Raw genomic sequence first — 142,031 nt, forward strand, 5'->3', positions numbered from 1 at the left:
AGTTGTTCGGTCGAGCTCCATCCGCGAGCTCCTCATCACACAAAGCTCAAGTTCCTCAACTTGGGACTCATGATGTTAGGTCCGTGTGCGAATCACCAGCAACAGTAGCAGCGAATCACCAATAGCGGCAGCAGGTGCAGCAAGCAGCACCACCACCAGCTGTGGTGGCGGTGGCTAGCCACAACCAGGGTTGCTGCCTTGTTGGGGCCAGCCTTGTCAAGTCTAGAGGTGCCACTGCACTGGTGTCTAGAGGACCGCGTGGGGTCGCAACGCCCACACCAGGGCGGGGAGGGGCCGCTGGGACCGGTAGTGGCGCAACCGACCGGAAGGAGGAAGGAGGTCGGGCTAAGGTGAACCGAGAGAATGACGAAGGCGAAGCATGTGGTGAGAGTGCGAGCGGTGACGAGAACAATAGGAAGAGGCTGGCTCGGTCCTTGACAGGATTGAATCACTAATTTAGTCGTTCAATGTGCGTCAGGCTCCAACCCCACTTTTAGCTAGCTCAAGCTAGATTTCAACCTCTTTATAGGCAACCAAACAAATTAAAATTGGCTCTAAAAAGTCAAAGCCAGAATTGACCACCCAATCAAACACAGTCATGAACTTCATTGTTTACTTGATGACCAATAAGCGTATGGCTAAGGTGCACAACATCGGCTAGAAAAAAATGTCCTTATGTAATTTCTGCTGGCGTGATTTACCTTTTTGAGCTTGCTTGCTTTGAGTTTATCTGCCGAAACTACCAACCATTTAGCGGTATATTTATCTCATAATAAATTAGCGAACACTAATATCAACCGTAACTTTTGAGGCCTTGTTTACTTCCAAAAAAATTGCAAAATAGGAATAGTAGTTGTATTTGACAAATATTACTCCCTCCGTCCCTGAAAGAATCAATTTTTAGAGTTGTCTTAAGTCAAACTTTTTAAACTTTGACCAAATTTCTAAAAAAAATGCTAAGATTTATAGTATCAAATTAGTATTATTAGATTCATCATAAAATATATTTTTATATAATGTATATTTTATATTATAGATGTTGTTACTATTTTCTATAAAGTTAGTCAAACTTTAAAAAGTTTGACTGGTACGGATCCTAGGAATTGATTCTTTCAGGGACGGAGGGAGTATTCAATTATAGACTAACTAGGCTCAAAAGATTCGTCTCGTCAATTCCGACCAAACTGTGCAATTAGTTTTTATTTTCATCTATATTTAATACTCTATGCATACGTCTAAACATTTGATATGACGTGGAATCTGAAAAATTTTGTAAAATTTTTGGAGAACTAAACAAGGCCTGAGATAAGCAAACAGAGTCTTTATTAAACAGGAAAGAAGATTTTGTCTAAATTGGGGTTTGACATGACTTAGTACAAAAATCTTTAAAAAATAAAAAAAACTCTACGTAACTCTCAAATTATCTAGGGTGGACTACTTTACCTCCGAACTATAAAACCGGATATTCTACCCCCTGGACTTTCAAAACCGGTCAAATAACCCGCTCGAGTGGTTTTGGAGGGTGGTTTTGTCTTTTTATTTATTTATTTCCACCGAATCTTTAAAAAATCATAATAAATCATAGAGAAATCATAAAATGAAATTTTCAATTTTGTTGGATTTCTTATGAGTAGATCTACAACTAAGTTATATGTGATCCAATGGATACGAAACTTTTACCATAGTTTAAGCATACAATAATGAGTCCACCATAAAATTTTTACCACAATTAAACGAGTTACATATACGAATTATTCAAATTATTTATAGAAAAACATAGATTTCAAGCTACAACAAAAACTTTGTACTAAAGTATACCATATTATATATTCACTGTGTAGATCTACTCATCAAGAGTCCAACAAAATTGATTTTTTCATTATATGGTTTTTCTATGATTTATTATGATTTTTCAAAAATCTAGCAAAAAAAAAAGAAAGACAAAACCACCCTCCAAAACCACTCGAGGGGGTTATTTGACCGGTTTTGAAAGTTTAGGGGGTAGAATAGTTCAAGAGGTGAAGTAGTCCACCCTAAATAGTTTAGGGGTTACGTAAACTTTTTCCTAAAAATACTACTAAGGCCTAGTTTAGTTTGTGAAATTTTTTAGGTTTGGTTCCTGTATCACTTTCGTTTGTATTGGTTAATTATTGTCTAACTATAGATTAACTAGGCTTAGAAGATTTGTCTCGCAAATTATAGACAAACTGTATAATTAATTATTTTTTATCTATATTTAATATTCTATGCAGGTGTCCAAAGATTCATAAGGCCTTGTTCAGTTCACAAAATTTTTTGGCTTTGGCTACTGTAGCACTTTCGTTTGTATGTGATAATTATTGTCCAATTATGGAGTAACTAGGCTTAAAAGATTCGTCTCGTAAATTACAAGCAAATTGTGCAATAAGTTTTTGTTTTCGTCTACATTTAATGCTCCGTGCATACGTATAAAGATTCGATGATGTAATGAGAAATCTTGAAAAATTTTGGTAACTAAACAAGACCCTAAGATAGAGAATATTGATTTTTTAGAAAGTAAACAAGGGCTAATTAATGTACATCAGGAGCATCAGCTTTACCACAAATAACGAAGGCGTCAGCAAAAAAAAATGGAGTGGATGGAATGACAGTCATGTATTAGGTCGTTGCACCTAAAATCTAAAAACTTCTTCATGATTTTTTATCACATAGTTTTTACGACACATGCATAGAGTATTAAATATAGATAAAAAAATTAATTTTATAATTTATCTGTAGTTTGCGAAACGGATCTTTTGAGTATAGTTAGTCTATGTTTAGACAGTAATTATCAAATATAAATAAAAGTGCTACAATGTTCAAATTCAAAAAGTTTTTAGATCTGAACAAGGCACAAGGCCTTAGTAAAGTAGTAGTAATGGTTTTATATGCAAAAGATAACGCATATATTTTTACTGGCACAAAAAGAATAGAGTGGATGGAAAGACGGTCATGCAGAGGGTGTATAGTTCACCTTTTATTTAAAAAAAGAAAAAGTCTAAATAGCCCCCTCAACTATACGCGGTGGACTACTTCACCCTCTGAACTATAAAACCGAATTTTCTACTCCCTGATCTTTCCAAAACTGGTTAAATAACCTCGCAAGGGTTTTAGACCGTAGTTTTACTATAGTGATAATGGTTTTGTCTTTTAAAAAAAAATATTTTCGTTGAATCTTTGAAAAATCATAATAAATTACAAAATAAAAAATCTAGTCTTTTTAGGCTCCACATGAGTAGATCTAATATGATATATTTTACTACAATTTTTTTGTTGTAACTTTAGAGCTATGAATTATTCCAATTAATTAAGCATAGATCTAAAGCTGCAGTGAAAACTTATACTAAAGTATACCATATTATATGTTTACTATGCATATCTAGGAGTCCAATAATTTATTTTATAATTTTTAAATATTTAGCAAAAATAAATAAAAAAGAAAAAAACAAAACCACCATTAAAACCGGCTGAGGGGGCTTATCTGACTGGTTTTGGAAAGGTTAGGGGTCTAGAAAATCTGATTTTATAGTTGAGAGGGTGAAGTAGTTCACTATGTATAGTCGAGGGGGTTATATAGACTATTTTCCCCCAAAAAATTGGGTTTTGATTCATCATTTTGCAAAATAGAACTAAACATTATGCATTTTTTTAGGAAAAAAATGGTTATTCTCCATTTTGGATTTTGACCTCAAGTGGCTTTTACGAGAGCAATAAATTCTACATTTTGGATGAAACTAAATATGACCCTGAAAATTTCAGCTTTTTACGTTCCATTATTCCAAAGTAGTTGGTATTTTATATTTTATATTTTTATTTTAACTAAACACCCCCATAGATTTTCATTGGCACAAATGTTTGCATCCCCTTAGGGCCTGTTTAGATTGGAGATGGAAATTTTTTAGATGTCACATCGAATGTGTCGGAAGGATGTCGGGAAGAGTTTTTATAAACTAATAAAAAAACAAATTACATAGCTCGTCTGAAAACTGTAAGACAAATCTATTAAGCATAATTAATCTGTCATTAGCACATGTGGGTTACTATAACACTTAAGGCTAATCATGGACTAACTAAGCTTAAAAGATTCGTCTCGCGATTTGTCGGTGTTTTTCCCCCGGGGGGGGGTCACACCAACGAGTAAATTTGTATGCGTGCTCCCCTTTCCGGATGGTGATGCAAGAAGACACAGAGATTTATCCTGGTTCGGGCAAGAGAAGGCCCTACGTCCAGCGGGGGGAGAGAGTTTGTATTATCTTGCACCTAAGTGCTTGTACAGGGGTGAATACAAGCGTGGTATGAAGTGTGTAGCTCTACTATGTGTGTGTGTTCTTGTGTTGTGATCTCTCTCCCTTCTATTCCTGAGTCTCTCCTTTTATAGCTCCAAGGAGAGACACAGGGTACATGCGTAGATGTTAGAGTAGGGATCGATAGCCACATGGAGCGCTGACCTACTCGAGGCTTCCGTACGGCATGGCCTCGAGCCGTCCCATCTTGATAGCCTGGTGATGATTACGCGTGCTCCTGCGTGCTGCCCTGCCTGCCGCCTTGTGCTGGTTCTGAGGTCGCATGCTCGTATGGTATGGTGGCGGATCCGGCGGGGCAGCTGTGGTGTTGTCAGTCGACGCCCAACTTGTCTCTGGGAAGGGACCTTGTTCGGTCGAGGGTCGGGCGCCGCGTAATATGCTGATATCTGGAGCGCTGACCTTGGGTGTCCCGAGGGGGTCCCGATTAGACGTTCCATCCTTGTTTCCTGCGTCCTGACACGCCCTGGGTCGTTCGGTGGGAAGACTGCAAAAAGAACGATGGGACAGAAGCTTGTTCCCTATCACGCCTTCCCAAACTGTGTAATTACTTTATTTTTCATCTACATTTAATGTTTCATGCATGTGTCCAAATATTCGATGGGATGGATGAAAAATTTTTAGGTTGGGAACTAAGGCCTTGTTTAGTTCCTCAAAAAATTTGCAAAATTTTTTAGATTCTCCGTTGTATCGAATCTTTAGACGTATGTATGGAGTATTAAATATAGATGAAAATAAAAACTAATTGCACAGTTTGGTCGGAATTGATAAGACGAATCTTTTGAGCGTAGTTAGTCCATAATTAGACAATATTTGTCAAATACAAACGAAAGTGCTACTATTCTTATTTTACAAAATTTTTTGAAGTAAGGCCTTATTTAGTTTCGAAAAGTGAAAAGTTTTCAGTACTGTAGCACTTTTGTTTGTTTGTGACAAATATTATCCAATTATGGACTAATTAGGATCAAAAGATTCGTCTCGTGATTTTCATGCATGTGCCATAAAATTCGATGTGACGGAAAATCTTGAAAATTTTTTGATTTTGAGGGTGAACCAAACAAGCTTAGCGCACTGACTGTTGGGCCTGACCGAGACCGACGCTCCGACGCCAAGGCCTTGTTTGGTTCAAAAAGTTTTGCAAAATTTTTCAGATTCTCTGTCACATCGAATCTTTAAACATATGTATAAAGTATTAAATACAGACAAAAATAAAAACTAATTACACAGTTTGGTCGAAATTGACGAAACGAATCTTTTAAGCCTAGTTAGTCTATGATTGGATAATATTTGTCAAATACAAACGAAAAAACTACAATATCAATTTTGCAAAATATTTTGGAACTAAACGAGACCCAAAACCAACCGCCAGCGCGCCGAAACGCACAGTTCCCTCCGGCTCCTCCCGGCTACACACGTCAGCAATCCGCGTCAATACCCATCTCTGCCGTTCTGCGATGGCACCAACGCATCGCGCCCCTCCACGCCACCGATCCGCGGCACCGACCCCTCCGCCAATCAGAGACCGCTGCTCCATTCCATAAATAAAACCGCACCCCACGCCTCTCCTCGCAGCAATCGAAATTCCCCGTCCTCAAATCGACCTAGCTAGCGAATCCCTCCGTCCCCGCAGCCTCACCCCCACAGCATCGATGGCGCCCAAGGCGGAGAAGAAGCCGGCGGCGAAGAAGCCCGCGGAGGAGGAGCCCGCGGCCGAGAAGGCCCCGGCGGGGAAGAAGCCCAAGGCGGAGAAGCGCCTCCCCGCGGGCAAGTCTGCCGGCAAGGAGGGCGGCGACAAGAAGGGCAAGAAGAAGGCCAAGAAGTCGGTGGAGACCTACAAGATCTACATCTTCAAGGTGCTCAAGCAGGTGCACCCCGACATCGGCATCTCCTCCAAGGCCATGTCCATCATGAACTCCTTCATCAACGACATCTTCGAGAAGCTCGCCGGCGAGGCCGCCAAGCTCGCCCGCTACAACAAGAAGCCCACCATCACCTCCAGGGAGATCCAGACGTCGGTGCGCCTCGTCCTCCCAGGCGAGCTCGCCAAGCACGCCGTGTCCGAGGGCACCAAGGCCGTTACCAAGTTCACCTCATCTTAGATTGGATGGTGTAGGTAGATGTGGCTCGGTTCGGTTTATGTGATATTGCTACCTGTAGTAGTAGCTGGTGGGGGTTCGAAATGGTTGGATGTTGATCTATGTGTAGATGGATTGTGGTAAGAATTATGGTGGTGCTTTTGGAACCCTGTTTCATGATCCAGAATAGTCACAGTGCTTGTTCTATTTTTGATTTGTCAGGATGGATGCTCTTAATGTGTAGTTATCATGTTGCTGACAGTGAACTGATGATTCCATGTGCAAAGCTTTATGTCAAGTCTGGAGCAAGCGTGTTGTGCATTTGATGGTTGCTAGCTAAAGTATCTCAGTGTGTTGAGGTGGGAAATGTTATCCAAGTGTCGTAAAGTTGGATATCATATTAAGGTTTGTTGACACATTTGCCAGGAGGGAATGAACATGCACAGGCAATTTAGGCGTCATTTCCTCTCTGGAAGCTTGATAGTGTAGGAAGTTGTGATCTATGGACAATGTCATGGCAATTGCTGTTCTGCTAATCTGAGTTCTGAGCTTCTGAGCTTCAAATTCTGATATCAATGGTAAATCTACTTGATATTTAGAATATTTCTGTTGTCATTGAGGAACATGTAGAAAAGATATGCTGTTTTTTTGGGTTGCAAGTTGGCTAGCACTAGAACCCATGTATAGGCTGGGCATCCCTACTTGTTTGGCTCCTGTTATCTCAGGTTCATATTCGAGCAGCATGTTTGTTGGTCATTCTTCTGAATCCCAGCTGCATGGAGCCTTCCATTTCTTGCAAGCTATCCTTAAAAAAAACAAGATAGCTGGTAAGTTATCATCCTGTCCAAGTCCAACCTTCAGCATTGATGTTCATTGTTATTCATTTTGCAGAGATGTCTTTCCAGCCACTGATGTTCTTCTATCAGCTAAATTCCAGGAGTACTATTTTTTGTGTTATTCATCGTGACTGTGTCATGCACTGACTAATGCTTCATCTGGGGTGTTAGGCCATGTTTAGTTCGGGTTGGAAAAAATTTCGTGACACTGTAGCATTTTCGTTTGTTTGTGGTAAATATTGTCCAACTACAGACTAACTAGGCTCAAAAGATTTGTCTCGTAAATTTCGACCAAACTGTGCAATTAGTTTTTATTTTCATCTATATTTAATACTTCATGTATGTGTCTAAAGATTCGATGTCACAGGGAATCTTGAAAAATTTTGAGTGTTGGGGTGGAAGTAAACAAGGCCTTACTTGGAGTTGGAGCATGATGAGCAAGCCCAATGACATGATCCAAATATTTCTAAATTATTATTGGTGCAATCCTTGGATTATGCGCTTATCCATATTGCCATATTGTTGGTTTTGAACTCTGGATGTTACCTGTTTTGATATTGTTGATAAAATTTCTGTGGTTACTTTGTTTTTTGGTTAAGCTTTTAAGTGGTTGATTGGAACTTGTGGTCATTAGTTAGAAATATAGTGTGCCTGTTATGTTGAAGCATGGTGAAATGTGTTTACTTCTGGAACTGTGTAAGTTCTGGAGTAAGAGTAATTATGGTTCCTACGGCTTACATTTATATAGTTACTACTTGCAACGGAATGATTTTATCTGGACCTCAAATATATCTTCTGATTTTTTTTGGCCATCGCACTGCTTTGTGGAATTGAAGCTGAAATTGAAGCTTTCAAGGATAGAGAGAGTACGATGTACTTACTGTTCGCTAAATCGTTTTTGTGGCCAATGTTGATTTGTTACAAGAGAAAAACGTTGTTCTGTGCCTAGAAAAGTATGGTTGATTCTGGCTAATAAGTTCAAATGTTATTTTAGTAAATGCTGAGAATGTATATTGCAGTAATATTATTAGTATATTACACATTTACACTAGACAGTTACTGGCTGTTTTCTTTTATATAAAAGTTGCATAATGGTTGTATAATAAAGTACTATTCCCTTCGTTCTAATTGATAAGATATTTTATTTTTAAGATTTATATTATTTTTATTATGCATCTAAATATAGTTTATATCTAATTGCATAGCAAAAGCCAAAACAGTTAAGCAAAAAAAACTATATATAATTTTTGAAATGGAGGAGGTGTATTCTGTAGGAGTATCACATTAGACAGTTGGACCAGGCCGAAACCAACTGCTAAGAGAAAGGCCGACCGGCCCACCCCACTCTGCGCGCTGAAAGCCAGTTCCCTCCGTCTCCTCCCGCCCTATGCTCTGACCACCTCAACTATCCGCGCCAAAACCCATCTCCACCGTCCATTTGCGACAGGATCAACACATCGCAGCCATCCACGTCAGCCATCCGCGGCACCGGCCCTTCCACCAATCACCACCAGCTGCTCCGTCCCGTTAAATTCGCCGCACCCCTCTCCTCTTTCTCCATCGAAATCGACCGAGCGAAAGCGAATCCCTCCCCGCCGCAGCCTCACATCGCACGCCACCGCGAAACCCCAGCAGCCGCATCCATCCATGGCGCCCAAGGCGGAGAAGAAGCCGGCGGCGAAGAAGCCCGCGGAGGAGGAGCCCGCGGCCGAGAAGGCGCCGGCGGGGAAGAAGCCCAAGGCGGAGAAGCGCCTCCCGGCGGGCAAGTCGGCCGGCAAGGAGGGGGGCGACAAGAAGGGCAAGAAGAAGGCTAAGAAGTCGGTGGAGACCTACAAGATCTACATCTTCAAGGTGCTGAAGCAGGTCCACCCCGACACCGGCATCTCCTCCAAGGCCATGTCCATCATGAATTCCTTCATCAACGATATCTTCGAGAAGCTCGCCGGCGAAGCCGCCAAGCTCGCGCGCTACAACAAAAAGCCCACCATCACCTCCAGGGAGATCCAGACCTCCGTCCGCCTCGTCCTCCCCGGCGAGCTCGCCAAGCACGCCGTCTCCGAGGGCACCAAGGCCGTTACCAAGTTCACCTCATCTTAGGTTGGTGGCAGTAGCTACTGGGTGGCGTTGGTAGATGTCGCCCAGTTTATCTAGTACTGATAGTGGTAGCAGTAGTGGTTGGATGTTGGAGCTGGGAATGGATTGATGGTCTGGGTGCAGTTGGGTTTTGGTAAGAATTGTGGTGAACTTTTGGTGCTTTTGGAATTACTGTTTATGATCTTCATTAGTCGCGGTGGTTGTTCTACATTCGATTTCTGGCAGGATGCGATGCTATTACCCTGTAACTATCATATTGCTGGCAATGAAATGATAATTGTATGTGAACAACTATATACCAAACTGTGACAAGTGTGTTACCGTTTGCTAGTTTCTAGTTGAAATACTTGTCTGCCAGTGTGTTGAAATGTGATTCTGTAGGGCTACAAAATTTGAACTTTGTGTTTATACGATCTCAATCTTGGTACATGTTTACCTAGATGCAGTAGATTTTAATCATCACTTGTGCGGTAGTATATGGAGTTATGGACTCTGGTATGGACATTGCTGTTCTGCACTTCTGCTATTTTGGTGCTTCAAATTTTGAAATCACTGGTAAAATTTAATTGGTATTTTACAATTTTCTGATGATGTTTGAGAGAAACATAACTGTAGTAAAGATATGCTAACTGAATACCTTGATTACCTTGTTCTATCACAGGATCATGTTCCACCAACCTATTTGTTGTGTACTCTTCTGAATATCAGCTTCATGGAATCATGGATGTGAAGCTAACAGCATCTTTGTTAGACACTCTTCTGAATGTCAGCTTCATGGACATGAATTCTCTTTTTGTTTCAATCTTCTGTTGCTCACAAACTACCCGTACAAAACAAAACAGATGGCAAGATATTCATCCTGTTCAACTGTCAGCATTGATGTCCACTGTTTGTTTCAAATCTGTGCAGAGATGTATTGTCTTCCTTTGATGTGCCTTCACTGGAATAATGGTCCCTATTCTACTTTGTTTCTGATTGCATTGTGCCTTCACTGCCTTGCATGAAACTTATCATTGTTTTGTGAAAAGATACTGCCTGGCTGGACTGTTTATGAATTAATGCACTTTGAAGTGTGAAATTTGTTTAGTGCTATGGACTGTGCAATTTTTGGAGTAATTATGGTTTCTACCGTTTGCTGGTCTTTTACCATGTCTTACATTTGTATAGTGCAATCCAGTGTGATTGGTTTGTTCTTTGATGTCAATTGATGATTACTATGCAAAGAGCTAGTAGTCTATTATGCGTCAGATCTCTGGAAAAGAAGTGTTGTGTCTTGCTACTGGCATTGCTAGGTTAACTCTTTCCTGCGGTGCTTATAAATGTGAAATTTCTGCAGTAGTAGTTCCTTTGTCATGCTGGTACATGTAATCAACTATACTTGCATCCTCACCATTCAAACTTTGAAGGTGCATCCGCAGACCATGCCCTACCTTTTCCCAAGAAAACTTGATTGAGACAGCAAGAAACTTTTCCTCTTGATAATGCTTGGTACAAGACTTTCTGATACTTTTCCTCAATTACTCCAGGGTTTTTTTTGGCACTTCCGCCTTTCTGTGATGTTCTTGCAGATCAGTGGAATAGAGGCAAAAAAAAAATAAAAAAATACTGCACTACTGCTTCTAGCCTTGTGAGAGAGATTTGACTACGACTGTGGGACATGAAGCCAAGTGAAGCTGAGGTATCCACCACATAAACTGCAATTCCCAGCAGTCATACATAATTTAAATTTCTAGAAACACCTCATTTTTGTACTTTGCTGTGTGGTTCATGGTGACGCCCAGTGAAGCAGAGGTATTCCACCAGCTCGTTTGTTTGTTGTTTTATGGAGTATCTGCTGCATGCTTCAGTTCATCGGATCTGGGTTAGTTTGGGCTTTTGTGGTACGAGAAATTTTCAGCTTTCATAGGGTTGCTCATATCTTATTGACAATTCTCTACAAAAGAGTCATAGTGAGGACCAGTAAAATCCTGTATTTCATGTGTTTGACACATTTACTAAATGTCATTTTATACTTGCATATATCCGATGCAAACAAATGCAAAATGATAGGACATACATGATACATCTTAGTGGTCCTCTACAAATAAGAGGCATAGTGACAACAGATAAATTCTGGATTTTAGCTGTTCAGCTTAGATTTTTTACTGTCCAACTTCAACATGTTTACTGAGTGCTTGACATCCGCTGTATTGCTGTAAATGAATGCCTACTTTTAAGAAGAAAAAATGTGATAAAGCTAAATCTCCATAGACATCTAAAGTTACTTTAAGAAAAAAGGGTGGTGTAGCTAAAGCTTCATATACATCTTCAGTTATTTCAGCTGCCGTTAAGTGCTCAACTGGAGGCATCATGCACTGCAGAGTTATTTTTATTCCATGCTCCACCATGAGAAATCTTGCAAAACTGAGGCGTGAATCTCTGATATCATGCATCTCAGTGCCTGCACCTTGTATTGTTATCCCTTCTCTTGGTTGTTTATTTGAGTATGATGTTCTGAGAGTAATGACAGAGAACATACAATTCTCATTGGTCGGACTGGTGGACGTGGTTGGTGTATTTGGAAGCATAGAAATGGTTGTATTTGAGGGATGTCAGCCCAATATTAGTTACATCATTCAGGATATTACGGATGAGGCTAAGTTGTGGTGTATGGTGGACCCCAAAGGGCTGTAGCTTATGGCCATGACTAGTGGTTGTTTTTTGGACATTTCTTACTAGGGCCTTGTTTAGTTCACCCTGAAAACCAAAAAGTTTTCAAGATTTCCCGTCACATCAAATCTTGTGGCACATGCATGAAACATTAAATATAGACGAAAACAAAAACTAATTATACAGTTTAGCTGTAAATCACGAGACGAATCTTTTGATCCTAGTTAGTCCATGATTGGATAATATTTGTCACAAACAAACGAAAGTGCTACAGTACCGAAAACTTTTCACTTTTCGGAACTAGACAAGGCCTAGTTTGTTTTTGGTGATTTCTGCTGTAGTGGTCATGCCCTTTTAAGGGGTTGTATGAGCCACCTAGACTCCCTTTTCTTCTTAATAAAATGATACACAGCTTCTCTACATGTTAAAAAAAAAATACTCCTCTTCAGTGTTCACCTTCTAACTGACAATTTAGTTGCATTCATCTCTACATTTGCATCCATCACTGTTAATACTTTCTCTAGGGTACTTCCATCACTGTTAATACTTTGAAAACCAAAAGGAACAGAGGCCAGCCTTCTTTCTCTTGGAAAAACCTCTTCTGTGAAGAGACCAAACTTCAGGCTTTTAGAATGAGAAATGATAAACGTGTAGCTTTTCTCTTCTGTTTAGATCTCTCTTAGGCCTTCCTGTTTTTTGGCTTGTGGTTCCCTTCCTGCCGTGGCTACCTCAGCCCTCCGGCTGGTTGGTTTGTTGTTATTTCTCCATCTTTTGTACAGGTTTCTGTTTATATTTAATAAAATCCTACAGTGGGGGCTTCCCCTGCTGTATTTCCCGTGGCATACTGTTGGTTTGAGCTCTTAATATTGCCTGCTTGATTATCCATGAAAATTCGGTGGAGACTTTACTTCTTTTGTTCAAGGTGGTTATTCTGAACCCTTAACCGTTGAAATATATGTCGAAACTTAGTCATCTTTATATTTTCCTTCACAATTTATTTGAGGGATGTTCGGTAAGTGTAAGCCTGCTGCGGGCCTTCAAACATGGAATATGTTATTAATAAGGTAAAATCAACATAACTTTTCGTTGTCAATCTTACGGAAAGAACAACGAATCTGAGCATATTATGGCTTTATTTATTTCAGGTACATCTATAGCATATCCTGTCTACCTCCATCCTTGACCCCTGCGCCTGCAAATGACTGTAAATCCATTGTTTGATGCCAAGCTAGCAGCAAAAAATGTGGTATGTATCTCTGATGGCGTGCATCTCTGCTGCTGCATCGCTCATCACTGTTCGATTCCCTGGACGAAGCTGTGAGCAGGATATGGCAAGCCTGAAGACAGAAACCAAGCAATCCTTAATTCTGCTCCTTATAATACTATCCGTTGACTCTACATGCAGCCAGATTGTTGAATCAACAATATCTAAGATTCTTTCGCTGAGCGCATGCTCGGCATAATTATGCAAATCTACTGTGTCTCCGAACATGTCATCTGTGGGGCTCCTTCCAGTAAACATCTCAAGCAATAATATACCGAGACTATACACATCACCAATAGTTGAGACAGTAGAGCCTTCAGCATACTCTACAAAATCAGCAAATGTATTTGATTAGTGACCATCAATTTCATCTGCTGTGTGGAGCATCTTACAAGGAAACAACAAAGGATATTTCTGTTACCTGGAGCAACATAACCAACTGAGCCTCTTATTCCAATCGTGCTATTTGAATTTTGCAGGATTTTACTTGCATTTTCTGGAAGAATTCGTGATATGCCGAAGTCTCCAACTCGAGCACTCATGTCTTCTGCAAGAAGGATGTTGCTTGGCTTGAGATCGCAATGAGCAATTGGTGGCTGACATTGATTATGAAGATAGTTCAAAGCATCCATGATATCTACAGCAATGTCTAGCCTTTGTACTAGGCTTAGAGTATTTGTCATAGTAAGAATATCAGAATTTGGATGAAGCCAACCTTCTAAGCTACCATTTGGCATGAACTCAAAAACTAATGCCTTAAACTCTTGACCTTGGTGATTCATGCTTGAGCAGCACGTGATGATTTTAATGAGACAACGGTGACGCACCATTCTCAATGCTTCACATTCAGCCACAAAACTTTTAGCGGATCCAGATTGTTGAAGGTTAAAAACTTTCACTGCGGTAACAGTTTCCTCAGGCTGCAAAGTGCATTTGTAGACCGCCCCAAAGCTTCCTTTACCAAGCAAATTGGCTTCTGAAAATCCATTCGTCCCATTTGCTAATGCATGGTAAGAAACTCTTCCATACTGTTCCTCAACTATTGGTGGTAAGGGTTGGTTACGATTTCGTTTAAGTTTGTTCTTAATAAACTGAAGGAGTCCAATAAAGAAAGCTAAGATCAATAGTGCACCAGTTGTTGCTAGAGCTATTTTAAGATGCTTCAACTGCCCTTTTCTGTTCTTTTTCATGGGACTTGTCTGGCATGGAGCTAAATGAAGTTGAGGTAATCCACCACAAAGCTCACTGTTCCCAATGATTGAAAAGTTAGTCGAATATCGGAAGATACCCTCCTTTGGCACTTCTCCTTGCAGATTGTTGAAGGAAAGATCTAATTCTGATAATGCTGTCAAATTCTGTAGGAGTGAAGGGATTGGCCCTGACAAGTTGTTGTGTGCCAGATACAACACTTGAAGATCTTGGATAGTTCCAATGTTACTTGGGATAGCACCAGTTAATTTATTCATGGACAGACTGAGTGCAGTTAGACCTTTTAAGTTACTCAGAGTTTGAGGTATGCTCCCATCGAATGAGTTATTATCCAATCCAAGATATTGCAGCACAGTGCATTCCCCAATACTCTCAGGTATCTCGCCAGACAATTGGTTCCCAGACAGAACTAGTTGGTTAAGGTTCCCCAAACTACTCATTTCAGAAGGAAGATGTCCCGATAATGAATTGTATGATAAGTTTAAATAAACAAGGGATGGCAGTTTGAAAATCTCATTGGAAATTGAACCATTGAGGAAGTTCTTTGATAAATCAAGCGTCCATAGATTCTCTATGTTCCCTATGCTTGCTGGAATTGGCCCCCCAAAGTTGCAATGATGTGCATCAAAGACAATTAACCTTGTGAGATTTCCAATAGATAAAGGAATGATGCCTGACAAGTCAGTGTTGAACAAATCTATCACACTCAAGTTTCCCAGCCTGCTAATGCTCTCTGGAATAACCCCTGATATGAAAGTACTTGACATACCAAGGACTTGTAGGTTGAGCAGACTGCTGATGGCTGATGGTATGCTTCCTGAGATCCCAGATCCATCAAAGCGGAGCATTTGTAGGCTAGATAGATTCGCTATTGAACTTGGCAGCTGCCCAGTTAAACCGGCGTTGAGGCCGATTTCAAATTGCGTGAGCTGGGTGCAGTTTGAGAGGGATGTGATGAATTCCCAGCCCTCCTTGCCATCTGCCTGTAGCAGGTTTCTGTACAACGATAGGCTTTGTAGAGCTACCAATCTTCCAATTGCACTAGGCACATATCCACGGAGCCAATTTTCTGAGAGGTCAAGCATCTGCAGTGTAGTGAGGTTGAAGAGTGAAACAGGGATGGACCCGGTGAAGTGGTTAGCATAAAACTCAAGCTCCAGCATGCTGTGAAACTTGCTGCCTATGACATCAGGAATTCTGCCATGGAGCATGTTATCATTGATCTGAAACCTTTCGAGTGAAGACAGGTTGTACAAGGAGTGTGGGGGTTCGCCAGAGAGGTGGTTGTTGTTGAGGTCGAGGTGCCGGAGGGCCTGGATGCCGCCGAGGCCAGGCGGGATGGTGCCGTGGAGCTGGTTGAACGCAAGAGACAGGATGCTAAGCGACGACAGGTTGGCCAGTGACGCCGGGATGGTGCCGGTGAGGCTGTTGTTCCATACACTGAGCACCATGAGATTCACCAATTTCTCACCGAACTCGCGGGGCACGCTCCCGGTGAGCTGGTTGAAGCGGAGGCGCATGAGCACCAGGCTGGTACAGGAGCTCAGGTTGGCGGGGACCTTGCCTGAGAAGGCGTTGTAGCTCAGGTCGAGTTCTTGGAGGCGGCGGAGGCGGCCGAGGCTGTCGGGGATGCCACCGCTGAATGCGTTGGAGCTGAGGTTGAGCGTCGTGAGGAACGACAGGTTCCCAACGGCAGGCGAGAGTGCTCCACTCAGCCCGTGCAGGGGCAAGCTCAGCGCCACCACTCGGCGGTGCCTGGTCCCGCACGTCACCCCCTCCCAGCTGCAGAATCCGCCGGCGCTGCTACTGTTCCACGACGCAAGCGCGTCGCCATTGCTGCCGCCGCCGCCAGCGATCGCCGCGGACTTAAAGGCCATCAGCGCGGCCTCGTCGTCGGCTCCGGCTCCTACAACGGCGGCCACCACGAGCGTCAGCAGGAGCAGCAGGCTCAGCGTGCGTGGTGCCATGCCTGTTGCCTCTGCACTCTCCAGCGGGCGCGGGCAGTGCGAGGAACAAAACAACGGGGTCAGTGATGATTGGTCTTCTGGCATGTGCATGCTGCAGCCACCTTGTTTAGTTCTGAAATTTCTTTGGATTTTGGTGCTATAGCATTTTCGTTTTTATTTGACAAACATTGTTCGATCATAGACTAACTGGGCTCAAAAGATTCATCTCGTGATTTACAGGCAAACTGTGCAATTATTTTTTGTTTTCATCTATATTTAATACTTTATGCATATATCACAAGATTGAATGTGATAGAAAATTTTGAAAAGTTTTTGGTTTTTAGGACGCCGTGACGTGCGTGGTTGCCGGTGGTATGCAGGACACACTTCAAAAAAAAAAAACCTAAAAATTTTCTAGATTTTCCGTCACATCGAATCTTTAGACACGTGTATGAAATATTAAATATAGACAAAAACAAAAACTAATTACACAGTTTGGTCGGAATTGACGAGACGAATCTTTTGAACTTAGTTAGTTTATGGTTAGACAATAATTACTACAAACAAACGAAAGTGTTACAGTGTCGCGAAATTTTTTGCTTCGTGGACTAAACAAGACCTTGGAGTCAACGAAATGCTGAATGCGCGCCGTGTGGAAAATGGCACTCCCACGGAGACTGAAAACCTGTTCGCTTGGGCTGAATTCGTCACCCATTGCATAGTATTTTTTTTACAACAAATCAGCGATTATTTAGATTAATGTTTGGATTCACAGTCGAGACAACACTGCATGAAGGCCTAAAATACTGTCTAAAGTTTATCCAATCTCAGAAAAAATCATTAGTTCATTTAATATAAGTGTGCTAAAAGGATATATAATTTAGTAGTCAACTAAACTTTAACCATGAGATTCAAATAGTGCCTTACGTACTTCCTTTTGCCCACATTGAACTGTCAACCACGTTCACACAAACAAAAAGTCAATGCTTTGTCCACTCCACAAAGACCTGCAGTCGTCATTGGTTAGCGGTTCAATATTTCTCCATCCAAAGCAGTACTGAAAGACTCAGCTTGTGGAAATTCTGTAGAAGAAAAAAAGAACCGTACGTGTGGCAATTTCTTGTGGTTTGCCATCCATTTTTTTATTTTAATACTGTAGCACTTTTGTTTGTATTTGATAATTATTGTTTAACCATAGGTTAACTAGACTCAAAAGATTCGTCTCGTCAATTACAGTCAACTATGCAATTAATTATTTTTTATCTTTATTTAACGTTCCATGTATGTATCCAAGATTCGATGTGACGAGAAATTTTGATTTTTTTTAAGATTTTGAGATGAACTAAATAAGGCCTGAATGCTCGTGGGGAAAACCTTTTGAAATTTATACGAGCGGGGCCGTGGCGGCTTTCATGCCTTGTTTAGTTCGTTGGTTGAAGTTTTTTTTTACTATAGCATTTTCGTTTGTATTTGATAATTATTATTCAATTATTGACTAATTAGGATTAAAAATTCATCTCGCAAATTACATATAAACTATGCAATTAGTTATTTTTTATCTATATTTAATGCTCCATGCATATGCCGTAAGATTCAATGTGATAGAGAATCTAAAAAAAATAGATTTTGGATGTAACTAAACAAGGTCTCAAACAAGTCATGGAAATCTTTTATCTTTGCCGAAAAAAGGGAAAGTGAGAGGACTCATGAAGTCAGGTGCACCGAGCGCAGTGAGGTTGGAGACTGAGGAGGTGTTTGGTTGGGGGCTGTTAAAATTTAACAGTTGTAGTATTTTTATTTTATTTGACAATTAGTATCTAATTATAGACTAATTAAGCTGAAAAGATTTGTCTCGCAATTTAGTTTCATAAATAGTTTACATTTCGTACTTTATGTATGTGTTTAAATATTCGATGTGACAGACGGTAAACTTTACCCACCGTGAATTAGGAATGGGTCGAGTGAAGCGGTTCCCAGCAAGGCTAAGGGCTTGTTTGGCACAGCTCAACTTCACTAGTAAAGCTATTTTTTTAGAAAATAGCTTCATGAGTGACTTTCTAGATGAAGCTGAGCTGTTTTGGAAAAAAATGTTTGGCAAAATAGCTTCACCAACTACTTCATGCATAGTTGAGAGAGAGAAATGAGAGAGAAGCTGCAATAAGCTACTTTTTTTCGTCCCTATATCTTTGTGAGAGTAGGGAAAAAACAGCTTCACCCATGAAGCTGTTTTGAAAATAAGTGTTTAGCAAAAAAAAACAGCTCACAACAGCTCATGAAGCTGTTGTGAGCTGTACCAAACAGCCCCTAAGTACGAGCATGTTGGGGGAACCAGCTGCCAATCTCGTCAGGAATACCTCCATTGAAGACAAGTTAGGTAGTGAGGGAACCTGCCACTGTTGAAGGCGAGTGCAAGGGATGGTAACCTCTAGCTGGTTGAACGTGAGGGAAATGACAACGATGACAAGTTGGCCAACGACGCAGGAACGACGCCTGTGAAGTTGTTCCTCTGCAGGTCGAGCAACCTAAGGGCTGGTTCGTTTTGTCCTCGTTCCTTCTGAATTTATTCTAGGAGATCAAATATAATACAAATTATCATAAGATTCTAAGTTCGAATTAATCCTGGCGTTCATTCTCGGTGAAATGAACAGGCCCTAAGTCGCTTCAGCTTATTATCGAGCTCAAGAGGCACAAGCCTGTGGAGCAGCTGAGGGCCATGGTAGTCAGGTCTCAGGTTGGTGTAGGAACTCAGGTTGATGGGGAGCTCACCGTAGAAATAAGAATGGAAATGAAAAAAAAAATAAGAAAAGAAATTATCTATTTAGTTCATTAATTTACGCTAGAGAAGAACCGCGAGTATCCATTTGAAAGGTCATCCTCATCCTTATGTAGAAAGCATTGTGGCTCAGGTGTCAGGTCGAGGACCTGAAGACGACCCAAATGGCCAAGGCTCGCGGGGATCTCCCCGCTGAACCGATTGTAGCTCAGGTTGAGAATCCTGAGGGAGGATAAGTTGCTGACACCAATAAGCCCGTGGGAGGCCAGTGCTTGCTCCCGCACATCACTCCCTCCCAGTGGCAGAATGCGGCGCCACCGCCAGTGGTGCTACGGTTCCATGAAGCAAGAACATCGCCGTAGCTGCCACGGACAGCAGCAGCCTTGAAGGCTAGAAGTGCAGCCTCGTCGTCAGCTACAGCCGCACAGGTCGAGATGGATGCGGAGGCAGGTAGCAGCAGCAGCGTTGTCACGATTCGCATCGCCATAGTGTTTGGACCTAACTGGGTAAAGTTCATGCTTTGCTCCATTATGAGGATTTAGATAAGCTTCTACGGAACAGGGGGATCGTGCGTTTTCTGAGTTGGTCAGTCTTCGAGTCTCCTTTGCTTGCAGACCCAATCTGCAAACGAAGGTATGGCCGTATGGGTGTTGGGACGAGAGGCACGCGCTGCCCGCTGCTGACTGTCTGACTGATGTGGCCTACCGCGCCTCCCCAAGTCTCGTCGTCTCATCACTCATCAGTGTACATAAAGTTGTTGTTTAGTCAAAGAGTGGATGTTATATTCATTCAAAACTATGCAAAGTTTTTTTAAAAAGGCGACAAGAGCTTTACCATATTTTTATTAGACGAGAAGAAAAAAAAAGCAAAATAGATTTACAACAATGTACATGGCAATTCGACTTAGAACTACTAGGCACACATGCCAAAAATCACTGAAAAAAAGAAAGAAACAAAAGAAAAAAAAGTAACTGGAAAACTATGCAAAGTCACTCGTCGTGTTTGGCTTCAAATATAAAGGTAATTTTTTTAACAAGCACCTACTATCGCGTAGTTTTTTTTACTAACTTGGATCATATTTTTTTCTTTAGTTTTCTTGAGCTCTGCAAGCTAGCCCTTGCTGATTCTTGAGCTTTAGGCCTTGTTCAGTTGCCAAATTTTTTTGGTTTTGATCACTGTAGCATTTTCGTTTGTATTTGACAATTGTTGTCTAACTATAGACTAATTAGACTCAAAAGATTCATCTCGCAAATTACAGATAAACTGTACAATTAATTATTTTTTATATTTATATTTAATACTTTATGCATATGTCTAAAGATTCAATGTACTGAAGAATCTAGAAATTTTTTGGAACTAAACAAGGCCTTACTTCTCGATTTTCATCAAGTGACTTAAGTGGAGAAGCGAGGGGAACAGTGGGAAATAGTGGGGAGTGGATTTCTTTTAGCTCCCAGCTTGTAGTAGAGAAGTGGTTCTCATCAAAATCGAGTTGTATTGTAAGCTGGGATCAGAGCTCTAACAAACTAGCCCTAAAGATATGAGGTACATATACTTATACATATAAATGTATGATCAAGTATACTCTTTAGGTAATACCCAAGTTTTTTGGTATACTCTTTAGTATAGATGTACATATACTTATACATATAAATGTATGATCAAGTATTTTGTGATATTTTCGCTATTTTAGCCCACGGCGGCCCATAAAACAAACTCCCAATCCCTTCCACCTCGCAAGCTGGCCCATGAGACCGATTAGGCCTCTCTAGCTCTCCACATCTTCCACTCAAAAAAAAAAAAAAAATCTCCACATCTTCGCCGTTACTCATCCCCTCTGATTCCGCACCTAGGCAGCAGCATCCCGCTCCCCGCTCTCGCTTCCCGATTCCTAAATCTCGAGCCCTAGCTGCAGACTGCCAGCGACAAATAACAAATTTGCAATTTCTAGTCACAAAGAATTAGGCCTTGTTTAGTTAACCCAAAAATCAAAAAAATTTCAAGATTCCTGTCATATCAAATCTTGTGGCACATGTACGAGCATTAAATATAAATATAAATAAAAACTAATTACACAGTTTGACTGTAAATCGCAAGACGAATCTTTTAACCCTAGGTAGTCTATGATTAGACAATATTTGCTACGAACAAACGAAAGTGCTACAGTAGCGAAATCCAAAAAAAAAATCACATCTAAACAAGGCAAGGTAAAGCAATAGTGTAGTATTTTGTAAGTTCTCTTTATTACTTACTAGTTTATATTTGCTAAAACTTTGTAAATAATAAAGAGAACTTACAAATACTCTTTATTATTACTTCCTCCATTTCAAATTGTAAGACATTTTATAAATAGTTTTGCTAAAACTATGTATTTAGAAAAAGGCTAAAAACATCTTCTAATTTAATGCCTTGTTTGGATGTAGTCGGATTTACATCAATTCATATGTATTGAGGTGGATTGGAGTGAAACTTGAACTAAATTCCACCGCAACCCACACCAACACCAACACACATGAATTGAAGTGAATCCGATAACATCCAAACAAGGCCTAAAATGGAGTGAGTAACATTTGGCACCAGAGCTGTTTAGCCATGCCGCGCGGGGAACGAACAAACGCAGCTCATGCATGTGCTCTGGTCTCAAACTCAAATAAACCACGTGCGGCTATAGCCGGCCGGCCGGCGCTCAAATCAAATGTGCATGCGCACACCACTGGCATTCTAGCTACATTGTCCCAAATTAGATCCGCTACGTATGTACTAGTAACAATAGGCTGGTGGCCTTGGATTTCTCCATGCATGAGTAGTAACAGCTAGCGCTTGTTTCCCACCCAATTTTAGCCTTCGTCCTGCAGGACTCACGTATAGCATGGTGTCCGATCCGTCGTCGTCGTCGTCGTCTGCCTTTATAAGCCGTGTCCCGTGTCGCTGGTTGATCCTCAGCCGTGCATGTTCCGGCTCCAGGCCGACGAGATAGGATAGCCGATATATCGAGGAGGCGACGTCGACAAGGACGTACGACCGCGAATTGACGAAGCTCCTACGTGCGTGCTCAGCTCCACCGCGTTGACGTAGGCACGTACTAGGAAATGGCGGCGCCGGCGGCGAGGCGGGTGGTCCTGGAGGCGCTCCGGTCGGCCTCCCGCGACGCCTTCCAGGTGGCCTTCTCCTTCGCGGCGAGGCCGCCCGTGTCCACCATGCTCAAGCCGGCCATCACCAAGCCCCTCCACCACCACGACAACAACTAATTAACTCATCCATCTGATCCACGGCGGCAATTAAGCATGGCACGCCGGCCGCGCCGCCACGTACGCATCCATATATATGCGTGACGACGACGACATGCCGGCCGTACGTGTGCTGTTGTGAGTTGTGTGACATAGGCTCTCGGTAAGGTCCCTACCTCCAAATTAAAAAAAAAAAATGTACATACGTTTCGTCGCTACTACTCTAGTAAGCAACGCAACAAAAATGTCAGGCTCTCGCTGATGTAAGATTGAGGGTGAGTGCTTGACCATACGCCACCAATGTAAATCGTTTACGACGAGTATACAGAACATGTTGTAACGTAATGTAATGTAAGGGCCCGGCCGGGCCCGGTTGCCTTGTCAGCAGAGCTCGCAATCTATAGCAATGGAGCTTTCAGTTTCAGCCTCGCAGGCCTAATAAGCCAACTTTTAATATTGACTTTGGAGGTCGCCCATCGGGTGAGAAATCGTCTCGATTTAATTGACACTCCAGCGAACGACGACGCGGTTGACGAAGCATCAAATCCAATCGCATGATCTAGCTAGCTACCACACCGCACTCGATCACGAAACTCTCGTTCGGTGGCTTTGGCTTGCCTTGCCTTCGCCCACCACCACCACCAAGCGCGTGGGCCGCTGTTTCCGCGAAACAATGCCGCCCGCTAGCTCCCACCGGACACGGACACGGACACATCCACGCGCGCGCGGCTGCGGCTGCGGCTGTAGCTGTAGCACTAGCACACCCGTCGACGTCCCCTATGCATGTTGGCTCTTCTGGCTAGTGCCCGCCGCGGAAGCGGAACATCTACACGGCACCATCCCGGCGTCCGGCGGCCATCTGGTCAAACCTGCCCAAAGGCAGGCACAAGTGCGTCGCCCACGCTCCCCCACCGTGGGATGCCGTCCGGGCTGGCGCAGTCATTGCCGCGCCGTGGGACGCCGAAAAAGTCCAAGCAGCCATCCCGCGCAGCCCCTACCGTCTCATGCCCTCATGTGACCGCGACCCGCCCCCACACACCACACCACACCACACCACACCACACCGCACGCCTTCTTCAGTTCTTCTCCTCCCTCGCCCTTCCCTCCTCGCCGTCTCGTCGTCGACACACTCAATTCCTTCCAACTCCCTCCACCCAGGCCACCACCCACGCGGCACTACCGACTCCGACTCCGACCTCCACACCCCACACCACCGAACCACCTCCACCCAAGGACGATGATGAGGCCGGCGGGGGACGAGTACGAGTACCGGTACCAGCAGCAAGGCGGCCCCGGCGGCGGCTTCGTCATCGGCGGCGCGCCGCACGGCTTCATCATGGCGGTGGTGGTGGGGCTAGTGGTGGGAGGCCCGCTGTTCCTCGGCGACGGCGGGGAGGCGATCACGTCCGCGATCGCGGACCTGCTGGGACCCACGGGCCTCCTCCTGCTCCCCGTCGCGCTCATCCTCGTCATCCGCGTCCTCTCCACCGACCGCGGCCCCGCCGCCGCGCTCGCCGACGCCTTCGGCGCCCTCGGCGGGTCCCCGGACTCCGTGCACCGCGTCGGCGGGTCCCCCGTCGGCGTCGCGCTCGCGCTCGCGCTCATCGCCGTGCTCCTCTACTACCGCTCCGCGCTCCTCGGCGGCGGCGACGGCGGCGACGACGAGTAGCTAGCTAGCGGCTAGCTGGTCGGTAGGTCGTTGACGCCGGCCGGAGGCTGTGGCCGCCAGTGTACATGCTATGCTTCGTCGTTGCGATCTGTGTGAAGTGTAAACTGTGCTGGATCGTGCTGCTGTCTTTCCTCGTTTGGATTTGGAAACGCCAGGCCCCTGCGCTACCTACCGTGTGTGCGTGTGTGTTTCCATAGTTTGGCCGGATTTTTATTTATTTATTTTTTTGTTAATAACACACAAGACAAGATACATACACAACAGCACATGCATGTTTGTGAAACTGGTTTGGAATCCCGGAACTTGAAGAACACCGGGCTATCCGATCTATCTACCCATGTCCATGTTACATTCTGCACACTGCTGCCTCGTTGCGAATTTAAAATTTGAGCTGGATCGCTCTGTGGTCTGTGCTCTGGTTTGGAAATGCGAAGCTTCTGCGGCACCAGCTGAGACGCAGAGTAGGTGGGTCCGTGGGTGACCGGTGACCATATTTGATTTGTTTAAAGTGCTACTCCTACAAGCACAGCATAGCCCATCATGTCGTCATGTGTGTGTGTGTGTGTGAAGACGTTGATGGGCGGTCTGGCGGATAACACAGTCCCAATCCCAACAAAGTCCAGCAATCAGTAAACTGAGGCCTTGTTTAGTTCATAAAAATTTTCAAGATTTCCCATCATATTGAATTTTTGGTCGTATACATGAAACATTAAATATATAAGAAAATAAAAATTAATTACACAGTTTACCTGTAATTTGTAAGATGAATCTTTTGAGCCTAGTTACTCTGTGATTGCACAATGTTTGTCAAATAAAAACGAAAATGCTACAGTAACCAAAAACCAAAATTTTTACGAACTAAACAAGGCAAGGCATGAGACATTTCAAGATAATATGTGTTTTTTTTCCGTTTCATTTCAACATATTTTCCTTCAGAACGTGATGTGCAGGTTCTGAGATTCGCCGTGCAAAGCAAAGCTACTAATCAGGTTGTCGGCGTCTAGACTCGTGGTCTAGGCACCAACAAGTATAAGTCTGCGTGACTACTTAAATTTGGATGGTGATGCAAGTGAGACACAGAGAGTTTATACTGGTTCGGGCCAAGAATGCCCTACGTCCAGTGTGGCTGTAGATTCTGTATAACCTTGCACCCAATGGTGCTTGTAGTAGGGGGTACAAGCCGGTTGCGAGAGAGGGCTAAGTCCCAGGTCTCGGCTTAGTGGTGGACAGAGTGGTGATCGCTACTCTGTGAAAGAGTGTTGTGTGCGTGTGAACCTTCTGAACCCCTTCCCTCTAGCTATGAGTCTTGGCTCCCCTTTTATAGCCTCAAGGGGAGACAAAGATTTACATGAGTTGATTTCCCTGGGTGGAATGGTGAAACCACAGTCCCGACCCTGTTGGCGCTGGTCCATCTCGTCATTGAGGGATGGTTGACGGCATGGCTGTTCCTGTAGAGGGTTACAGAGCCCTCTAGAGGGTTACCGAGCCCTGTAGGGGTCGCGGGGGTCGGATCGCCAGCACTGCTTCACATCTCGTCAATAGTGGGAAAAGACCCCAAATAGTGGTGCTGATTTACCTCTCCCATTCCCTTTCTACTGTGCGGCAGTACGCCGCAGTGAAAGAGGTAAGGGCACATAGTGAAAAAGGTGATGCTGCAGTGCCCAGGGTGGTTGGAATAGTTGTCGCCTTGCCCTGCTGCGGTATGGAAGTCATCGCGTCTGTCATGTCGTAGGTACGGGCGCCGTGCGGTGGAAGTCTTGCTGCCCAGGCGGAGTGGGGTCCGGTGCCCGAGCCTGGACGGGGTCGGGCGAGTCGGAACTTGCGTCCGAGGCCCTGAGGGGTCGGGCGAGTCGGAACTTGCGTCCGAGACCCTGAGGGGTCGGGCGAGTCGGAACTTGCGTCCGAGGCCCTGAGGGGTCGGGCGAGTCGGAACTTGCGTCCGAGGCCCTGAGGGTTGTGGTTAGTATGTTTTTTTGCGTTTTTTATTGCTCTGATTTGGGTATCCCTTATTATGGTACCCAACACAGGTAGTTTCTTTGCCATCCAACTTCATAATTACTTTGGGCACTCACAATGCAGACTCTATCATGGAGTCTAAAGTTATTTATTACCTCGAACAATGTGGACTTGGAGTCTAAATAAGACTTGGAGTCTTATTTTTTCTACCTCTTTTTTCAATAAATATGCTGTCACATCAGCAAAATATCATAAATAATATATAATTAATTGTCTTGGACTCTGTAATAGAGTCTTGCATTGGGAGTGCCTTTCAAAGACCTAAAGGCTCCAAGCGGATGATGTCCTTTCAAGCGCTATAAGAGCATCTACATTGAGAAAAAGGTGATCCCCTTTTCCTATAACTATAGTGATAAAAGGGGTTCAAAGTAAAATAAAAATAGCTCTAGTGAATCCCATTTTCTACTTCTTATTTTTTGACAATTGAGAAAATTAACCCCTCAATTCCCAAATCTACAGAGGATCAATTTTGAACATCTCATTCTTACATATACTATACCTTCCGAATGGAGTTGCTAAGATAAAGCCGTTTCCATGCTTCCTTGGGGAATATTGAGATTTTGTATGTACTCCTACTATATGATAAAGTGTATGTACAGGTGTATTTTTATTTTGATTGCATAGTTCTAGCTGAGGTTTATTTTGATTGCATAGTTCTAGCTGAGGTTTTTTAGCTGAGGTGCTTACACACACCTCGTAAGGGGGTATTTAGTTAGAGTTGTTAATTAAAGTTTAATAGGTACTATAACATTTTTATTTTATTTGACAATTATTGTCCAATCATGGACTAAGTATGCTCAAAAGATTTGTCTCGCAAATCTAGCCATGTTTTTAATTTTGTAAATAATTTACATTTAGTACTTCATGCATGTGTCCAAACATTCGATATAACGGACGGTAACCGCCCTCAACCAAACAGGCTCTAACATGTATATGTACCAGAGATCAATCAATACAGAAAATGTTGTTCTCTCTTCCGTGCGCTGGCTAGGGCGAGCCACAGTTACCTCCTCATGTCGAGAAGAGAGTCGTGCTGTTTTATACGAGATGGGGTAACGGGCTGCTCTCACTCTCTGGCTACCAGTAACTATGCCAAGCTAGGCCGCCATGCCATGCCGAGGGAGTCCACAGAGTGGAGTGGCCCAGCGCGGGAAGGAATGGGAGGCGCCGAGTCAGGCCCATACCTTGGCCGGGTCAAAACAACGTGCCCCGGGCTGTTTCGCCATTTTTATTATTTTATATATAAATGGAATCAGTACTTCAATCTATAGCATGATACTGTACATCTCTTTTGGAGCTCTGGTTTTCTATGATAGCAGAAAGGTATGGTCGATTGGGGCCAACTTGGAAAAATCGTGAACCATTGGTTCTCAAATTGTGAGCCTAACCATTGCAATTGTTTGTGAGAGAGTTGGTGTCACAACTTACAAGGAGATCGGAAAACATGACAATTGACACTCTCCAGGAAATTTATAAGACAGCACAAACACACACATATATTAGATGACTAAACATTGCCGGACACATATGCTGACATGCAGATGAAACCGTCCATCCAGAGCAGAGATGTGTCAAAAACGAACAACACAGGACACGCTGCAACATATACACACACAGTACTACTGTACTAGTACTACCACTAGCAATATCTCGATCATCAGTAGTGCAAGCTAGGTGCAAGCAGAGGCTGGCATTTTTTCTTCTTGTTCTTCTTCTTCTTCGATCTCATTTGGATGATTTGGGCTGCTTGACGATCATGACGGAGCAGTGCGCGTGGTGCGCGCAGTAGTCGCTGACGCTCCCGAGCAGCGCCCTCTTGATGGCGCCGTAGCCATGGCTGCCCACCACCAGCAGGTCCGCGCGGTGCTTCTCCGCGGCGCCGCACAGCACGGCCCGGGGCTCCCCTTCCACCACCTCGATGAGCGCGTGCACCGAGTTGGCGACGCACACGCGGCGCGCCCTGTCCACCACGGCCTCCGCCATCTTGCGCAGGTCGGCGTCCACGTACCTGATCGCCTCGCCGGCTCCTGTTCGGTCGGTCGAGAGAAACGATGGATGGATGGGATGAGGAAGCTTAATTTTGACGATCGACGTACGGAGGGCGAAAGGGTATCGGTAGTATCTTACCAGGGCCGCCGAAGCTGACGACGGAGGACGGCGAGGGCTTGGCGTGGACGATGACGAGGTCGGCGGCGCCGCCCGCCATGCCGCCGGCGCCCGTCACGTGCCGCACCGTCCACTCCAGCGCGTAGTAGCTGTGGTCGCTGTCGTCCACCGCGACCACCACCACAGTCTTCTTCTTCGGCTGCTGCTGCTGCTGCGGCGGCTGCTCCCCTGAAGCCAGGCCCAAACCCGCCGCCGCGGCTGGAGCTGCAGTCTCCGTCTTAGCCTCCGCCGCCATGGAAGCAAATAAGGCCTTGTTTACTTCCCAGAAAATTTTGCAAATTTTTTCACATTCTCCGTCACATCGAATCTTTAGACGCATATATGGAGTATCAAATATAGACGAAAATAAAAACTAATTGCACAGTTTGGTCGAAATTGACGAGACGAATCTTTTGAGCCTAGTTAGTGCATGATTGGAAAATATTTGTCAAATACAAACGAAAATACTACAGTACCTGTTTTGCAAAAATTTTTGGAACTAAACAAGGCCTAAGCTGACTGTGCTTGTGGTGTGGCGCAATCGATTGATGAGACTCTCTGCGTGGATTGGATCGATTGGAGACTTGGACTGGACGCTTTGGATCGAGCAGTGCAAGTAGAACGCGGGGTGAGCTAGCAGAGCAGCCGCCGGTAGTTTATAGTACTGGAGAATGAGCGTGTGTGTGTGTGAGGCGAGAGGCGATAAAGTGAGAGGACAAGAGCACGAGAAGCAAGCGCGCCGCGCGCGAAACGAAACCGGAGGCGGGCGGAGTTGCGGCTCACTTGGCCTGCCTCGCGCCGTCGCCGTCGCCCTCGCAGCAGCCACGGTTTTCGGGGGTGGTTTCGCGCAGGCAGCAAACCAGCCTTGTGCGCTGCTGGTATGCAGGCAGGATAAGGATGTCCACCCGACCCGCCAGCCCACTGGACTGCACACGGCACACCACACCAAGTGTGTCAAGTGTGACAAGCGGGAGGCCGGAGGATGAAAGGGCAAAACCGCTGCTAGCGCTAGGCCGCTCGACACGTCTCTCGTGTAGTTTGTTAGCCGAATCTGCCGTGCGTGCGTGCGTACGTGAACGGCCCCAAAAAGGTGCAGTGGCCGTCGCGTGTCAGGGGACGGTACCGCGCAGGAGTGCACACGGCAGGCAGCCAGCCCGCGCTTTTTCTCTGACGCTAGTGTGCCTGACACGAGTGTGTTCTCAATGATGATATAGTGGCAAATACGTAAATTACATGCCGTGGTGGGGCTGGGGATTTTCGAGGGCCACCGGAAAGGCCACAGTGACATGGGCCCAAGAAGTTGGCCCGCGCCCCTCTCTCTCACTCTCTCATGGGCTGGGTGGTCCCGAAGCTTGTTCCGGGCCGAAACTCAGACTGCCTCGGCCTTTAGCCCAGAACGCCAGTTATAGATCTCCCTTTCCTACTTTTTTTTTCCTTTTATTTTTATTTTGAGCAGCTTAATTCGCATTTGACCCGTGTTTGTTTTTTTTTTACTATTCCATTGCTCTAGTCAATCAGTTTTCATCCGAAAATAAAATAATTTATAATTTCGGATAGAGGGAGTAGATTAGTATGACAATCCGACGTGCATCAACGACGACATGCGATAAAACGTCCATGTCTACATATGGGACCCATGACAGTGTGACCAATGCATCTCCTTCTCAAGTCGTGATCCCATAGATTCATCTCTCTTTAATACACAACCGGTTTGATTGATTACTAAACTAGTTTAAGCAATCCTTCCACTAGTACCCGGTTCTCAACTCTCCTTTAATCATCAGGACGACTAAATGTCTCTATTTTTAGTCCTAGTTATAGAAAGCGGGACTAAAGTTGTTTATTGGATGAAGTTGTCAACCCCCTTTTAGTCACTGGGACTACTCCCGGTTGTGGGAACTGAGACTAAAAGTTATTTATTGGGTGAAAAGAATTGCTAACCTTTATCATCAAGCGCATATAGAACTGTGAGCCTATTCGATTTGGATCAAGAGCGTCGATCCAGCTCTCGTACAAATAACATTCATGTAGTAATATTGATCCAATCGTCCAGAAATTTGGATCCATTGTAAACAAAGACACCTAATAATTAAGAAAATAGTGGATATAAAAATACAATGGCCGCTCATGGAAGGAACAAAGTGCAAAAGAACAAGATTTGTTGATTATAATATGATGAAGAAAAACAACAAAGCATCTTCTGCTACCAAATTAACCCAATCAACGGTAGTGTCAAGTAATTGTGCAACATCGATCTAGGAGTACACTATCCTATAACGTGTTGCACACACAATTATAGCTCATATTTTTTATGACCACCACCGCAAACGTAGTAGTACAATAATTGAACCTAAAGTGGTGATGAATTGATGAAGAGGAGTAAATGGGAAATGATGCAGTGTCGGCGTGTCCAAAGCAACGGCGATTTAGATGGCACGAAACAGTAATAATAAATCGGTTCTCAACGGTGAAATGAAATGCTAACCCATACGGGGGCCCGCAAGCGGCAGGGCCCATCAGCCTTTGCTGCTGCCAGCCAACAGCGTGCGGTGGGCCGCCCCGCCGGCCCTTGCCATGTGAGGAACGGAAAGGGAACCTGGCCCACCTGCCCTTTCTATCCATTCGAGTCCATCTTCTCATCCAAGCCAGTGGCAGTCTTCGCAATTCCTCCATAATTGGAGGGCACTGTCAGGCCTTATTTAGTTTCCAATTTTTTTAAAAAAAATTCTCGTCACACTGAATATCTAGACGCATACATATAATATTAAACATAGATAAAAAGAATAACTAAATCCTAAGTTTACCTGCTTTTATGAGATGAATCTTTTAAACTTAATTAGTATATAATTAGATAATAATTACCAAATACAAACGAAAGTGCTACAGTAGTCAAAACCACTTTTTTGTTTTTTTAGACTCAGGAAAAAAATTCTCAACTAAACAAAGCCTCTGCTCTCCCAAACCATCTTTGTCATTTTCTTCAGAGCAGCACCAGGAGCTATAAATGGAATTTCAAATGGAACATAAAAAGGCCACCCACACCATGCATTTCATCATCGCAAGCAACACTCGATATGATGTACAGCATACATATACTATAAATGGGAATTTCAATTTCAAAAGCACATCAAAAATTCGAAACAGCTGTACCTGACAAGTGAGATTTGAATTCGTAGCTTGGCGCGCTAATAATGCAGTCAATAATTACTTTTGAAACGGCGTGCGTGCATGGTCGCTGAGTGGATTGGTTGGAGTCTTGCATATGCATTTCATCACTCGTAGCCGTCGCGACTCGGCCGGCGGTGGCGTTTCCGTCTACGCAAATCCTACTCCGGAATCGTAGTCTACTCTACTATAAATCTATAATCGTCGTCATCGTCATCCATCCACCCCCATCGATCCAAACCGCTGTAGCATCCCAACGAAAAAAAATCAAAGAAAAACAGGTAGGTGCCGATTCAGATGGAGAGAGAGAGAGAGATCGATCGGACAGGAGCCCGTCTCTCCAGCTACGGCATTGATTAGTGCGAAGCTGACTGCGCAAACAATAAACCACCCAACTGTTTTATCTCTGTTCTTTCTTTTCTTTATTATTAATTATGATTGAACACCTAGAAAAAAGATAAGAAAAAAAGATATTCCTTCATTCTCATTTATAAGAAACAATTTGGGATGACACGGTTTTTCAAGTTACACTTTGACTATTTATGTATTTTTATATTATATTCTTTGTCCTTATATTTTATGATAATTAGGATAGTGCACTTAATTATAAATCTAATAGCAGTTTGTATTGTAGGAATTAAAGTCAAATTATCGGTCTAAGATTTTGAAGTTTGAATATTGATATACATGTGCGACTTAGACCAGTCTTAATGGAGTTTCATCGTAGTTTAATTTATATTTAATAGATTGTAAAATTTGCATTTATTATGAATTTGAAACATATTTTTGAGAAGTCAAACAATCTCAAGTTTAACTAAATGTTAAAAGTATTCTAACATTTATGATGCATAATAAGTATCGTTAGATAAATTATGAAGATATTATTATAATAAACATATTTTAAAAACATCTACAAAAGCATTTGCTTTGTCCAAATTAACATTAATCTTTGAGTTATTATAGGTCAACGAGGAAAAATATTGTGGAAAATATTAGGTATGGAGAAAATCCTATTGATATCGTATTAGTTGCATTGGCCCTTAGGGGATATCTATAGGTACATATGGGTGGATGGGGGGGGGTATTTGATAAAAAATCTAATCTAATCTATAGTTCTATTCATTGTAGCTAAATAGTGTTTGCAGCTATGGCTATGGCTGCAGACACTGTTCGGGGGACTGTAGCTATAGTCAGAATTGGTTATTGCAGACGCTATTTAGTTGCAGTCAAACATGCCTAACTAAACAGCGGCTGCAACAACCATTTCTCTATTGCATCTACAATATCTGGCTGAGGAGGTCTGCAGCCATAGCCACAGTTGCATACACCATTTAGGGATGTGGCTATGGCTATCTTATTTAGACAAGCTTTCGAGCCATCGGATGTGGTGTCGGCCAGGGAGAATTTAAATATTTAATACCCTAGGGTTGTGAAAATGGAAGGTAGGTTTGAATGACGCTAGTCTATGGCTTTTAATGTCATATGGAAAATATTATATGTGGATAGAAAATCCCATTGATATATTATTAAATTGCATTGGCTATTAGTAGACATTTACATATATATGAAGAAGAGACCTAGAGTGCAAGCAAAATTTACTAGCTCTAATCCTATTCTATCTCTAGGATTGTATGGTTGTCTTTAGAGTTTGTACACATCTTCAATTATTTTTAACCATATGTATCTTTATTTTCAACAAATACAGGTAATAACATAAATATAAATATAAATGACATTTTTCTACCCAAGACAAACATTAGCATTAGAACGGGAAATGTTGCATCCATATTCTCATAGAACCATCCTGGTGGCCTGCAATATATATATTCTTTCTAGTGCACCATTTTTTTTGCAAACCATGCTGGCTGTGTCGCCATGCCAAAACTAGTAGCCATAGCCAAAGTCGATGGCTGTAATAATAAAGGCGGGCCCACAGAAAAAGTTGCTCAAAAGCGTTAATCTTCCTCGCTCTAGCCGACGGCTATTTAACGGAAAGCCTTCGCGGCTTGGCGCTACCACCCTGCACTTTCACCTCCTCCCTCCATCGCACCCACCGCCGCGTCGCCCGTGATACTCCGCGGGCCGCGGCCGAGCGCGCGCCGGCAGGATGAGCTCCACGGCGGCCGACGTCCACCCGGCGCTGCCGCCGATCAAGACCACGCCGCCGGCGCCGGCGCCGGAGCCCGCCGCCTGCTCCTCGGCGGCATCGTCGTCGACGGCAACGGCGCCGGACGCCGAGTCGGTGGCGACCTTGCCGTCGGCGGCGGAGAATCAGCAGCAGCAGCAGCACCAGGGGGAGGCGGAGTTGGAGGCCCAGGAGACGGAGCCCACGACGCCGACGTCAGAGGGGAGCCAGCTGCGGGCGCCGGCCGAGTGCCCGCCGGCGCCGCGGAAGCCGGCGTGGGCGCCTCCGTCGTCAACGCCCGCCAAGCGCAAGTTCCCGTCTTCCGCCGCGCCGTCGGCGCGCCGGGCCTTCTTCCCTGTCGCGCGCGACCTCACCACCGTGTTCCGCGCCCTGCCGCCGCCCAAGAAGCGGATCCGCGCGGGCTGACCGGCTGGCGGGACCGATCCGCGCCGCCGTGGCTCAGCTGGCCGCCAACTCTGTTGTCCCTGGCGTGCAGGACAGGAGGAGGGCAGCGGCCGCGACCTCACCGGCGTCGACTCGTGCGGGGCGGTCGGCGGCGGCGGCGGCGGCTCATGGATCGATCTGGGTGTCCGCCATTGGCCGCGACGACGCCTTAATAGGTGCGCGGTCATGGCATGGTACAGAGCTCTCTCGTACAATTATAAGTTGTTGGTTTATTAAAATTTTCCTCTGTTTTTTTTGGGGGGGAAATTGTAGAATTGAGAAAATGGTGTTATTTATATTATAGGGGGGATGTATTGGAAAAATGAAAGCTTGTAAAGAGATTTGTTTCAAAAAGAAAGCTTGTAAAGAGAATTCCCAGAGATTTGTTCATTATATTTGTTGAACTATATAGTCACCTAAAGAAAAAAGATCATGGGCTTAGCGCTCGTACTGTACTTGTGTGTTGCTTTATGGTGGCATTGGTTCCTGTGTCAGTTGCAGTAGAAAAGTTGGTCGGTCGGTAGAACAAACAGAACTGATGAGAGAGAGAACAATCCGTGCAGACATGAAGATCTGCCTGCCAATTTTAACTGATTCGATCTGGCTGTCGAAGCTTCACAGCCCAGATGTGTATTACTGTGACGCTTGATGGGGATCAAATCTGGAGAATTAGTTGAGCTTGTTATGGCTTGTGACCTTGTGGATGTGGATGCGTCCATGGCACCGGAGTAGCAGGAAGGTGTAAGAGATAGAGACGTGGGTAGAGATTAGATGCCGAATCTGCTAGCCATTCAACAATATTTTTCTTTTATAATAAATCAGCCAACAATATTTTCTGTCATAACCAACCAAACGACGTTCCATGGCTCTCCTTGTTTGTAGCTAGCTAGACAGTTACTCAACAGTCATGTACATATATATATATAAGCGTAAGCCTCTGAGCAATACAACTTGAGTTGTCCAGATTCTCTTGCCTTTCGCTTACACTAGTTTTGTCCCCAGCAGTAGCACTAGTGACTGGTGTGGTGAGAGGAGATAGATGGGTCGCAGAGAACCTTCTATTCGTGAGAGCAGCAACAATCTTGGGTAATGGCCAACAGGCCAAGACAGGAGGGTATGGTAGTTTCTTTTTTCACGCCTGGATGGATCATCAAGATCGTGGATCATTGTGCCTCCTCTGTCCAGGCCAGTCCTTATTTATCTCTCTGAATTTCCTGTGGTATACCACATGCCTGCCTGCTGATCACGGTACATTCCTCCTCCTGCTATACTTGCCTAGCTGGTAATAATAAAGATCAAAGATCACAACTTGTTCAGTTGGCAATGGGCAAGCAGAGATCACTTCCACCGTGGCCAAGCGGAGAGAGAGAGGCGGCCGCTTGTCCGCAGTGCAAGCAGCCTCGCGTTCACATGCAGCCATGTTCGCGGAGCTTTTGGTTGTTGTGACCCATTCACCCATGGCGACTGGTGATGATCCAGGGACGGAGGCTGGTTGGAGTGGCGGGCTGGAAGCTACGCGGCAGGCATACATGTTGGGTACGGTGACTGTTTCCTTCTCGGCCCCCCCTTTTTATTTTGAGTTTGTGAAAATTTTTAGCCTTGATTACTGTAACACTTTCATTTATATTTGATAATTACTATTCAATTATGGACTACTTGGACTCAAAATATTCGTCTTGTAAATTAAAGATAGGTTGTGTAATTAATTATTTTTTATTTATATTTAATGCTTTATGTAATGCATGTGTTCGAAGATTTGATGTGACGGAAAATTTTGAAATTTTTTTGGGTTTTAGGTGGAACTAACCAAGGCCTCGGTCTCTTCTCCCTTTCCCTCGCTTCACTTCTTCACATGGGTTGTGGCACCTACGGTTGGAGGCTTGCTGCTCTTGGCCTCTCTGCCTCAAGGAATCGGTCTCTAGTTGATTTTTTAGGAAAGCCATCATGAGAGAGAGCATCTTGTTGCCTCTCCTATGCGGGCGGCGCAGTTGGTCCGGTGTAAGATGCGCGTCCGGTGCGCGGCCATGTGCACCAAGCGGAGGCTTGGAGGCAACGCCACGCGTCGCCACAGTGAGAGAGAGAAACTTCAGTAGTAGAAGAGCATTTGTTTCACCGGAATCTAGTTATACTGTTGTATGAATATTACTTATTTTGTTATAACTTGTTTTATCAATAAAAATACTTTAACAGTAATTTATTTTGTTTTACTATTTGTATAAAACAATTGAATAAGATGAACGGTTAAATAAGAAATCTAAAAAATCAAAAACAATATTTTTAATGGGAGAGCGAATACCTTTACCTATCAAAAGTGCCCTGGTAACCTCCTATGACTAAGGCCTTGTTTAGTTCCGAAAAAATTTCGGATTTCGACAATGTAGCACTTTCATTTGTTTGTGATAAATAATATTTAATTATAGACTAACTAGGATCAAAAGATTCGTTTCGTGATTTACACCTAAACTGTGTAATTAGTTTTTGTTTTCGTCTATATTTAATGCTTCATGCAAGTGCTACAAGATTCGATGTAACAGAGAATCTTGAATTTTTTTGATTTTCGAGGTGTAGTTCCAAAAACTTTTTGGTTTTCGGAACTGTAGCACTTTCGTTTGTTTGTGACAAACATTGTCCAATCATAAAGTAACTAGGCTTAAAAGATTCATCTTGTGATTTACAGTTAAACTGTGTAATTAGTTTTTATTTTTATCTATATTTAGTGTCTCATGCATGTGCCGCAAGATTCGATGTGACAGGAATCTTGAAAAGTTTTTGGTTTTTGGGTGAACTAGGCCTTGTTTAGATACACCCAAAAACCCAAAACTTTACAAGATTCTCCATCACATCGAATCTTGCGACACATGCATGGAGTATTAAATATAGATAAAAATAAAAACTAATTACACAGTTTGTATATAAATCACGAGACGAATCTTTTAAGCCTACTTACTCCATAATTAGAAAATGTTTGTCAAATAAAAACAAAAGTGCTACAGTGTCAAAATTCAAAAATTTTTTGCATCTGAAGTATGTCTGCACTCTGGCGTGGCAGGCAGGGGCAGGGGGAGTCGATCAATGCCAGAGTTCCCCAAGTCAAAAGGGTACTGTAGTAGCCAAGCCCGGACGTTGGACGACGCACGTTACGCCATGCATTGCGCATGCAACCTGGGCCTTGTTTACGTACATCCGAAAATCCAAAACTTTACAAGATTCCCTGTCACATCGAATCTTACGGCACATACATAAAGTATTAAATATAGATAAAAAAGGATAACTAATTGCACAGTTTACTTGTAAATCACGAGATGAATCTTTTAAGCCTAGTTACTTCATAATTAGACAATGTTTGTAAAATAAAAACGAAAATACTACAGTGTCAAAATCCCAAAGCTTTTTGCATCTAAACAAGGCCAGTAGGATTCTTGTTGTTGGGGCTTGGGCAACGACATTTCCGTCGCCATTCACTCGATTTTGCCCCCTCACACGGACACACGCACGGACGGCATAAAAACGTACAACTGCTCTCTCTCCGTTCCGTTCCGTTCCGTTCCTTACGCACGGCATCACACACACGGCTCTGCTGCAAAGCTGTAGCGCGTGGGCAGTGCCAGTGCGTACAATTTTCCCGGTGGACTGCTTCTGCTGTCTGCTGTCTGCTCCGACTCCGATGGTGTGGTCTGTCATCCGTGTGCCTCCAAAACATTCTCGACGCGTCTGAGTCTGAGAGACGCGAATCTTCCCCTGCCGCTGCTGTGCCTGGCAACTGCGACAGCGCATGTTACTGCCTGGAGGAATGACCGCGCGGGGTGGCATATTTGCAGCACTATAGCCTGCGACGTACGGCCAAAAACCCAAAACTTTATAAAATTCTTCATCACATCGAATCTTACGGCACATGCATTAAATAGATAAAAAGATAACTAATTGCACAGTTTATTTGTAAATCACGAGACAAATCTTTTAAGCCTAGTTGCTCCATGATTGGATAATGTTTATCAAATAAAAACGAAAGTACTACATTATCAAATTCAAAAAGTTTTTGGATCTAAACAAGGCCTTAGCTCACTCCCAATGCTAGAATATTTTTTATCCAATCACATTCATTCTCTCCTCATTTTTAACCAATCATATCACTTCGTGTCTTACATTTTGTGTAGACATGGTTTCTAACTTAGACCCAGTTTCTATGATTTTTGCTCTCTCTCTCCAATAACTCTCTTGCTACATCAGCAAAATACTTAGGTGACACTGCAATTAATATCTATAGAAACCACCGTAGTTTCTGCATTGAAAGTGCTCTTAAAACTAACTGTTACTACAGTAGTATTATACTACTACTATACTGTAATTGCCTCACAGTAACTACTTATTATTAATCAAGGCTCTAATCACACAGGTCAGCAACAGGTATACATAGGAGTAATAAAGAACACAGCCACCAAAAGGTACGGTGCATTGCAATGCTTACCTTGTACTATGCTACTACTTCCATGCACATGCACTCTGAACTTGTAGGATAACAATTTCATCAACTACTCGGTTAGAGTCCGTTCACTTGTCTTATAAACTGTATCTTTTATCAAATAGTGATATTTTTTCTCATAATAAATTAGCAAACAATATTTTAAACTATGACTTTTGAGATCAGCAAATGCTTCTCGATCTCGATTTGCACCCACCCCCGCCGGTAGCTGAATCCTTTTCATTATTCTATTGCACTATGCATCATGGTCTCATGGAGTTGCATTTCACCATGCATGGGATTGACGATCTGACTTTGCACCGGGTAGTTATATTCTAGTACTAATAACCAACAACGGCTACTACTTTCTCCTCGTTGTACGTACTAGTTTCTTTGGAGTAATAAGTAAAGAATAATAAACCTAAATCACTCTCTGGGATCCGAGACGTACAGGTACATGCCTTTCACCTTATTACCCTTTGCTTTGCATCCAATATAATATAATGCAGCTAGCTATTAGCACTCCATTAATTAACAAGGGATCAACAACCGCACAAGAAAAACTGGTTAGCAAGGTTGACACACTGTGGTCTGTGGATCTCGGTTGCGCGCGGCCGTGCCCAACCGCCAGCACCAGCCAGCTGAGCTGAGCTGAGTGCAGCGTCCCTTCCCTTGCAATGCATGCAAGACGGGCTGGTGGTTGGCCAATGCAAGGTATCTTTGAACGTTCTCCTCGGTGGTAGCTGCTGTGTAGTGTGGTACGCACCCGATCCATCTCCGGCAAAGGGGGAAAAAAAGAAAAAGTGTGCGGCGACGTCGTACGTACGTACCCGCAAAAATTTTCAAAATTTTCCGTCACATCGAATCTTTGGTCGCATGCATGGAGCATTAAATATAAAACAAAAATAAAAACTAACTGCACAGTTTACCTGTAATTTGTGAGATGAATCTTTTGAGCCTAGTTACTCTGTAATTGGACAATATTTATCAAATAAAAACGAAATGCTACAGTAGCCAAAAACAAAAATTTTTGCCAACTAAACAAGGCTTGCCTTGCCTGTACACGTAAAACGTAACGCGCGGCTCATGCATGCTCTGCTTGCGCCGCCGGCCGCCCACCGTGCGTAGGACAACAGGGCATTGCTCTGTGTGTACCGACCGATCGAGTACTGGCAACACACAGTTTTACTGATCGATCGAGCACACATTGTTGCCTGTGCAGAATTAGTTGCGCGTAAAATATATATTGTCCGGCTTTATGTCGTATACGAAATTTCAGTTATTGACAAGCGATCGAGTACTAACTTCCTTTTAGTGGCGCGCACCAGCACCACATTGTGGAGTATGTTTTGCATTGTGGTTGCATCTTCTGTTACTGATAATATATACAGATACAGCAGTACATTTTCGTACATGGTACGTGAAGGTGCAAAGTGGCAACGACGGAGATCGGCCACATTCCACGACAGACGACCATGCATATATCCATCGGATCCTGCGTGCATGCATCTGCCTTTTGTTTTCCCAAGTCGCGTCGAATCGAGCTGACATGAGTAGATTAGATTAGATGGATGAGATCCACATCTCAAGGGACCGATCGAGTTGTCCGTCCTGCAAATTGGATGGATCATGTCACACTCACACACCAACTTGCGGGCCACTGCTCGGTGGGACACACTCCATGCGTTTCTTTACCACGCAAGACACCGGAGAGATGCAGGTCAGGCAGCAGGCAAGCATCTGTGGTATACGTACTCTTTTGTCTTCCATTTCTCGAAGGGATGAAGCCTGACATATATACTACGTACTGACTGTGATAAAAAGCTTCTTCAGGCCGGTTGCAAAGTGAAGCACCACATCAGTCTACTACTGGCCTTTTAGTACCACTCTACGCTGTATACAGTTACTGCTCTATATATAGTAGCTAGTCCAATTACGACGACTGATCACTCATGCTTAAGAGTAATGCATCATCATGGAAAAGAGAAGAGGGAGGTCATGAAATGAAAAAAAGAAAAACGCGGAGTAGGTAACTGGTGTTCTCATCAAGTGTGTGTGCTTCAGCGAATGCCTTTTTTCTTGTTGTCCTCTCGTCTTGCAACTGAAGCAACACTGATGAGTAGTGGCACAAGTCCAAATCTTGATTCTGAAGCAAAGTCCGTGCATGTTCCCTCCGCCTGTCCGCCGTCTCCGACTTCGATCCATCACTCTCTCGGTTTTTTTTTTTTCTTTTTGGTTCTACTAGCCTTTCGGGGGCACACACATAACGGTGCCCTGCGCTGCTGCATGGGATCCAATGCCAGCCGAGGCAGTCACCATCATCACTACGCTCCCTTCGAGGATGATCTGTCTGCGCCTGAGCTGGAGTGAAGCTCCTCCTCATGCCTTGTTTAGATCAATTTTTTTTTTTGGATTCTGACATGTAGCACTTTCGTTTTTATTTGACAAACATTGTCCAATTATAGAGCAACTAGGATTAAAAGATTCGTCTCACGATTTATAAACAAACTGCGCAATTAGTTTTTGTTTTCATTTATATTTAATGCTCTATGCATATGCCGTAAGATTCGATGTAACAAAAAATCTTAAAAAGTTTTTGATTTTTGAGGTGAACGGCCTCAGCCAAAAAGCCTCTGCATCTGAAAAAGGTAGTGTGAGGCGAGAGCATTGCTTTTGTTCTGCATCTCAGCCAACTTCTTCTCCATCCTGCCCTCCAAATCCAAATTAAAGAATGGAGTGGAATGGATGCACCATCATCATGATGATATGCGGGGGCAAATTGAGTACTGTAAATAAAATCTCCATCTCAGTTCACGTACGTCAACCCGGATATATACTGTACTACAGTGCTAGCTCGCGTTGGTTCTGCAATGTCCTAGGCAAATAAATCATCCACGGCGGTGGATCCAATGCATTGGTAATGGGCATTATATACTAGTATCTATGGACTTGTCTGGCACGAGTGGCCTTATCATTATTATCGTTACGAAACAAACAAATAAGCAAGCAAACAACTGCATACTCGAATGATCCACCTGATCTTACTTGCATGCTTATCCATCCATATCCATATCCTCCAGCGCTAGTCCAGTCCAGGACTCTCCTCTGTGGAGCTGATCGAGTGTGTAGGTGTAGCCAAGCCCAAGCCTAGCTAGATCTGGACTGGACCCCTGCGCCGGATCGGCACGGCGGATGGACGAACGGATGGATCGGCCGGACCTCGACGTATGATCGGAGCTCATTCATTCTGTCGGCATAAGAAATGACGAGTTTGTTCGTTTGTCTGAAAAGTTATGATTCGGACGAGCCTTTGCTTGCTCCACCATTGCTGATTATTCCTTTGTCCTGTCTGTCTGCCTGCGCCCGCCGCGACGCTTGTGCCTGGCCTGCCTGCCAGTCTGATGTGATCTATCGGATCCAGCGCCCAGCGCCCAGCGGCGGTGGCGCGAGGTGACAGGCAGGCTGACTTGCTTTGGCCGGCGTGGGCGCGGCATCCGTTCCCGTCGTTCTGCCGGTGATACCAGGGGCCTTGTTTAACTTCCCAAAAAATTTTGTAAAATTTTTCAGATTTCCCGTCACATCGAATCTTTAGATGCATGCATAGAGTATTAAATATAAATGAAAATAAAAACTAATTTCATAGTTTGGTCGAAATTGACGAGACGAATCTTTTGAGCCTAGTTAGTCCATGATTGGACAATTTTTGTCAAATACAAACGAAAGTGCTACAGTGTTGATTTTGCAAAAAATTTTGGAACTAAACAAGGCCCAGGCTGAAAGCGCTAGTATAGTGGTCACCAAACCAAATGTGACCATAACATCATTTACATGTATGGAAAGCTATAGTAACTACTTGTACAACAAATACGAGTTCAGTAAGTACTAGAGTAGAGTATCACTCCAAACACGTAAACTCCACTGAACTTAGGCCTTGTTTGATTGCTCCTGTTTTTTTTTAACAACTAATTACATTAAATGTTTGAACATATACATGTAGTACTAAATATAAACTATTTACGAAACTAAAAACACAGCTAAATGAGAGAGTATTAGGATTTCAATAATACTGAGATTACCATCATTAGACACAATCAGTGATTACATATAGGCCATTAGGGGAGCTGCTAGGGGCAGGCCCATGGGCCGTACGTTTACTATAATTTGCGAGACGAATCTTAATTAGTCTATAATTAAATAATAATTATTAAATAAAACAAAAATATTATAATACATATTAAACTTTAACACGTGTAACTAAATACCTCTTATCCTGTCCGGCCACTTACCGCTGGTCTTGTAGGAGCTGACCTTAGGCTTTGTCAGCTAGCACTCAGGGTGCAGTTACGAACCACTATCCAAAATTAAAGACAGATCTTCGATTTCTCTAAGGCCTTGTTTAGTTCACCCCGAAATCTAAAAAGTTTTCAAGATTCTTCGTCACATCGAATCTTGCAGCACATATATGAAGCATTAAATATAGATAAAAACAAAAACTAATTACACAGTTTGTCTGTAAATCGTGAGACGAATCTTTTGATCCTAGTTAGTTCATGATTGGACAATATTTATCAAATAAAAACGAAAGTGCTACGGTTGCGAAATTCGAAATTTTTTCGGAATTAAACAAGGCTTAGTTAGGATACAGGTATATACCGGCCTGCTAGACTCTGACAGCCATGACTCCATGAGAGCTCCGCTTTTGACAAACATAACATAATCCAAATTCACAAGTCAACGAGCAGAGGAATGTAGAGCCTGAGTGGGCGGCCATCGAGTGCATGCAGCTAGCTCAGCAGCCGTAATCTATGCCAAGCCAAGGTAGTCCGACCAAACTTGCAGACTTTTTGAGAACCAGATCAGAAACACACAGCCACGCACGCGACCCATCTGAAAATGGCACCGATTAATTATTGGCTGTGGCGCTGTGCGGCTAGATAGTCAGCCAGAAATTGAACCAGATTTGGACGTACTTTGACACAAAACAAGGCTATCTATGCGCTGCGTCACGACACTGGACGTGACGTGCCGCGAAACTGCCCAGTTTTCTACGCTCGAGGCTCGGCGTTCACCGTTCGAACTTTCTCTGTTGCCTCGTTCGGTGATATACAAAGCTGAAAGCGCTAGTATAGTGGTCACCAGACCAAATGTGACCATACCATCATTTTTGCAATGGCAAGTGTGAAGCACTTGTACAACAAAATAGGAGTACGTACTAGAGTATCACTCCTCTATGTAAACTACACTACAAGTTACCTTAGGGTCCATCTTTGTGGATTGTAGGAGCTGACCTTTGGCAGCTCTTAGTTTGCAGCTAGAAAACACTACTGTCCAAAAGACAGACCCAAAAGTTTGATTTCTCTAAGATATTAGGCCTTGTTTAGATGCAAAAAGTTTTGGAATTTTGGTACTGTAGCATTTTCGTTTTTATTTGACAAACATTATCTAATTATGGAGTAACTAGGTTTAAAAGATTCGTCTCGTGATTTACATATAAACTGTGCAATTAGTTATTCTTTTTATTTATATTTAATACTTCATGCATGTGCCGCAAGATTCGATGTGACAGAGAATCTTGTAAAGTTTTAAGTTTTTGGGTGTATCTAAACAAGGCCTTAGTATACGTACGTTAGTTAGGATATAGGTATACCAGCACTCTTCTCTGACACTGACAGCCATGACTCCTCCTTGAGAACCTGCTTTTGACATATTTTGCAAAATCGACACTGTAGCTTTTTCGTTTGTATTTGACAAATATTGTCTAATTATGGACTAACTAGGCTCAAAAGATTCATCTTGTCAATTTCGACCAAACTGTGCAATTAGTTTTTATTTTTGTCTATATTTAATACTTCATGCATGTGTCTAAAGATTCGATGTGACAGGGAATATGAAAAATTTTGCAAAATTTTTTTGGGAACTAAACAAGGCCATACTGTAATCCAAATTCACAAGTCAACGAGCAGAGGAAATGCAGTGCCGGAGTGGGCATCAAGAGCATGCAGCTGTTGTAATTCATCTGAAATGGCATCAAGAGCATGCAGCCAAGGCAGTCCGACCAAACTTGCAGACTTTTAAGAAACCGAAAACACAGCCACGCAATTTCATCTGAAATGGCACCATTATTAATTGTTTGGTGCGGATAGTTCTACAACTTGGCCGTTCGCCGTTCGAAGTTGAATTTGGAAAGGATTAATATAAGGCAACAATGCAACCGTCAGAGTTGCAAAACGCTGAAGAAAGTCTGCATAATGCTGGTAGGATAACAATTAAGCTGCGGTGCGGTGGTAGCTAGCTTGGTAGATAATATGCCGACACTCGACGTCAAAATGCACCCCCCTCCCCCGGTGGCTAATGCTAGCTGCAGCGTCCTGAAAACACTCTGAATGATTGTACGCATTCAGATTTTTGAACCTTGGGTTTCAGAAATTTCTCTTGGTCACCACCGAAATTATCGAAATCCCTTCAAATTTTGAACCCTGGATACTCACAACTTTTTTTTTTTTTTGTGAATGCCAAATGGGCCGGTCATCCTAATGAACCTGGGCCTTACATCCATAAGGCCCACAGCCGTCATCCGGCGTCTCCTTCCTAACGGCTGCCCGTTGCCGGACGCCCTCAGATACCTGCCGCAACCACCTTCCCCTGCCACTGCCTGCTGCCCCGCCTGCCGCCGCGGCGCCGCCTCTCGAGCTCCACAAGACCACCACCCACGTCATCGAGATGATTGCGCAGGATTCTGCCTGCCTCGCCTCCAACACCTCCCGCTAGAGCGAGATCCAAACCGGCGCGGCCTCCGCTCGTCTCGTCCTAATCAGGGAAGCTCGTCACCTCCGAGAGTCCGAGGGTACCAGGGCTGCCGACTAATTCACCTCCCCTTGGGCTCGTACTATTACAGCAATTGCTAGAGTCAGTAGTTTGGATTGAGCATTTGTTTTTTTGTCCACTGATTATTACTAAGCGATGATACGTATGATTAGTTTCTGGAACAAATGGGTTCTGCAAATTTCAATGGGTTCTTTGCATTAGTTGATTCTGCAAATTTCAATGGGTTCTTTTAGTTATCTGTTGATTCTTGTTCTGATCTGCCTGGAGAGAACAATTAATTTTTTCATGCAGTTTCCCTGCTTTGGCAACGTGACAAGTAAGTCTGGGCACCATTTGCGTTCTGAATCTTCAGAATGTGTATGAAGCTGTTTTACAGTGCCATTGAGTATTTTAGGCACTGGCTATACTGCTCTTGTGAAAATACAAATATATATTTTGTATAACTTGCGTGGCATTTTATGATTTCCGACATTATCCTACTGCCATGTTTGTTCGTTGCTAATCTGAACGTCTGCTGCATAGAGGTTTCCCTGACAATGTGCATGGGGTGCCACTAGAGCATGGCTACCAATAATGAAGACGATATGATGTTTTCTGAATATCCTGATTGTTATATAAACGTAGTCAGTTTGAGCTGTAGCCTGCTTCTTTATTGATTAAATTTCAGTGGAAACTTCATTGTTCTTTTATTCTGTGTGATTATTCTGAACCTGTGTTCGTTTGAAATGCATGCCTAATTTTTCAAGCCAAGCATTTTTAATATTTTCATCTATGATTGATATGAGGATGTGCTTTAATGAACAGGCAGAGCACCAGCCATTTTCCTCAAGATAATGTGAGGATGTGGAGTAAGCATATATTGATGATATGCCCACTTCTGTAGAAGTTCAAGCATTTCATACAAGCATTTCATATCTTAAGAAGGTATATTTGCATGGCTATTTACTTTCCCTTTTACACTGTTATGATAAACATATAGATCCAAAAGACTGACTTCAATCCTGACTTCATATATGCCTTTAGTTGTTTTAGTTGACAACCTATCCTGAATTTCTAATCTACCTTCTGCTGTGATCATTGCTCTAGCAAATGTCTGCAATTGGTGCTTTCTAAAGGTAACAGGAAACATGATCTATGAATCTTTGATGTCGTGCATCTCTACTGGTTACTGCTACATCTCTTTGAGCATGATATGAGAAGGTTGAAAACAGAAATTCGTAGAAAGAAATAAAATCCTTGGTTCTACTCTTCACAATGATATTCTTTGGTTCCACATATAGCCAAAATATTCTTGAGACAGCATTGTTGAAGGTTCTGTCACCAAGTGGATCCATTGGGCTTCATGTAAACATATTAAACAATAGCACGGGATTCAGTGGTTATGATCTTAGAACACCCCCCTCATACTCTACAAAATGTCCAGAGATAACTCATTTAGAGTTCCACTATACATTGAGCAAACTACAGGTGAAAAGGTTTCTATTATTTCATTTATGTACCGATTGCTGTATTTCACATAACCATCCATTTGCATTAAATCTGATGCAGATTTTTAAGGACAGAATAATAGAATTGAAGCATCATAGAAACCTTCAATCATTTTATTTAAGTTATCACCTGCAAACATATTGCCCATTTTCAGCTCTACTTATTCACCGCTGTTTGAAAATTACTGCAAAATCGTTCCTGCTCCATCTTCCACCACAAGAGGTCTGGCAAACTTGCGGTATGAATCTCTGATAGCATGCATCTCATTGACCGCATCGTGTATCAGTGTCCTCTCTCTAGGATGTTTTCTCGAGCAGGATACCCCAAGAGCAATGACATGAACCAAACATTTCTCAATCATGTTTCTTGTATTGCTGTCATAGGTGCCAGTGTGGAGCCACATTGTCTTATCGGCTATGTCCCAGATGTTATCTGGAAGAGCATCCTCTGAAAACTTATGTAGATCCATTGAACATCTAAACATATCATCTGTTGGGCTCCTCCCTGTGAAAACCTCGAGCAGCAATATGCCAAGGCTATAAACATCACCAAAAGTTGTGATGGAAGAACCTTCACCATACTCTATTATTATTCAAAAAAAAGGAAGTATTGGTTAGCATGCCATATTTATAGAAGGATTTGGAATAAAGAAATTTTTTTTGAAAACATAGAATTTACCAGGAGCAACATAGCCAATGGAGCCTCTTATGCCAATTGTGCTACTTGAATTTTGCAGAATTATACTTTCACTTTCTGAAATGATTCTAGATATGCCAAAATCTCCAACTCGGGCGCTCATGTCTTCTGCAAGAAGGATGTTGCTTGGTTTGAGATCACAGTGGATGATTGGTGGCTGGCAGTGATTATGAAGATAGTCCAATGCATCCACGATATCAACAACGATATCTAGCCTTTGTGCGAGGCTGAGAGTATTGTTCAAAGTGGGCATGCCAGATTCTATATGGAGCCAACGATTCAAGCTACCATTAGGCATGAACTCAAAAACCAATGCCTTGAAATCCTGACCTTGTTCATTGATGCTTGAGCAGCATGTGATGATCTTCATGAGGCAGCGGTGACGCACCCTTCTCAGTGCCTCACATTCAACTACAAAACTTTTAATAGAGGCTGATTGTTGAAGGTCAAAAACCTTTACAGCTACAACAGTCCCCTCAGCTTGAAAAACACATTTATAGACTGTCCCAAAGCTCCCTTTACCAAGCAAATTGGCTTCGGAGAATCCATTGGTTCCGTTTGATAATGCATGGTAAGAAACTCTTTCATACTGTTCCTCAACCATTCGTGGTTTGAATGCACCCTTCTGCTTTCTTCTTTGCTTCCTGTAGATCAAGAGTGCAATGACAATAGCTAATAGTAATAGTGCAAAGGTTGTTGCTAGTGCTATTCTAAGATACTTAGACTTCCCTCTTCTGTTCTTTTTCACAGAATCTGTCTTGCATGGAACTAAATGAAGCTGGGGTATTCCTCCACAAAGCTTGTTATTTCCGGTGATCGACAGGTTAGCAAAATTTCCGAAAATACCTTCTTTTGGTACTTCCCCTTGCAGATTGTTGAAGGATAAATCCAACATCCACAATGATGTTAAATTCTGTAGAACTGCAGGGATTGGTCCTGATAAATTGTTGTGCGCCAGATACAATTGTTCCAGGCCACTGATACTTCCAATGGCATCTGAAATATTACCGGACAACTCATTCACTGACAGGTTGAGTGTAGTTAGAGCCTTGTTTAGATATTGAGTTATGCTTCCGTTAAATAAGTTACTGTCCAACCTAAGTTCTTGCAGAACTGGGCACTTCCTAATGCTTTCTGGTATCTCGCCAGACAACTGGTTTCCAGATAGAAATAGTTGGTTAAGATTCTGCAAGCTACCAACCTGGGGGGGAAGAGGCCCTGATAGTGAATTGTATGACAAGTCTATGTGATAGCTGAAAGAAAGTTGAAAAATCTCTCTTGGAATTGAACCGTTCAGGTGGTTCTTTGACAAATTAAGGGCAAGTAAATTCTCCAACTTCCCAATGCTTGGTGGAATTGGCCCCTCTAGATTGCTACTATCGGCTTCCAGGACTGCTAACTTTGAGAGATTTCCAATAGATGAAGGTATTTGGCCGGACAAGTTACTATTGTACAGATAAATATTAGTCAAGTTTCCTAGCTTGCCGATGCTATCTGGAATTACTCCAGATATGGAGGTATCATCAGCAACAAGGAATTCAAGGCCCACTAGATTGCCGATGGCCGAGGGGATGCTTCCCCGAATCCCAGTATCGGCAAATTCGAGGACTCGTAGGGTTGTTGAGAGATTCACTAGTGAGCTTGGTAGGTGCCCAGTGAAAGCGGCGTTGCCGCCGATAAGTAATCGCCGGAGTTGGCTGCAGTTTGACAAAGATGCAATAAATTCCCATCCCTCCCCATCGTCAGCTTCTAGGCTGTTGTCGCCCAAGAATAGCTTTTGCAGAGCTGGTAGTCTCCCAATCGTGTGAGGCACATGTCCTTTAAGCATATTCTCTCCGAGGTCGAGTTCCTGGAGCGATGTGAGGTTGGAGAGTGAAGCAGGGATGATCCCGGTGAACTGGTTTGTATATAGAGAGAGGAATCGCATGGCGTGGAACCTGTTGCCAATATCAGTAGGAATGCTACCACTGAGCATGTTCGATTGAATCTGCAAGAATTCCAGGGAAGACAAATTGTAAAGGGATATCGGGGGCATGCTGGAGAGGCTGTTGTAGCGAAGATCAAGATACCAGAGGTCCTTTAGGACGCCAATGCTATTCGGTATAATACCCTCGAGCTGGTTGGACCCGAGATCCAAAATACTCAGTGATGTCAAATTGGCCAACGACGCTGGAAATGGAATCCTTCCAGTAAAGCTGCTGTTATGCAGGCTGAGCACCTTGAGCTGCTTCAGGTTGTGGCCGAGCTCATGGGGCACGTTGCCACTGAGATTGTTAAAATCAAATATCATCTCCGTAAGATTAGTGCAAGAGCTCAAGTTACCGGGGAGTGTGCCAGAGAAGGCATTGCGTCTCAAGTCAAGGGTATGGAGATGGCGTAGACGATCAAGGCTCGCGGGGATGTTCCCGCTGAACCCATTCCAGCTCAGGTTGAGAGTCCTCAAGGATGATAGGTTGCCGATGGCAGGCGAGAGGACTCCAGTGAACCCTCGGGATGGTAGGCTGAGTGCCACTACTCGTCGGTGCTTGCCTCGGCACCTCACCCCCTCCCAGCTGCAGTACCCACCGGTGGCGGCACTGCGGTTCCACGAAGCAAGCGGGTCATTGTACCCGCTGCTGCTGATTGCCGCTGCCTTGAAAGCCAGCAGCGTGGCCTCCTCGTCACCTTCTATGGCACTCAGTGTGGAGACGGTGATGACGGTGACCAAGGAGGATAGCAGCAGCAGCGGCAAGCTCGGCGAGCGCAGCGCCATGCCACCCATGTTGGATGTTTTTTAGGTATCTATGTGCTGTGATCGGCCAGACAGCACTAGTAGTTGTTTACTAAGTAGACACTGCTGTCGGGGGTGCAATTTATACTTCAACGTCTCTAATGACGCATCAGTTACACTGAATGATCGTTGCCGGTTCCCCCCCCCCCCCCTCCCCAGAGCCCTTGTACAAGCAAGATACTAAGGGCTCTGCAATCTAATATTTTAATATGATAATTAAAAATTAGACCAAGTCCTATGTCCTTATTTTTTATTTCCTATAACTGATAACTGAACTTTAGTAATCACTTACCGTAGTGCTGATGGAGTCCCGTGATCATGATAGACAAGATAGAGTTAAGGGAAGATAGGAAACGTCGGTCGTGGCGTAGACACGTCGTCACTGTGACCACGAAGAAAGTCGCGTTTGGCGATTGAGAAACGAAGGGTTACGACTAGGGCTCATGCTAGAATATGATACATTGATTTTTGCCTCACTTAGATCAGAATCTAGTGTACGCACACAGACACACACAACAAGCAAAGGGCCATATGCCCATATGACTATATGGTCTAAATACCTGTACTATATAGGGGTATACTCATGGGCCCCAGCTCCATAAACCCTCTGCCGTCGCACTGCCTGCACCCCCTTATGCGAGGGGCCTGCCTCCATTGCCCAATTAAGTGCGTTCCTCAGCTGTGCTGGTGCTTGATGGTAATTGGTAAGGCACCACCGCACCACACCTTTACATGGCTGCTAATCACCATGATCATGACGCTGGCCTAAATAATGTCAACAATATAATTGCACGCAACACTGATTACGCGCCCCACTCGTGACGACTGAAAGACTTGACTTCTTTTAGGCCTCATTTAGTTACATGGACTAAAGTTTAGTTTTTATCGTATTAAATGTTTGGACATATACACGAAGTATTAAATATAGACTATTTACGAAACTAAAAACACATATTGAGACTAATTTACGAGATGAATTTTTCAAATCTAATTAGTTCATAGTTAATGATAAATTAATCCATGTTTGCTACAGTAGAAATTAGGCTTATTAATTTGTCTGGCAAATTAATGATAGAATCTATAATTTATTTTTTATTAGTATCTAAACACCTCATGAGCCATCTTATATGATATCCAATATGACACCTATTAAACTTTAATCTCTACATCTAAACATCCTAATATGTGTATATACCGGCCTTTAATGGTCCAAAAAGTCCTTAGAAATGTACCGACCTACTCTTTTTATTCTTTTTTGCGAGGATTTCCATCGACCTACTCTTTTTGTTCTTTCTGCGAGGATTTTCTCACTTTCCTTTAGTATCGTGGCGCAAACATCATTATTCTTGTCCATGTAATGGAGCACGACCAGATCACGTCCCACACACCTACTGACGATGTGCGAAGACCACGTAGTTGACTGTTGACTCATGAGCGTATATATCGTTGTCGCCACTGTTAGGACACCAGCATCAAATTCATTCTCACTTACTAAAGTGACACATCAGGAAAAATATATATAATGACATGACATAGAAATTATAAGAAGAGAGAAGATGAGTTTCATCGGGACGAAACCAGCGCGCATTGTTACTAATGCATAGGAAGCTAAATGAAACTCCCACTTGGATCGTTTTGTTTCACTACCACACGTAAGTGAAACTTTACCGAGAGCATTTCATTTCATAACACCTTTAAAGCTGGAATTATATATTGTGGATTTTATCTTATTTAATCATCCATATCCACTTTTGGAAACGGTGTAAAGAAATTAGCACTAGGAGTAGCCTTAGTGCTCACTTTAACATGTCCGCGTAGGAGAGAGGGAGCGGGGGAGAATATCATATCCCTGCATCTGGCAACTCTAGCAGAAAAAAATTCTGTGCATATGCCTTCCTACATATATGCCACAGATAGTTGCCATGTATGCGGCCTGGTGAAATGAAATGCTCTCGGTAAAGTTTACAGTGATACACTATTACTATGGTGACTCTCCAATGGCTAACCCTCAACTAATACTGTGTATCACCATAGCTTATAGTCTAGTGGCCGAAAAAAACTCTTGCAGAGCACCAGATCAATTTTGATCCCTCACTGGCTCAATCCGGTGAGCCAGTCTCCTCTATGTTAAGCAAACCCTAGCTGAACCTCAATCGCGTGTATAGTCTGGTGGTTCAGGACCCGGGCACCAAATTAATCTGGTGCTACTAAAATACCTCCATCCTCTTCCATTTCAACCAAGTTTGAGAATGACTTTGTTTCCAATTGATCAGTGGGCTTACTCTGAGCTATACCTAGTGCTAAGTTTGATAAGTGTGTACCACAACTACGCATTAGACTCACCTAAGTCAAGCTATTCACTTTTATAGTAATGTCAAAGGGAAAATAAAGTCATAAACTACTCTAAATGTCTCTCAATACCAAATGACACTTATAACTAGTTTTTGTCCTTAACCTTGTTGATCATCCTTTGAAAACCGAACGAAGTTCGTCAATAGGGTCATGAAACCTTTGATTGCCCATTACTCAATCACTATTATGAACTAAACTTATAATGCCTCTACAAAACACATGTTAGTCACAATAATTGTGTTGCCATTATCGCCAGAACCGAATTAGGGGCCTAGATGTTCCAGTGATAGCGGAGTACTAAAATATTTAATTGTGGGCCCTACACTAATTTAAGAAATGAAAGTTATAGATTGTTCTACACAAGTGATCTACAATATTTTTTTATATCCTAGAGAGTAAATTGACTTTGTTATTGTGGGTGCCCTTACCACCAACTGAAGTGTCTTCCCTCTTTTTCTCTAGAAACATGTGTATTCTTTGTCAACATTTAGAAACTTAATACCATATAATCATAGAGTTTGTATTCCATATCCATTTCAAAATTATAGTTTGCTCTAGCTTTGTTCTAATCAGTTATCTTAAATTTTAACTAAGTTTGTCGGAAGATATATCAACATCTGAAACATCAAATTACTCTGATTATTAAGATTCCCATAAATATGTCTTGATAAAGTATGTACTTAAACTTTTCTATAAATATTAATATTTTTTATAAAAAACTTTTTCAAACAAAGAAATTTGATTTAGGACAAGCCAAAATGAATTTCTCAATGTGGAAAAGAGGTAGTAACGGATTTGCAAACTTTATATTTATGTAAATACTTTGTATGAAGGAATACAATATTTTTTACTATCATATTATAAACTTTGTATCAAGGCCGCTATACCCTGTTGTTGACTTGATCGCCTCCATCGTCGTCTCAACAAGGCCGCCGTCCCCTAAACCCTCTTCTAGAATAGATCCCCTAATCATGAAGCCCTAAAGCCGGCGAGCTCCCGAGCCATAGGGACATGTCGTCCGCGCTCAGCGACGAGTCACCCAGGGCATGATATTGGTTGTTGTTTTTGGCCAACCTAGCTCGTATTTGAGAGCCAGGCTCTCTCCAGCCAGTCTATGTGGTTTCCTGCTGCAGATGGACCTGGCCGGTTAGAGAACATGTTTGGTTGCCCAGCCAAGTGAGACAAACACCAAAGCGCAAAGTGAAAAGTTGGATGCTGGCCGGTTAGAGAACATGTTTGGTTGCCCAGCCAAGTGAGACAAACACCAAAGCGCAAAGTGAAAAGTTGGATGCCGAGACAGACAGAGTGTGTTTGGTAGGCTGGCTATCTCCGAACCAGGCCTGATGGGGCTCAAATGGGCCCTGTTTGGTCGCCAGTTTTCTCTCCTAAACCAGGGCACCAAAGACCTCCGTACATGGGATAGCCGGGCTCTCCCAGAAAACGATGGAGGTGGCGTCCGTTTTTCGGGGGCCTGGCTTGGGCCAGCCTCCCCGCATGCCGCGCAGGTGGGCTCAATTGTCTATCGTCCCCAGCGTCGTCCTCCACCTCGCCGTGCTTCATGCCGCCAGCCTCACTGGACGGGCCACCATCGACCACCGTTGCTAGCTCACTTACTTCCATGGCTTCGAGCGCAGATTCGCTGAGCACATCTTCATTGAGTACGCTCTACTTCCATGGCCAGATTCATTCTAGGGAAGGGGATCCACTTCTTTGAAGGAGGATACCCTGCTCTGCCACCTCCAGATCTTCTTCCTACCTCTATGGCTCCATGCTCGTGACTCTGCTGTGGCTGCTTCTTCTTGTAGCTGCATCCACGCAATCCCATTAAACGCCAACGATGAAGACCGATCTAGTTGAAGGTGAGTAGCTTCTTTTTGGTTCTTCACAAGAAATTAACTAAAGGCTTTCAGACTTGCTTGCATGTCTCCTCATTAGTCATTCCCTTGTGTATGTGATGCACAAAGGACATGTAGTTCATCTCTGTTTTTACTCTGTTTTACCTTCTCATGCTCTGCACTGCCGTGGTGCCACCCTGCTATGTCGTGCCCGTTATGGTGCCGCCCTACTTTGCAGTGTTCGCCGTGCTGCTGCTCACCCAGGACACCTACCACACGTTTGATGAAATATGCATGGTGCCGCCCTGCTCTGCTGTGCTCGCCATGCTCACCCCTAGTCGTGGAAGATGACCGGCCGAGGTGCCCACCACATGTTTGAGAAAATGTCTCAAAGGCGTGAAAACTCATCATAACCAGGCTAAGTAGCACACTCACAGGCCCGGTCCTGTCAATTTATGGGCCTGGAGCGAGGCCAGAAAGATGGGTCTTTTCATTACAATTATAATAACATATGCATAAAAATTCTATCCATACTACAAAAATCTATCCATATATGTTCCCCCTCCCCAGCAGCTCCAACAATTTTGCAAATAGGTTTGACATTCTTGTTTTTTGCTTTAACTCTTAAAATCTCATATTCAACAGTTTGGCAATTGAGCTTAGCATTTATAGCAAGTTAGCAAATTCTCCTCCTTTCTTGGCATTTATGCGCGCCTGGAATAGGCTTGGCATACTGCATGTGTGTGCTTTTATAGCAAGCAGACAACCTGATGCTTCTTCGTTGATCTCTAGAACCAACATAATTTTTTTTTACCAAGTCAAAATTACCAAACATTTGGAGGTGTTGTTTTTGTTCCCTCCCTATAACATTTTGGGAGTTGGCAAATAACAACATTTGCCAAACAAAATTTGCAAAACTGTTGGAGTTACTAATGCGTTTTTTTCTTGGCAACATGAGGACATCGGAAAATTAGAAGTTAGTAAGTACTAGATTGAATTCAACGTTATTAAAACAAAAATGGGTGTTAGGAAATTACAATTTTTTTTGTGGCAAAAGTTACCAAGTTGAGAATAGGCAAATTAAACATTATTGATTAAACAATCAGCAAATTAAACGAGACGGCTCAAACAGTTGTAGTGTCGTACTCCCTTAGCTGGGAATGGAGTTACCGAGCTAGCGAAGTAGCCATGCACAACCGATTGGTGACGGCCACACGCGACGCACGAGAACGACATTGGACGCGAGGCGCAGCGATGAAGACACCAAGGAGAGTAGCCGTGTGCATCCTACCTTGTTTAGTTCCAAAATTTTTTACAAAATAGGTACTGTAGCACTTTCGTTTGTTTGTGACAAATATTGTCCAATTATGTACTAACTAGGCTCAAAAGATTCATCTCATCAATTCCGACCAAACTATGCAATTAGTTTTTATTTTCGTCTATATTTAATACTCCATGCATGCGTCTAAAGATTCGATGTGACGGGAAATCTGAAAAATTTTGCAAAATTTTTTGGGAACTAAACAAGGCCTGAGATTGGGCCCCTTGGCCTCGAGGGCCCAGTGCCCAAGCACAGCTCGAACCCTCCAGGGCCGGGCCTGCACACTCAACCAAACAAACAGATCTTGTCTTACTAGAGACAGATTTAGACTAACCTAACTTAATTTTGCTAGTCAGACTTAACCCGAGAGCTGCATCACGCGGGCTGGCTGAGAAGAAATGGAGCTTCACCGCATTTCTGGAGAGCCTGGCTGCGGGCGCTCTTTTGCATGAGCTGAGCCTGAGCCTGAGCCTGGCCCGTAGCTCTATCCAGGAAACCAATCACCTCGTAGCTGCAGCAGACGGGCCTAGTAGGCGGCACCACTAGTCACGCCCCTAGTGGAGTTTGCATCCAATTAGGCCTTGTTTAGTTCTAATTTTTTTTTTAAGATTCTCTATCATATCAAATCTTTATACGCATGCATGAAGTATTAAATATAGACGAAAATAAAAACTAATTGCACAGTTTATCTGTAATTTGCAAAATGAATTTTTTGAGTCTAGTTACTCCGTAATTGGATAATAATTGTCATATAAAAATAAAAGTGCTACAAACCAAAAATTTTCGCGAAGCCTTAGAATGAATAATAATGGAGTAGCTGCAGGCGAGCCGCTCGTTTTGGTACGTTGCTACTTGCCACAGTTCTCTGGCGACCTGGAGTCTCACGTAGCTAGGCCTGTTTGCTTGCTTGGGCCAGAGCAGACAGCAGCTCGGCACGAGGAGTTGTGAATACCAAATGGGCCGGCCTTCCTAATGAACCTGGGCCTTTCATCCATGAGGCCCTCACCCGTCATCCGGGCGTCTTGTTACCACTTACCAGGCGCCCTCAGCACCCTGCCGCTGCCACCTTCGCCCACCACCGCCCCCCGCCGCCTCTTGAGCTCCACAAGACCATCACCGACGTCAACGAGATGATTGCGCAGGATGCCGCCCGCCTCGCCTCGCCTCCATCACATCCCGCAAGAGCGAGATCCAGACCGGCCTCCGCTTTGTCTCGTCCTAATCAGGGAAGCTTGTCACCTCCCCTTATTGGCCTCGTACTAGTACAGTAATTGCTACTGTCGTTACTTGTGGCTTGGTAGCGGTAGTAGAAGCAGCTCCAATGAAATGGGAGGGAGGGGTACGCGCACGCTGATGGTTTATGTGTGTTTCGGTTGCGGCAGGGATCGTCAGTGCCCCCCCCCCCCCTTCTGGTTTTGGAGCAATGTCTCTTTGTCGATATAGGATACTAGAGGTCTCTGTACGCTTACATTATCTTGTATGATTGGATTGCGCATTGTTGCCAATTGATTATTACTACACGAGGATACGTATGATCAATTTCCGAAACAGAATGTTTTTTTAAGAAAGGACGGCAAAAGCTTTGCCGTGGATTTTATTAGACGATAAAAAGAAAAACAAAGCCTGTACAGAGAAAAAACAACCTGAAGATTTACCAGGTGAAAAGACTACCCCTCCACAACTACAAAGAAACCAGAAACAACTCCCTGAAAAAAACAAAGAAATAACAGCGGTACACAGTCGCTGCTAGAACTCCTAATCCGATTGAAACCACGGTCAATCCGATTGAGTCCTCTGGTCTTGTGATACCATCGTAAACCATACTGTGTGATATCATCCTTACATAAGGAAGCCACTTGTATTGGTTGTAGACTGTGCTGTTGGAAGTTCCACCAGAAGTAGATTAGGATCCGAAACAGAATGTTGTAATAGCTATTTGCTAATTGCATTGCTTGGTTGGAACTCTGAATTTTCTTGCAGTTATACACTACTTTGGTTTTTGGGAATGCGAAGCTCGTCCTGTCTCTTTGCATCGGAGGCGGTTTTTTGCCCTTAAGGCCACATGCTCTCACTCTCTCACCCATTGGATTCGCTTTGAGAAGTGTGAAAACACATATCTCAAAGCAGTTTCGCATTGAGATGTGTGCTTGCACACTTCTCAAAGCGAATCCAATGGGTAGGAGAGTGAGGGCACATGCCCTCAAGGGCAAAATAAACTTTACCGATTCTGCACTTATTATAGTTACTCTGCCAACCTTATCACTGTCTCTGCATTTGTTGATTCTGCAAATTGCAACGGGTTCTTTATTTTTCTGTTGATTCTTGTGCTGATCTGCCTGGAGAGGGCAATTGCTTATTTGTTGCAGTCGCACGGCTTTCGCAATGCGAGAAGTAAGTCTGGGCATCATTTGCGTTCTGAATCTTCAGAATGTGTATGAAGCTGTTTTACAGTGCCATTCAGTATTTTACTGTGCCACAAATTTTGACATCTGCTGTATAACTTGCTTGTCATTTTATAATTTCCAACATTATCCTACTGCCATGTTTGTTCGTTGCTGGTCTGAATGTCTGCTGCATGGAGGTTTCCCGTACAATGTCCGTAGGGTGCCACTAGCGCATGGCTATCAATAATAAAGAAATTATGATGTTTTCTGAATTTCTAGATTTTGCGTGCACCCTAATTGCCATATAAACATAGTCAGTTTGAGCTGTGGGCCTGTGGCCTGCTTCTTTATTGATTAAATTTCAGTAGCTCGAGACGCTTCAGCTTGTCACCGATCTCAGAGGGCACGTTGCCGCGGAGCCTGTTGAACCTGATGAGCATGATCGTTAGGCTGGTGCAAGAGCTCAAGTTGGCCGGGAGCAAGCCAGAGAAAGGCATTGTGGCTCAAGTCGAGGGTATGGAGGTGGTGCAGACGACCGAGGCTTGCTGGAATGTCCCCGCTGAATTCATTGGAGCTCAGGTTAAGAGTCCTCAAGGATGATAGGTTACCAATGGCAGGCGAGAGGACGCCGGTGAGCCGATACGACGAGAGGCTCAACGCCACCACACGGCGGCGTGTGCCCCGCCGGCACCTCACCCCCTCCCAGCTGCAGTACCCACCGGTGGTGCTGCTGCTACGGTTCCACGAAGCAAGCGGATCGCCGCCGTACCCGCCGCCGCTGGTCGCCGCGGCCTTGAAGGCCAGCAGCGCGGCCTCCTCGTCCTCGCCTTCTGCAGCCACCAGCGTCGAGACCGGCATCAACATGGAGGCGAAGAGCAGCAGCAAGCACACCGAGGACATAGCCGTGCATAATGCTTTGGTACACATTTGGGGGGGGGGGGGTAGATATTGATCGGTGGATGCAGAGGACGATGCAGATGAAGAGGGGCAAGCCGCTGGGAGGAGCCGTAGCACAGACCAGAGGAACTTCCAGGCTAGGCAGAGGCGGTGACAAAGTTGTGGTGGAAAAGCCACCGGGAGAGGGCGATGCAGAGGACGCAAAGACGTCGAAATCAACAGGCCTCTCTCCGTAGACAAACTTGTTCACAAAACGTTGCCCATCCCCAGATGGGGTGGGCGGCTCCACGGGAACCACAGAGGAGCAAGAGGGGATCATGAAAGCCGGCTCGAAGGCAGTGGTGGGAGGGAAAGCAGGTGAAGACAGAGGTGCCGACAACAGAGGCAGAGGAGGCGCCGGGATGGCAGAGTCGGCAGGTGGAGAGGTGGCGGCAAGGAGAGAGCCAGCGCGGTGCACAGAGGGGGAATGCAGTGAGCGCGGTGAGAGCTAGCGGCGTGTGCAGGCACGGAAGAGGCGGCTGAGCGGCATCTTGCACTCCGGACTGCGGTGTCCGTAACCACGACAACGTCGACATCGGACGGGGTCACGACAGTCTTGCACGAGATGGTCGGGGGTGAGACAGCGAAAGCAACCCTTGGAGGGCGACAGAGGTTTAAGAATTTTGCACACGGGTGTAGCGGGCGCAGGCAAGGTAAGAGCGGCTTGAAGAAAAGAGCGTGCCGGTAGTTGGGCAGTGAAGGCGTCCTGCCTCGAAACGACAGGCACGCCTGCCGCAGACCGGGAGACAAGACGGGGCGCCGCGCGGCGTGCAGGCGGTAGGCCAGCAGAGGAGGGATATGGAAGCTCGGGAACATTCAAAAGATACGAAGGCACAGTTCCCAGCCGAATCCCTCGCAGTCCAGAGCACGCCAGGGTGGGGGGGGGGGGGGGCAGAGTAAGGGTTAACCGAAGTAAAAGCGTTAGGTGGAAGGGTACTCGCAGCAGCAACACCCACGACGTCCGAGCGAAGGGGAAGACGCCAGGCGACCGCATGCGCCGCCGCAAAGGAATGGTGAACGAAGCTCAACGGAGTTGAGGCGTAGGACTCCGTGGATTACCAGAAAGTTGGCGATGTTCTGACTCGCGACAAAGAACTTGAACACACCGTCGGCGGCACGGAACACTCTAAGGCGACCCGGACAAGGGAGCAACAAGCGATGCAACGCGTTCTGAACGAAAAAGCCATTAAAACGAGTTTCGCGGGAAGGGGGAGTTACCCATACCGGCGCCACGGCCGGCGAAGGAGCGAGCAGGTTTGGGACCACCATATCGTGGTAATCAGCAAGCAGCAGGTTCTGAAAGTCGATGTGGGAGGCGGCAGGCAGCACGGCGGCGCGGCGCTGACGAGCGGCGGCACCGGGAGCACCAGGTCGTCGAGGAACGAGCAGCTCCGGTTGACCAGGGGCGACGAGGGTAGGAGGCAGGGGAGGCTGGGAAGGTGGGGGTGGCAGGGATGACTGAGGGGACAAAGGTGGAGGTGGCGGTGCGGCGCCGCCACCCCCTCCAGCGTCGCCCTCGCTCTCGCTCTCGTGAGGGACGAGAAGCTCTCATCTGCGTGCACCCTGATTGCCATATAACATAGTCAGTTTGAGCTGTAGCCTGATTCTTTATTGATTAAATTTCAGTGGAAACTTCATCGTTCTTTTGTTTTGGGTGATTATTCTGAACCTGTATTCGTTTGAAATGCATGACTAATTTTACAAGCCAAGTATTTTTCATATTTTGATCCATGACTAATATGAGGATGCACTTTAATGAACAGGCAGAGCACCCAACCATTTTCCTCAAAATAATGTGAGGATATGGAGTAAGTGTATATGGATGATATGCCCACTTCTGTAGAAGTTCAAGCATTTATATCTTATAAGAAGGTAAATTTGCATGGCATTTTACTTTTATATTTACACTATTATAGATCCAAAAGAGAGAGACTTCAAACCAGACTGCATATATACGGCTTCAGTTGTTTTAGTCAACAACATATCCAAAATTTCTAGTCTACCTTTAGGGATTATTGCTCTAGCAAATGTCTGCAACTGGTGTTTTCTCAAGGTAATAGGAACCGCAAGGTATGAATGTTTGATGTCGTTCATCTCTTTGAGCAGGTTATGGCAAGCCTGAAAACAGAAATTCGTAGAAAGAAATAAATTTATTGGTTCTACTCTTCAGTCTTCACAATGATATTCTTTGACTCCACATGTAGCCATAATATTGTTGAAACAGCATTGTTGAAGGTTCTTTCACCAAATGGAACCATTGAGCTTCATGTAAACATACCAAGCAATATCACGTGATCCAGTAGTTGAGATCTCAGAACAGCCCCCCATTGTCTAGAAAATTTCCAAAGATAGAGTTAACCGATTTAGAGTTCAACTACACCATTGAGAAAACTACAGGAGAAAAAGTTTCTATTATCTGATTTATGTACTGATTGTCGTATTTCACATAACAATCCATTTGCATAAAATCTGATGTAAATGCAGATTTTTAAAGACAGGATAATAGATTGAAGCCACCTTCAATTATTTTATTTAGGTTATCACCTGCAAACATATTGCCCATTTTCAGCTCTACTTATTCACTGTTGTTTGAAAATTACTGTGAAAGCGTTCCTGCTTCATCTTCCACCACAAGAGCTCTAGCAAATTTGAGGAATGAATCTCTGATAGCATGCATCTCATTGACCGCATCTTGTATCAGTGTCCTCTCCCTAGGTTGTTTTCGTGAGCAGGATAACCCAAGAGAAATGACATGGACCAAACATTTCTCAATTATGTTTCTTGTATTGCTGTCATAGGTGCCGGTGTGCAGCCACATTGTCGTATCAGCTATCTCCCAGATTTTATCTGGAAGAGCATCCTCAGAAAACTTATGTAGATCCATTGAACCTCTAAACATATCATCTGTTGGGCTCTTCCCTGTGAAAATCTCAAGCAGCAATATGCCAAGGCTATAAACATCACCAAAAGTTGTGACTGAAGAACCTTCACCGTACTCTATTATTATGCAAAAGAAAAATGAAGCGGTTATGCCATATTTATAGAAGGATTTAGAATAAAGAAAAAAAATCGAAAACATAGAATTTACCAGGAGCAACATAGCCAATGGACCCTCTTATGCCAATTGTGGTACTAGAATTTTGCGGAATTATACTTTCGCTTGCTGAAATGATTCTAGATATGCCAAAATCTCCAACTCGGGCGCTCATGTCTTCTGCAAGAAGGATGTTGCTTGGTTTGAGATCGCAGTGGATGATTGGTGGCTGGCAGTGATTATGAAGATAATCCAGAGCATCCATGATATCGACAGCGATATCGAGCCTTTGTCCAAGGCTGAGAGTATTCTCCAAAGTGGGCATGCCAGATTCTATATGGAGCCAACGATTCAAGCCACCATTTGGCATGAACTCAAAAACCAATGCCTTGAAATCCCGACCTTGTTCATTGATGCTTGAGCAGCATGTGATGATCTTCATGAGGCAGCGGTGGCGCACCCTTCTCAGTGCCTCACATTCAGCTACAAAACTTTTATTAGAACCCGGTTGTTCAAGGTTAAAAACCTTTACAGCTACAACAGTTCCCTCAGCTTGAAAAGCACATTTGTAGACTGTCCCAAAGCTGCCCTTACCAAGCAAATTGGCTTCTGAGAATCCATTTGTTCCATTTGATAATGCATGAAAAGAAACCCTTTCATACTGTTCCTCATCCATTGGTGGTCCAAATGCGCCCTTCTGCCTTCGTGTTTGCTTCCTGTAGATCAAGCGAACGAGTGCAACAACAACAGCTAATAATAAGAGTGCAAAGGTTGTTGCTAGTGCTATTCTAAGATACTTCAGTTTCCGTCTTCTCTTCTTTTTCGCAGAATCTGTCTTGCATGGAACTAAATTAAGCTGAGGTATTCCTCCACAAAGCTGGTTATTTCCAGTGATCGACAGGTTAGCAAAATTTCTGAAAATCCCTTCTTTTGGCACTTCCCCTTGCAGATTGTTGAAGGACAAATCCAACTTGAACAATGATGTCAAATTCTGTAGAACTGTAGGGATTGGTCCTGACAAATTGTTGTGCGCCAGACACAATTGTTCCAGGCCGCTGATACTTCCTAAGGCACCGGGAATAGTACCAGACAACCTATTCATTGACAGGTTGAGTGTAGTTAGACCCTTGTTGAGGTATTGAGGTATGCTTCCGTTAAAGAAGTTATTGCCCAACCAAAGGTCTTGCAGCACAACGCAGTTCCCAATACTTTCAGGTATCTCGCCAGACAACTGGTTTCCAGATAGAAATAGTTGGTTAAGGTTCTGTAAGCTACCGATCTGGGAGGGAAGAGGTCCTGATAGTGAATTGGATGACAAGTCTAAGTAAATCAAAGAAAGTTGAAAAATCTCTCTTGGAATTGAACCGTTCAGGTGGTTCATTGCGAAATCAAGGGCTTGTAAACTCTTCAACTTCCCAATGCTTGTTGGAATTGGCCCCTCTAGATTGGCACTATGGGCATAAACGAAAGCTAACTTTGAGAGATTTCCAATAGATGAAGGTATTTGACCGGACAAGTTACTATTGTACAGAGAAACCCCACTCAAGTTTCCTAGCTTGCCGATGCTATCTGGAATTACTCCGGATATGGAGGCATCATTAGCACCAAGGAATTCAAGGCCCACCAGATTGCCGATGGTCGAGGGGATGCTTCCCCAAATCCCAGTAGCGCCAAAGTGGAGGAGCTGCAGGTTTGTAGAGAGATTCACTATTGAGCTTGGTAGCAGTCCAGTCAAATCGGCGTTGTTGTTGATTTGTAATTGTTGGAGCTGGCTGCAGTTTGACAAAGAAGTGATAAATTCCCACCCCTCCCAGTCGTTAGCTTGTAGCATGTTTTTGTACAAGTATAGCTTTTGCAGAGCCCGTAGTCTCCCAATCGTGCGAGGCACATATCCACTAAGCATATTGTCCGCGAGGTGGAGTTCCTGAAGTGATGTGAGGTTGGAGAGTGAAGTAGGGATGGTCCCAGTGAACCGGTTTGTAAAAAGACCAAGTCCTCGCATGCTGGGGAACATGTTGCCAATATCGGTGGGAATGCTACCGCTGAGCATGTTGGACTGAATCTGCAAAATTTCCAAGGAAGACAAATTGTAAAGGGATATAGGGGTCTCGCCAGAGAGGTTGTTGAAGGCAAGCGCAAGACCCCTAAGGTCCTTGAGGACTCCAAGGCCCTTGGGGATAGTACCCTCGAGCAGGTTGAACGCGAGATCAAGAAGACTCAATGATGTCAAGTTGGCCAGCGACGCTGGAATCCTTCCAGTGAAGCTGTTGTTCTGCAGGCTGAGCTCCTTGAGGTGCTTGAGCTTGTCACCGAGCTCAGAGGGTATGTTCCCGCTGAGGTTGTTAAAATCAAGGACCAACGTTATTAGACTGGTGCAAGAGCTCAAGTTGGTGGGGAGTGAGCCAGAGAAGGCATTGCGACTCAAGTCGAGGGTATGGAGATGGCGTAGACGACCGAGGCTCCCGGGGATGTTCCCACTGAATCCATTAGAGTCCAGGTCCAGAACCCTCAAAGATGATAGGTTACCAATGGCAGGCGAGAGGACGCCGGTGAGCCCATGGGACGGGAGGCTCAACGCCACCACTCGGGGGCGTGTGCCCCGGCACCTCACCCCCTCCCAGCTGCAGTACCCACCGCCACCGGTGGTGCTGCGGTTCCACGAAGCTAGCGGGTCGTCGCCGTAACCGCCGCCGCTGGTCGCCGCGGCCTTGAAGGCCAGCAGCGCGGCCTCCTCGTCCTCGCCTTCTGCAGCCACCAGCGTCGAGACCAGCATCAACATGGAGGCGGAGAGCAGCAGCAGGGACACCCACGACATTGCCGCGCATAATGCTTTGGTACACATTTTTTGGGGTGTGTGTGGGGGGGGGGGGGGGGGATAGATACTGATCGGTGGATGTACGTGTGTGTGTGTGTGTGCAAGCACATGCAGCCTGCTGATGCCGTATTTTATAATTAATTAATAGTAACAGCGGCTTCATCATTGCCGGCGGCGCCATGACATGTAGTACGTGTGTGGTTGCGCGCTACGTCATCGTTCGTGGTTGACTCCAAGTCAATACCGAGTTGATCAACACTTGCTACGTCATCGTTCGTCGTTGACTCCAAGTCAATACTGAGTTGATCAACACTTGCTACGTCATCGTTCGTCGTTGACTCCAAGTCAATACCGAGTTGTTCAACACCTGCCAAGCGCGGAGCCATGGCTCTGTACGTGGCCTCCGTGCCATAGGTGTCAAGCTCCAGGGCCCAGGCCTGGGATTTTTTTCCTTTTTAGAATCGTTCTGTTTTCAGTCTACCCGCTCTCGTGCTAGCTGCAGCCATTCACTATCGAATACCGTTGACCGCAGTCGTCCTCGGTGGCACCTGCTTGCGTGGAAATTTCTTGCCTGATACTGATTGGTGACCATACAACTTTCTTTTTGTTAATTTACTATTCTTTCCGTCCCAAATTATAAGATGTTTGACTTTTTAACCCTAAATTTGACCACTCATCTTATTTAAAATATTTTGTACAAACATAGTTAAATTTAAGTCATTTTTGTAGAACGTTTATTAATAAACCAAGCCACGACAAAAGAAGTGATATTTTGCACAAATTTTTGAATAAGACAAATGGTCAAATTTGGTGTAAAAAAAGTCAAACATCTTATAATTTGAGATGGATTGAGTACTATATACTGACATCTTGTATGGTGTTTGTTGATTGATGATCACGTGTTCATGGGCTAAAATTTAGCGCTCCACAATGAGAACCACCAACCACCATGTAGACAGAGCTCCCTTTGTAGAATTATTGCGAAAGATAAAAACCAGTATCACTCCATTTCAAATTGCAGGTCATTATAGTTTCTTAGATACACAGTTTCTATGTGTATTTATTTATTATTATACATTATTATTTTTGGATATTTAACAAAAACTATGAGTGTCCCTTCCCCTTTGGCGCTCCCTCAACGGGTGACTCGGGTGGGCGATCCACCGGCGCGGCCAAGGGACTCTCCTCCTGGCTCTTCTCTAGCTGTTGTCGCTGCCCCTCCAACTCGCGATGGCGGCGGCCCACACCAGCCTCAAAAATAAGGGCAGCCATCGCAACCTCTCCTCCCACACCCTTCCCTCCTATTCGTCTTTGTTTCGGGCCATACATTGTTAGCGTTTGACTTTGTTTTTCTTAGACATTGCTGAGTTCATGCTCTCAGTCTCAGATTCTCAGCACTTGCCTCCCCTTACTGCAGTCAATGGCTAGCAGTTCAATCTTCCTACAGTATGTCATTTTCTTACTTTTGATATCTGAATGTTCGTGGGAAGTACATTTCCAAGAGTACCCCATATCCCTTCCATATCTATGTTTTATTGGGAAAAAGAGAAAACTCATCTCCAAGAGTACCCCCATATTCCTTCCCTATCCATTGGCAATTGACAAATAGATTAGCATCGTGCGTAAAAATACACGTAGCCTTTGTCATGCGCTTCGATCTTCCTGGCACCCTCTTCAATAGGTAGAAGGGTGTGGGAAAACCAACTAGATGTTTTCTGAATTTCTACATCTTGTACTGCTCTGACCCTGATTGCCATATACACATACTAGTAAGTTTGAGCTGGTCTGCTTGGTTGAATTTCTATGAAAAAAATTAGTTATTATTTTGTTCCAGATGGGTAGATGGTTATTCTGAACCAGTTGTCTTGTCAAATGTATATGTTGAAATTTTCAAGCCAGCCATTTATCATATTTTGATACATGATTGAAATGAGGATGTGGAGTAAAGTTAAAGAATAATGATATATATCCACTGCTGTTGAGGTCCAAACATTTATTGATATCTTAAGAAGGTCAATTTGTACTAGCGGTAAGTTAAGAAAATCACCGTTGTAAATATATTTGTACAAGATAAATGGGCCCCATGGGTCATTTAGTTTGGATTTTAGCATTTGATGATCATCATGGACTAGCATAATTTGCTAGTGTTTTTGGATATAGTTCAAAGGTGTAAAAGTGGATTTGGACTTAGGCAATGATGTGATCCGGATGATCAACACCTCAAAGCAAGACACCCAAAACCTACAAGACATGGAAGAGTCCAAGGTACAAGATGGAGCCAAGCTGGGCGTCAAGATCACAAAGAAACGAGTTGAAGAAAGGGTTTCGAGAGCATCGTACTGAGGCGTCAGCCCATACGCTAGTCCAAACCCTAGCCAAGGCGTTTGCGGCAGCATCAACTGAGCGAGGAGAAGGCATCAGACTAAACATTGCAATTGTTTAATGTAGTAGGGGCGTCGAACCAAGCTATAGTACAAGCATCGAACCAAAGTGCCAACATCTAATGGCAAGCAGAGCGGTTCCAGAGAGGAGAAAAGGGCGCCAGACTAAGCGCTACTCAGGGTGCACCCAAATGGTCGACAACGACTAATTCTGACATGCTCCACCACTATACATCACGCTTCACTACTGTCCTCCGTGATTTCAATGTGTATCACTGCTCGTCCTTGATCGCCCGACCACCAAGTCCTCGCACACCTATCTTGACTTGGTCAACCGCTATCTCGACTTTGGTCATCGCTGTCAACACCATCTTCATGTGTACACTTGCTTGTTGACGTCGCCAAGTGCTAGCCGTTCACTATCCATCCACCATCCTTCACCGTACCACTCCTAGTCCATCCACATAAACTCCCTTGACCATCACCATTAATATTGCAGTCAACTATCTCACCGGTCAATATTCTGCACATCACAAGACAAGAGATATGTTGCACACACCAATACTCACGTCATGGTTAGTCTCAACACTAAACCAAAGCTCGGATATCTCACGACAATCACTGCTTGTCACTCATCTGTACACAGACATATATGCACCATGTATTTGTTGAATATAATGTGAGCTTTTAGTCCATATTCTATTTGATGATTAATTCAAAGGCCCATAATGAATGCTATAATAAAAACGGTTCAATATCGTATTGATTATTGACTATGTGTTAACTTAACTTCAATAGGTGGCCTTTGATAGCTCCTATGAAGAAGTTGAGGAAGGGAAAAGGGTGCCCCGCGCGCGCGCCGCCGCCGCCGAGCCGTGGCGTGGCGCCAGCGTGCATGTCGTGTCTGTCTTGTCTTGTCGAGACGAGACGTGACACACGAGGTCGAGTCGAGACGTGACACACGCGTGGTGAATAAGGAAAGGGAGGAAAATCGGGATCTGACTGGGTCTGACCGTTGTCTCGTTAATGCAATTAATTGCGATTGATTGCTATTAACTCAGACGTTTCCTCCTGAGCCTATATATTCCATACCTGCGAGACTCTTTTCCTGTGTGAGACACAATCAGTCATTCCTTTCCTTCTCCACTCGTGTTGCTCTCTGTTCATCCCCATCCCGAACCTCTACGCGCACAGAGATCAGGAGAGCAGGCCTCCGGAACCCGATGCAGGACGCCCTGCATCGAGACACCTGCTCGGGATGCGGACAATCAGGTTTTTGGGAAGCGTCTTCCACGACTGCTCGCCGGCGAGATCGTCTTCTTCCACTCCTGCGGATCGGGATCGTCTTCTTCCCGGGAATGTTCGGGACTACGACTACTTCGTCTTCTTCCTGGTGGACATTCGCGGGACTGCACTGCGAACAACTACCTGCATCGACTGAGGTCCACTACTTCAAGCAACACACTATGTTGACTAGTGTGAATGGAGCCGCCGGTGCCTTCGGCACTGGTCCCTCCTCGGAGTATAATCCTAATCGATTGTCTTTTATTTTCAGTATGTCTACAGTAATATTTACAATGTTTATCTGTAATCTGAGTAGTGATAAAATTGCACACGTACACATTTATGTCACCACAATATTATATATAATTTTTTAGATTAAAAGCAAGAAGATACAAACGATCACGGCGGTGTGTGGAAGCTGGCTACAGCCAGGCCGCACATCCGCACCATCGCCGTGCGCGCAGCGCGCTCCACCACCCGACAGGATCCAGCTAATTCCCTTGGCGCTTGCGTCTCCGGTCTCATCCAATTAAGCTAGCAATTAATTCTGCTAATTAGTCGCTGGTATATGCGAGGGCTACGTCCCGTCAGTGGCACCTTCATCTTCGCGGCAGCACAATCACCTGGGCCTTGTTTAGTTCACCTGAATTTCAAAAACTTTTCGAGATTCTCTATCACATCAAATCTAGTTCACCTGAATTTCAAAATTTTTTCAAGATTCTCTATCACATCAAATCTTGTGGCACATGCATGAAATACTAAATATAGACGAAAACAAAAACTAATTGCACAGTTTATCAGTAATTTGCGAGACGAATCTTTTGAGCCTAGTTAGTCTATAATTGGACAATAATTGTTAAATACAAACGAAAATGCTACAGTGTCAAAATCCAAAATCTTTTCACAAACAAGACACTCTGGCAGTTGAATGACGATGGCCACAATGACTCTAGGCCAACCTGCATGTCTGCATGGAGGCGGCGGCGCGTTTCTGTGCGTGGATGGGGACAGTGCAGCCCATCACGTGGATGCCCCTGGCGGCGATGCAGCTCGCGTCCTTGCCCACGGCGACCTTTGCCATTGACAAGGTCCTCGGCGTGCGGATAGCAGGCCCGGCTGGCGGCGGTTGCGCAGCCCTCGGCGGGCAGATGGTGCCCTTCGGCAGTGTCATCTTGCTCCCGACGCCGATTTTCCACGGGGATCCATGAGGCACCTGGGTGGCGGATGGCCCAGCCAGTGTGTATATCTCCTTGGCTCCAACGGCGCCAGCGTGCTCCCTTCCTTAGCGGATGGCGCACCTTGGTAGCACCACGGCCCGACGTACGTGTCATCCTTGGGCGGCTTCACGGAGTGCCTCGGCCATAGGAGGCATTGCGACGTTGTCCCTGTCCGCTGTCGGATCTAGGACCAGACGGACCTCCTGTTGCCGTTCAGCGTGTGAGCGCCACCTCCGAGCTCCAGCTATGTGCGATGGCGGCCCACTCGTGTGAGCGCCCGCGTGCAAAGAGCGACACCAGCCTCGTCGCCTGTTTGTGATCGCTCAGATTCATGCAGATGTAGAAATTCGCTCCGATCCATGCTATTCTTTAGGTAAACATTTCTTGCCGTCATGCAGAGACGATTTAGTTCGCCGGACCTGCTATCCGCACGCCGTGGACCTTGTCAATGGCAAAGGTCGCCGTGGGCAAGGACGCGAGCCGCATCGCCGCCAGGGGCATCCACGTGACGGGCTGCACTGTCCCCATCCACGCACAGAAAACGCGCCGCCGCCTCCATGCAGACATGCTTGGCCTGGAGTCACTGGCCATCGTCACCAACTGCCACAGGTGATTCTGCTGCCGCGAAGATGAAGGTGTCACCGACGGGACGTAGCCCTCCGCGTATATTATGCGGATGCAAAAGGAAACCAGCGACTAATTAGCAAAATTAATTGCTAACTTAATTGGATGGGACCAGAGACGCAAGCGCCAAGGGGATTAGCTGGATCCTGTCGGGTGGTGGAGCGCGCTGCACGCACGGCGATGGTGCGGATGTGCGGCCTGGCTGTAGCCAGCTTCCACACCGCCGTCCCCACAACGCTGGGTCTCACGCCGTCGGGCACCGCACCACCCGGGCCTCGCTCGTGCCTCGCTGTCGCCGCCGGTCGTCGGGCCTTGCGCCGACCGATCCTTGAGCTCGCACCTCGCGTCGCCGGGCTCCGCGTCTCCAGGCCTCATACCAATGGAAGAAGCCCTCGGTGTGGTCATCGCGTCTCTCCTGGCCCGCTGCCGACGACCTTGCCGATCAGTTGCCCGAAGTGAGGATCGAAACAGAAAAAAATGGAAAAATGAGACACGAAGTAATATGCACGTCGCAGAGATGCACGGCCTTGCCGTCCGTGCAGGGATGGTCACGCCGCCGCTATCGCAGCAGGGAGGATCAGAGCCACGCGGTCGCATCCAGGAGGCATACTGTATCCACACCGCCGCTGCCGGCCAAACAAAATGAGCAAGAAATGGGTTCTGGGTTTGTTTATAGATGTAAAATTTGGACCTGCAATTTTTATGGTTCTTGATAGACTTGAAGTTACTGCCTTGAGTGCGCGCTGTGGATTGGTTCTTGATTGACGCTGATGAATAATTATTATCTAATAATAAAAACGCATGAATAAAGCAAATGCACTGTTTTTTTTCTCGCCGGAGCCATGAACATTATTATTCATCACCCAGGTTTTAGAATAGTGTATATATATATATATATATATATATATATATATATATATATATATATATATATATATATATATATATATATATATCTGTGTGTGTGTGTGTGGTGGGGGGGGGGGGGCAAACCATTTGTCAATTGTAGATGATCAAGGGACAGAAGTGTCAAAATTATACAGGTAAGCATCACCTTTTAAAGAGTAGTATAGCACTAATGGTTGAGCAAATATAAAATCATCACTAGCATGTCAAACCATACAACGTTTTTTATTTCCCTTAAATGACAGAATCGTACACAATTACAGGTCTTACATATAGTGTGGTGATATGATATGATATACAACCAAACCAGTAGACCATCCAACCTTATTTGTATCCGACCTTTTATTCTTACAAAACCTCAATCGTCAAGGTGTACCTTATCGAGACAGGTAATCATCGTATGAAGTACCTTTCCTAGTAGCAAAAGCTGCTAGAGCTAGCTTTGCATAAAGTAGTTGCTCCATCTCCTTTATATTTACAGCCTCCATGCACATGTGCAAACGGACGCCACCGTTGCCAGCACCATCGTCATCGTTCATCAAGTTCACAAATCCCCCGCATTGGCTCTCCGCCAGTGACATCAACTCTGGCTTCCCCCACCCAAAATCTGCATCGTATTGTGGTCTGCCCAACCAGCTGAAAATATGCAGGACCGTCTGCGACAAGGTGCCCCTTGGAGGTCGGCTATCCATCTCGGCCATCTCAAAGTAATCGATAGCGGAGCGCACTAGCTCGTCATCCATCTGATCGATGGCGCCTCTGATGCGGCCAGCGACGGATCCCAACACCTCCGTGGCAATATCTTGCCCTGTGCTGGTGATGCCTAGATAAAATACCGCATTGCCGATGTAGCTGCTTGGGAGGGGCGGCCTCATCCTTTGTCGGAGGTCAGCCGGGAACGTGAGACGTGCTTCAGAATCAGGTGAGAGCCGACGTGCAATGCACGTGCACTGCCACACGAGAGCACTCACGGCACAGAAGGTGCTCGTGCCGCCACCGCAAAGGTACTTTAAGGAGGCGACCTGGTCCCTGGAAATAGTAAAGACTTTAATGGCAAGAGGTCCTGACAGGTCGAAGAAGGTGTGCTTAGGGTAGAACGTCAAGAGTGCATCGGGGTGGACTGTGGGCGGAGACCGTGCACGGAGTAGGTCACGGTCATGGCATGGGAGCTCCAAAGTAGCTCGGTCGCCATGCTTGGAGAAGGCCGACCATGTCTGAAAGAAGTGGAACGCACTTAAGGCGTCAACAGCGGCATGGTGGAGAGCTGTCCCTAACACCACCCCACCACACTTCAAGAATGTCACCTGCCATCATAAGTCCGAAATTATCTACTGCGATCCATTTTGTTGTTAAATGTTGAGAAAGGGACTTATATTAACAGTATGGAACTAAGGAGAGAAAGCAGTAGACGTGGACCTGTACGGCCAAAATGATGGACAATGGCTCAATGAGTGGAACAAACAGCCTCCTAAGCTCTGGCGACGGCTTGAATTTCTTTACGTCATTGGCAGTGAAATCATCAGCTCGAGCGACAACAAAGAGTGCACCTTCGCCATTACAGCTGATCTCTATCCTGCCGTCGGCGTCGTTGACGCCGAGGCGGCCGGCGAGGGGGTAGAAGGCCACCAAGGCTCTGGCCATAGCCTCCTTGAGCCTAGCCACGTCGAAGAAATGATCAGCCGCAGCAGCATCGTTGGAGCTGCTATACAGATAGATCGTCGGAGTGTGGCCTTGGTTGGCCAGCCAGAGGTCCAAGGAGGACAGCCAGAGCCCCTTCCTCGGTGCCGGCTCGCTGGGCGTTACAAACGACGACTCTATCACCTGCACCTCGAAACCCATCGCTGATTTCATTTCTCTTCTTGTTTGACACACGCACGCACGCACCGAGATTAAATAGGCCGCTGCAGCAGAATGCGCGCGGCGAGGAGGAAATGAGCGGAGTCGCCGAATTGGTGGTGCCGACGCAGCCACATCGGTGGATTTGGTGATGCCGACGCAACGACAGTGGCTCTCTGTCTCTGGTAGGTGGCATGCCTACTGGCGTGCAGTACTCTTCACGAGTATTTTACTGTTCCTGATCGCATATCACGTCTGGTGGCATCGTCTCGTCATAGGCGGATAACAGATAATTACTCCAAAGCATTTTTAGTGCTGGTTCCCTGATGATGCATCTCTGCAACTGTAAGTGCTCACAAAAAAAGATAATCATGCATACAACAGTAGTTTCAGTAAATCTTTCAGTCAGCATAGAGCGTTATTCGGCGGATGGGCGATATATGTCTGGATAGACATGCATGAGTGCTCCCACCAATGAAAGAGGAGGGGCCCGTTCTTCTCGCTTTCGCGTGTTTCTGTCATGCATAAGTACCACATGTCTGCCTGTAGTGCTAAACATGACGCCAAAGAATGCGGCAGTCGCTTGCAAGCACGTGCCTTCTCCTGGCCAACTCCGCTCTATGTCCTTATAAAAAAAACACACCCCTCCGCTCTGGGGCCTCCTGCATGCATGCAGGGATGACTGAGCCAGAGAAAACTTAAAGAGGTGTTTGGTTGGGGGCGTTAAAGTTTAACAGATACTGTAGTATTTTCTTCTTATTTGACAATTAGTGTTCAATCATGGACTAATTAGACTCAAAAGATTCGTCTCGTAAATTACTCTCTAGCTATGTTTTTAGTTTCGTAAATAGTCTATATTTAGTATTTCATGCATGTGTCCAAACATTTGACGTGACGAGAGTTAAACTTTACCGGCGTCAACCAAACAGGCCTGACATGGGTCAACCAGTCAAGCACAGTAGGCTCTGCTAATCTTCTTGCACATACCAGCGAAACAATAAGTATCTTATTACCTTTTGTTTTTGAAATTGGATGACTTCATATTACTCCTGAGCTGAAGATTCTTCAGCAAAAATCACATAAATGTGCGCGGGAAGTGAATTGATGATTGTCTCACCTCCTATGTCCAAACTCCAAAATAAGGTTTCCTTGATCAATTGCCGCTTGGGCACACTGCAAGCATGCTATAATTTCAGCTTGTAGTGCATTGTAAAGGTATGCCGCACAGAGGGCCGACCACCGTGGAGGCCTGTTGACGCCGCCGCCGTATCCGTGTCGGGAGAGACGAGGAGAGAGAGAGAGGAAGGGAAGAGAAAAGAACGTGGGGAACGGAGGGGGAGGGAGCCGCCAGTTCGCCGCCCCCCGGGCGGATTCGCCACGCCCGCCGTTTCCTCAGGAGAGAGGAAGAGGACGGAGAGAGTTTTTTTTCGATGAGGAAGAGGAGCCGCGTGATATTTTCGTGGCCGGGGATTTCGGGGCGACGTGGAACGCTGGCAGCCAAGTAAATCAATCTCGGGAGACGTGGCCCAATCAAAAAAATTTGTGTGACGTGTCCTAGCTCGCTGCGCGGGGAGCTCCCGCCGTTTGTAGAGGTTTTTTTCGATGAGGAAGAGGAGCCGCGTGATATTTTCGTGGCCGGGGATTTCGGGGCGACGTGGAACGCTGGCAGCCAAGTAAATCAATCTCGGGGAGACGTGGCCCAATCAAAAAAAATTTGTGTGACGTGTCCTAGCTCGCTGCGCGGGGAGCTCCCGCCGTTTTTAGAGGTAAATTGCACTCTCCCTCTTCCTGCAGTCACCACATCCGCATGGCAGTCCCTAATCACATATCCCCAACCACCCGTCTTCGTAGTAGAGGAGAAAGATGCATCGCAATTCAGTTTAAGTTTTCCTCCCGGTGGTTTCAGCCATGGCCCTTTCTCCCTTGACACAGAAATTTTTGGATCCTTCATTGTCTGCATCAACTCTCCAACACACAGGCGCAATTGACTGGGCAAGCAAAGCAGCACGTTTCCTTTGGACCCCTCTTCATTGTCATTGTCTGCATCAACTCTCCAACATACAGGCGCATTGATTGGGCAAGCAAAGCAGCACGTTTCCTTTGGATCCCCCCCCCCACCCCATCCAGATGGCGATCAAAATCAGCATTTTCTTTTCCGTTCTTATAGATAGAAAATATACCGAATAAATTCCATAGATAACTCCTCTGCCAGAATAGCACGCTCTTCTTCTAAATTCAGAAAGCGCCAAACTTGTTTGACAGTTTTGCATTTGAAAACAAGTGGCCTCCATCTTCATCAACTCTGCAGCAAACCGGTCAATGTTCAGCTTAATTCTTCTACACATCAAATTCATTTTCAAAGGGTGACTGTTATGAGCAAATCTCCGTAGGAAATTGTCGGTGTCTGGACACGTGATCTAGACACTAACAAGTAATCGAGTCTGCGTGCCCCGGCCAGAACTCAGATGGTGATGCAAGAAGAACACAAGAGATTTATACTGGTTCGGGCCAACATTGTCCTACGTCCAGTGTGAGGGTCGGATCCTGTATTATCTTACACCTAAAGTGCTTGTAGTAGGGGTTACAAGCAAGTTGCGAGAGAGGGAAGAAGTCTCAGGTCTCGGCTTTATTGGTGGCTGAGAGTTTGTGTGAGTTCTCAGGAGTGTTGTAGTAATGTGGAGTGTTGGCTGTTGAGTTGGCCGTGCCTAGACGATGCTCTTCCTCTCCTTTTATAGCCTCAAGGGGAGGGAATCAAATCATCTGACTTCATGAGAAAATGACTACACCTGCCGTCAGCACTTCTAAGTTGCTCATTGAAGATCTGACGGCTGTGTGTCGTTCCTTCTGCTGCACTTGTTCCCTATTTGGGCCTCGGCCCAAAACCATCGATGTCGCTCCCCTTTTTGCCGCCGGTGTTCTGTTTTGGCGCGAATTCTTTTTCTTTTCCCGCGGTTGTGAGGCGGCGAGGTGAGGCGGAAGGCAGCGATCTGCTGTTGCTGGTCGCCTGCAACATGTTAGCAAGTTTGTGAACCATCGAATGTTAGCAAGTTTGTGAACCATCGACGGCGATTGGTTGGTGCCTGTGTTGGTCGCCATGAATGTGTTAGCAGGTTTGCATCTCTGCCTCTCCACGTTTGTTTAGTTCGGCTAGTGCCTGTATTGGCCGTAGGTCTACATCTCCATCTCTCCATCTGATTTGTTTGCCATCCTTTTACTATGTCAGCTCGTGTTGCACATAATTAAAGAAACATCAACTTGCATTCATCACATAATCGATTCAGGACATATGACATGGAAGCAAAGAGGTGTGTAACCCATGCTTGTTTTTTTCTCCCCTTTTGGTGATACATATTATAGCTGCTTATTATATGAGGAATGAAAAATATTTTTTTGTTATAGAGATGGCTTTTCCCCCAATTTGTTACCTCAACTTGGCAGTAGTACACAGGAAGCTTGGATGTTTTGGCTTACCTATGGAGGCCAAAAAGGTTTCGATGTAAGAAAAAGGTACTAAAATAAAAGGAAATCTGATGGAAAGGTTAGGTCATGCAGATTTATGTGTGCATGAGCTGAAACAAGAACTGATTGTCAAGTTCGTATGGGTCTCATACTAGATCGGGAGAAGAAAAATTATAAAGTCACTGAGCTGATTTTGGAACACAATCACACCCTTTAGTTGCCACAAACCTCACATTTATTGGTCTCTCAAAGGAAAATTTCAGAGCTGCAAGGTTTTGAAATTGAGACGGTTGACGATGCAGGAATTGGACCCAAAGCTGCACATGAGTTAGCTTCCATCCAAGTTGGTGGTGCACTTAATCTTAGTTACACTCTTCAAGACCATAAGAACTATTTAAGGGCCAAACGCCAACGTGAGATGGCATACGGACAAGCTGGAAGCATGCTCATGTATTTTCAAGAAAAAATTGCCGAGAACTCATCATTTCAATATGCATTGCAAATGGACCCGGAAGAACAAATAGCTAATATTTTTTGAGTTGATGCTAAAATGCTCACTGACTATGCATATTTTGGTGATGTTGTCAGTTTTGATACTACTTTTGGAACAAACAAAGAGAGCAGGCCTTTTGGAGTATTTGTTGGGTTCAACCATTTTCGAGAAACTGTGGTTTTGGTGCTGTGCTCATGTATGGTGAGACATTTGAGACTTTTAAATGGACATTTGAGACCTTCCTAAAAGCACATAATGGCAAGAAACCTAAAACAATTTATACTGATCAAGATGCTGCAATGAAAAAGGCTATTTAGGAGGTGTTTTTAGAAGCTTGGCATGGTCTGTGCACTTTCCATATTATGCAGAATGCTGTTAAGCATCTAGTTGAAGCTGATGAAGAAGAGTCGTATACACCTCAAAAAGAATGGCTGAAGACAACAAAGAAGAATATTCTCGCAGATTTTAGTGCATGTATGTATGAGTATGAAGATGAAGCAATATTTCAAGAAGCATTTAACATCTTGAGGACAAAGGCCAGCAAGCAATCTTGGTTGGATAGTGTATACAAGGTCAAAGAAAAGTGGGCTGAATGTTATATGACTAATGTATATACATTAGGGATGAGGAGTACAAAATTGAGTGGGAGTCTAAATAGTGACTTGAAGCGACATTTCAATATCATTCGATTCCTTAAGTATTTTGGGAGGGTTGTGGAATATAAAAGAAATAATGAATTGCATGCTGAATATCAATCAAGAAAAAAATTACCATGACTCAAAATGAGAACACCTATGTTACTCCAAGCTAGCAGGCTATACACACCAATTATTTTTGAAGCTTTCCAATGTGAATATGAGAGATCTATCTCATTCACTGTTGTTGATGCAAAAGCTGATCTGCAAACACAAAGGGCTAATACCCGATTCAAACGTTAAGGCGTGCCAGCCGATTTGACCTTACTATCGGCAAAGGTGGTAACTCGAATACTTTGGTCCTGACAACAGCGATGCGCCCGGATGTCACGGCCAAGAGGTACTCACGCGGAACTCGAGAATACGCCGAGCTTAAGTCGACGAATTCCTAAGAACTCGTAATAAAAAGGAAAAAAAGTATGACGAAGTCGTCGAAAAGTAGATGCTAGAATATGAGTAAAAACTTGTGTTTGATTGGTTGATAGATGTTCTTTACAAGGCCCGAGGGTCTACATTTATACCCTGCTCAAAGAGCTACAACCAGACACGACTAGAATTCGAATTCCAAATTTAAACAGAGTTCGTGTACAAAACGATCTAAATAACTAAGGAAAACGTAAAACCATCCTCTCGTGACAAACTAGGACATCCCCATAAGCCGATCGGCAACTTCCAGGTTCTCCCTCTGTATCATCGGCAGACTCCTCTTTCATAGCCATCGGCACAAACACATCATCACCTATGGACTTGGTCACGTTCAACCATCCTTCCATCGGCAACCATCTTCATCGGCAACTCACCATGTAGATCAAGCACTGCCGTCTTATCTTGCCGACCTACACTTTACCAATCATGGACACGTGCCCAAAAACGGTGTCAACAACTGTGTTGTGTCCAGTAGAAACATGTTCAATTTTATTTCTTTTATTTGAAGGAACAACCATCAACAAAGAAGAAAAGTAAGAAAAAAGGCACTGTAGCTGTGCAAAATACTGATCCTAGTACTTCTTTGCCCATAGAAGAAGTTTCTGAACCCTACATGGCCATCAATACATTCTCTCATATACTGAAGGTAATATTTCAAACCAATGCACCAGCTTTCTAAACCATACATGGCCACAAATAAACTTTCTCTGTTGCTTTTCTGAACCTTCTATTTTGCAGGGGGCAACCACAAATGATTACATTGCTGATTTCTAATAGTATGGATATCTTTTGGTATCTGAATGTGCAACCACCAATGTGCTATCTGAATGTCTTTTGCAATCAGAAATGATAGCTGTATGACTGTCTTTTGTAATCTGAAATGAGAGCTTTGGATGTCTTCTCTTTATTTAGTCAAAACATTGCAAAAGACAATCTATACAGAATTGCTTTATATTCATCAATGTACTCTATGGAATTCAGCAATGCCTTCTCTTTTTTTTTGTCTACCTGCACAAATTGCTAAAACTTGTGTGCTTCCTATTCATTTACTGTAACGATACAATTTGCAAACACAATACATCTTCCAGCACGGCAGCAGGTGGGCGAGGTGGAAACCTTGAATAGAATTGAAGCATCATAGAAACCTTCAATCATTTTATTTAAGTTATCACCTGCAAACATATTGCCCATTTTCAGCTCTACTTATTCACCACTGTTTGAAAATTACTGCAAAATCGTTCCTGCTCCATCTTCCACCACAAGAGGCCTGGAAAACTTGAGGTATGAATCTCTGATAGCATGCATCTCATTGACCGCATCTTGTATCAGTGTCCTCTCTCTAGGATGTTTTCTCAAGCAGGATACCCCAAGAGCAATGACATGAACCAAACATTTCTCAATCATGTTTCTTGTATTGCTGTCATAGGTGCCAGTATGGAGCCACATTGTCTTATCGGCTATGTCCCAGATGTTTTCTGGAAGAGCATCCTCTGAAAACTTATGTAGATCCATTGAACATCTAAACATATCATCTGTTGGGCTCCTCCCTGTGAAAACCTCGAGCAGCAATATGCCAAGGCTATAAACATCACCAAAAGTTGTGATGGAAGAACCTTCACCATACTCTATTATTGTGCAAAAGAAAGGAAGTATTGGTTAGCATGCCATATTTAAGAAGGATTTGGAATAAAGAAAAAATAAAAAAAACATAGCATTTACCAGGAGCAACATAGCCAATGGAGCCTCTTATGCCAATTGTGCTATTGGAATTTTGCAGAATCATACTTTCACTTTCTGAAATGATTCTATATATACCAAAATCTCCAAGTTGGGCACTCATGCCTTCTGCAAGAAGAATGTTGCTTGGTTTGAGATCACAGTGGATGATTGGTGGCTGGCAGTGATTATGGAGATAGTCCAATGCATCCATGATATCAACAACGATATCGAGCCTTTGTGCGAGGCTAAGAGTATTTTTCAAAGTGGGCATGCCAGATTCTATATGGAGCCAACGATTCAAGCTACCATTTGGCATGAACTCAAAAACCAATGCCTTGAAATCCTGACCTTGTTCATTGATGCTTGAGCAGCATGTGATGATCTTCATGAGGCAGCGGTGGCGCACCCTTCTCAATGCCTCACATTCGGCTACAAAACTTTCGGTAGAGCCCGATTATTGAAGGTCAAAAACCTTCACAGCTACAACAGTTCTCTCATCTTGAAAAGCACATTTATAGACGGTCCCAAAGCTCCCTTTACCAAGCAAATTGGCTTCGGAGAATCCATTGGTTCCGTTTGATAAAGCATGATAAGAAACTCTTTCGTATTGTTCCTCAACCATTGGTGGTTCGAGTGCACCCTTCTGCCTTCGTGTTTGATTGCTGTAGATCAAGTGAAAGAGTGCAACAATAATTGCTAATAGTAAGAGTGCAAAGGAATTGATGCTGACAAATTATTGTGTGCTAGACCCAATTGTTCCAGGCCACTGGTACTTCCTAAGGCCTTGTTTAGTTCCAAAAATTTTTGGAAAAACGACACTGTAGTATTTTCGTTTTTATTTGACAAACATTGTCTGATCATGGAGCAACTAGGCTTAAAAAATTCGTCTTGTGATTTACAGACAAAATATGTAATTAGTTTTTATTTTCATCTATATTTAATGCTCCATGTATGTGCCGGAAGATTCGATGTGACGGAGAATCTTGAAAAGTTTTGGGTTTTTTGGGTGAACTAAACAAGGCCCACCAGGAATAGTACCAGACAACCTATTCATTGACAGGTTGAGAGTAGTTAGACCCTTGTTGAGATATTGAGGTATGCTTCCGTTAAATAAGTTATCGTCCAACAAAAGTTCTTCGAGGACAGTGCACTCACCAATACTTTCAGGTATTTCGCCAGACAACTGCTGGTTTCCAGATAGAATTAGTTGGTTAAGATTCTGTAAGCTACCGACCTGGGAGGGAAGAGGTCCTGTTTTTTTAAAGGAATGGCAGGAGCTCTGCCTCTCAATTAAGGAAGTAGTAAAAGAGTTTTTTATGTACAAGTTAAAGAAAAACAGCTGCAAAAAAGACCAAGCACAAAGCAGCTGAAACCCTGGTAGAACTTTTGTGCAATGTCTTCTTTGATTTTTGAAGCAACCTGCAAGGCCGGTTCTTGTGTGTTGTTGAAAATTCTACGATTTCTTTCCTTCCAAAGATTCCAGCATGTGTAAATGACCAAGCCATTGAAGCGCCTTCTTTCTTCTTTTGCGACCTTGAGTACAGTGTCCTCCCACTATGAACTCAAGCGTTCAGGGTCCTGATCGAAATGGACTAACCGAGTGTCAAAGTGCTCTCAGTTTAGGATTTGGTTCCATACCACCTTGGCGAATGGGCAAAGTAGGGAAAGGTGTAAGCACGTTTCCAAGGGGCCGTTGCATAGAACGCAACGATCTTGGTGAGGCCATCCTCTTCTCTGCAGGTTATCCGCCGTTAGTATTTTTCCTTGAGTTGTATGACAAGTCCAAGTAACTGAAAGAAAGTTCAAAAATCTCTCTTGGAATCGAACCGTTCAGGTGGTTGCTTGACAAAGAAAGGGCAAGTAAACTCTTCAGCTTCCCTATGATCGGCGGAACCCCTCTAGATTGCTACTAAATGCAGTAAGGATAGTTAACTTTGAGAGGTTTCCGATAGATGAAGGTATTTGGCCAGACAAGTTACTAGTCAAGTTTCCTAGCTTGCCAATGCTATCTGGAAGTACTCCAGATATGGAGGCATCATTATCTCCAAGGGATTCAAGACCCACCAGATTGCCGATGGCTGAAGGGATGCTTCCCCAAATCCCAGTAGCGCTAAAGTCGAGGACCTGCAGGGTTTTTGAGAGGTTCACTATTGGGTTTGGTAGCTGTCCAGTGAAAGCGCCATTGTGCCTCAGCATTGTCCCCAAATCCCAGCTGCAGTACCCACCGGTGGTGGTGCTGCGGTTCCACGAAGCAAGCGGGTCGTTGTACCTGCCGCCGCTGATCGCCGCTGCCTTCAAGGCCAGCAGCGAGGCCTCCTCCTCGTCTCCTTGTGCGGCGGCGATGAGGACTGAGGAGTGAGGAGGATAGCAGAAGCAGCAGGATTAGCAACCTCAGCGAGCGCAATGCCATGTCGGATGCTTAATTTGGTACGTGGTGGCTGGTGAAGTGGTGAGTGTAAACTACTCCTAGCTTATTTATATTGTGGCCTTGTTTAATTACACCAGACAGATTCTCCATCACATCGAATCTTGCGGCACATGTATATATAGAGCATTAAATATAGATTAAAAAATAACTAATTATATAGTTTGCCTACGATTCTTTTAAAGATAATTAGTCTATGATTAGATAATAATTGCTAAATACAAATAAAAATATTACAATAGCAAAAAAAAATCACCAAGTGAACTAAACAAGGCCTTACTCTCCCTATAGCAATGATGCGGCGATGAGACAGTGTGAACTGTGAAGACTGAAGACTCCGTGTGTCCCGGTGAGGCAGGAGAGTTTGGTACAAATAAAAATAAATGAAGTGACAATAATATAATATAATATAATATAATATAATATAATATAATATAATATAATATAATATAATATAATATAATATAATATAATATAATATAATATAATATAATATAATATAATATAATATAATATAATATAATATAATATAATATAATATAATATAATATAATATAATATAATATAATATAATATAATATAATATAATATAATATAATATAATATAATATAATATAATATAATATAATATAATATAATATAATATAATATAATATAATATAATGTTTGGCCAATATTCTTGACTATGCTATGCTCTCCCTGAGTTTTTTCCCACTCTAATTTAGAGTAATCAATTAGGAATAGTCAAGCAGTTTACACAAATCAAGTAGCACTTAATTTACATATAAGTATCTCACTGCATACAACCATATACAACCTTATATGGTAAGTACAAAACATTATTATTGTTACAAAACCTTATGATTAGTACTCAGTACTAGCAGCTTGCTAGAGCTTTGCATAAAGCAGCCGCCCTAGCTCCTTTATATTTACAGCCTCCATGCACACGAGCATGCGGACATCGCCGCTGCCACCACCATCATCCGTTGTCCCCTCATCGTTCATCAAGTGCACATAGCCACCACGGACGGACTCCGCCCTCGACATGAATTGCGGCTTTCCCCACCCAAAATCTGCATCGTACTGTGGCCTACCGAACCAACTAGTAATATGCATATCTGTCGGTGGCAAGGTCCCTCTCAAAGCTGGTCTCTTGTCCATCTCGGCCATCTCGAAGTAGTCAATCGCGGACCGCACTAGCTCGTCATCCATCCGCTCGATGGCGCCCTTGATGCGGGCAGCAACGGATCCCAACGCCACCGTGCCAATTTCCCCTGCCGCGCCAGTGGCGCATAGCCTGAACACTGCGTTGCCGAAGTAGTGGTCTGGGAGGGGCGGCCTCATCCGGCGCCGGAGGTCGGCTGGAAACACGATGCGCACTTCAGATTCCGGCGGAAGCTGGCGCACAACGCACGTGCACTGCCAGATGAGAGCACTCAGGGTGCAAAAGGTGCTCATGCCACAGCAGAGGTGCTTCAAGGAGGCGACCTGATCCCTAGAAATGGTGAAGACTTCGAAGGCAAGAGGTCCCTCAGGGTTAGAGAAGATGAGCTTAGGGTGCAATGTCAAGAGTGCGTCGGGGTGGACCGTGGGCGGAGACCGTGCACGGAGTAGGGTGCGGTCATGGCACGGGAACTCCACGGCAGCACGGTCACCATGCTTGGAGAAGGCTGCCCATGTTTGGAAAAAGTGGAACGCACTTGAAGCATCTATGGCGACGTGGTGGAGAGCTGTTCCTAACGCCACCCCTCCACACTTCAAGAAAGTCACCTACCATATCATAAGAAAGTCACCCTTCAAAAAATCAAAAACCATCTTTGAAACCAACAAGAGCACCCAATTTATCTACTTCACTTTATAGCTAAATGTTAAAAAACAGGTTACTTGTATGTACATCAAAAGTTAAAAATATTAAAAAAGCATGGAAGCAGAGAAAGTGGACCTGTATGGCCAGTATAATGGACGATGGCTCAATACGTGGAACAAACAGTCTCCTCAGCTCCGGCGATGGCTTGAATTCCTTGACGTCCTCGATACTGAGATCATCCGCGTGAGCGATAACAAAGAGTGCACCTTCGCCGTTACAGCTGATCTCCATCCTACCGTCGTCGTTGCTGACGCCGAGGCGGCCGGCGAGGGGGTAGAAGGCCACCAAGGCTCTGGCCATAGCCTCCTTGAGCCTGGCCACGTTGAAGAAATCAGCAGCACCAACATCGTTGGAGCTGTACAGGTAGATCGTTGGAGTGTGGCCTTTGTTGGCCTGCACGAGGTCTAAAGAAGAAAGCCAAAGCCCCTTCCTCGGTGCCGGCTCGGTCGGCGTTACAAATGACGACTCTACCACCTGCACCTTGAAATCCATTGATTTCATTTTGTTCTTCTCACCACAATCATCGTTTAAATAGGGCGTAGCACAGCCAGCAATGGGTGGTAGAATCAGAGCAAGATCAATAATACAGCGAAGTACTCGACTATAAGTCAAATTATAAGAGCTAAGTTATATAATAATTGTCTTCTATATGTCTATAAAAAAGTTTTTTATTATTATGTAGTACACTGTTTTACTTTCTCTTTCTTATTTCTCCTCACATACACATTTATTTGGACCCATAAATGTCTATGCTTTCGTACTCAGCTTGTTCCTTGCATGAGGAAAGAAAGCTCTCATCTCTCTCCATTTATCTTTCCTCCACGTTAATAAAAATATCAAAAATTATATGGCTCCACACAAAAGAAGTTCTAGATATTTATTTATTAGGAACAAGTCCCGATCAGAGACATGAGTGCGCCAACAGCGTGCACATTATTCTATTCAGAGCATCTGAGAATGGAACCCATTATTTCAGAGACAAGGAGATATTTATTCTAGAGCAGGTGACGCATGACAGCTCGTAATTAGCACTATTGCCTTTATTCTAGAGATACTTCATTATGAAAAATGTGATCTCCGTGTTTTACAAGTCAATTAATCAAATGTTCAACGAAATGTATATAAAGATACTAATATTTATAATGTATAATAAACATTATTATATGAGTTCAGAAACCTATTTTTATAATATAGCAAACTTATTTAAAAATATAAATATTGATACTCCATTCTATAAAACTAATTAAATTTAAGATATATTGACTAAGGTGAGATTTAGAGTTAGTTTGGTACGGTTCTGCCTTGTTCCTTTTTTTTTTGATAGAGCAGCCTCTAAGTGAAGGCAAAGCATTTTGTAAAAAAAAAGGATCAATAAAATGATCTCAAAAAGTATTTTTGAGAAGATCTAGTAAAAACTAAAATTTTAGCTTTAGCTTCTACTAGTTCAGAAAAAGTACCAACTCTTGGTAGCTTTATGGCACGTACAACTCATAGATGGGGGACCGTCTATTAATGCCTTGAATATATCATACTCCCTCCGTCCACGAAAGAATCAATTCCTAGGATCTGTGCCAGTCAAACTTTTTAAAGTTTGACTAACTTTATAGAAAAGAGTAACAACATTTATAATATAAAATGCACATTATATGAAAATATATTCTATGATGAATCTAATAATACTAATTTGATACTATAAATCTTAGCATTTTTTTCTAGAAATTTGGTCAAAGTTAAAAAGTTTGACTTAGGACAACTCTAGAAATTGACTCTTTCGTGGACGGAGGGAGTACATACAAGTCATACAACCCATAGTCTATATCATTGTTTGTAAGTTGTTTAATGCTATACATATAGGTAAGATCAACTATAAATAAATTGTTGATACACTATCCACTGCTACAGAAAATATTTTTACAGGCGGTGCTAAAAGCATCTTCACAGGCGGCCAAGCCCACCGTCTGTACCAGGGGTCAGTAGAAAATGGACCACAGTACAAGCGGGGCTGTGTGAGCCGCCTGTGAAAATTAGGTTTTCACAGGCGGCTCACCTTGTAAATGTATTTTTACACAAGCGGCTGACAAGATGAGCGCCTGTATAAATGTATTTTTACACAGGCGGCTCACACTACACCGCCTGTGTAAATAATTTTTTATATATATTTAAAATTTTAATTTTTCCCACCAAATACAGTGCTAAACATATATATATATATATATATATATATATATATAGGAAGAGTATACTCTGTCTACAGAATACCTCTGTAGCCAGGCCGGTGCAGGCACCCAGCAGCGCGTTCGACGCACAAAGCGTTGGAACTGACCGGCAACAAGCGTGCGTAATTGCTGCTGCATGCCTGCATGCACGTCATTATTATGTGCTAATTACCGTAATCATTATCCTGCAGCTGAGGCATTTTTCACTGAGGTCAACGCATATGCATGTTTCCAGGATGCACCCTTTGCATTATCATAATTTATTATGGTAATTCTTCCTCCAAATTATCATAGTTTAATAAGAGAATTACAATCTTGCGGACAATCTATACTGTCTCGACAATCTTGCAGACTACTTTAAGTGGTTGTTACGAGAATATTTGAACTAATCTACCATAATTCTATACTGCGATACATGTTTACCATGATTCCTTTTGAGAGACACCTTGAACGAGTTACTATAGTGCTAAGATGAATTTTAAAATAGTTACGAGAATTTAATTGGTTTGAGATTAATATGGTAGAATTACTATAATCTAAATTTGTGTAACATGATGTTACTATAATTAGAAGGGGAGTTACGGTAGAGTAAACTCTGAACAAGTTACTATAGTGTTAAGATGATTTTTATAATAGTTACAAGAAATTAAGTGGTTTGAAATTATAATTACGTAGAGTTACTATAATTGTGTATTATGATGTTACTATAATTTGGTGGGGAATTACGGTAGAGTAAAACCCTGAATGAGTTACTATATTGTTAATGTGTATTTTAAACTGGTTAGGAGAAGTTTGAGATTATAATTACCGTAGACTTACTATAATTAGAAGGGGAGTTACGGAGCATCTCCAACAGCTCCCTATAGCAAGTTGGTATTTTGTTTGCCAAGTGAAAAATAGTCTTCTCTCCAACAACTCCTTATTCCCACTTGGTAAAAATTGAAAAAGGTAGGCTCACTTCCAAAATTTTCCCCTCTCGTCGCTGATGCCGGTGTGCAACCCGCCGCTGCGGCAGGGGCAGCACCAGAGCAAGACCGGCCCCCCGCCGCCGTGGTGGCCGACGGGGTCGGAGGACTGGTGGACAACCGAGCTGCTCGAACACCTGGACTTGGTGGCGGCGCTGTCGAGCGCGCCGGTGCCCGTGCCGTTCGCGCCGAGCTACGGCCTCAAGAAGCCGCAGAAGGTGGCGGTGCTGGTCGCCATCGTGAAGCACCTCGCGCCGGACTTCGCCCGCATCGCCGCCGCGGTGCGGCACTCCGGGAAGCTGTCCATCTCCGAGACCGACCTGTGGCACAGCGCCCTCAACAACGAGCGCGCCAAGTACACGAGGCTGGTGTTCATCCTGCTGCCGCAGCAGCAGCAGCAAGGTGGCGTTGGCGGCGGCGGCGGCGGCGGCGGCGGCGTCAGCACCGACCCGGGTGCTGCTGGGAGCGTCTTCGCCGTGCACAGCGGCAACGCGGGCGCCTCTGATGGCTGCGAGCTGCAGGTTGCCAACCTCCCTGCAGGAGGTTCTGTGTCCGCGCCAGCTGACGGCAGTCGCGGCGAGGTGGTCGCGGCAGCCGAGCTGGTGGTGGAGAAAGAGCAGCGCAGCGACAGCGACGGCGTCGGCGTCGTGTCTGCTACTGATGCTCCGGCTGGTGATGATGGCCTTGATCAACCTGTCAACAACTTCCCTGCAGGCGACGGCAGCACGGACAAGCTGGCGTGGGAAGAATATGGCGCGGGCGGGAGAGGGAACTTGGCGGCGCGGGAGGGGACGTCGCGAGGCCGAAAATTGCCGATGCAAAGTGGAGCCGCGCGCGGCTCTATACGCACGCGAGACGTGAGTTTCCCAACTCTGGAAATATACCAAGTGAGTTTTCAAAGTTGTTGGAGAAGCTTTTTTGTGTTTTTGCCAAAAAATATAGAATACAAAGTAGGTATTGGGAATTGTTGGACATGCTCTACACAATTTTGGTGCTTTCCAACAGTAACCAGAAGAAAAGTATAACAAAATCAAATACTAATATGACGTTGTTCATTGATAATACATCACACATGAACTTTAGAATGAAAACAAACAAGTTCATATGTATTTGTACAAATAAATCTAACAAAAATAAAATAAGGCACGCTGCGTCATGGAAGAGGCCTGCCACCACGCCATCGTGAGGGCCATCAGGAGGGAGGAAGGCGACACCGCGTTGCTAGGCCATCGCCACGGGGGCGTCGTTGGCGCGGGGTGAGCCTCGCCGCTGGGGCCATCATGCGAGAGAGGGAAGCCGTTCCGCCATCAGGAGCTGCCATCCGAGCGAGACTGGCTGTTGGGGTGTTGTTCGTGCGGGCATCGTCACAGCGGTGGGTGTCATCTGTGCAATACGATCCACCAAGAGAGAGCCATCGAGGATCCACTACGCACATCTGCAACTGCAAAGATCGATCACAAGAAAAATGAGAATAAGAAATATTCTAGTAGCTTGTATGCAGATGGTTGGGTGACCTGCGCCGCTGCATGGGCAGATGAAACCAAGACGGCGTCCAGATGCCAAATCCTCGAGTGACAAAAAAACAGCCGAAAAATCCCAGACCCAGCACATACCGTCGCCGATGCTGATCTGCTCAAAGCATCGAGCTTTCCATGGGCACTCCATCTAGGCTCCATCATGCAGGGGCGAGCAAGGGACGACACCGCAGTGTCAAACGCAGATGCTCGCCACTCGCAGGTGTTTCTGTGGCCAGTGGAAGGAATGGAACAAATCACGGTGATTAAATTTGCATGCATACCACCATCAAAAGGCTAGCGTGTGACCTGGGGTGGATAAATGCACGGGCGGTGTCCATGCTGAGCGGGGTAGCCCTCGGGCTCACGAGCTCTGGTCTGGCTACGGAATATGATATTCTGTAGCCAGCTGTACACTAGTGTGTGTATATATATATATATATATATATATATATATATATATATATATATATATATAATTCCATCATATACGTGTAGTTAGGCCTTGTTTAGTTCCAAAATTTTTTGCAAAATCGACACTGTAGCATTTTCGTTTGTATTTGACAAAAATTATCCAATCATGGACTAACTAGGCTCAAAAGATTCGTCTCGTCAATTTCGACCAAACTGTACAATTAGTTTTTATTTTCATCTATATTTAATACTCCATGCATGCGTTTAAAGATTCGATGTGACGGAGAATCTGAAAAATTTTGCAAAATTTTTTGGGAACTAAACAAGGCCTTACACGCACCGCCGCCGAGTAGTGTCAGGCAGTCCCGCGTGTGAACCAAATAACGCGCCGATGACGGCGTTCACCTCGTACACGAATCTGGCTTATCGGGTGTTCTACCACATGTCCATACCCGTTAACATGTTGTCCTCAATTTCGAGCACCAGGCCCTCCGCTCTTCCGTCTTTCCCCACGCCGCCGTCCCTGCTCGCGTCCACGCCCCTTCCCTCCCCTCCCCTCCCCTCCGATGGCGGCAGCGGCGGGCTCCAACCACCATCGACGGCCCTCGCGGTGCGCGGCGCTGCCCCTCCCTCGACCCTAGGCGGCGCGGCTCTGCCCTATCCCTGTTGATGGCGGCGGTCCTCCATCTGCCCTGTGCAGCGGTGCCCCTCCACCTTCTTGGCGTTGACAGCGGCCCCTCCCGAGGTGAAGGCAGCCTCCCCTCCACCCTTCTCGATCTCAGCGAGGGTCGCGGCAAGGCTCAGCAAGGGCTGCCCCAGCAGATCCGGCCGAACAATCTAGGTTGCGTGTGGCGGTGCTGCCTCTTGGATCGGGCATTCGGCACAGCTTCCGGTCGATGGAATCTAGGTTTTGTTGAGACACTACGTCCTAATCTTTACTGCTGTGATCTATTTGTTTATTCTGATTTAATGCCCTTGCACTTGGAAACCCAGGGTAATTTATTCTATTGACCTTGTTTCTGTCGCATTGCTAATGCTAATTTTATGCGGTTCATTCAGTATTTTTTGTCTTGTGGAAACCATTGAGGGATAAGGTATTGTATTATTCTATAGTTTCGATGCACTTGATTATTTTTTCAAGCACTAATTTACTAGTTGATACTTTGTTCCAAACCAAATAGAGTATTGGTTTATACTATTCTCAGATTAGATTGGAGTACTGATAGGTACTTTTTCCCGATTATCGTATCCATACATACTTCTTTTTCAGGTTACTGTATCGTCTGATACAATTTAGATTTGTATGACTTTGATACTTGTCTTAAACCTAGGGTATCGCTGAGAAAATTCCTCACATAGTAATCCAAAATGGCATACTGTAGGAATCTCAATCCTTGCTATCCAAAACTGGAAGACATGTATTTGTTATCCCACCAAAAAGAAGTAAAGTATGATAAGTTAAGTTCGGAAGCTCTCCAAATAAGCAACATATGCAATTTAATAAAGTTAATTCACGCAGTTTCCAAACCTACATTTTTTGAAATAATGGCAGCCAACAAAGTGGATAATTACCATCGGAATACCTGACAAAGCGAACTTGCTTAGAGCATCTCCAACAACTTGGTAAAATTCACTTGTCAAATCTTGAGTTATAGCAAGTTGCTAATTTGTTTAGCAAAAGAAAAAAAGGATGTGTCTCCAATAAATTGTTATTCTCACTTGGTAAAAAATAGAGGATGACAGATGGACCCGCTCACTTGGTAAAAAGAATATGTGGCTCTAACAAATTGCGCTCGGGATAGCAACTTGACAAATCTCGGCAGTAGAAACCTCTGGATAGCAACTTTGGAAATTTAGCAAGTTGAGATAAGGAGTTGTTGGAGGAGAATTTTTATGCTTTTAGCAAATTTTGTAGGATAACATGTCGAAATACCAAGTTGTTGGAGATTCTGCCTACATACTCGAGTATGCATGGATACTTCTTGCAGCCATGGTATGTATTCATACTTTGTTTAATCTAAACAACAAGCTGGTCAGGTCCGCGTAAAGCTGCTCCAATCCGCATCAGCTGCCCGCCGTGGTTTTTTCATTAGTGTATTGTTGAATACTTCTTCATTGATCAGAGTATCACTTCATACTTGCTAGGATTAAAATAATGGTTTTTCAATTTGCTTGCAATCAAGCCTGACTGCTGGCTGCATGCAGTGTGCTATGTATTAATAAGAAGTTCCTCTTGCATCCATGGACTAATTGTCACAAAAACTTTCAGATTATTGTCTTCGGAATGTGCATGCTGGAAAGACCATCCATACTAGCATACCATTTTTTTCTCCTCAATCCTCATTCAATTAGTGTTAGACACTTTTTTTAATGTGTATGTACTAATACTCGTCAAAAAGTATGTTTACATGTGTTAGAAAGTATGTTCACATACTATTTTAAATTTGTACTCCTAAAACGCTATATATACTCTATAATCAAATTTTATGTGTATATAAATCTACTCGCAAATATATGTATGTAAATATACCCATTCATTTATTAAAGTACGTCCGTACATACGCTCGGGAGCAGCTCACGGAAACCCGTTAGTGGAGTTAACGGGCCGTATGCCCGACGTTTCCGTTCCCGTTAGATACGTCCGCCGGACTCACTACCCCTCTCGTCCGTAAGTAGGAGTAGTTAAAACGTATCATATATATATATATATATATATATATATATATATATATATATATATATATATATATATATATATATATATATATATATATATACACACACACATCGTACATACACCACATATATATATTATAGAATTGTAAACATGAAATCAAACATCAACCATAAAATTACATATATACACGTCAATGCATGTTATCCGCATAACCATACAGTGTTTACATGTCATTTCGCTTCAGATTTAGACCTGCTATGTCTGTCAGCACTCTAAATTTATCACTTGCTAAATCGCCCTCATGATCAAAATATGCACCGTCACTTGGAATTATTTCTCTCATAATAAAACCACACAAGTCTGCTACTATATCTTCCAGAGTCTTTGGTGTAAAGGGCACGTCCTTTCCTTGCTTTTTTGGTTGGAAACAAAGTTTAAAACCATGATTGAGACATGTTCAATATATAATTTTGCAACTTTAATGAGAAAACTTCATACATAAATATTATTTACCATATTTTTGTCTCTGACATAACGTCCCCGCTGCCTTATAAACTCACAGACATAGTACCCACAATAGATCGATCCAGGTGGTTGCTTGTGGCACTATATAATGAGCAACGGATTATTCTAAATTTGCCATGCTTTATGTATTATTTATATGATGAAATGTGTTCGGACAACTTATCGGATAGTGGTGTTGTATCCTCAATGGCACCCTAGGATATGAGCGTGCGGCGTCGACCGGTCCCTTTTGTTTCTTATAAAACCGCCATGCCCTGTAGATATCGAATATAAATCACTAAAGTTATTTTAAAACTCTAATTTATATAAGTACGCATGTGGTTTCATGTTGGCTCACCTTTCTAATTGAACCAAGAATGGTTGATACTTCTCGGGAGGAACATGTAACCTTCCCTTCGAAGGGATAAATATAAAAAACAATCCAATGGTCACTGCATGAATAAATGAGTGAGCGACACATGTATATTGTCTACACGATAATTTGAAGTACGTATATGAAGTCAAGCTTACCTAAAGTTGTAAGGTGCCAATATAAAATCCCTATACTTATACCTCAGCATTGATCTACCAAGATAGAGGGCATAATTATCCTCGTATTTTCTTTGCAACTCTTTTATAGCTTCTGCAACTTCTTCTGGTGTTTTGTCTTCCTCTATCTTTGCTCTATCTTCCTTTGATAATACAAATTTGTGCATATTTTCTTGTAACTTGATAGGGCTCAGATAACCGACCATCGATCCGGCAGATAATAATGACCTCTGCTCGTGATCTTGCAAACTACAGACAACATCTACATATTAGAGTTTCACACTACATATTAATAATAATTGTATGTGCATGAGTGATACTTACAGACACCAGATTGTTATGAGTTGGACGTCAAGCCGCCTATAGTTCAATAACAAGTGCATGTCCTCAAAGGTAACAAATGCCTTGCTTTTTTCGTTACCAGTAGCAAACACGTCTGCTGGTATATCAACTCTGATTGCATGGAGGCCAGTATGCACTGCTCTCATGTACCAGTCATGAAACCTTTTTATCGGCCATTGAATCTTATCGAGCAGCGTCCATTGGAGCATAGGCCATCTGGGCACATAGTCACTGGGGACATTGACATAATCATCAATCGTTTGCTTTTTGATATCCTTTAGGGTCAATGGTTGACTTGATGGCTTTTCGACATGTACATCGCCACTTTGGGCTTCCTTTGATGGGGGCATGGCTTCTATTGACTAGGCGGTGGCTTCCTTTTTCTGTGACGGTTCGAGCTCAATGAGCCGTGCCGTCCGCTGCTTTCCAAGTCCTTTCAGAAAGAGAGTTGTGCCTGCTGCTTTCCCCTTTTTTGGCTCATAGGGAGAAATCAATTTTGGAATTGGAAATTTCTTCTCCTTCTTAGAGGCCGGTGCTGCTGGGGGAGTTTGCTCATCTTCCTTCCGCTTTGGAGGTGGTGGGAGAGTCTGCTCATCCTCCTTCTCCTTTGGAGGTGGTGGAGGAGTTTGCTTATTCTCCTTGGACGGCGGAGTCTGCTGCTCAGGCATGTTCTCCTTGGCTGGCACCTCGGGCTCATTCTACAAGAATGCCATCTCATGTATTGGGGAGGATGGTGGTGGCTCATAAATGTATGGCGATGCTGGAGCATGCATTGGTGATGGTGGCTGTTGATATGTTTCGGCCTCTTGGGATGGTTGAGGCACTATGCTTGGAGAGGGTGGCGCTGGTGGATCAATCAACCTTACGTACCGTCTCGGCCATTGTATGAAGTTGTTGATTGCTTGTCTAAGCTTCTCTATACCCTCAGAGGTCGGGATGTCTATGAAGTCGTCTTCATATCCGGCCTCGACCGTCAACACTTTCACCCTACAGTATGCATCTTGCATGTCAACAGTATGGAATGTACGTCCTGGGATAGCATTGCCTGTGGCCACTTGCTTTGTATGCTGATTCTTAAGGCCATAGGATATGACCAAGGAGCAAGCCCAAGGTCTATCAATATCATCAACTGATAATGGTCCTTATTTGTTGTTGACGCTATACTGCTTGGAAAGGGCATAGATTGTGTGGCCATCTCCTGACGCTCCAAGGGTTGAGCTGGTACAAGCTGCATATGCGAAGGAGCTTGTGAGGACATTTGTTGAACAGACACTGCTCCCACCAACCACTTCATCACTTCAAGATCAGGGTTTGTAAAGAAGTCTTCCATCATATCCCTAAACTTTTTTGCAGCCTGCTGCTCAAAAAAATCTTTCATTTCCTCCTTATGTCGGTCTCTTTTCTTATACATGCCTTTCCACTCATCACTGAATCCTTCTTTCCAACTAATTCTGGAGGAGAATCCCCGTACACGTCTTGGATGCTCGGGGTTACCTAGAGCATGGGTAAGGATGTACCTCTCCCTCTATGACTTGAAGGCACCTTTCTTTTCCAGGTTTGATGCTTCCAAAACCTTGTCCGCAACTTCTCTAATCTCATCGGGACAGGACATCTCATCGCTCTCAGTGTTTGCCTTCCGAGCACGAAGCCAATTTGCACTCCTTTCAGGCACTATATCGGTCAATGCCAAATGGCCCTCTCTCCTCTTTGCATCGTCTTCTGCCCTCCATTTAGGAATCTTGGTCTTATAACCACCAGTGCCAAGGTGGTGGTGATACTTGTTCCTCTTCGCGAGTTCAGAGGTGGCTTTGCTCTTAGCCTTGGCATCGTCCGATTCTCTCATCAAACAAAAACATGCCCACTGAGCCTATGTGATAGGGTACCGCTTCGTTGGGTCCCGTCCCTTCTGCAACCACTTTTTGTTCATATCGTGCCTATAGCCCCGGAATGATATTGCCAACTGCTTCATGACATAACCCTTGGCCAAATCATCTGTACCATCTAGAAAAATAAATCGAGTGCACAAGCGATTCCAGCAAGTGGTCCTTTTCACTTGTGGCACCATACTCCAATCACTCCAAGTGATATCAAATTCCTCTTTTACTAAAAATCCAATTGTGGCCCTAAATTTGGGTAGCGCCTCTAGAGGTGGTAAGGGCTCTCTGCTCGGACTTAACTCTATAATCTAATAAATTTCTTCTCGAAATCTATTCCTTCCTCTGTCTCCTCGTGCCCGATCACTCTTTTTTGTTTTACTTCTTGGCTCAGAGGATGTCCCAGTCGTTTGAGGTGTCGTGTCCTTCTGAACATCTTGTTCTTCTGCCTCCATTTCGGCAACAACTTGAGATAACACCTCCTGTCCATTCAATTGTTAGGTACATACATATATACACATGTATTCTATTGTATAGACACTTTACTACAATATATACCTCATCATCATCCGGATCAGCTTGAGGCTCGTATGGCGGGTCATGTTCCAACTCTAGACGAGCCTTCTTAGCTCTGGGGGATTCACGTGGTGATACGCTCGGGCTTCTATAAGTGTCGGATCCAGAGGTGTCGGATCTAGGTGTTTCTATCTGGACTTCAGCATTCGATGGAGTACTCATCTAATTAAACAAATAATTAATAAACAATTAACTAATAAACTCTAATTAACAAAGCATAATTAACACTAGCGGACATCCTGGAAACCCTACTTATCAATTAATTAATTAATTAATAATTAACTAAGACACCCTAATTAAGAAACCCTACTCAATAATTAACTAACAAACCCTAATTAATCAAATAATTAATTAATAAATAAATAATTAGCAAATAATTAACTAACAAACCCTAATTAAGAAACCCTACTTAACAAATAATTAATAAATAATTAAATAATTAACAAATAAATAACTAACAAACCCTAATTAAGAAACCCTACTTAACAAACAATTAAGAAATAAATAATGAATTAACAAATAAATAAATAACAAGCCCTAATTAATCAATAATTAATAAATTAGTAAATAATTTACAAATAAATAATTTACAAATAATTACTAATTAACAAATAAATAATTAATCAATAATTAACAAATAAATAATTTACAAAAACTAAAAAAAGAAAAAAAGGCAGCAAGGGCACGGGGCGCACGGGGCCGCTGGCGTTAGGAGGGGCGGCGACGCGCACGGGAGCCGCCGCCGCACCTCGGCTCACCTCAACGGCGGCGCGGAGGTCCTCGGTGGTGGCGCGGAGGTCCTCGGTGGCGACGCGGAGGTCCCCGGTGGCGGCGGCGGCGGCGCACGGGCTCTCCTCGGTGGCGGCGGCGCACGGGCTCTCCTCGGCGGCTCGCGGCGGGGGCAGCGTGGACGGTCGCGGCGCGGGCTCCGGCGAGAGATGGTGGCGCGGCGGCGGATTTCGGCAGCCTAACGGCGTCGGTTCCGTCAACCTCGCGCCACCGGGACTTGAAAATTTCGGGGCCTGCGCTCAGGGTATATATTGGATTGGATTTGTACTGTACTAATCATTTGTACTGGCGGACGTCAAGAAGAGCCGCCTGTACTAATCATTTGTACAGACGGCTCTTTTTGCGGGCCGCAAGTACTAATGTATTAGTACCGGCAGTTTTCATTAAGAGCCGCCTGTATAATATATTTTTTCAATTATGTTAATTAATTTACTTAGTGATTGATGGTTTGTTAATTACTTTTGTTTCAAAAATTAAATGATCCATAATAAATTGTACAATATTAGAAAAGGAGTGATTTGTTAATTAATTTACTTAGTGATTAATGGTTTGTTAATTATGTTGTTTCAAAAATTAAATAATCCGTAATAAATTGTACAAATATTATAAAATAGCATAAGGTATAAAACAAATAGAAAATGTAAACATGTTGCTTAATAAGAAATAGTAGCATAAGGTATAAATGATAAGTGATACAAGAGTTATATGAGTAATGACAACTTATAGAATCTAGCGTGCTACAGTCTTTCCTTGTCCATCGTGGCGCACCCATGGCAATGAGGATTGTGGGATACTTTTCTCAATATTTTTTATGTTTTCTTCAAAGTTTATAAAAAGAGACAGTTAACATCCTCCAAATCCATTACACCATCAACTCCTATAAGTTGTTGCTTTCCAGGAATAGCTATATGCTTTGGCTTTTGGCTATTTTTCTTTCATCCTTAGAAAGGATTTGTTCTACATAGAAGACTTGTGCGGCACAGTTAGCAAGGATCCACGGATCATCTTTATAACCTACTTTACTTAGGTCAAGAACTCTCTGGCCATAGTTATCCACAGTGACATGTTTATCTTGAACCCATCGGCATCGGAACACTGGAATCTGCAGGCGTGGACCATATTCTACCTCCCATATGTCATCAATGAACCCAAAGTATGTAGTTGTTTCACCAGTTGCATCATCTATACCCTCGCATCGAACGCCACTATTCTGTGCCATGCTCTTGGTGTCTCTATAGCTGGTGGAAAATGAAAAGCCACTAGTGTCATAGCTCTGCCATGATGTGACCTGGCTTGATGGTCCAGATGCTAAAATCTTAATGGTTTCTGATTCCTCTGTCATGTCCAAATCCTTTAACCATGTGGTGAACTGACGCTTGTGTTTCTTGTGTACCCAATCATTTGTGCATCCTGGATTCTTCTCATGAAGCTCTTTCATGTGCTGCTCAATGAATGGGTCTATTATCATGAGTTGTTGTAATATGCTATAATGTGCCTCTAGGACTATGTTGTTATCTGGCGGGATGAATGATTTCCGTCCCATCCTCCCGCGTCCATCAAGCCTTCCCTCATGTCGCAATGGAGGCAAACCAATTGATACCTGGTCTTTTAGGAGATTATTACATAATGGTCCTCCAGACTCAATGACCTCTTCTGTAATGTACGCCTCTATCATGGAACCCTCCGAATGAGCACGATTTGACATATAGCCATTCAATATTGACATGAAATGCTCATACGTCCACATTTTCATGGAAATACATGGGACCTAATGCCTCTATTTGAGGTACCAAATGAACAACAAGGTGTACCATGATATCAAATCACGATGGGGGAAAGCACATCTCCAACTGGCTCAATGTCTCTGTAGCAAATTTTTGTAGGGACTCTAACTCATCACGGACAATTACCTTCTCAGATATCTTATTAAAGAAGTAGCACAACCGTGTGATTGCCATCTTTAAGAACACTGGATTTATAGCCCTGATGGCGATAGGAAGAAAAGTGGTCAGCATGACATGACAATCATGTGAGTTGTAGTTGGTGAATGTAAGGTCTTTCATCGACACAAGACTCCTTATGTTGGAGCAGAAACCAGATGGAACTTTTAAATTCTTCAACCACACACACATTGCATGTTTCTCCTCTCTGTTCAGGTTGTAGCTTGCTACCGGTAGGTGGTACTTCCCATTCTCTAGGAGTACAGGGTGAAGTTCTTTTCTGATCTTTAAATGTTGCATGTCCAAACGTGAATTGAGACCTTCCTTTGTCTTGCTCTTTATGTCTAACAAGGTTCCAATTACGCTTTCAAGCACATTCTTCTGAACATGCATACCATCGATCGCATGTCGTACGTCCAAGTCTTTCCAGTACGATAAGTACTTGAAGAAAATGGACTTCTTCTTGAATGTGTCCCCTTCATTTGCCTTCACAACCTTTCTTGGTTTCCCATCTTTGGTCTTCTTTCCAAAAACAAACTTCACATTCTCAACTATCTTGTACACTCTATGCCCTTTACTACAACCTGATGGAGCAGTAGATTTTGATTCATCAATATTGTCGAAGTACTTATTCATCTTTTGTAAGCGGTACTTATGGCCTGCCAGTAGCCATCTTTTGTGCCTCATGTACACTATCTTGTTAGATGCAGGAAGAGACACGTGCTATGTTCCATCTATGCACTCTACACAACCAACCTTTCCCTTGAACTGGCCTGATAATTAGAAGAGAGCAGGGATATCATTAATTGTGACAATAATAATTGCTCTCAGTGTGAATGTCTCTTTGCGGAACGCATCGATCATGTCCACACCTACTTCCCATAGTGTTTGCATGTCTTGCATTAAGGGCTCTAGAAATACATCCATACCAACTCCAGGTTGTGTAGGTCCAGAAATAAGAATGGTTAGTAAAAGATATTTTCTCTTTTGACACAACCATGAAGGAAGGTTGTATATTGTCAGGATCACCGGCCATGTGCTGTGCGTGCTGCTCCTTTCGCCAAATGGATTCATTCCATCAGTACTCAGTGCAAACCTTACATTCCGTGGATCGTCAGCAAAGTCTGGATATTTCTTATCGAAATCTTTCCATTGCTTTGCATCGGCTGGATGTTGTAACTTTCCATCATCTTTCCTTTCATCCGAAGCATGCCAGGTCATAAGTTCAGCGTCTTTAGGGTTTGCAAACAAACACCTCAAACAATCAACCATGGGGAGATACCATATCACCAAAGGAGGAATTCTTCTCAATGCATAATAGTCCACTTCTTCATTGCTACTAGGCTTTGAGCGCTTGTCTTGTTGAGTCTTTGTTTGGGTCTTCTTTCGCTTCCTCCCTGTAGAAACAGAGGCTAGAATCTCTTTCTCCAAATAATCTTTGTTTGTCTTGTATCTACTGACACCATAGTTTGGACAACTGTCTATGTCTTTAAATTGATCACCCCGATATAGAATACAATGATTTCTACATGCGTGGATCTTCTCAACACCTATCTTAAGTGGGCTGACTAGCTTGTTTGCATAGTATGTGTTAGCAGGCACTTTGTTCTCCTTAGGAAGAAGGTCTCCAAGTACACGCAAAAAATCATTGAAGCTAGCATCGGACCAACCATGTCTAGTCTTCATCGTCAAAAACTGAAGAACAGCACGTAATGTCGACCACTGTTTGGTACAACCTTTCGACTCGTCGTACAAAGTGTCCTCTGTTGCCTACTTCAATGCTTCCATTCCCTTCATAAAGAATATTGATGGATCTGCACGACGGTTCATTATTGCCTCTAAGAAATCTGCATCTTCAACAGCATCTGTGTTAGCATGCTGAGTTTCATTGACATCAGATATATGAGTTTCATTGACATCTGGCATAGCATGAAATTCATTGAGAGGTGGCATTGGACCCTCCACATTCATGTTAGTTGCGGTGTTGTCAGTTGTCCGCATATAAGGTGCAGAACTACCCTCACCATGTTTTGTCCAAATCAAGTAGTCCTCCATAAATCCTCTGCAACCAGATGGGAAGTAATTGCCTCTACATTGTCAAATACCACAATATTTTTGCAGTATGCGCATGGACAACATATGTGCTTCGCCTTTGTTCTGCGAGCATGTATCTTTGCGACATCAATAGATTTTTGGACCTCCACTACATATGATGGGTCCAATCTTGATAAGTTGTACATCCATAATGACCTCTCCATATTTAGCTATAATTAGTTAAGAAAAAATTACCTAAAACTCTCTCTCTTGCCCTATGAACCCTAACCCTAAGCAAGAATGCTTCATGAACTCTAGATCTAGAGCACCTCCAATACAAGAATTGAACCAAAGAATCACTAAAAAATAGCATCAAGGGCTCTAACTAACCTTTTGGAAGTTTCTCACCAAAGAAATGAAGATCAAAACCTCCCTCCTTGTAAACTGGAATCGTCTAGTCCGCCTGGTCCGTGCAGAGCTCACGGGAGTAACTGTTCTCTGCACGGGAGTAACTGTTCTTGTCTGGAGGTGGACGAAGGGTATTTATAGCAGACTTAACACAGGCGGCTCATAAAGAGGGCCGTCTGTGTAAATACATTAGCATAGGCGGTCCTCTATACAAACTGCCTGTGTAAAAAGACACATTTACACAGGCGGTTGTCGTAACTTGGCCGCCTGTGTTAATGGTATTTACACACGCGTTTTTTATCGTAAGCCGCCTGTGTAAATAGAAAGTTTACACATGCGGTTTTGTTAAGAAGGCCGCCTGTGTAAACGTGTTTACACAGGCAGTTCTCTTGTTGGGCCCGCTGAAATTTTTCTACTAGCGCCATGATATTGTGAACCGCCTGTGAAAAAAAACAACGTGCCAGCAAAAATGATTTTAATACTAGTGATCGTATTGCTATTTGATAGAGCAACAAAATTACAATATTTTTAGAACCATCAATACAATACTGATACTATATATAGTTGCAATGCTTTTTGTCTATATTTTACTTTGTTTCCATAGCATTGCCATATGTACTCGATTAGATCCCTTCTTGAGCTTCCTATGTGTCGAGGGTATCAACAAGGGGTACCCTCACCAAGGCATATAACAAGGTTATCCGTACGTAAGGGGAGGCCCTCGATTCGACGCTCCATCCGTACGTATGCGCAGCCATCGACGGCCACAGCCTCGAAGACGGAAGCAGCGTCGAGCGAATCAATCAGGCGTCGAGCTCTGGTTACCGTCGAATACGGAACAGGCTCACGCGAACCGGGAGGCGTCGAGCGCAAGGACGCCGCCCGCCGCCTGACGCGCGCACGCGAGCCGGGGCATTAAATGCGCCTGATGCTTCCCCACCTAACACACGGGTCACGGGAGGCGTGATAGGGAACAGGCATCCGTCCCATCGATCTTTTTGCAGCCTTCCCCACCGAACGGCCCAGGGCGTGTCAGGACGTGGGAAACAGAGATGGCACGTCTAATCAAGGCCCCCTCGAGGTATCCAGGGTCAGCGCTCCGACATCAGGACGTCGTACGGCGTCTGACCCTCGACTAAACATGGTTTCTTCCTGAGGACGGGACAGACGTCGACTAGCCATGCCGCAACCACTTCGCCGGATTTGCCGCCGAACCGTACGAGCGTGCGACCGCTGAACCAGTACAAGACGACGTGCAGAGCCGAATGCAGGGGCACGCGTAATCATCACCAAGCTAGTAAGACGGACAGCTCGAGGCCATGCCGGTACAGGAGCCTCGAGTAGGTCAGCGCTCCATACTGCTATCAACTCCTATTCTGACACCTATACATGTACCCTGGGTCTCTCCTTGGAACTATAAAAGGAGGGACTCAGGAATAGAACACAATATATACCACTACACCCATACGCAGTAGCACACATACACTCCATACAACGCTTGTATTCGCCCCTGTACAAGCACTTAGGTGCAAGATAATACAAACTTCTCCCCCCCCGCTGGACGTAGGGCCTTCTCTTGCCCGAACCAGGATAAATCTCTGTGTCTTCTTGCATCACCATCTAGGAAAGGGAGCACGCATACAAATTTACTCGTTGGTGTGACCCCCTGGGGGGAAAACGCCGACAGTTGGCGCGCCAGGTAGGGGTCCTGCGTGTTTTTCATCGATTTCCCACTCCTTTCCAAATGGCTACTCTCGCCTCACCGATTCCACGCTCCACGGTGATTTGGTTTGGGAGTCTCGAGCTCATGTCTACGGGCTCCGGCTACGACATGATCTTGCTCTCAGTCAGAGGACCAGGAGGAGCCCGCGTTGCGCCAGCACGGTTGAGGGTCCCGAGACGCCCTCACCACCACGCCTCCCCGCCTAAGAAGAGGCGCGGACAGCACCACCGCGGCCCCTCTGCTTCATCACGACCGACAACTCGTGCGAAGCAAGAGGCGGGCCACAAGTCGGCAGCACCATGTGTCGAAGCAACGAGCGCGACGGCTCAGCACCGCACAACAACGAGAGCGGGCGCATCCCACGTGCTCTCCCCCACCGCTGCTAGGCTGCTTCCACACGGGTTGTTCACTCCAAGAAGGGCACTGCCATTCGGATTGGACAACGCCACGGCGTCGCTCGCCAGGGCGATATGCCCAAACGCCCAGACGTACGTGGAAAGACCAATGGTCCTCCCACATGACACTGAAGCACAGCGACCGGTGTCCGAGCTGTCGGATCTTTCCCGGGTACGAGGCCTTCGTCGCCTAGGCCCCGGACGATACACGATCACCTCACTCAGGCAGCGGCTGCTGGAGGAGGGACGTGGATGTTTCTATGCCGCCGAACCGGACTCCGACTCCGAAACCGATAGCTACGACCCTACAAGGGAATGCTACCACATCGACGGGGCGGTAGAAACTACCGATGAGACGCGAGATGCTGCTACGGGCGGTCGGGCCCCCGCGGCACGAGAAGACCCCAGGACGCCTGGGACCGACGGGCAGGTCGACCCCCCTCCACAAGAAGACAAGGATGCACAGCTAGCGCAGCTGCGAGAGCTCAAGATGAAGCTTGACGAAGACCGAGAGCGCCTCGTCCTGCTTGAGCAAATCCTTGAGCAAGACTTGCCATATCCGCCGGCGGAAGTGTTCGCAGGCGTGCTCGAGAGGTGCATCGACAAATCGTCGGAGACGCAGAGCCAGAGTAGCCCGTCAGCCGCTTCCCTCGAGCAGGCCAAAACGTAGTGGCGGCGACGATGCTGCTGCGCAACATGCCAGAGCCATCGAACTCCCAGGCTCGACGCATTCGAGACGAGGTACAGACCCTGCTCCAGGTGGCGGCAGTTCAACAAGCCGAAAGCTCAGCTTCTCGACGACGAGGAGCTGCCACTGAAAAGCGCGACGAAGAGCCTCAAAATGAAAAGGAGGTGTCAGTCCATCAACAGCCTCCACCTCGAGGCAGAAAGACCACTCTCATTCTCCCCGTCGACAATCAGCGTCGACACGACGCGCGGCATGACATCTAAGAGAATCGACGCCGCCGGCACGGAGACGCAGAAGAACGCGGCTACAGCGCGCATCGCGGTGGGAGGTACGACAGCGACGAAGATCGGGTGGCCCCCGAGCCACCGGGCCCACGAGTGTTCAGTAGGGCGATCCGCAGCACGCCGCTGCCCAGTCCGTTCCGACCCCCGACCAGCATCGCGAAATACAACGGTGAAACCAAACCAGAATTGTGGCTAGCTGATTTTAGGTTGGCCTGTCAGTTGGGGGGAGCTCGAGGGGATGATCGAGCCATCATCCGGCAGCTACCGCTATTCCTCTCCGACACCGCCCGTCGATGGCTCGAGGAACTTCCCGCTAATCAGATCCACAACTGGGTTGATCTAGTCAGGGTCTTCGAGGGTAATTTCAAAGGGACCTACATACGGCCCGGGAACTCGTGGGACCTCAGCAAGTGCAAACAAAAGTCAGGAGAAACTCTTCGAGAGTATGCTCGACGCTTCTCGAAGCAGCGCACTGAGCTGCCGCACATCCCCGACCATGACATCATCCTGGCTTTTGTCTCTGGTACCACCAGTCGAGACTTAGTGCGGGAACTGGGCCGAAATCGCCCTCAGACCGTCGATGAGTTGATGGATGTGGTGGCAAACTACGCGGCAGGGGAGGAGGCAGTCGGCGCCTTCTTCAGCTGTGAAGGGGGGAAAGGCAAGCGGCCTGCCGATGAAGATGGAACCCCCAGTCAGGGCCTCAAGAAGAATAAAAAGAAACAGAAAGCACGACAGTTCCAGCGGGAGGATTCCGACGACAACCTTGTCGCCGCCATGGAACGAAAGAAGCCTCGAGGCCCTCCGAAGGGAGGCGTCTTCGACAAGATGCTAGAAGAGCCGTGCCCTTACCATAAGGGAGGCGCCAACCACAAGCTCAAGGACTGTCGTATGCTGAAAAAGCACTTCGACGGTCTAGGGTTCAAGAAGGATGCTCGTGACGACTCCAAGAAAGAGAAGGGCGGCAACAAGGAGGACAACAAAGACGACGACGGCTTCCCCGCCGTCCACGACTGCTACATGATCTACGGCGGACCCTCGACACAGTTAACCACGAGGCAGCGCAAAAGGGAGCGTCGCGAGGTCTTCGCGGCAAGAATGGCGATGCCCCAGTACCTCAGCTGGTCAAGCACTCCCATCACTTTCGATCGAGAGGACCACCCCGACAAGGTAGTCGCCCCAGGTGTCTACCCGCTCGTCGTCGACCCGATCATCGTCAACACACGGCTCTCAAAAGTGCTGATGGATGGTGGCAGCAGCCTCAACATCATCTACCTCGAGACCCTCGACCTCCTCGGCATAGATAGAGGGAAGCTCCAACCAAGCGCCGGCGGTTTTCATGGCGTCGTGCCAGGGAAAAAGGCGCTACCAGTAGGTCGAATCGACTTACCGGTCTGCTTTGGCACAGCGGCCAACTTCAGGAAGGAGACCCTCACCTTTGAAGTGGTTGGATTCCGAGGCACGTATCACGCCATCATCGGACGCCCGGGCTACGCCAAATTCATGGCTATACCCAACTACACCTACTTGAAGCTGAAGATTCCCGGTCCCAAAGGCGTCATCACCGTCAGCTCCTCCTTCGAGCATGCGTACGAGTGCGACGTCGAGTGCGTCGAGTATGGGGAGGCGGTAGAAAACTCCACCGAGCTCGTCACGAAGCTTGAGGCCCTGGCCGCTGAGGCTCCAGAGCCCAAGCGCCACGCGGGCAGCTTCGAGGCGGCAGAAGGAACCAAGAAGATCCCACTCGACCCCAACAACTCCGACGGCAAGGTGCTGACGATCAGCGCCGATCTCGACCCCAAATAGGAAGCTGTGCTCGTCGACTTTCTCCGTGCAAACGCCGACATGTTTGCATGGAGTCCCTCGGACATGCCAGGCATACCGAGGGAAGTCGCCGAGCACTCCTTGGAGATTCGAGCCGGTTCCAAGCCAGTGAAGCAGCGGTTGCGCCGATTCGACGAGGAGAAGCGCAAGATCATTGGCGAGGAAGTCCACAAGCTTTTGACGGCTGGATTCATCAAGGAGGTTGATCATCCCGACTGGTTAGCAAACCCTGTATTAGTTAAGAAAAAGAATGGGAAAATGAGGATGTGTGTCGATTATACTAGTCTAAATAAAGCATGTCCAAAAGTTCCTTTTCCTTTGCCACGTATTGATCAAATTGTCGATTCTACCGCGGGATGTGAAACCCTTTCTTTCCTTGATGCGTATTCTGGTTACCACCAAATAAAAATGAAGGAGTCCGACCAGCTCGCGACCTCTTTCATCATGCCTTTTGGGATGTATTGCTACGTGACTATGCCATTTGGGCTTCGAAACGCGGGAGCTACATACCAACGTTGCATGCTCCACGTTTTCGGTGAACACATAGGGTCGACAGTCGAGGCCTATGTCGACGACATTGTCGTCAAGTCAAAACGGTGAGGGGACCTGATCCAGGACCTCGAGATCGCTTTTAGCTGTTTGCGCGCCAACCAGATCAAGCTCAATCCCGAGAAGTGCGTTTTCGGCGTGCCTCGAGGCATGCTCTTGGGTTACATTGTTTCGCAGCGTGGCATCGAGGCCAACCCCGAGAAAGTCTCGGCCATCACGAGAATGGGGCCGATCCGGGACATCAAGGGTGTGCAGAGAGTCACGGGATGCCTGGCGGCTCTAAGCCGTTTCATGTCGAGACTAGGAGAAAAGGCGTTACCATTGTATCGACTTCTGAAGAAGGTCGAGCGTTTTTCTTGGACCCCCAAGGCCGAGGAAGCGCTCGAAAAGCTGAAGAAGACGCTGACCTCAGCACCAGTCCTGGTCCCACCTCAACTTGCGGAACCGCTGCTCCTCTACGTTGCGTCGACGACCCAGGTCGTCAGCGCAGCAGTGGTGGTCGAAAGGCAGGAGGAGGGACATGCGCTACCAATCCAGAGGCCAATCTACTTCGTCAGCGAGGTGCTTTCGGAGACCAAGGCACGTTATCCCCAAATCCAGAAGCTGATCTACGCCATCATCCTTGCCCGCCGTAAGCTGCGACACTACTTTCTTGGCCACCCCATCACGGTGGTCTCGTCTTTCCCCTTAGGCGAAATAATCCAGAGCAAAGAGGCCACGGGAGGAATAGCAAAATGGTCGGTCGAGCTCATGAGTGAGACTCTCACTTACACGCCTCGCAAGGCCATCAAATCGCAGGCCCTGGTAGACTTCGTCGCAGAATGGACAGACTCCCAGCTTCCCCTGACTCAGGTCCAGGCAGAGCTGTGGACGATGTATTTTGATGGGTCACTCATGAAAACAGGGGCCAGAGCCGGCCTGTTGTTCATCTCACCCTTGGGCATCCATATGAGGTATGTAATCAGGATCCATTTTGCCGCGTCTAACAATGTCGCAGAATACGAGGCCCTCGTCAATGGTCTCAAGATTGCCATCGAGTTAGGAGTCCGACGCCTCGACGTCCGAGGAGACTCCCAACTCGTCATCGACCAAGTAATGAAAACCTCGAGCTGCCACGACCCGAAAATGGAGGCATACTGCAAAGAAGTCCGTCGACTCGAGGACAAATTCCATGGTCTCGAGCTTTCCCATGTCGCCCGACGCTACAACGAGGCAGCCGACGAACTCGCCAAGATCGCATCAACTCGAGGCACGGTGCCGCCTGACGCGTTCTCGAGAGATCTCCACGAGCCATCCGTCGACTTAGGCTCGGGGGCTGGCGTCGACGCAGCTCCTGCCCAGCCAACCAACACCATCGACACACTCTTGATGGCGGCTGAAGTGATGGAGGTAGAACGGCAGCCTGGTCGACCATTCGACTGGCGCACGCCATACCTCGACTGCCTAATCCGCGGCGAACTGCCGGAAGATCGGTCAGAGGCCCGTCGTATCGCTCGACGGGCCAAGTCATATGTGATCTATGGCGAAGACAACGAGCTATATCGACGAAGCCCGACGGGGGTCTTACAGCGTTGTATCACCGTGGAAGAGGGCCGAAAACTCCTCGAGGACCTACACTCGGGGGCTTGCGGCCACCATGCTGCTCCACAGACCCTCGTAGGAAACGCTTTTCGACAAGGTTTCTACTGGCCGACGGCTGTGGCAGATGCCATCGAGCTCGTACGCTCGTGTCACGGGTGCCAATTCTACGCCAAGCAGACGCACATGCCCACCCACGCTCTTCAGATGATCCCGATCACCTGGCCGTTTGCGGTGTGGGGGCTCGATCTAGTAGGACCTCTACAAAAGGCGAAAGGAGGGTACACCCACTTGCTGGTGGCCATTGACAAATTCTCCAAATGGATCGAGGCTCGACCCATCACCAACATCCGCTCCGAGCAGGCCGTCCTTTTCTTCACCGACATAATCCATCGATTTGGGATTCCCAACGTCATCATCACCGATAAGGGCACTCAGTTCACCGGCAAAAAGTTCTTAGACTTCTGCGATCAGCATCACATCCGGGTGAACTGGTCTGCAGTAGCCCACCCTCAAACTAACGGCCAGGTCGAGCGTGCCAACGGCATGATTTTGCAAGGACTTAAGCCAAGGATCTACAATCGTTTGAAGAAATTCGGCAAGAAATGGGTCGAGGAACTTTCCTCGGTCCTATGGAGTCTAAGGACAACACCAAGCAAGGCCACAAAGTACACCCCATTCTTCATGGTCTACGGCTCCGAGGCTGTCCTCCCCACAGACCTCGAGTATGGGTCACCTCGACTCAAGGCATACAATGAGCAATCCAATAAGGAGACTCAAGAAAACGCGGTCGACCAACTCGAGGAGGCTCGAGACATGGCCCTCCTCAACTCCGCCAGATATCAGCAGAAACTTCGACTCTACCACGACAAGCACGTGCGCAAAAGGGACCTCAACGTGGGCGACCTTGTCCTACGACGGCGGCAAAGCAATCAAGGACGCCACAAGCTGACTCCACCTTGGGAAGGCCCGTATGTGGTGGCCGAGGTCCGAAGCCGGGAACGTACAAGTTGGCGGACGAGAAGGGGGCAGTCTTCATCAACGCATGGAACATCGAACAGCTACGTCGATTCTACCCCTAGAAGTTCTAAACTTATGTTCCTACGTACATTTTGTACCAAGACTTTGTAAACGAATGAATGAATAAACAAAGTCTTCCCTCGAGCAACTTCTTTTTTCGACAAAAGATTTACAAGTCATAATCTCGACGTTAGAAGGGGATGCCGACTATGACCCATCATAGTCAACACCCCCTCGGGGGCTACCAGGGGACGACCCCCCCAAGCATCGAAAAAACCAAGAAATTTTCCTTTCTTACTTAGTAAACCTAGCACGGTTCACCCTTGAGGTGATCGAGGTCGTTTTTGACGAAAAATCGAGCAAGGGATACAAACGTAGGAACAAAGAGAAACAAAAGAACCTTGAGCGGAAAGACAAATAAGCATTTAACAATCACAAAAAGATACTGTATCACCTAACAGCAGAATTAATAAAGTATCATACAAGGGGCCCCAGGCGCCCTGAGCAGGCTCGTAGGCCTCAGTCCGCGGTACGATCCTCACCACCCTCACCTCCGCCCGAGCCAGCTTCAGGAGGAAGCACCTCAGGCTCAAAAAGCTTGGCCAGCCTCTCTCTAGGAGCCTCCGCGTCGTCGATCAAGGCGTGGAGCCTCTCTTCGTTCTCCGCGTCGGTCTTGGAGATGTCGATGACGAAGCCGTGGGACACCACCTCCATGTCATAGGAGAAGCCCGAGCAGACAACTGCCATTGCCCGCTTCACCCCGATGTGGAGGGCGTCCCGCACTCGGTCTCTCAGCGTCGCGCCCAAGTAGCACAGCTGGTCGACCAGTGCGTCGCCTCGAGCTCCCTCCCTCGACTCGTCCATAGGCTCGACCTCCCACGAGGCCGAGAGGTCGCTTATCGCCATCCGCACGCGACGGTTCAAAGTGACCTCCGCCACGAGCTGGGTCTTAGCATTACGGGCCTCGGCTTGGGCGGCTAGGAGTTCGTCCTTGAGCCCAGTAAACGCCAATACAAGGAAGCTTTAGGAAAAACTCAAGCACACCTCGAAAAAGAATTTCGACAAAGGAAACATACCTCTGATGCTCTCCTCCAGGGCCGTGTTCTCGCCGACCAATCTGGTGTTGGCATGCTCGATCTCTCTGTTGGAGCGCGCCAGCTCAGTATTGGCAACACGGAGATCTTCGATCACCTTGCCAACCTGAGCAATGGCTCCACTCTTCTCCAGCAATTCTCCCTTCAGACGCTCGACGTCGTCAGAGAGACTGCGGGATCGAGCCCGCTCCGCCTCGAGGTCTTCGAGGGCTTTTTTCTTTACGTCCTCGGCGGCACCCCTGGCGACCTCACTGTCCACGTACGCCACCTTCATCTTCTGGAAGGAGTCGCGGAGGGAGTCCAGGTCGGACTTGAGAAGGCCCTTCTCCTTGTCCAGGTCTGCAATGACGCTCTTGTAGGACAGGGCCTCCTCCCGGGCTTTGGACGCGGCCTCCTCGACCGTAAGAGCCCGCTCCCGCAGCATCATCGTCTCCTCCTCCGCCTTCCTCGAGGCCTCCTGAGCCTCAGCCAAAGCAACCTCCTTCGCCTTCTTCTCCTCCCCGAGCGCTATGAGCTCTTTATAAGTCTTGAGGAGTTTCTCCTGCGACTCGAGGAGTTGATCCTTAAGGAGGGGGAGTTGCTCCCAGCCACCTCTCGTGGCATGGATGAAACTAGACTTGATGCGGGAGGTCTCTTTCATATCCTGCGAACCAAGGATCGAACGGTTAGAGCACAAAACCGAAAGTCTCCATGAGGACCGAAGATCGAAAAACACTTACGAAATAAGCCGGCCCGAGCCCGTTGTTAATAACGTCTGCGAGGAGCCCCACCACATGCTTCATCCAAAGGCGGAGCTCCTCGACGTGTTCCCACTTCTCCGCCTCCTTCCTATCGTCCAGGAAGATGTTAGGCTCGGACGGGTCGTGGGAAGCCCGGATGCGGATTCGATCGGGGCACCAGTGCTCCATCTCCCGGTCGGCCCGTGCCTTGACGCCGCGGATGAGGTCGTCGACGGTCTCGAGGGAGCCCCCATGGCGCAGGAACAGGTCGACGAGGCATGGGAACCGCCCGTCGTCGTCCACCGTCTTCCAGGTTCCGTCCTTGGTCCCCGACGTCCCGATCTCATCCTCCTCGGAGGGAAAGTGGTCCTCCCATGACCGACGCTCCCGGAGGAACCCTGGGGCGATCCCGTCCATGCCGTAGATCGTCCTCTTGATCTCGGACTCGGGGTCGGTTGGGGTGCGCATCATGCAGGCGAGCGCCACCACTCCATCCGCTCGCGGCTCCGCCCGGATCGTGGCAGGTGCCCCCGGGAGGAGCCACGCTGGGGTCGGGGGGCCATACACCGGCAGATCCTCTTCCTGCTCGCCGGGAGCTTGCGGCTCTGGCGGTACTGGCTGGACCGGACCTTGGGGCGGGGGCTTGAGCAGTCCCTCCTCTTGGCCCCCCTGCTGCTGCTGTTGTTGTTGCTGTTGCTGCTGCTGCTGCTGCTATTGTTGCGCCTCGTGCTCCTGCGGCTCTCGCCCGTGGCCCTGCTCCTGCGGCTGCCGCGCCGCCTCACGCTCCCGTTCTTCATCTTCCTCCTTCTTCTTCAGCTCCTCGAGGGCGCGGAGGCCGGCGGGCCAGGGAGTCGGTCCCGCGACGTGAGAGGTCGACATTTCCTCCTCCATAGGGCGGGCGCCTCCAGTCGTTTCGTTACCATCGGATGTATCACTGATAGTGATGGGTTCCCCCTCGACCCCCAATCGAGGAGGCTCGGGGGCTCCCTCCGGCACTTGCGTCTGGGGCGCCTCACCACACGCTGGCACCGACGTGGTGGGCTCAGAACGAGGCGGAGCACTCCCAACGCCTACTGGAGGTTGGAAGTCGGAGGAGCCTACAAAATAAAGAATAAAGACCGGTAACTACGATGGTTAACGCAAGAGCATCATAGACCCCAAAAGTAAGCCACAAACCTGGCTCCTTAGAGGTGGCACCCGCTTTGAGCCTCTTCGCCATGGACGGCTGGGCCTGCTCGAGGGTCCGCTTTAGCCTGAGAGAAGAAAGAAATGAGCACGAAAAAGATCAGCATATGAGGAAAGGCGGAAAACAAAAGCCACGACTTCGAAAAGGCTTACCCCACAGGGAGAACAGCTCGCCTCCCGCCGCCTCGACCGGTGGGCCTCGAGCCACTCCGCGTCGGGGCTCTAGACCCCTCGAGGGCAGGCGCTGGCCCAGGCGCGTCAGTTCCCGCCTGGCGGGCGCCGGGACTGGCGCTCCTACGACCGGCCTCTCCTTTGTCGGAGGCCACAGCGCGACCACGAGTCAATGGCCCCGTCGCTTGGGACCTAGCGTGGCCACCCGTCTTGGGCACGGGAGGAGGGCGCGGGGCGACCTGACCAGCCGCGGGCGCAGGAGGGGTGTCGGCGCGCGGACGATGGGATCCGCCTGGACCCCCCGTCCGAACTTCCGTCCGAGGAGCGTCAACATCACCTCAAGATGGACCCTTGATGATTCGGTCAAGGCGTGATGCCATCCCCTCGGAATCGTCGCTGTCGTTGTCGTCGTCATCGTCGTTGGGGGATTCCTCCTCAGGCTCCCCCCTCTGCCTGGATTTGGCTCGACGCTCCTCTAATGCTTGGCGGTCGAGGTTCTTCTTCTTCTCCCCCTTCTTGGCAGAGTCCTTGGCGGACTTTAGCTTTTCGGCGGATTGGCGCCGTTTGTCGCGATCGACCTCGTCCTCCTTTACCGGAGGCCTCGAGGACCGGACGTCAATCCGTCCCTGTCGAAATAAAGGCAGACTTAGAAAAGAGAAAGAGAGGGAAAGAAAAGAAACCCAGAATCGAGGCTGCACGCATGGAGAAAACATACCAGATCGATCGAGCCAACGTCTGGCCTCATGGGGAAGCCGTTAACATGCTCCGGCTGAAAATCGCCGGCAATTGCAGCCCTGACTCGGGCCGCGACTTCGTCATCCGCCGGAGCCTCGTTGGACATCCGGCACGCCTCGAGGTCCCAAGATGAGACGCCAGGGCTCATCTCATCCATCCTCAACGGCCGAGACATCAAAGGGAGAACTCTCCGGTGATGGACGGCCGAGAGGACGAGGGCGGCGGTCAAGCCCTCCGAGCGCAGCTTCTTCATGGCGTCGAGGAGGGGGTCGAGCCGAGATTGATGAGCTTGGACGACGCCGTACGTCCAGTCCGCTGGACGCTCCATGATCAGGCGGCCCGAGTAGGAAGGCAGAAGGTTGTCGTCATTCCGAAGGTAAAACCACTGGGAGTCCCAGCTGGCGTGGTTGGTCCATAACCCTACCGGGATGTACTCCCGCGGTCTGTCCGTCTTCCCCGTCTTCTGCACAAGGTTGAGGCATCCTGCCCGCACGGGCTTCCTTACGCCCGTGGTTCCGGTGGGGGCATGGAAAAGCTCGCCCCTGTAGAGGTGGAGCCACAGCTCCTAGTGCGGCATCATCCCCAAGTAGCCCTCACACACGGCGGCGAAGACCGCCGCGACGGTGATGGCACTCGGGGAGAAGTGCTGGAGCTCCACCCCGTAGTGGAAGCAGAGGGCCCGCATGAAGCGGCTAGAGGGCGCACCCAGGCCATGGCGGTGGCACTTGGCGAACGACACCACGTTGCCCTCAGGCGGCTGGGGCTCCCGGTGATTCGCCGGCGGCGCGATCCACTCTAGCAACGATAACGAGGTGCGGCGGCGCAGCAGTCCCTCTTTCTCGAGCTCTAACAACCGGCGCTCCGTCATCGACGGCGGGCGCCAGTCGTCGGCGGCGACGAGTCTTACATGCATTACGACCGGAGGAACGGTGGACCCGCTACTGCTCGAGGAGTCGTGTGCGCGTGAGACGGCGAGAGAGCTAGGGAGGCAAGAAGGCTAAGGCAAGAGTGAAGATGGAAGGCGGAAGAAAGAACGGCGGCGGTACCGCGGCGTATTTATAAGCCAAGATCCGCCAACGGACAGATCCGAGAAATGAGGTAACGTCCCCCCATAAATGCGCTACCTAACAGTCTTTCCCCCTTCACAGGCCGGGCGCTCCGAATTCCACGCCGATACGATGTCATAACGTCACCCGCCTAAAAAGGTGCGCCCAACGGGCGAAAAGGCGAACCGCCACGGCCACTTCCTTCCCTTGTAAGCCAAGGGGCGTACCCGCGAAAGCCTCGAGAGGTCGCAGGCTGGCCCACCGAAAGGGTTCGACAGCCGATCTCGAGCACCAGAGTCAGGGATCTCTAGCGAGCGGTCGAAGATCGGGGTCCGCCTCGAAGTCTCGCTGGCGATGTCCAAGGTAGGGTCGAGACAGTCGAGAGGAATCCCCCCGACGGGAGGCATCGAGCCGCTGGACTCTATCGAATGAGACCGGTATCCCCGACCACGTCAACCCGACTTTATGAGAACGCCTCCGGGCTACAGCTGACCCCCTTGAAAAGGGCACAGGTTCTCACTTGGACTACCCGCTAGGAACTCAATCTGGGGGGAAGACGCTCGCTCTATCGAGAGTACGTCGAAACCTCCACGTAAGGCAAAGCCGATCAGAACCTTCCACCACTGGTGTCGACAGCGTTTCTGTGAATTTGTCAAAATAACCCCCGAAGGAGTTAAAAACTCCCTCGAGGGCTCGGGGGCTACCCCCGCGGGGTCGCTCGCGTGCCCCCACGGAAGATCGACCGTAAAGGCAAAAGTCTCCACTCGAGCTCCAGCGCTCGAATGGAGACTCGGGGGCTACTGTCGAGGGTATCAACAAGGGGTACCCTCACCAAGGCATATAACAAGGTTATCCGTACGTAAGGGGAGGCCCTCGATTCGACGCTCCATCCGTACGTATGCGCAGCCATCGACGGCCACAGCCTCGAAGACGGAAGCAGCGTCGAGCGAATCAATCAGGCGTCGAGCTCTGGTTACCGTCGAATACGAAACAGGCTCACGTGAACCGGGAGGCATCGAGCGCAAGGACGCCGCCCGCCGCCTGACGCGCGCACGCGAGCCGGGGCATTAAATGTGCCTGATGCTTCCCCACCTAACACACTGGTCACGGGAGGCGTGATAGGGAACAGGCATCCGTCCCATCGATCTTTTTGCAGCCTTCCCCACCGAACGGCCCAGGGCGTGTCAGGACGTGGGAAACAGAGATGGCACGTCTAATCAAGGCCCCCTCGAGGTATCCAGGGTCAGCGCTCCGACATCAGGACGTCGTACGGCGTCTGACCCTCGACTAAACATGGTTCCTTCCTGAGGACGGGACAGACGTCGACTAGCCACGCCGCAACCACTTCGCCGGATTTGCCGCCGAACCGTACGAGCGTGCGACCGCTGAACCAGTACAAGACGGCGCGCAGAGCCGAATGCAGGGGCACGCGTAATCATCACCAAGCTAGTAAGACGGGACAGCTCGAGGCCATGCCGGTACAGGAGCCTCGAGTAGGTCAGCGCTCCATACTGCTATCAACTCCTATTCTGACACCTATACATGTACCCTGGGTCTCTCCTTGGAACTATAAAAGGAGGGACTCAGGAATAGAACACAATATATACCACTACACCCATACGCAGTAGCACACATACACTCCATACAACGCTTGTATTCGCCCCTGTACAAGCACTTAGGTGCAAGATAATACAAACTTCTCCCCCCTCGCTGGAAGTAGGGCCTTCTCTTGCCCGAACCAGGATAAATCTCTGTGTCTTCTTGCATCACGATCTGGGAAAGGGAGCACGCATACAAATTTACTCGTTGGTGTGACCCCCCGGGGGGAAAACGCCGACACTATGTGTTGATCGAGCTCTAATAGCAGAGTTTCTATGAAGTACGTGTCGCTTGTATGCACTTCAAGTGGAAGCACTATCGTTGCACTTGGATTCGCATTCAAATCCAATGCTTCTCTAGTTGATTCCTTCATTCTCATCTTCCACTATCATATTGTGAAGGATAACACAAGCTTGCATTATGTTGATAACGCCCCTGCTTCCATAACCTTGCTGGTTGATGAACAATATCAAAGCGTGATTTACCAACAACAATGTAGCCAATGGAGCCTCTTATACCAACTGTGGTACTGAAATTTGTAGAATTTTAGTTTCACTTTTTGCAATGATTCTAGATATGCTAAAATCTCCAACTCGGGCATTATTCATGTCTTCAGCAAGAAGGATGTTCGTGTTGGTTTGAGATCACAGTGGATGACTAGTGGCTGGTAGTGACTATGAAGATATTCCAGAGCATCCATGATCTCAACAACCACTACCGGATCCGCCCTCTTTGCCGAGTGCCCCTCCTCCAACTTGTAGAAGTCCTGCACACACACACACACACCAAACATCACTTCATTGTTTCAAGAATGCCCATCGAATGAATAGTATTGAGAAATGCGGTGTGATGGAAAGACTTACCCAGAACTCCCTCTTGATCTTATCTGCCAGCGTCTCGCCGCTGGAGTCCTCAATGGCATAGAAGTGCTCCCATGACATGGGCGGCTGCTCCTCACCCTTGATGGTGACCAAGCCAGGGTAGTACTCCTTAATGAGTAGGCCCTGGATACCATTAATATGGCGTGCACCTTTCTTGCCGCTCACGAACGGCTAGACCCTGCATGAGTCATTAACAACAATTGTTAGTCTGCAGTTCGATTTTCAACATGTCATACGGACAAGTAATGAAATCAACAATGGTTACTTACTTGTCACCCACGGGTCGAATCATAGGGTAGCGGCCAGGGAGCGGCCGTGGGTCAGGGAGCGACGAGGGCCCACGCTGGTAGGGCTTGCTCGAAGCTGAGGAAGACGACTCGCCTAGTGTCGGCTCGCCCCCATCGCCCCTGTCGTCGTCGTCGCCTCCTCTAGTCATCACCGCCTCCTCCTCAAATAGCCTCCTATCGACGAGCGACGTTTGCTAGGGGGCCTCCCACCCCTACTGGTCGAGGGCTCCATGTGTAGCGACTCATCGCTGGCCGCCTCCTCCTCGTCGGCGCCCGCGTCCTCCTCAGGGTCGTTGGGGAGCAATGTGCTGGGAGCGAACCTTTCGTTGTGGCCGCTTCCTTCCGCCTGGCATTTTGTCGAGTGCCTGCAATGACAAAGATTAAAACATATAGAATAAATAAATAAATGACAAGTACTTGTAAAGAAACATAATTGCTAGGTAATAATAATAACAACAATATAGTATAACATGAATTAAAAATTATCTCCATGAATGGCAATATGGCTGGCGTGTCCTCGTCATCACTACTGTCATCATCACTATCAATACTGTCGAGCTCTACATCATCCTCATCATCTCTATCGTCCTCATCATCTCCATCGTCCTCATCATCTTGCTCTACATCGTTCTCAACAACTCTATCGTGCTCCATCTTCCATTGCTCAAGGATTCGTAAGTCCTCAGCATCCTGCACCTCATCACCCTCGTCCTCATCGATGTCGTCGTCTACTTCCATGCCCATCAGCGAAAGAATGTCTATCTGCAAACTCCCTTCTAGCCCCTCAGGTTGATAAAACTCATCTATCTTTGGGTCAAAGTTGTAATCATCATCTTTTGGGACAGCCGCTTTACCGCGCGGCGAAACCAACTGCACAAGGCTCCAACCCACAAGATTCTTGTCTTTTTGGCATGCCCATGAGAAGTAATAAACTTGTGTGGTGTCTCTGTTAGCCACAATATAGACATCCTTTCCTTCATACTTGGAATCCTGTCGAACATTGACTTGCCCAATCGTAGGGTCCTTTCTGGTGACATCAGGATCGGAGCAATGGCATTTGAATACCACTGGCTTAAAACCTTGGTCTCCTCCAAAGCTGAGCTCGTATATCTCTTTGACTATGCCATAATACTCCTTCCCATCCGTGCCGGGCATACGAACTCCATAGCACATGGTTTTTAGGTTGCCTCGATTCTCTTCATACTTCCTCGTGCGAAATCGATAGCCATTCACATCATAAATGTTGAATGTCCTGACCCTACGTGCGAAGCCACTGCCCACCTGTTTCAATTTATCAATCATTTCTGCATCCATGCGAGCCTGCAAGGTTAGGATAGGTAGATCATTAGATTACTCGCTCCTAGGAGCAAAGTGGAATCTCAAAGTCGTAACAAGGTTAGTTGGATGATACCATTGTATAGAACCAGCGAATGAAAATCGAGCAAACCATGTCTGAGAAGATGGTCTTCTTCTTGCTCAGTAGGTTCCCTATTGCCTCTCCATTGTTCATTAATATATTCCCTAGAAAAACAAGAGACAAGGGGGTCGAATCGATAGGTGGATGATAGTGACGGTATATGTAACAAGCTCATAGAGAACTTACTTCTCATAAAGAATGCATTCCTCAAGGTTCAACAACAAGTAGATCAGGATAGTGCGCCACTCATCATGGGTCAAGAACTTGTTGGGCCCTATGCTTTCTCTTCCGAGATCCCCTTTGAAAGGCTTAGGTTCGATGAATTCTCGTTGATGTTGTAACAAGAGGTTGGATTGTGCATGCTGGGAAGTTTCTTAGTATAGTACGCCTGTGTGAATGTCGACACCTCCTCTAGAATGAATGCCTCAACCACTAAAGCCTCAATTTTGGCTTTATTTCTACACTTTTTCGAAGAAGCTTTAGACACCTCTTGATTGGATAGCACCAACAGACCTACACGGGCCCCCAACCGTGCCTCGCATGGTAGGTGCAAAATCAGATGTTGCATCGCCAGGAAGAAGCCGGGTGGAAATATCATCTCCAACTTGTAGAGCAATAGAGGTGTAGCCTTCTATAGGTCAAGACAAACGTCCCGAGATAACTCTTTGGCACAAAGTTGGCAGAAGAAAAAGCTCAACTCTGCTAGGATGCACCACACTGGCTCGGGGAGGTATCTCCAGGTCATCGCAGGAAGGATTCGCTCAATCCATATGTGGAAGTCATGACTCTTCATCCCTAATACTTTCATAGTCTCCAAGTTCACTCCCCTACTCAGATTTGCTGCATACCCATCAGGGAACTTCGGTACTTCCTTGATCCACTTCAGTACTTCCTTCATATCTCCCCTTTTTAGGATGTAATCGGTTGGGCCCTTTTCCATCTCTTTCCTGCCATAGGGGTCTTCATCACTAGCTTTGGTCTATCGCAAATCGTTTCAATGTCCAGTCTAGCCTTAACATTGTCCTTTGACTTCTTACCAATGTCCATGAGTGTTGCCCAGAGTGCCTCGGTGATATTCTTTTCTATGTGCATTACATCAATGTTGTGTGGAAGAAGAAGGTCTTTGTAGTAGGGGAGCCTACTCAAGCCCGATATATGAGTCCACATGTGCTCGGTACCATATCCTTTAAAGCCACCATTCTTTTCATCAAGAGCCTCTATCTCGACAAGGACGTCGGCAGGGCTCTTAACCTGAGGAATGGGGTCAGTGACTTGAACACCTTTTGTGAAGTGCTTTTCATCTTGTCTCAATTCATGGTCCTCAAGTAGGAATTGACGATGTTGGTTGAAAGAAAAATACTTGCCACTCTTGGCCAGCCAGGTGAACATCACATCTGCCTTGCATGTTGGGCAAGGGAACTTCCTGTGAACACACCATGCGTTGAATAAGCCATACGCTAGGAAGTCATGCATTGAATACTGGTACCACACATGCATTGTGAAGTTTCTCTTTGTAGCTCGGTCGTACGTCAACACCCCCTCTTCCCAAGCTTTTTGCAATTAATCCCACACTGGCTGCATGAACACACCCATATTGTTGCTCGGATGTCCAGGTATTATCAGTGTCAAGAACATGTTCCTGGGTTCAAACATGACGCCGGGGGGAAGATTGAGGGGGATCACAAACATGGGCCAACAAGTGTACGGGGCCGCCATCATTCCAAACGGGTTGAACCCATCTGTTGCCAGCGCTACGCGTACATTATGAGCCTCCACAACCTTGTCAGGATTCATGTTACCAAAGTGCTTCCATGCATCACCATCCATTGGGTGCTACATCTTGTCACTATATCATTTGCCATTCTTGTGCCATGTCATTTGTTTCGTGGACTCTTCTGTCATGTACAACCGTTGGAGCCTCTGTATGAAAGGAAGGTGTCGTATGACCATCTAGAGGATCTTAGACTGTCTCTTCTTGCCATCACTGCCTTCTACCTCCACAAACCTAGAGGCTTTGCACTTTGGACAATGTGTTGCTTTCTTATGGTCTCCCTTGAATAGGATGCACCCCTTCTTACAAGCTTGGATCCCCTCATACGACATCTTAAGTGCACGAAGGAGCTTCTATGACTCGTACATGTTCTTCGGCAAGAAGTGCTCCTTTGGAAGCAGTGTGCCGACAACTACCAACATGAGATCAAAGCCTTCTCGACTAATGCCCAGTTGCGACTTCAACCCTATCAGGCGTGAAATGTCATCTAGTTGCGAAGTCGTACTGTACTCGTGAAGGGGCTGTTGTGCGGCCTCCATCATGGTGTAGTACGCCTTTGTGATTTTGTCTAGATCTTCCTCCATTCCTTCACTGAACCGCGCTTTAGAAAAGTCTACCAGCATGTCTACCATCCCGGCATCTGCATCATACTCCTTGAGGAGGGCTCTCACCACCTCTGCCCACATAGGATGCGGTTCACCGTGGTGGATCCAGCGAGTATAGTTTGGAACGTATCTGTTCATGAAAAGATCTTTGTACACGTGACGCTAGTCTTTCTTTTTCTTGTTCTTACACTTGTTGTAGGGACATAGCATCTGACTTGACTCTTTAGCAGCTGGGCCAAATGCATGCTCTAGGAAAGCACTGGTCCCCCCTAACCCATTCAGAGTTCTTACTTGCGAAGCCCGTGTACATCCACTCATGGTTAGCCATCCTCTGCCATGCGCCAATGTAAGCGAGTAATTAGACCACCGCTTGCATCTACAAGGCATTCCTACCATCTAATAGGTGAAGGATAGGTCCTAATCCCACCCAAGGATGCGTAGATGAGGTTAGCTTCCATGCTACGCTCCCATCCGAGACAAAATTTCGGTAGAACCCCTCCACTGTTCTCTCGATACACGTCCCGACAGGGAGAGTGTGTATCTAGAGAAGAATGGGGAGGTGCTACCCAAACTCTGACTCGGACGGGGGCGGAACATGGAAGCTAACCCCTCTACGCATCCGTGGGCTGTCCAAAAAATGTGGACAATCTGAAAGAGATACAGTCGCAGATATGCACTGATCCACATACCAACGACCGTGTATCCCTTTTGGATAGAAGACGCCTAACTCATTGACGACATCTACTTACGACAACTACAAAGAAGAGAGGAGATTTATACCTAGGGTGGCAGCACAGAGGCAGGTAGGGCCCACAAAGATGATCGGGGTCACCGAGTACCTCCCATGGGTCCTCCTCCTACAAAAAGGGCAAAAACGGTTAGTATCCACTCAAAATTGCGGCAGCACTTCCCTTGCACGGAGAGGTTCCAAAAACCTGCAAAAAATATGGCACGAAGGCCAACAACCACATATTTACTAAACTTAACTACAACTACTACTACTAACAACAACTACTACTAACAACTACTATCTACTACAACTACTACTACTACTAACACTAGAAGATAGGGCTTACCTTGGCGGCGGCGAAGCGAGGACTGACGATGGAGAAAGGGATCACCGCAGCAATGAGGATCGACGGGACGTCGGCTTGGCACCTTCCTCTTCCTCCTCCTCCCCTTCTCTTTCTTCCTTCTTCTTCCTCCTCTTTCTCCCTTCTTCTTCCTCCTCTTCTTCCTCCCTTCTCCTCCTTCTTCTTATCTTTCTCCTTTCTCCTTCCTCTTCTCCTATCTGCAGGGCCGGGGGAGCTTGGGCCGGGGCTAGCGCCGGTAGGCTCCTCGTGGAGGGAGGGGTGGCGGCGGGTGTGGGTCGGGACGGGGAGGGGAGGGGCGCAGGCCGGGGCGGGAGAGCTTAGTCGGGGCAAGATCCGGCCGCCGGCTGGCCGTGGAGGAAGGGACAGCGGCGGTGGTCGGTAGAGGTGGGCGCGGGCAGGGACCGGGGGGGCACGGTAGGGGCAGGGGCGGGGGGTGGGAGCTCGGTCGGGGTGAGATCCGGCTGCTGGCCGGCCGTGGAGAAAGGGCTAGCGGCGGTGGGCGGTGCGGGTAGGGACGGGGTTGCGCGGGCAGGGGCGGGGGGTGCAGGCCGAGGTGGGGAGCAGTGGGTGGCGGTGCGGGCACGGCTGGGGGAGTTGGGCTAACGAGAGAGAGAGAGAGAGGAGTGTAGGTAGGGGACTTGGGCCGGCCTTTAGGTTACTCACCTTTGCCGAGTGCCAGGCCCAGTGGCACTCGACAAAGGGCTTTTAATTTTTTTTAAATGTTCTTTGCCGAGTGCCTCTAGGATTGACACTCGGCAAAGGCTCTTTGCCTAGTGCCAGCTCAGGCACTAGGCAAAGAAATTTCTTTTGTTTTTTTCTTCCAAGTTTTTTCTGGTGCCTTGCTACAGTAAATACATTTCAAATTCAAAAGTTGGGACAATTTTGAGTTTTTAGTATATTTTGTTTTTTTGAATTTTTTTGACAACTCTAAATTTGAACTGTAGGTACATGGAATAATGCATTTTTTTATTCCAAAAATGGTATTGGTGATGTTCGGAGCATGTTGTGGCCGTATCCAGGACCTCGCATGAAATTACGACCCTCTTGGTGTCGTAACATGACGAGTTACGTGCGAAGAAAGTGTTTTTGAATTATATAAAATCCAAACGAAGTCTAAAATTGATGAAACTTGACGAGGTCTCTTGTCATCGCATGTGAAGGTAGTGGTAAAAATTTGAGAAAGTTTTGAGCAATCACATATAGAGATGTTTAGGTTTTGGACATCAGACGCTCTGAACTTGCCTCGAGCTGGTTGAATGCGAGGCTCAGCGACCCCGAGATGCGTCCTGTAAGGTTGTTGTGGTGCAGGCTGAGCATCTTGATATGCTTCAAGTTGTGACCAAGCTCGCGACACATGTTGCCGCTGATATTGTTGAAGCTGATGACCATAAGAGCAGTCTAGAAACTACATGTATTTCTATATCTATATATTAATTTATATACATACTATATATAGTAACCATGGTTCCAATGGGTAGTTTCTATAGAATAGTGTTTTATCCAATCATATTTATTCTCTCTCCATTCTCAATTAATTATATCACTTCATGTCATGGATTTCTAACTTAGACTCGGTTTTTATGATTTTTGCTCTCTCTCTTCAATAACTACCTTGCTACATCAGCAAATGCTTAAGTGATACTATAATTAATGTCTATAGAAACTATGAGAGCAGTCCTAATGCTAGAAACTACGGTTCCAGTGGATAGTTTCTATAGAATAATTTTTCATCTAATCACATTCAATTTCTCTCTATTCTCAACCAATCATAACACTTCGTGTCTTGGATCTCGTATAGACATGATTTCTAACTTAAATTCAGTTTCTATGATTTTTGCTCTCTCTTCAATAACTACCTTGCCATATCAACAAAATGCATAGATGACACTAATTAATGTCTTAATCGTTAGGCTGGTGCAAGTGCTCAAGTTGGCAGGGAGCGGCCCAGAGAAGGCATTGCGAGTCAAGTTGAGCGTATAGAGGCGATGCAGACGACTGAGGCTGGCGGGGATGTTCCCGCTGATTTTATTGGAGCTCAGGTCAAGAGTCATCAAGGATGATAGGTTTCGGTAGGCGACAGGACGCCGGTGAGCCCATGGGACGGGAGGCTCAATTGTTAACGAGTATGTTTAGGATAGACCTGGTCTTACTATTGTAACAGCACGTTGTGCATGACTGTTGGTAATCGTGGTCACCATGCGGTGCCTTGCGTGGTGAGCCACTCCTTCACTCCTGTAATCCATATATATGAGCCGCACATGCCAATGTAAATTGTTGTTGGCTCGCATTCTTCTTGTTTACATGGTATCAGCTGTCTAGGTTTTCTTCTTTCTGCCAATCGCCGCCGCTGTTGCATCCCTCACGCTCCAGCCACCGGCATTCCCCAACTTCCGTTGCCAACCCTCTCCACTATGGATCTCAACCCCTTGTTCGACGGTGACGTCGACGTTGACTCCCACTCCTTGTCTAATTCTGCCACCGACGGTGACGTCGCTTTCTTCACCGATGCGGTCGTGCTCCCTACTCCCCTAGCCACCGTTCTCTAGACCATGAACATTCGTCACCACGTTCTGGTCAAACTCGATCTCCAAGAATCCAACTATGCCGAGTGGCGGTGCTTCTTCGATGCTGTCGTCGGGAAATTCAGCCTCACCGACCACCTCTCCACATCGCCCACTTCTGCAAATCATCGTGATCCCAATTGGGCCATGCTCGATCAATGCATCCTTAGCTGGATCTACAACACGATCTCGAAGGATGTTCGCGCGATTGTGCATGTTCCTCGATCCGCTCCCTCGTCCAAGGCAACATTGACATCACAACCTACACCGGCAAACTGAAGCAGCTCGCCGACGTTCTTCGGGATGTCGGCCAGCCGGTGCGCGAGACGTCCCAGGTCCTGAACATGCTTCGCGGCCTCTCCACCAAGTACCGCCATGCTGTTCCGGTCATCACTGCCCAGTAGCCGCCGCACACCTTCCTCTCTGTGCGCTCCTATCTGCTGTTGGAGGAACAGTACGATGTGGAGCACGCGAAGTCTGTTGCCCAGCACGCACTCATGGCCAGCGCAGGCTTTGGAGCCGGCGGATCGAGCACCGGCGGTGCCCCGAACACTAGGTCTTGGCCTGTGGCTACCTCCTCGGGCGATGGGAACTCCAGGGCTTCCCGTTCGACTAGCCGTACGCGCCACGGCAATGGCGCGCTGAACCACGGCGACTACAATCACAGTGGCCGCAGACGCGGGCGTGGTCGTGGTGGACCTCCCGGCCCTAGACCTCCTGCCTGGCAGCCCGGTGAGCCTGGCCCAATCCCCTGGACGGGCATGGTTTAGGCCTGGCAAATGCCTTTCCGTGTTCCTGCGTCGGGCGTTCTCGGACCGCGGCCAGGCACGGAGGCCAACCAGGCGTTCCACACTGCTCCTCTGGCGTTCCACGGCGCTGCTCCACCCAATCTCGGTGCCCAGCCGAACAACGTCTGGAACCACCAGGCCATGCTCGCTGCGCTGGTGAACTCCGGCGTTCCACCATCTAGACCACAGAGCGCCGAATGGTACTTCGACACCGGCGCCTCGTCACACATGTCCTCCAACGCTGGTAACCTCTCTGCTCTTCAGCCAGTTCATACTCCCACACCAATCATCATTGGCAATGGTGACACGCTGCCGGTCACTCACCGCGCGCGTGCCCAAATTGCCACAACCCGAGCACCTCTTTACCTTGATAATATTCTGGTGTCACCATCTCTTGTCAAGAACCTCATATCTGTCCGTTCACTGACTCACGATAATAATGTGTCTATTGAATTTGATCCGTTTGGTTTCTCTGTTAAGGATCTTCCAACGCGGGTGGAGATTCTCCGATGTAACAACAATGGAGAGCTCTATCCATTGGCGTCCTCTTCCCCCCAAGCTCTGGTCACCACTGCACCAACCATGGAGCTGTGGCGCCAGCACTTAGGACATCCCAGGCGTCAAGACTGGAAAATCATTGAACAACGAATCGAGAAACGCCTTAGTGGATGGAAAGGCAAAATGCTCACGTCTGGTGGCAGGTTAGTACTCATAAACTCGGTGCTTTCAAGCCTACCGATGTTTATGATGTCTTTCTTTGAACTACCAAAAGGGGTATTACAAAAGATAGATTGCTTTAGGTCACGTTTTTTTGGCAGAATGACCAACATAAAAAGAAGTACAGACTAGTCAAATGGGACATTTTGTGTCAACCAAGAGACCAGGGAGGGTTGGGTATCCAAAACCTGGAGATTCAAAACAAGTGTTTGCTTAGTAAATGGTTATTTAAATTATTAAATGAAGATGGTCTGTGGCAAGAGTTGTTAAGAAATAAATATATTAAAGATAAGACTTTGGGCAGCTGTCAGAAGAAGCCCATGGACTCGCACTTCTAGAAAAGTCTGATGAAGGTAAAAGATTATTTTCTGGGATTAGGACACTTCACTGTCAAAGATGGTACCCAAACTAGATTTTGGTTTGATACTTGGATGGGAAATAAACCACTTAAGGATAGGTTTCCTGCATTATTTAACATTGTGAGAAGAAAACAAGACTCTATTGCGTCAGTGCTGAGTCTGCCTGATCTGAACATCTCCTTTAGAAAGAATTTGAATGGTAGAAATTTAGAAAACTGACAGCGGATTGTTGCTTCTTTACAACAGGTTAATTTAATGCAGGAACGTGATGTGTTTGTATGGAACCTAAATGCCACAGGTATCTTCACAGTCAAGTCTATGTATGCTGCTTTAATCAACAACGGAGAGCGAGTTTCACAAGATATTTGGCAAACTAAGTTACCAATGAAGATAAAAATCTTTATGTGGTACTTAAAGAGAGGGGTAATCCTAACTAAAGATAATTTAGCTAGGAGGAATTGGCAGGGAGACAAATTGTGTTCTCTATGTCATCTTCCAGAAACAATTCAACATCTTTTTTTTGATTGCTACTATGCCAAATTTTTGTAGCGCGCTATTCATATTCTTTATGGTATTGTTCCGCCCACTAGTATTAATGTTTTGTTTGACTCTTGGTCGAAACAAGGGAATAAAAATTTAAACATGTTGTTATTAACAGCAGCATCAGCCTTACTGTGGGCACTGTGGATATCACGGAATGAGATAGTTTTTGATAAATGCAAACCTAAATCTCTTTTGCAGGTACTCTTCAGAGGAACTCACTGGCTGTGTCAATGGGCGAACTTACAACGGCGTGAAGGCCTAAAGGAGCAGCTCCTTTCAGTAGCAGTTCACCTAGAGATGTCGGCTTTAGCGGTTTTTAGTTCCAATGGTTGGCTTGCACACAGACATGTTGGTTACATTTAGTCAAAACCTTTTCTTATTCCAGTGGTCGTTTGGTCGAGCTGTTTATTCAGCCGGATTTGAGTCAGTTGGTGTTTTAATATTTGGTCTGATTCTATCTACGGATAGATGAAGCCGGATTTTATCCTTTATCTAAAAAAAATCAGTTTTACAAGACTTTGGCCAACCTCGACCTCCAGTTCACCAGATCCCTCAATAACACGTGTGAAGCCTGCCAGCTAGGCAAACACGTTCGGCTGCCATTTTCCCCTTCCAATTTAGTCACATATGTTGCATTTCACATTGTTCACGCCGATGTTTGGACTTCCCCTTTGTCTAGTTTGTCCGGTTTCAAATATTACCTAGTGTTGATTGGTGATTACTCTCACTATGTGTGGACCTTTCCCTTGTGAGCAAAATCTGAAGTCTATAATTGCATTACTGCGTTCCACTCATATGTCCTGACTCAGTTCCAAATGCCACTACTTGCTGTTCAAACTGACAATGGGCGCGAGTTTGACAATGCCGCAATAAGCTCCCACCTAGCTGCTCATGGTGCTGTTCTTCATCTCTCTTGCCCATACACGTCGTCTCAAAATGGCAAGGCAGAGCGCATCATTCGCACCATCAATGACTGCGTTCGCAGCCTCCTATGCCATGCCAACATGCTCGTCACATTTTGGGTTGAGGCCCTTGCTACAGCTACTCACCTCATCAACCGCCGTCCATGTCAGTCGAGCGCCCCCATCACCCTGTTTCAGCAGCTGCTAGGCACCCCACATGAATATCGCCACCTAAGAGTCTTCGACTGTCTCTGCTACCCGAACCAAACCCCCACTGGTGAGGTCGTTGTCCCGATCTTCACGACGTAGGATAACTAGCTGAAGATCAGCCTATAACTTGCTGCAAGCAGCGAGGATAACTAGTGCAACCTGACGACACGCACAAGGAGCCAACCACCGTCTCTATACGGCAGCCTGAACCAAGGATTCGTCCAACCACACTCTCAAAGAACCAACCTACGCAACCTGAACTCAAGGATCAGGAGCACGGATTGGGTGCCGATGACGCGGCCGCTTTTGTAATCTCCACGAAGGAAAACACAAGAGCAAAGGGGTAGAGATCTCTCTCTGAAGTTGTTAGCACACAGCTGAACAAAGTGGTTTGTATTCTCAATATCATAAGTCTTAGATTACAATGAGTCTTAGAGGGTATTTATACTAGCAACAGCCCTGCTAGATAGGTATGAAAACGAAATAGAGTTTCTGAGGGAAGGCAATGTGAAAGGTCCCCTCGAAATGGATTCCCGAAGTGGCTTCGCGTGACTGTTGGCCTCCAGAGCAGTTTCCAATAAACTGACCATAACTTTTTATTGGGAAGTCCAAATGACGTGTGGTTTGTTGCAACAGAAAGTTAACTTGATAAGCTTACACCCCATGTGCAGCATGTACCACGAAACCTGGTAGATTGGTACAGTTTTGCACGACAACTTGAACTTCATGCAGACTGATGACTCGATGACCAGTGTCGACTAAAACAGGTAGGCAGCTTTACTGGCATTACCAAACAGGTCGGCACCGGTGGCATTAGAAAGTAGACTCGAAGAGCTTTGCAACAAGTGCTCATGGGCCTTCATAGCGTCTCAGAAGTAAAAGTTATGATCTTTTCTTTCAACTGGTCCGTTCTGCACCGCACTGGTCCGATCTGCCCTTCTTTCAACTGGTCCGTTCTGCACCGTGTTGTTCCAATCCTTGCGGTCCAAGTCACCTCCTTCATCATGTGTATACCTAAGCACAACCAAAGTAGAACACTTAGATAGTATAATATTCTCATTAACATTAATAGAACTCTCACAAAGTAGTGCGTTCACCTCTTGTTGTAGCTTCTTGGCTCGGCTACGTGTAATTGCTCCATCAATGGCTTGGGCTGGTGCCGGCGTAGTCGGTGTAGAGGTTGGCGTGGAATTAGAGGGAGCATGCTTGGTTGGGATGTCCTCATCATCCTCCCCCTCTTGAAAAGGAGTCGACCTCGACTCTGATTCTTCTAATCCGAAGAATGGTGTCAAGTCAGCAACATTGAAGGTTGTGCTAACACCATAATCTTCAGGAAGCTCAATCTTGTAGGCATTATCATTGATCCTGGACAGCACTCTGAATGGACCATCTCCCCGTGGCATCAACTTGGATTTACGCTTCTCAGGAAAGCGGTCTTTGCGAAGATGTACCCACACTAAATCTCCGGGCTCAAATATCACCTTCTTGCGATGCTTGTTTGCCCAATCAGCATAGTACTTGGACCTTCTTTCGATTGCTTCTTTGGTCTTCCCATGAATCTTCTTGACATATGATGCACGCTTGGATGCTTCCATGTTAATCCTTTCCTGCAATGGCAGAGGCAACAAATCGATCGGAGCAAGGGGTTTGAATCCATACACAACTTCAAAAGGACACATATTAGTTGTAGAATGTACTGCCCTGTTGTAAGCGAATTCCACATGTGGTAAGCACTTTTCCCACTCCTTCAGGTTCTTCTTTATCAAGGCTCGTAGCAGCATAGAAAGTGTTCTATTCACAACTTCAGTTTGTCCATCCATTTGAGGATGACAAGTGGTGGAAAACAGCAGCCTTGTTCCAAGCTTTGCCCACAATGTCTTCCAAAAGTAGCTCAAGAACTTAGTGTCACGGTCTGAAACAATTGTTTTGGGCACGCCGTGTAATCTTACAATATCCCTGAAAAATAGAGAGGCTACGTGGGAAGCATCATCGCTTTTATGACAAGGTATAAACTGTGCCATTTTAGAGAACCGATCAACAACAACAAAAATTGAATCCATCCCCCTCTTTGTCCTAGGTAAACCCAAAACAAAATCCATGCTAATATCTTCCCAAGGGGTACTAGAAACAGGCAAGGGAGTATATAATCCATAAGGGTTCAGTTTTGACTTAGCTTTGTGACATGTGATGCATCTTTGCACAAGTCGTTGGACGTCTCTTCTCATCTTTGGCCAGTAGAAGTGATCAGCTAGCATCTCATATGTCTTTCTCTATCCAAAGTACCCATCAATCCACCTGCATGTGTTTCCTGTAGCAATAAAAGCCTAACAGAGCAGTGGGGTACACACCATTTGTTAGCTCGAAACAAAAATCCATCATGTATATGATATTTTTCCCACCCTTTTCCAGTTGTACAGTTTGCAAATGGTTTTGAAAATTCATGATCAGTAGGGTACAATTCTTTTATGCTTTCAAGTCCTGGAACCTTGACATCTAGTTGATTCAACAGAACATTTTTACGTGACAAAGCATCATCAACAATGTTTTCTTTACCTTTCTTATATTTCACAACATATGGAAAAGTTTCAATGAATTCAACCCATTTGGCATGTCTACGATTCAGTTTTTCTTGCCCCTTTAAATATTTCAAAACCTCATGATCTGAATGAATAACAAACTCTTTTGGCCATAAATAATGTTGCCAAGTCTCAAGAGCTCTTACCAAAGCATACAATTCTTTATCATACACCGAGTAGTTCAGTTGCGCACCTCCTAACTTCTCACTGAAGTATGCAACCGGCTGTCCATTTTGCATTAGGACACCACCGATTCCGATCCCACTTGCATCACATTCAACCTCAAAGGTTTTAGTGATATCCGGTAACACCAGCAAGGGGGCTTCGGATAGCCTCTTCTTCAATTCTCGGAATGCTCTCTCTTGTGGTTCACCCCATTGGAAGGCAACACATTTCTTTGTTAACTCATTCAACGGAGCAGCTATGGTGATGAAATCTCTCACAAATCTCCTGTAAAAACCAGCAAGTCCATGAAAACTTCTCACCTGACTCACATTTTCAGGAGTTGGCCAATCCTTGATTGCTTTCACCTTTGATTCATCAACCTGAATTCCTAAACCTGAAACAACAAAACCAAGAAACACAACCTGATCTGTACAAAATGTGCACTTCTCAAGGTTAGCAAATAATTTTTCTTTTCTTAGCACATCCAAAACTTGCTTAATATGATCAACATGTTCCTCCAATGTCCTGCTGTAAATTAGAATATCATCAAAGTAAACAACAACAAACTTTCCAATGAATGCTCGCAAGACATGGTTCATCAATCTCATGAACGTACTAGGGGCATTGGTCAAACCAAAAGGCATAACTAACCATTCATACAGCCCAAACTTTGTTTTAAAAGCAGTTTTCCATTCATCTCCAATCTTTATTCTAATTTGATGGTAACCACTTCTCAAATCAATTTTAGAAAACATCATAGAACCACTCCATTCATCAAGCATATCATCTAGCCTAGGAATAGGATGACGATAACGAACGGTGACGTTGTTTATGGCTCTACAATCTACACACATCCTCCAAGAACCATCTTTCTTTGGCACCAAAATCACAGGAACAGCACAAGGACTTAAACTTTCTCGCACATATCCTTTATCTAAAAGTTCTTGTACTTGCCTTTGAATCTCCTTGGTTTCTTCCGGATTGGTGCGGTACGCCGGACGGTTTGGAAGTGCAGCTCCAGGGATGAGATCAATTTGATGTTCAATACCGCGCAAAGGAGGAAGCCCAATAGGTGTTTCCTTTGGAAAAACATCGTCATAGTAACGTGCAACAACACTAGGGACAGATGTTAAGTCATGAGCTGAAAGCAATGTGTCCTTGCACACAAGTACAAATAGTACTTGATCTGGGTTTTTCCTCACATCTCTCATTTCAGATTTGGTGGCTATCATCACGAAGTTCTCTCCCTTTTTTTCTATCATCTCTCATGTTTGGCTTGTGACTCTCACTCACTGATTTGTGGAGGGCACTCAAATTATTTTTTCTCTCCTTCTTTTGCACTCTCATTCCTCACTTCGGAGCTCTTTTGCAAGTGCTCAGCTAGGATTTGCTGCGGTGTCATGGGTTTAAGAATCAACTCCTTGTTCTTCCACTTGATGGTGTATTGATTGGTTCTACCACAATGTAGAGACGATCGATCATATTGCCATGGTCTTCCCAACAGCATGTGGCACACTATCATAGGCGCCACATCACACTCTACAGTGTCAATATATTCACCAATCTTGAATGGAACTTTCACTCTTTGTGCAATCTTAATAGAACCTGAATTATTAAGCCATTGCACATGATATGGATGGGGATGTTTCAGCAGCTTCAACCCAAGCTTTTCAACCATTTCTTTGCTTGCAAGATTGTGGCAACTGCCACCATCAATGATCACTTTGACAACCTTATCTTGCACTTTAGCTCTAGTCTGAAAAAGATTGTGCCGCTGTCCATTTTCAGCATCGCTCATTTGTATACTCAAAATCTGAGTTACAACAAGAGCAACACCAGATTCAAATTCACAGATGTCCTTCTCAAGATTACTCTTACTTCCACTATCTTCTTGTTTTTCCTCACTAGCAGATTCATACTCCCCATGATCATTCACAATGATGGTTCTAGCGTTTGGACACTCTCTTGCAACATGACCACGACCACCACACTTGAAGCACTGAATTCCACTACTCTTGGTAGAAGAACCCACTGAGTTTGCTGATTTGAATTTCTCATTTTGAGCAGCCAACTCTTTGCTACTAGAAGAACCAAGGTTGCTAGATCGTGCACCACCGTTTGAGCTGGAAAATGTAGCTTTACTTCCACTTCCTTTGGGTGCAAATTTACTTCCACTTGCTGCACTCTTTGTGCTGAAAGATACTCCTCTAGTGGATTTCATATCCTGCTACAATTGCCGCTCAGCTTTGCTAGCTTGATGCACCAATTCAACAAGATTACGATATTGCTGAAATTCAACAATGCGCTGAATATTTTGATGCAGCCCTGACATAAATCTTGCAATTGTTTGCTCTTCATCTTCAAATACATTGGCTCTAATCATCGCCTTCTCCATCTCTTTATAATACTCATCAATACTGAGGCTTCCTTGCTTCAGATTCTGTAGCTTGTCAAATAAATCACGGCGATAATGTTTGGGGACAAATCTTGCTCTCAATTCTCTCTTCATTTCAGCCCATGAACGAACATCACCTTGACCAGCTTCTTCTCTTTCATTCAACATTTGCTCCCACCAGATTAGAGCATACCCATCAAACTCAAGAGCAGCCATGGCAACCTTCTTTCTCAGAATAATTATGCACACAAAAAATTTTATCCACCTTCAACTCCCATGTAAGATATGCTTCAGGATCAGATCTTCCTTCAAACTGGGGCATGGTGAATTTTAACTTGCCAAACCTCTCTTCATTGTGCTGATTACACCTACGATTTCTTCGGTGACGACGATCATCATAATGGGGCTGTTCATCCTCTTCTTCAGTTTCACTTTCTTCCAATCCAATACCTCTCCCATGTCCATGACCAGCACCTCTACCACCATGATCATGTCGTGGAAAAGGAGGTCTTCTTGCATTGGCAGCAGCTCGCTCTCTACGCCGTTCCCTTGCACGACGAGCAGCTTCTCCTTCGCTTTCTTCAACTTCATCTTCATGGTGACTGCCATTTGTATTATCATGAGGATGAATTTGCAACCGGTTTATGAGTGCTTGAACATTATTTGTTAGCGTCTCCATGCTTTGTTTCATCTCATTGAATTGTGTCATGGTGACACAATCATCAATCTCCGGATGCTCAGACATCTTGCTGTAAAAAATTAGTGAAGGCAAAGCAACAATATATGTAGAATAGGGAATTATATGTGGAATCTCACAATCTCACCTCTCTTACCAACCGAAGCTCATGTGAGTTCCCCGCAGATTACAACGGCCAATGCGAGGTGGTAACCAAGAATGATGGTTGGGAGAATCCAAGATCAGTATTTTCCTATGACGGAGGGTTATTTGTGGAGCTTGGTGGGGATATATTTCACAAGGAATGCAGTCTGAATTCTTGATATTGTAAAGTTAAACCACAATCCAAACTAGAAGTTCAATGCCTAGTGCTGACCACAAGATATGAGTGATGTAAATAGATCAAACACACGCGCAAAGATAATTCAGATTTGATGCAAACAAGGAGTATGCCTAGGATGCAAGTGTTGCAATCAAACCCAAGCAAAATTTTGCACCAAAGATGGATAATGACTGATTGTGTGACTTGATATAAAATTCAGAACTTGAGCACATAAACAGAGTGAACTTTCTACTCTTTCTTCACAACTTTTCTTCCTTAACTCTCCTTTTTTTTCACTTTCCTTTTTTTTGATACTCTGTTTTTTTATAACTAAGAACAAGAGCAGATATAACACTTACACACACTTTTTTTTTGAAACAAGACACAACCGTCAGCGTTCTAACTTGATAGGCTCAAAGTTTACGCGAAGGATGATACCGGTTTCAGATTTTCTTTAGGGATTTGTAGATATAAAAGAGGGACAAAGGACACACAAAGGATATGATGATCAGCAACCAAACAAATCTCTAATGGACTGAAACTTAACCACACTCACAAGAAAAACAGATTGAAACAAAGAGCTAATGCAATTTTTTTAGCTTTTTGGTGGATAGGACGAACAAGATATATATATGTAGCTAAGGGTAAAAATCCTACCGTGGAAACTTGAGCTTTGATACCAGATGCTGAGGTCATTGTCCCGATCTTCACGACATAGGATAACTAGCTGAAGATCAGCCGATAACTTGCTGCCAGCAGCGAGGATAACTAGTGCAACCTGACGACACGCACAAGGAGCCAACCACCGTCTCTATACGGCAGCCTGAACCAAGGATTCGCCCAACCACACTCTCAAAGAACCAACCTACGCAACCTGAACTCGAGGATCAGGAGCACGGATTGGGTGCCGATGACACTGCCGCTTCTGTAATCTCCGCGAAGGAAAACACAAGAGCAAAGGGGTAGAGATCTCTCTCTGAAGTTGTTACCACACAGCTGAACAAAGTGGTTTATATTCTCAATATCATAAGTCTTAGATTACAATGAGTCTTAGGGGGTATTTATACTAGCAACAGCCCTGCTAGATAGTTATGAAAACAAAATAGAGTTTCTGAGGGAAGGCAATGTGAAAGGTCCCCTCGAAATGGATTCCCGAAGTGGCTTCGCGTGACTATTGGCCTCCAGAGCAGTTTCCAATAAACTGACCATAACTTTTTATTGGAAGTCCAAATGACATGTGGTTTGTTGCAACAGAAAGTTAACTTGATAAGCTTTCACTCCATGTGCAGCATGTACCAAGAAACCTGGTAGATTGGTACAGTTTTGCACGGCAACTTGAACTTCATGCAGACTGATGACTCGATGACCAGTGTCGACTAAAACAGGTCGGCAGCTTTACTGGCATTACCAAACAGGTCGGCACCGGCGGCATTAGAAAGTAGACTCGAAGAGCTTTCCAACAAGTGCTCATGGGCCTTCATAGCATCTCAGAAGTGAGAGTTATGATCTTTTCTTTCAACTGGTCCGTTCTGCACCGCACTGGTCCGATCTGCCCTTCTTTCAAATGGTCCGTTCTGCACCGTGTTGTTCCAATCCTTGTGGTCCAGGTCACCTCCCTCCTCATGTGTATACCTAAGCACAACCAAAGTAGAACACTTAGGTAGTATAATATTCTCATTAACATTTTTTTTGATCGAAGTCAGCAAGGGAAACCCCAGCCTATTTTTTTATTCTTTTATAATGCAGATTTGTTTAAATTCGCTCTCACGGGGAGTCGAACCCAGGTCTGCTGGTGCTACTCAGGTGCTCTAACCACTAGGCTAGAGGCCCTTTCGCTATTCTCATTAACATTAATAGAACTCTCATAAAGTAGCGCGTTCACCTCTTGTTGTAGCTTCTTGGCTCGGCTACGTGTAATTGCTCCATCAATGGCTTGGGCTGGTGCCGGCGTAGTCGGTGTAGAGGTTGGCGTGGAATTAGAGGGAGCATGCTTGGTTGGGATGTCCTCATCACCCACTACTGAACATAAACTCAGCCCCGATCCACACCTTGTGTTCTCCTCGGCTATCCCATAGATCACCGCAGATATCGGTGCCTCGATCTCCAGACTCGGCGGATGATCACGTCCCGGCACGTCATATTCAACGAAGCCCGGTTCCCTTTCTCTTCCGACGAGTTTTAGGCCAAACTAGCCACAACTAGATTTGCTACAGTGCCGGATTCAACTCACTCCCCTACTTTTATTCAGTCTCAGCTACCCTCCCGTCAGACTCGAGAGCCGTAGCCTCGATCCGCATCACCAGCACCACCGACTCTGCCGGACACGCCTATCGTGTCCCTACAAGTCACCCAACTCCACCTGCCAATACTACCAAGCCCTCCCCTCCCCCTTAGGTCCTCCAACTGCTCCGCAATCCACAGCCCCGGCACTGCATCGCAGCCCCGGCTAGCTGCACCAGCACCAGCCCCATGCCATCCGATGGTCACCCGATCACGCATTGGGACCTTCAAGCCTAATCCACGCTACGCAATGCTCTCCTCCACTTCTCCATCACCTAGCCCCAAATCCGTGCGGATTGCTCTCAAGGATCCAAACTGGCTCGCCGCCATGGCCGCTGAGTTCGACGCTCTGCAACGAAATCACACCGGGCGCCTAGTTGATCCCCCGCATGGTGCCAACATTGTCATCGGGAAATGGGTCTTCAAGCATATGTTCAATCCAGACGGGACTCTCGAGCGGCATAAAGCCCGATGGGTGGTTCGTGGCTTCACGCAACAGCCTGGAGTTGACTTCGGCGAGACCTTCTGCCTCGTCGTGAACCCAGCTACAATCCGCATGGTGCTCACCATCGCCACCTCACGCAGTTAGCCAACCAAGCAGCTTGACGTATCTAACACATTCTTGCATGGCCATCTGAAAAGAGCAAATCTTCTGGCAACAACCGACGGGGTTCGTCAACGCCGCGCGACCCAATGTTGTTTGTCTTCTTGACAAATCCCTCTACGGTCTCCGACAAGCGCCCCGAGCTTGGTTCGAATGGTTTGCTGCCTTCATCAAGTTCCTAGGCTTCGTTGCCACCAGATCCGACTCGTCGCTCTTCACATTACGCCGCGGTGGTGCCACTGCCTACCTTCTTCTGTACATCGATGACATCATCCTCACCGGCTCCTCTATTGCGCTGCTCAACCTCATCATCGACAAGTTGCGCGCTGAGTTTGCCATCAGGGGCATGGCCGATCTACAATTCTTCCTTGGCATTGATGTACACTGCACAACATAGGGCTTCTTCCTCTCCCAAGAGCGCTACCCACCAACACCCTCGACCGTGCCGAAATGACCTCCTGCAAGCCGGTCTCTACACCGGTCGACGTCAAGTGTCGGATGGACGCTGATGGCACAGCGATCGATGACGCCACACACTACCGCCAGCTCGCCAGCGCCCTGCAGTACCTAACCATCATGCACCCTGACATCGCCTTCGCCGTCCACCAGATATGCTTGCACATGCATGATCCACGGGTGTCGCATCTTGTGTCGCTAAAACGCATTATGCGCTACGTCCGCGGCACGCCGTCGCTTGGGCCACACCTCCGTGCCTCCTGCAAACCTGAACATCACTGCATATAGCGAAGTGGACTAGGCGGGATGCCCAGAGACGTGGTGTTCGACCTCAGGGTTCTATGTGTTCCTTGGGGACACACTCGTCTCGTGGTCGTCAAAGTGTCAGCCGACTGTGTCGCGTTCTAGCGCGGAGGCAGAGTACCGTGCCCTGGTGAACGCCGCAGCTGAGTGTATTTGGCTTTGTCAGATTCTCGGGGAGCTATACTGCACCATCAACAAAGTGACTGTGGCTTTCTGCGACAACATCTTAGCCGTGTACATGTCCAGCAACCCAGTGCATCATAAACACACAAAACACATTGAGCTCGACATCCACTTCATTCGTGAAAGAGTTCAAGCTGGCGAGATGCGTGTTCTTTGTTGGGTATTTTAAACGCAAACAGAAAAATCCGCAAGCGCACGGATACCGATATAGCTTTCACCCGGGAGTATTCCAGAGTATCGATTTTCCACAGGGAACGTGAGTGTACTAATTAAGATTCAAGATCGCCCAAGGATAACTATATAATTATTTTTGGTGGGAAGAGAGAAAGTTTCCTGAGAGTTCTCTAATTGATCTAAGAATCAAGAATTACTTCAAAGATTATTTATTTCAGGACATCAGAACACTAACCACAGAAAGAGATGGGAAGGGGGCTAGGAAGCTCTCACTATGGTCCTACAAACACCGATCCGAACGAGGTGGAATACGTCGACCGTTAGGGCTGTCACTACCCTAGGGCTACCACAACAATCCGCAGGATTGGGTGCAATTCCAGGTAATTGCAAGACTAAACACCACGTCTAATCTATTAATTACTACTCTAATGTTGCAAAGATTAGAGCACTTGATGCAAGCGGAAATCCAATAAATAACTTGAATGCAAATAAAAGTAATTAAAGAACTTAGGAATTATGAATTGAAGAACCTGGAGAACGATGAAGAACGAACCAGTTGCTGCAAAAGTACAATGTTGAGGAAGATCTAACAGATCCGACTCCTCCTCCTCCGCTCTCCTCTTCTCTCTCCCTATCTAGATTACAACTAGAACTAACTAGAACTAGAACTAGAACTAGAGGAACTAGAACTAGAACTAGATGAACTAGAATTAGAACTAGATGAACTAGAGGTAGAACTAGATGAACTAGAGGGATCCTCTCTACTTGGATGAAGAATTGAAACCCTAACTTTGATTTTGTAGAAGAGGTATGATCTCCAGGGGCCAGGGGGCCTTGCTTATATAGTCTTTTTAGATGAATCTAGGCCGTCGGATCAAACCGACATTAATCGCACGGTTTTCCTTGATCCCTTAGGTCGGTGGAGCACGATCCGCGAAAAGGACTCTGATTGGGCACTGTAGCAGGGTGGGCGCCCAAGAGAGTAGGGCGGGCGCCCTGCCTCCGAGCCCGATCGCCTTCCCGTTCGTTCCCGTGGCTTCTGGAGTCTTCTAGATGGTATAAAATTGCGCGGCATGTTAATATCTCTATGTAAACCCGACGTGTGGGCCTTTCTTCCATATTTCCTGATAACCTCCTGCAGAAATAGACAAACACCAAAACTCATGGAATTCTGTCAGATAAAACCCTAAGTCTGGGTGTTGGTTGCATTTGGATCCTTTTCCATGATTAGTTGATGGTTAAATGTGAACATTAAGGACCGTCAACAAGCTCCCCCAAGCTTAACCTTTGCTCGTCCCTGAGCAAAGCTAAAATCAGCAAGAAAACAGGGGTTACTTTTATGCCTCTTACTACAGGGTTTTTAAGTTATCACTAAGGTCTTAAGTGATTGAAAAACAGAACGATCAAGTCAAGCACTACGTCTCAAGTTCTTTTGTCTTACCTTTGTTCTGGAGTTTTTTGTAAGTTTCCAAAATAAAACTGAGGCATTTGCCTTCTTCTCGAAAAATATATAAGTAGAGGTTTAAAAGTTTTAGCATACTTACTTTGCATTTGGTTATGTCAATGCTCGGAGCAAGGGAGAGGAATTTCATACTCCTAGATCAAGACCTTTGACCTTTTTGAAAAGTTTATCATCTCTTACTGGCATATCGCTTATTAGAGGGACCATGGGCTATCATTTTTTTCTTTCTCTTTTCTTCTTTTTTTTTTCAATTTGGGCACCAAGTACCCCTAATTCTACTATCGGACACATGTCCATTTTTTTCACTCAGGTGGGTATCTTTGTACCCCTAATTCTACTTCGGACACTTGTCCATTTTTACCTCTCGTCTCACTCTTTTTTTTAATCAAATTTTTGCATAGTCTCATGCCTCTAACGCAATAATACTTCAGAAGAGTGAATCTTTTATATTTTTAAAACAAAAAGATCTTGATCTTTGGAACATGATAAATCTCTCAACCAAAACTACAAGAATTAACAATGGCTTGAACAAAGCAAGTGTCCACAGTTTTAATATTTATACCTTATAAGACTCTAGGTATTATGTCAAACAGGATCTCATCATTTTTTATGAATTTTTAGATTTTCAAAAGATAAAATCTCCAGAACTCTAGCGAAACTTGGAACAAGTTAAATAGTAGCTCAGACCTTCTCATATCATGTTTGTCAATTACCTAGACTTGGATCAAACTTTCTTTTTATTTTATTTAAAACTTAGTATTGCACATAACTATTGTATATTACTCAAAAGAAAAACTTTGTTTGGTTTCATGGTTATGCATTTATTTATTTATTTATTTATTTTCGAATACTAGTAAATAAAACCAAGAAAGAAAAGTAATACTTATCTAGATACATGTGGGGGTGCCTCCCCCAAGCTAGATGTTGACATAGTCGTTCACTCTTGTGGCCTGCATGTTCAGCCTCACTCTTCTTAAGCCTCAAAATCCTGCACAACCCAAATAGACAACAAAACTCGTGGAGCATGTTAAGGGTTAGGTAATTGTCTAGAGCTTATGAGAGCTTAATGTGAGAATTCTACGAACTCAATCACATCAAGTTTCTCTACCAGGTTGTTTTGTGGCTCGAGATAGATTTTCAAGCGTTGACCATTTACCTTAAAAGTGTTACCTATGTCGTCTTGGATGGTAATGGCTCCATGAGTTGAAGTGTCAATAACCTTGTATGGTCCATCCCACTTACTTCGTAGCTTACCATGCCCAAAGAGCTTAACTCTTGAATTGAATAGTAGAACTTTATCTCCAGGCTTAACCTTGTGCTTGATTCTCTTATCATGTCATCGTTTTGTTCTCTCTTTATAGATCCTTGAATTATGGTAGGCTTTCTCTCTCCATTCTTCTAGCTCAGATAATTGCATCAGACGATTCTTGCTAGCGAGGTGGAGATCCGTGTTCCATTTCTTGAGTGCCCAATGAGCCTTAAACTCTACTTCCACAGGCAAATGACAAGTTTTTCCATATACAAGTTGATAAGGTGATATGCCTATGGGTGTTTTGAATGCAGTTCTATATGCCCAAAGTGCATCAGGAAGTTTGTCCTTCCACCCCTTACCCATCTCATCTACGGTCTTTTGTAAAATATTTTTGATTTGTTTGTTAGATGTTTCGGCTTGACCGCTAGTCTGAGGATGGTAAGGTGTTGCGACGTTGTGTCGAACTCCATGATCGGCTAGGTACTTTTGGAAGATTTTGTCGATGAAGTGGGAACCTCCATCGCTTATAACTATCCGTGGTATACCAAAGCGAGGAAAGATTACTTCATGGAACATTCTCTTGGCATGTTTTGAATCAGCTGATCGACAAGGTAGGGCTTCTACCCATTTGGACACGTAGTCCACAGCTACTAAGATATATTCGCAATTCCCAGACATAGGGAATGGCCCCATGAAATCAATGCCCCATACATCGGAAAGTTCTACTTGAAGATTACTTGTGAGAGGCATTTCATTTCGTGAGTTGATATTCCCATGTTTTTGACATCGGTGGCATCTCCTGACAAAGTCCTTTGTATCTTCATACATCGTTGGCCAGAAAAAGCCACTTTGCCAAATTTTAGCATGCGTCCGGAATGCTCCATAGTGTCCTCCGTATGGCGAGGCATGGCATCTTTCCATAATTTGAGTAGCCTCAGCCATAGGAACACACCTTCTCAAGAGTCCATCAGCACAGACTCGGAAAAGATATGGCTCATCCCAAAGGTGGAAACAACAATCGTGAAGCAACTTCCTTTTGTTTGTACCAGGTGGGACATAGCCTTTTACTATAAAGTTTACGATGTCTGCGTACCATGGATCTGCATGTGTTATCTTAAGCAGGGTCTCATCCCTTAGGTAGTCATTTATGGGAAGTTCATCATGTGTTTCCTTATATTGAAGCCTAGACAAGTGGTCGGCTATGGAATTCTCAACTCCCTTCCTATCTCGGATTTCTATGTCAAAGTCTTGGAGTAGAAGAATCCATCAAATTAGACGAGGCTTAGCATCTTTCTTAGTGAGGAGGTACTTGAGATCAGCATGATCTAAATAGATGATTATCTTTGCCCCCACTAAGTAAGATCTAAACTTGTCTATAGCAAAGACAACAGCCAAAAGCTCTTTTTCAGTTGTAGTGTAATTGAGCTGTGGTC

At 45.7% G+C, this 142,031-nt stretch overlaps 12 protein-coding genes and 1 long non-coding RNA gene across 16 annotated transcripts; 6 read left to right on the top strand and 7 right to left on the bottom strand.

Moving 5' to 3' along the window:
- LOC8075145 (histone H2B.1) lies at nucleotides 5,873-9,627 on the top strand. 2 transcript variants are annotated; one of them, XM_021456901.1, is made up of 3 exons: nucleotides 5,873-6,402; nucleotide 7,944; nucleotides 8,962-9,627. In XM_021456901.1, the coding sequence occupies exons 1-3, from the start codon at nucleotides 5,969-5,971 to the stop codon at nucleotides 9,325-9,327; spliced, it is 801 nt and encodes a 266-aa protein (XP_021312576.1). In that variant the 5' UTR covers nucleotides 5,873-5,968; the 3' UTR covers nucleotides 9,328-9,627. The 2 variants fall into 2 exon arrangements, with proteins under 2 accessions (XP_021312576.1, XP_002455185.1); XM_002455140.2 differs by lacking the exon at nucleotide 7,944 and having other exon boundaries at nucleotides 5,899-5,980; nucleotides 8,890-9,627.
- On the bottom strand, nucleotides 13,014-16,582 carry LOC8075146 (probable LRR receptor-like serine/threonine-protein kinase At3g47570). The gene is made up of 2 exons (XM_002457287.2): nucleotides 13,659-16,582; nucleotides 13,014-13,563 (listed from the first exon to the last, which is right to left on the bottom strand). Exons 1-2 carry the CDS (start codon nucleotides 16,501-16,503, stop codon nucleotides 13,202-13,204), a joined length of 3,207 nt encoding a protein of 1,068 aa, XP_002457332.2. The 5' UTR covers nucleotides 16,504-16,582; the 3' UTR covers nucleotides 13,014-13,201.
- On the top strand, nucleotides 23,324-24,495 carry LOC8059140. The gene has a single exon (XM_002455141.2). It carries the CDS (start codon nucleotides 23,630-23,632, stop codon nucleotides 24,059-24,061), a length of 432 nt encoding a protein of 143 aa, XP_002455186.1. The 5' UTR covers nucleotides 23,324-23,629; the 3' UTR covers nucleotides 24,062-24,495.
- LOC110433493 (universal stress protein PHOS34-like) lies at nucleotides 27,456-28,907 on the bottom strand. 2 transcript variants are annotated; one of them, XM_021455746.1, is made up of 3 exons: nucleotides 28,699-28,907; nucleotides 28,205-28,501; nucleotides 27,456-28,104 (listed from the first exon to the last, which is right to left on the bottom strand). In XM_021455746.1, exons 2-3 carry the CDS (start codon nucleotides 28,476-28,478, stop codon nucleotides 27,803-27,805), a joined length of 576 nt encoding a protein of 191 aa, XP_021311421.1. In that variant the 5' UTR covers nucleotides 28,479-28,501; nucleotides 28,699-28,907; the 3' UTR covers nucleotides 27,456-27,802. The 2 variants fall into 2 exon arrangements, with proteins under 2 accessions (XP_021311421.1, XP_021311420.1); XM_021455745.1 differs by having other exon boundaries at nucleotides 28,205-28,550.
- On the top strand, nucleotides 33,123-34,411 carry LOC8075147 (lysine-rich arabinogalactan protein 19). Its single transcript, XM_002455142.2, has one exon. It carries the CDS (start codon nucleotides 33,495-33,497, stop codon nucleotides 33,936-33,938), a length of 444 nt encoding a protein of 147 aa, XP_002455187.1. The 5' UTR covers nucleotides 33,123-33,494; the 3' UTR covers nucleotides 33,939-34,411.
- Nucleotides 45,057-50,298, bottom strand: LOC8075148 (probable LRR receptor-like serine/threonine-protein kinase At3g47570). The gene is made up of 2 exons (XM_002457288.2): nucleotides 47,407-50,298; nucleotides 45,057-47,310 (listed from the first exon to the last, which is right to left on the bottom strand). The coding sequence occupies exons 1-2, from the start codon at nucleotides 50,183-50,185 to the stop codon at nucleotides 46,910-46,912; spliced, it is 3,180 nt and encodes a 1,059-aa protein (XP_002457333.2). The 5' UTR covers nucleotides 50,186-50,298; the 3' UTR covers nucleotides 45,057-46,909.
- LOC110434054 lies at nucleotides 54,003-61,184 on the top strand. The gene is made up of 2 exons (XR_002451513.1): nucleotides 54,003-54,405; nucleotides 60,786-61,184. It is a non-coding gene; the product is annotated as an uncharacterized LOC110434054 (long non-coding RNA).
- LOC8059142 (probable LRR receptor-like serine/threonine-protein kinase At3g47570) lies at nucleotides 61,528-64,918 on the bottom strand. Its single transcript, XM_002457290.2, has 2 exons — nucleotides 62,111-64,918; nucleotides 61,528-62,019 (listed from the first exon to the last, which is right to left on the bottom strand). Exons 1-2 carry the CDS (start codon nucleotides 64,896-64,898, stop codon nucleotides 61,619-61,621), a joined length of 3,189 nt encoding a protein of 1,062 aa, XP_002457335.2. The 5' UTR covers nucleotides 64,899-64,918; the 3' UTR covers nucleotides 61,528-61,618.
- On the bottom strand, nucleotides 71,483-73,152 carry LOC8059216 (hydroxycinnamoyltransferase 4). 2 transcript variants are annotated; one of them, XM_021456175.1, is made up of 3 exons: nucleotides 72,700-73,152; nucleotides 72,418-72,587; nucleotides 71,483-72,312 (listed from the first exon to the last, which is right to left on the bottom strand). In XM_021456175.1, the coding sequence occupies exons 1-3, from the start codon at nucleotides 73,132-73,134 to the stop codon at nucleotides 71,661-71,663; spliced, it is 1,257 nt and encodes a 418-aa protein (XP_021311850.1). In that variant the 5' UTR covers nucleotides 73,135-73,152; the 3' UTR covers nucleotides 71,483-71,660. The 2 variants fall into 2 exon arrangements, with proteins under 2 accessions (XP_021311850.1, XP_002457336.1); XM_002457291.2 differs by having other exon boundaries at nucleotides 71,483-72,587.
- On the bottom strand, nucleotides 78,665-80,746 carry LOC8073295 (probable LRR receptor-like serine/threonine-protein kinase At3g47570). Its single transcript, XM_002457292.2, has 2 exons — nucleotides 79,912-80,746; nucleotides 78,665-79,817 (listed from the first exon to the last, which is right to left on the bottom strand). Exons 1-2 carry the CDS (start codon nucleotides 80,297-80,299, stop codon nucleotides 79,417-79,419), a joined length of 789 nt encoding a protein of 262 aa, XP_002457337.1. The 5' UTR covers nucleotides 80,300-80,746; the 3' UTR covers nucleotides 78,665-79,416.
- On the bottom strand, nucleotides 83,041-84,724 carry LOC8060773 (hydroxycinnamoyltransferase 4). Its single transcript, XM_002457294.2, has 2 exons — nucleotides 84,279-84,724; nucleotides 83,041-84,106 (listed from the first exon to the last, which is right to left on the bottom strand). The coding sequence occupies exons 1-2, from the start codon at nucleotides 84,702-84,704 to the stop codon at nucleotides 83,225-83,227; spliced, it is 1,308 nt and encodes a 435-aa protein (XP_002457339.2). The 5' UTR covers nucleotides 84,705-84,724; the 3' UTR covers nucleotides 83,041-83,224.
- LOC110433601 lies at nucleotides 125,011-126,900 on the top strand. The gene is made up of 2 exons (XM_021456074.1): nucleotides 125,011-125,720; nucleotides 126,837-126,900. The coding sequence occupies exons 1-2, from the start codon at nucleotides 125,011-125,013 to the stop codon at nucleotides 126,898-126,900; spliced, it is 774 nt and encodes a 257-aa protein (XP_021311749.1).
- On the top strand, nucleotides 136,364-137,165 carry LOC110433602 (uncharacterized mitochondrial protein AtMg00820-like). The gene is made up of 2 exons (XM_021456075.1): nucleotides 136,364-136,748; nucleotides 136,807-137,165. The coding sequence occupies exons 1-2, from the start codon at nucleotides 136,364-136,366 to the stop codon at nucleotides 137,163-137,165; spliced, it is 744 nt and encodes a 247-aa protein (XP_021311750.1).

This window comes from Sorghum bicolor, chromosome 3, assembly GCF_000003195.3.
Source record: "Sorghum bicolor cultivar BTx623 chromosome 3, Sorghum_bicolor_NCBIv3, whole genome shotgun sequence".
NCBI classification, from domain to species: Eukaryota; Viridiplantae; Streptophyta; class Magnoliopsida; order Poales; family Poaceae; genus Sorghum; species Sorghum bicolor.

Excerpts from the sequence above, each read along its gene's own strand:
- LOC8075145 (XM_021456901.1), top strand. The coding sequence starts at position 5,969 with ATGGCGCCCAAGGCGGAGAAGAAGCCGGCGGCGAAGAAGCCCGCGGAG.
- LOC8075146 (XM_002457287.2), bottom strand. The coding sequence starts at position 16,503 with ATGCACATGCCAGAAGACCAATCATCACTGACCCCGTTGTTTTGTTCC. Across the intron at positions 13,564-13,658 it reads AGTTGGTTATGTTGCTCCAG|AGTATGCTGAAGGCTCTACT; the intron begins GTAACAGAAATA and ends CTGATTTTGTAG.
- LOC8059140 (XM_002455141.2), top strand. The coding sequence starts at position 23,630 with ATGATGAGGCCGGCGGGGGACGAGTACGAGTACCGGTACCAGCAGCAA.
- LOC110433493 (XM_021455746.1), bottom strand. The coding sequence starts at position 28,478 with ATGGCGGCGGAGGCTAAGACGGAGACTGCAGCTCCAGCCGCGGCGGCG. Across the intron at positions 28,105-28,204 it reads CGTCAGCTTCGGCGGCCCTG|GAGCCGGCGAGGCGATCAGG; the intron begins GTAAGATACTAC and ends CCGACCGAACAG.
- LOC8075147 (XM_002455142.2), top strand. The coding sequence starts at position 33,495 with ATGAGCTCCACGGCGGCCGACGTCCACCCGGCGCTGCCGCCGATCAAG.
- LOC8075148 (XM_002457288.2), bottom strand. The coding sequence starts at position 50,185 with ATGGGTGGCATGGCGCTGCGCTCGCCGAGCTTGCCGCTGCTGCTGCTA. Across the intron at positions 47,311-47,406 it reads CATTGGCTATGTTGCTCCTG|AGTATGGTGAAGGTTCTTCC; the intron begins GTAAATTCTATG and ends GAATAATAATAG.
- LOC8059142 (XM_002457290.2), bottom strand. The coding sequence starts at position 64,898 with ATGTGTACCAAAGCATTATGCGCGGCAATGTCGTGGGTGTCCCTGCTG. Across the intron at positions 62,020-62,110 it reads CATTGGCTATGTTGCTCCTG|AGTACGGTGAAGGTTCTTCA; the intron begins GTAAATTCTATG and ends GCATAATAATAG.
- LOC8059216 (XM_002457291.2), bottom strand. The coding sequence starts at position 73,134 with ATGAAATCAGCGATGGGTTTCGAGGTGCAGGTGATAGAGTCGTCGTTT. Across the intron at positions 72,588-72,699 it reads CCATCATTTTGGCCGTACAG|GTGACATTCTTGAAGTGTGG; the intron begins GTCCACGTCTAC and ends TTATGATGGCAG.
- LOC8073295 (XM_002457292.2), bottom strand. The coding sequence starts at position 80,299 with ATGAAGATCATCACATGCTGCTCAAGCATCAATGAACAAGGTCAGGAT. Across the intron at positions 79,818-79,911 it reads CATTGGCTATGTTGCTCCTG|AGTATGGTGAAGGTTCTTCC; the intron begins GTAAATGCTATG and ends GCACAATAATAG.
- LOC8060773 (XM_002457294.2), bottom strand. The coding sequence starts at position 84,704 with ATGAAATCAATGGATTTCAAGGTGCAGGTGGTAGAGTCGTCATTTGTA. Across the intron at positions 84,107-84,278 it reads CCATTATACTGGCCATACAG|GTGACTTTCTTGAAGTGTGG; the intron begins GTCCACTTTCTC and ends ATGATATGGTAG.
- LOC110433601 (XM_021456074.1), top strand. The coding sequence starts at position 125,011 with ATGCCTTTCCGTGTTCCTGCGTCGGGCGTTCTCGGACCGCGGCCAGGC. Across the intron at positions 125,721-126,836 it reads ATGCTCACGTCTGGTGGCAG|GTACTCTTCAGAGGAACTCA; the intron begins GTTAGTACTCAT and ends TCTCTTTTGCAG.
- LOC110433602 (XM_021456075.1), top strand. The coding sequence starts at position 136,364 with ATGGTCACCCGATCACGCATTGGGACCTTCAAGCCTAATCCACGCTAC. Across the intron at positions 136,749-136,806 it reads CACCATCGCCACCTCACGCA|AGCAAATCTTCTGGCAACAA; the intron begins GTTAGCCAACCA and ends CCATCTGAAAAG.